This window comes from Aythya marila (genome assembly GCF_965140915.1).
Source record: "Aythya marila genome assembly, chromosome: 2".
NCBI lineage: Eukaryota > Metazoa > Chordata > Aves > Anseriformes > Anatidae > Aythya > Aythya marila.
Window position 1 is genome coordinate 126,028,050 of NC_139043.1, and position 144,179 is coordinate 126,172,228.

Here is a 144,179-nt window from a genome sequence, read left to right on the forward strand (position 1 = left end):
TGGTAATTAGACAAAAGTAGATTTATTAACGGTGGGGAAAAAGAATTAAGTACAAACACCACTTTTTCCCTAATTAGTTCACTATAAAAATACCACATGATTTTTATGAACTTATACTTAGCATTATTATAAAAACATGCCATTGTGTGTCTCATGTTTATATTGAGTAAAATTAGTAGACTTAAGTGTGTAGACTGTTTACTTTTGAAGCACAGAAAATGTGGCAGCACTGTGAGGATGGAACATTTTTCTCTATTTAAATTCAAACAATTCAAACAATTCAAAATTCAAAATGTAGGTGTACAAGTTTACTGTTTAAAGACTGTAAACTCTTATCATAGAGTATGCAGTTCCAAAATTAGCACTTTATTTATATCAGAATTTATATCACAATAAGTAAAATGAAAGTATAATTTAAAAGATTAAGCTGAAACAATCTTAGAAAATGCGGCTGCTATAGATACCTTACCTTCTGTGAAATGACTTGGTAATGCCTGTGCTGTAATTAATGCACTAGTGATGTGTCACTGAAATTGTGAATAGTGTTGTGTATGGTTTTTGACAATCTAACCCCCCAGGATCCTCATCATTTTTCAATAAGATAGTGGCAGAGTGTTTAAATAATGGGTTATAGCATGCACTGCTGTTACCCAGAATGCATGGGTTAAGGCATAGAGGCTTCACTGCAAGGTAGTCATTTCATTTTATTTCATAAAATTGAAAATATCCACTTGCTGCAGCCTCAGAACAGGATAGATGGAATATATCTGCTAAACATGATTAAAAACACCTAAAACTTTACTTATGTAACAATGCCAACAGAAACTAGGAAATCAGGGAAATATAATTTTAATTAATAAAATGCAAAGAGGTTTTGATTATTAAATTGATAGACAGTACATGTAGTGATCATATACTGCACCAACCAAGGTTATCAGCTTCTGTATATCTGCTTTTCTGAAGAAACAAGAAAAAAACATTCACCAGTGTGCACATACATCTCCATGGTCTGAGCTGGATCTTGTCTACATACAATGTATATTCAGTATAATCTAGATCATAATGTCTCTGAATTTCACTTTCTGTAAAGCACATCAATTGTGAACAGTGTGAATTCTTTAGCATTAACTTTCAGCTGGTATAAATGTCACCTACATTTACAGCTGGTAAAATAATTCATCTGTTTTTTTTTAAAATGTGCCTGGAACATTTCTACAGTGTTGTAATACACGACCCAAAGCTACTCACAAGAAGCATCTGGAAAAAAGCTCTTTTCTTCTGGATGGGCTCCTGATACATATTTGCAGAAAGCAAATGATGTACTGAACCATGTGCTGTGACTGTCAACACTTTCAACAGTATGAACTATTTATGTTTTTGTTTAGAACTGATAGTGGTCATTTATTTTAAATTTCTCCTATGTGTTATTGTATTAATAAGAAGTGATTACATCTCTTCAGAAAAAGGGAAACACACACTGTTTTGCTTTTTTGGGACAAGTCTGCTTTATATTATGGTCATCCAAAATACTTAAGTAGCCCTGAAGACTTTGTTGTCTATTGTTATTCATAAGATAGATGAGACTAAAAGAAAGAATAATACAGTTGAAATACCATATGAGTTAACTGGCTATTTTATAAGTGAAAGTTTATTGTCATGCTCTGTGCTTCCTTTCAATATCTTGCTACTTTACTAGGTAGTGTTCTTTTCTCTGATCAGTTTTTGGTATGGTATGATTTGTGGTGACTGAGGAGAGCGCTAGTAACTAATCCTTTAAAAATGTGATGCAGGAACTCTCAAATATTTTGTACATTCAATTCTGCTATGAAATTTACATCTAATATCCTATATGTGTCACAATTCAAGATACATTATTGTGTGTGAGAAGGAAGGAATCTGAATGGTATATAACTTGTGGATTATCATTATCTCAATCTTAAAGGCTGATTCATAAGGATTCATATCTTGTGATATAGCTAGTCAAATGAGTCTTGTCTTAAAGCAGGAAACTTGTATTCTGAGTGTTTTTTATTTTTATTTTTTAAATTCCTTTTACATACCTTTGTTAAAAACGGAGAAGCAAGGGCTATGTGGTTCTATATACAAAACAAATGTTCCCTACATGTCTGTGGGGAGAAAACAGCCACATCTGTACAACGGGACTGAGAGGTCATTGCCAAGCTTTGGGTCACAGCATTAATACAGGTATAGTAGCAGGTCTATGTCCATATACATTTCTCAGCAGGGTCCCATCTCCCTCTAAGGAAAAAATTACATGCCCTTGCCCTTCTGTAAGGAGAAAACAAAGCAAATAATTTGGATTCCTGAGGGAATCATGACTGTAAAGCATGCTACAAACTGCACTTGCTCCACAATAGACCCGACAGATATCAGCCAAGGTCAATATATGAATACAAACATTTTTGCTTTTCTGTCTCCTCATCAAGAAGCAGATTGAAGCCATAATTCCTAGCTTTTATATAGTGTTTCTCTTCACTTTTTTTTTTTCGTCGTTGCTCTTCTACCCATTTAAAACCTTTCATCATAAATGTCACAGCTATTATGTATTGCAGACAAAATGGATGAATCTGAAGAATGATATCAGAAATGTTCATACCTCTCTAATACTATGACTTTTCAATTTACTCTTTTGGGACAGTGTGCTTTAGAGGGAAGAGCAGAATGATGGAGCTCTGTCCCTGTTTCAGTTAAGTTAATAACTGGGATGAAAATGGACCCTATGTTTCTAAAGTTTTCCTTTCTCTTTAACAATTCTTCTTTAACACTTCTTTTACCTACTGGCAGGTTAGCAACAAAATTGCCCCAATGGCAGATGTAATCCCTTGATACTGTGATTTTGGAAATGGACACTCCTTCTGTGTTTGGGTTATATTTCTTTCCCTTTTATTTACTAATTGCAGAGTCCTTGGGAAAAAAAAAAAAAAAAAAAAAAAAAAAAAAAAAAAAAAAAAAAAAGATGAAACAGAACAGGATGGAAATCACCTTGCCCTGGTATCTCACAATCTTTGTTTTTCCTTACAAAGGCATAGAGTAGATCATAGCTGATATCTCTCAGCTGTGTGTTGTTTTGGTCTGTTATACATCTGTTGAAAAGTGATAATTTTCTTTTACAGAGATTTGAACTACCTCTCCACAGATGTATTTCAACAGTTAAGAATACCTTGAAGTATGAAGACATCTTTTCTAACTAACGAATTTGAGTATTTTTCCAACTCCCTTGTGTTTTTTTGTTTTGTTGTAGTTTTTTTGTATTGTTTTGTTTTGTTAAGCAAAGTAACTTTTGGACATACTGTATTTCATTTTTTCAATAGAATTGAAACTGCTGTGGTGATGTCCCCAGATTGAATCAGCAGTAAGGATGAGTAGAAATTCACAACAGGCCCACAAACCCACATACATACAATGTATATACATAGATACGCTGCTGGCCACACAGATCAATACAAACATAAAACAGCACACATACAAACATAGACAGCACCAATGGCCTTATAGTGATTCCCTCCTGGCTTTCTATAATCTGTAAATTCTCTTTTCACTTGTATTCTCTTGTATTCTCCGACAATCCACTTAGAACACTTCAAGTTCTACATGATCCCCAAATTCTTTTGCCTGGTATCCCATAATAAATCCTGTCTGTCTTTAGGCAGTTATTCACTTTTGTTTGCAAGGTGTCCTGGATAGAATTTTCCTGTTTCTTACAAAGGATGATGCAAGAATTGTTATCATTGCCTAGACCAGTACCAATTCCATGTGTTGTGTTTTCAGTGACTAGGTTATTAGGCTCTTATCATTGGTCTGATCTTCTGATGTTCTCCATGACTCTGTTTTTATGACTTTAGATATATGATGTAACACACTGTTTCTAATTTGGTAATATTCTCAAATAGAATTAGGAAAATATTTATCATAAAAGTAATTAAGATCATTCTTGAGGCTTATTTGGGATAGTGAAGGTTTCCACGTAAAAATTCATTCAGTAAGACTGGAATGGCTTCTGTATTATAATGTAATTATATTATTATTATTATTATTATTATTATTATTATTATTATTATTATTATTATTATTATTATTATTATTATTATTATTATTATTATTTTGTGTCATTGTGGTGGTTTTACCGTGCTGGGCAGCTAAACCCCACAACCGCTCTCTCACTCCCCCTCCTTTAGATAAGGAGGGGGAGAAGTAAAGCAAAGAACAACTCACGGGTTGAGATAAGGATAATTTAATTAAAGGGAAATAATTATAATAATTAAATAAAGACTACCATGAACTAAACAATTTAACTAAGGGGAAATAAAAGGGAAAGGGGAAAAAGGGAGGAAAACAAACAAACAAAATAAATGAAAGCTATATGGAAGTGCAGAGGAAAGAAATTACTCTCTACTTCCCACAAATGAGCGATGATTGACCACGTCCTTGAAGCAAGGCCTGAACGCACGCAGCCGGTGTTTGAGAGGAGGACCGACGTCTTCTCAACGAGAGCCCACCCCTCCCCTCTTCTTCCTGTTTCCACCTTTTATTGCTGAGTGTGACACCACATGGTATGGAATATCCCTTTGATTGGTTTAGGTCAGCTGCCCTAGTGATGTTTCTCTCCTCACTTTTTTGCCCACCCCCTAGGAGGGTTAGAGAAAGGCCCAATGCTGTGCCACTGCTGCTCAGCAGTAGACACAACACTGGTGTGATAACACTGCTGTTCCAGCTACAAGTACAGAGTACGGCACTGAATGGGCTGCTGCCGGGAAAGTTAACATTCCAGCCAGACCCAGTACAACTTCCACCCCTTATTCCATAACATTTGTGTCACACTCAGATCCCCATACTTTAGCATACAAGCATTCTCATCATTATCCCTTGTCCTTTAACAGGACAAGGATTTAACAGGACAGGATTAATAGGCAGATGTATCTTTTCATTCCATAGGTCTTTCTTGGAAAATGTTCATAAGAACTGTTGATGATTAGGTCTTCATCTGCCAAAGTGGCCACTCAAGGCAGGCGGAGTTGGATGTTTGGACACCAGCACCAGCTTAGCTCAAGTCCTTGTTGCACTGCCCGGCTCCTTGCAAAGTTGACCTGTCGTTGATCCTACAGCATCTTCCTACAACATACAACTTAGATTATAGATTAGTTTTCTCTCAATGTCAAATCTCCTTGAGGCACACACTTGATATCCCCATTCTTTTGCATGACCCACCAGGTATACCCTGGTCCTTGGGCGAAGACAATCCCACGAGTGGGTTTGCCTTTTCCCAAGGCAGGAGCAACCCACACTGCCTTCCCCATCCACCTTCCTATATGCACTACGGGAACCTTAGCTCCTTTCACAGTGTGTAGGGGTTTTGTTTCGGCAGGACCAGCACGGCTGTCAGACCCCCTATTGTTAACTAGCCAAGTGGCTTCTGGTAGATTTGTGTCCCATTGTTTCCACGTCCCAGCACCTAATGCTTGTAACATAGTCTTTAACAGTCCATTGTACCTCTCAACCTTCCCAGAGGCTTGTGGGTGGTAAGGGATGTGGTACACCCACTCAATACCATGCCTCTTTGCCCAGGAGGTAACAAGATTGTTTTGGAAATGACTCCCATTGTCAGACTCAATTCTCTCTGGTGTACCATGACGCCACAATACTTGTCTTTCCAGGCCCAAGATAGTGTTTCGGGCTGTGGCATGGTTTACAGGGTATGTTTCCAGCCACCCAGTAGTTGCTTCTACCATGGTGAGTATGTACCGTTTGCCTTGGCGAGTTTTTGGGAGTGGTCCGATATAGTCAATTTGCCAGGCCTCACCATATTGAAACCCTAACCATCTCCCCCTGTTCCAGGGAGATTTTACCTTCATGGCTTTCTTGATTGCAGCACAGGTCTCACACTCATGGGTAACCTGTGTGATGGCCTCAATGGTCAAGTCCACCCCTCGATCACGAGCCCATCTGTAAGTGGCATCCCTCCCCAGATGTCCTGATGTTTCATGGGCCCATCGAACTACAAACAGCTCACCCTTACGTTCCCAGTCTAGGTCCACCTGAGCCACTTCAATTTTCGAAGCTCGATCCACTTCTTTGTTGTTCTGATGTTCTTCAGTAGTGCGACTCTTGGGCATGTGGGCATCTACATCACGTACTTTAACATCCAGGTTTTCTACCCGGGCAGCAATATCTTGCCACAGGGTAGCAGCCCAGATAGGCTTACCTCTGCGCTGCCAGTTGCTCTCTTTCCATTGCTGCAGCCACCCCCACAGAGCATTTGCCACCATCCATGAGTCAGTATAAAGATACAATACTGGCCAATTTTCTCTTTCGGCGATATCTAGGGCTAGTTGTATGGCTTTTACTTCTGCATACTGACTCGACTCACCTTCCCCTTCCATGGCTTCCACAACTCGTCGTATGGGATTCCACACAGCAGCTTTCCATTTCCGATGGCTCCCTATCACACGGCAGGATCCGTCAGTAAACAACGCATACTGCTTTCTGTCTTCTGGCAACTCATTGTATGGTGGTGCCTCTTCAGCACGGGTTACCTCTTCTGTTGGCACTCCGAAATCTCTGCCTTCCGGCCAGTCCATAATCTCTTCCAGGATTCCTGGGCGATTGGGTTTTCCCATTCGAGCCCGCTGTGTAATTAACGCTATCCACTTACTCCATGTAGCATCAGTTGCATGGTGTGTAGTGGGAATTTTCTCTTTGAACATCCAATGTAACACAGGTAGCCGCGGTGCCAAGAGGAGCTGTGCCTCTGTACCCACAACTTCTGAAGCAGCTCGAACACCCTCATATGCTGTGAGTATTTCCTTTTCAGTTGGGGTGTAATTGGCTTCTGATCCTCGATAGCCCCGACTCCAGAAGCCCAGAGGTCGACCTCGAGTTTCTTCTGGGGTTTTCTGCCAAAGGCTCCAGGTGAGCCCATGCTCCCCAGCTGCAGTGTACAGTATATTTTGCACAGCTGGTCCAGTACGGACAGGCCCAAGGGCTACTGCACGAGCTATTTCTTGTTTGATTTGTTCAAATGCCTGTTGTTGCTCCGGGCCCCACTCAAAATAGTTTCTCTTTCGAGTCACTCGATATAGAGGACTCACAAGCTGACTATAGCCTGGCACATGCATTCTCCAGAATCCCACGAGGCCTAGGAAAGCTTGCGTTTCCTTTTTGCTAGTTGGCGGAGACATTGCTGTTATTTTATTGATCACATCCATTGGAATATGGCGACGTCCATCCTGCCATTTTACCCCCAAGAACTGGATTTCCTGTGTAGGCCCCTTGACCTTGCTCTTTTTAATGGCAAAACCAGCTTTCAGGAGAATTTGGATTATTTTCTTCCCTTTCTCAAAAACTTCTTCTGCTGTGTTGCCCCACACGAGGATGTCGTCAATGTACTGAAGATGCTCAGGAGCTCCCCCTTGCTCCAGTGCAGACTGGATCAGTCCATGGCAAATGGTAGGGCTGTGTTTCCACCCCTGGGGCAGCCGATTCCAGGTGTATTGGATGCCCCTCCAAGTGAAAGCAAACTGCGGCCTGCATGCTGCTGCTAAAGGGATGGAGAAAAATGCATTAGCAATATCAATTGTGGCATACCACTTGGCTGCCTTTGACTCTAGTTCGTACTGAAGTTCTAGCATGTCTGGCACTGCAGCACTCAGTGGTGGCGTGACTTCATTCAGGCCTCGATAGTCCACTGTTAGCCTCCACTCGCCATTAGACTTTCGTACTGGCCATATAGGACTATTAAGCCTTCTGTCGGTCTCCGACAGCAGTGGTGGGTATGCCTGTGGGAGGTGTGCCCAGGTTGAAGAACTGCTCAGCCAGGTAGCGGAGCTCCGGGAGGAGGTGAACAGGCTCAGGAGCATCAGGGAATCAGAGAGGGAAATTGACTGGTGGAGGTGTGCTCTACCCTCTCTGAGGCAGGTTCACGAGACTGCCACGGCACAGGCGTCTCCTGTTACGCAGAAGACGGAGGTTCACTCCTCCAGCCAGGCAGCGGGAGGAGACCTAGATCAAGGGGGGGAATGGAGGCAGGTGCCTATTCGGGGTGGTAGGCGAGCCCTCTCTCTGCCCACCTCACCTTCTCATCTACCCTTAAATAATCGATATGAAGGACTAGAGCAAGACAATCTAAATGACAAAGTAGACAAACACCCGTCCCAGTTGGAGGGGGCGCCTAAGACAATGCGACCTACACGTCGCATTGCCACATCATCCTTCAAAAAAGAAAGAAGGGCTATTGTTATGGGGGGCTCCCTCCTGAAAGGGACAGAGGGACCGATATGCCGACCGGACCCAACCCGCAGAGAAGTCTGTTGCCTCCCTGGGGCTCGGGTGAGAGACTTTGCCAAGAAAGTCAAGCGCCTGGTACGGCCCACTGACTACTACCCGCTACTGGTCTTTCAGGCTGGTAGCGATGAAGTAGCAACGAGAAGTCCGAAGGCGATCAAAAGAGACTTTAGGGATTTGGGGCGACTACTTAGAGGATCAGGGGCGCAGGTGGTGTTTGCCTCTGTCCTTCCGATAGGGGGGATCGAAGCTGAAAGACGTACTGTTCGCATAAACTCGTGGCTTCGAGACTGGTGTGACCGGCAGAATTTCGGTTTCTTTGATCATGGGAAGGTCTATGCTACACCGGGCCTGATGGCACCGGATGGGATGCGCCTCTCTCGGAGAGGGGTAAGGATCTTAGGTCAGGAGTTGGCAGGGCTGATAGATAGGGCTTTAAACTAGAGTCGAAGGGGGAAGGGGCTAAAACCAGGCGAGCCGGTGAAGACCTAAGGGATGGTATGCTAGAATCAGAGGGGCTGTGTGCCAGTGGGGTCCTTTGGTCAGATCCACAAGGTGCTGAGTGTAAGGAGACGCACCTGAAGTGCTTTTACACAAACGCACGCAGTATGAGGAATAAAATAGATGAGCTAGAAGTCCTGGCCCAGTCCCGCAACTATGACATCATCGGCATAAGCGAAACCTGGTGGGATGAGTCCTGTGACTGGGGTGTTGCGATAGATGGTTACAGGCTCTTCAGGAGGGACAGGCAGGGTAGGCGAGGTGGTGGGGTGGCGATGTATGTGAAGCAGGGGCTGGACTGTGTGGAACTTCAGGTCGGCGATGGCAAAGTTGAGAGCCTCTGGGTAAGGATCAAGGGACGAACGAATAAAGGGGATGTCGTTGTGGGAGTCTATTACAGACCGCCTGGCCAGGACGATAGCGCCGATAAATTATTCTTTACAGAACTAAGAGAGGCCTCGAGATTAACTCCCCTTGTCCTTATGGGGGACTTCAACTTGCCGGACGTTAACTGGGAGTGCCACACGGCTGACACGAGCAAGTCCAGGAGGTTCATGAAGCACCTAGATGATAACTTCTTGGTACAGGTGCTAACGGAGCCAACTAGGAAAGGTGCCCTCCTAGACCTGTTGCTAGAAAACAGAGAGGGTCTGGTGGGAGATGTGGTGATTGGTGGCCGCCTCGGTCATAGCGACCATGAAGTGGTTGAGTTCAAAATTTATGGTGACAGAAGGAAAAGTGCCACCAAAACCTCATCCCTAGATATGGGGAAAGCGGACTTCAGGCTGCTCAGGGAACTAGTCAGTAAGGTCCCCTGGGAAACTGCTCTTGAAGGCCTCGATGTCCACCAGTGCTGGTCACTCTTTAAGCGATGCCTCCTAGAAGCACAAGATAAGGCAATTCCAAAATATCGCAAGTCAGGCAGGCGGGGCAGGAGGCCGGCGTGGCTGACCAGGAACATTCTAATGGAGATTAGGCGGAAACAGAGAGTGTTTCGCTACTGGAAGGAGGGCCAGGCGTCATGGAAAGAATACAGGGATGCTGTTCGTGTTTGTAGGGAGAAAGTTCGAGTGGCCAAAGCACAGCTAGAGTTGAAGCTGGCTGTGTCTGTGAGAGAAAATAAAAAGGGTTTTTTTAGATATGTAAATGGAAAAAGGAGAACTAAAGAAAACATAGGGCCGCTCCTTGATAGGGAAGGTCTCCTCACAGACGATGACGTAGGCAAAGCAGAGACGCTTAACGCCTTCTTTGCCTCTGTCTTCAATGCCGATGATGGGCTTCGGGACCCAGGGTGCCCTGAGCTGGAGGACCGGGACGGTGGGGATGACAAACTCCCAACTGACCCTGAACGTGTGCGGGATTTGCTACTCCACCTGGATCCCTACAAGTCCATGGGTCCGGATGGGATTCATCCCCGGGTGCTGAAAGAGCTGGCGGATGTCATTGCGGAACCTCTATCAATTATTTTTCAACGATCCTGGGAATTTGGAGAGGTCCCAGTAGACTGGAAGCTGGCAAATGTTGTGCCAATTTTCAAGAAGGGTCAGAAAGAAGACCCTAGCAATTACAGGCCTGTCAGTCTCACGTCAGTGCCTGGTAAAATCATGGAGAAGTTGGTTCTTGGACTCATTGAGGCGCACCTGGGGGACAAAGCAGTCATTGGTCCCAGCCAGCATGGGTTTGTGAAGGGTAGGTCCTGCCTAACTAACCTGATTTCCTTTTATGATAAGATCACCCGTATGGTGGACCAAGGGAAACCAGCTGATGTGATTTTTTTGGACTTCAGCAAGGCTTTTGACACGGTTTCCCATAGGATCCTACTGGACAAAATGTCCACCATAGAGCTAAATAAAAACATCATACGATGGGTGAGCAATTGGCTAACGGGCAGGGCCCAAAGGGTTATGGTAAATGGAGCTGCGTCAGGCTGGCGGGCGGTCACCAGTGGGGTCCCTCAAGGCTCCATTTTAGGGCCGGTACTTTTCAATATTTTTATAAATGATCTGGATGTAGGAATAGAGGGTATTTTGAGCAAGTTTGCTGATGACACCAAACTTGGAGGAGTTGTGGACTCAAGTGAGGGCGTAAAGGCCTTACAGAGGGATCTGGACAGGTTGGAGAGCTGGGCGATCACCAACCGCATGAAGTTCAATAAGAGCAAGTGCCGGGTCCTGCACCTGGGACGGGGAAACCCTGGCTGCACGTACAGACTGGGCGATGAGACGCTGGAGAGCAGCCTAGAAGAGAGGGATCTGGGGGTCGTGATAGACAGCAAGTTGAATATGAGCCAGCAGTGTGCCCTGGCAGCCAGGAGGGCCAATCGTATCCTGGGGTGCATCAAGAACGGCATCGCTAGTAGGTCAAGGGAGGTGATTGTCCCGCTCTACTCTGCGCTGGTGCGGCCTCACCTCGAGTACTGTGTGCAGTTCTGGGCACCACAGTATAAAAAGGACATGAAACTGTTGGAAAGTGTCCAGAGGAGGGCTACGAAGATGGTGAAAGGCCTTGAGGGGAAGACGTACGAGGAACGGCTGAGGTCACTGGGCCTGTTCAGCCTGGAGAAGAGGAGGCTGAGGGGAGACCTCATCGCAGTCTACAACTTCCTCGTAAGGGGTTGTCAAGAGGCAGGAGACCTTTTCTCCATTAACACTAGTGACAGGACCCGCGGGAACGGGGTTAAGCTGAGGCAGGGGAAATTTAGGCTGGACGTCAGGAGGGGGTTCTTCACAGAGAGGGTGGTTGCACACTGGAACAGGCTCCCCAGGGAAGTGGTCACTGCACCGAGCCTGTCTGAATTTAAGAAGAGATTGGACTGTGAACTTAGGCACATGGTCTGAACTTTTGGGTAGACCTGTGCGGTGTCGAGAGTTGGACTTGATGATCCTTAAGGGTCCCTTCCAACTCAGGATATTCTATGATTCTATGATTCTATGATTAAAGGGTGAGCGAGTCTTGCTGATTACTCCCTGACTCTCCAGTCGGTGAACCAACTCATGGATGGGAATCAGGGAGTCTCGGTTGGTGCGATATTGCCGTCGGTGCACCGTTGTGGTAGCAATTGGTACCTGTTGTTCTTCAACCTTCAGCAATCCTACAACAGAAGGGTCTTCTGAAAGGCCAGGCAGGGTAGACAGCTGCCTAATCTTCTCTGTGCTCAAAGCAGCTATGCCAAAAGCCCACCGGTATCCTTTTGGATCCTTGAAGTACCCTCTCTTGAGATAGTCTATGCCAAGGATGCACGGAGCCTCTGGGCCAGTCACAATGGGATGCTTTTGCCACTCATTCCCAGTTAGACTCACTTCAGCTTCCAGTACAGATAGTTGTTGGGATCCCCCTGTCACTCCAGAGATACAGGTGAGTTCTGTCCCTTGGTAGCCTGATGGCATTATGGTACATTGTGCGCCAGTGTCCACTAAAGCTTTGTATTCCTGTGGTTCTGATGTTCCAGGCCATCGGATCCACACAGTCCAATAAATCCGGTTATCCCTCTCCTCTACCTGGCCAGAGGCAGGGCCCCTCTAGTCCTGGCTGGAGCATCTGCCACTTAATTCTTGCAAATGCACAAATTCTGGCAAATGAGAGGTAGAGGTCCCTTCATCGTGGTCAAGAATAACATCAGCTCTTCTACTGCCTCTGGGGTACTGCCCAATAGAAACTGGAGCAGCATTTCTCTTAGGAGCCCCTCTTCTTGCTGCTGTATTTCCTTTCAGTTCACGTACCCGAGCAGCTAGGGTTGAAGTAGGTACACCATCCCATTTCCTCATATCTTCCCCATGGTCACGCAGATAAAACCACAAGGTGCCACGTGGTGTACGTCTTGGGTACTCTCTCTCTTGAGCAGGCGAATGCTGATTCTTAGTGGCTGAAGTATCACTCTGTCTAGATGAGGGGGAATATACTTTCTCCACAAGCTTGTCAAGTCCTTTAGACAATTTCTCCACAGCTGAGACACAGGACTGTAGCGGAGCAGAGAGATTGTCTTCATATTTTTGAAGTTGGCAGGAGACATCATACATTGTTGGTCCCATCCCCTCATCCCAGTGAATTGCTGCCAGGGTACTGGCATGTGCTGCTGGTGCACTCCGCACAAATTTACGCCACATGGATGTTGTGCACTGGACTTCATCGGGGTCTTGAGGTGTCTGGGCATTGTCCAAATCACTATAAATCATCTCCCGCACAGCTAATTCCCGCAGATGTTGGAGACCTTTATCCACAGTGGTCCACTTGCCTATGTGATATACAATATCTTCCTTATGGGGATATCTTTCTTTGATAGCTGCCAGGAGTCGTCTCCAGAGGCTGAGGGCCTGTGCTCCTCTCCCGATTACTTTGTCGATTACCCTTTCTCTAGAGAGGGATCCCAGCTGCTTGGCTTCATTGCCTTCTAATTGTAGGCTACTGGCCCCAGCATCCCAGCATCGGAGCAGCCAAGTGAGGATGTGTTCACCTGGGCGTCGACCATAATCCTTTCGTATTTCTCGCATCTCACTCAGGGATAAGGATCGAGTGATTTCTGATTCCTTTATGATTTCCGTCTCGTCTTCCTGCTGTTTTTGTGATGGCTCTGCTTTAGAGGTGCCTGCCAATTCCCCTTCTCCCTCCTTCTTAGGAGAGCCTTCTTCCTAAACGAGCTGACCTCCGTTTCCATTGTTTTGACTTGACTATGGGGGCGACTGATACCATAGTTGGTTGGTCCTCTGGGTCAGCCACAGCATGTGTTACTTGGTCATCAGATTCAGAGACTTCCTCCCTCTCTTCAAGTTGCTGGATGATGTTAAACAGTGTTTGATAGGAATAAACCAGGACCCAGCACAATGCTGCAAGCTGTTGTTCTCCGGCATTATCAGGATCAGGACATACAACTCTCAAACATTCTACCAAGTTTTTAGGATTTAGCACTTGCTCAGGGGTGAAGTTCAAAACTATTGGAGGAGACACTCGTGACAGGTATCTGCTAACATCATCCCACACACCATGCCACTCACCACGAGACTGTTTCGGGACAGATTCCCAAATAAGTTTTCTAAACAATCGACTAATCTTAGAGAGAAAATGAAACCTGTTATTCAGAATTAGAAATAGCAATACATGGGTTACAGATGGATCTTCAAAATACTCCCAAACTGTTGTAATTAGCCCACTGTGAAAGAAGGGAAAGGTACCATTCCTGATATTATTAATAAACTCGTGTCCAGATGAGAAAAGGAAGGCAGTGTAGTTCTGAATATTCTCTGAAAGATAGTTTCCATGGGACCCAAATGATAACAGCGCAGAGCCTGAATTCCAGAGTAAAACCAAGGTCAGTGCTTGGCAGCACAACGAATTAAAAAAAGTGAACACAGATTGTAGCACTTTGTCGGATCGGATATATAGGAGAAAGGAGAATATGACACGAATTGCATGACATATGAACAAAGCCATTATTATTAACAGGGCAAGGAACATGGTTACTAGCAAGCAAGTGTGTTAGTTGTATGCGTTTAATCAATTCTATTGTTATCTCAACCCTTCGAGCCCCACGTTGGGCGCCAAAAAGGACTGTGGTGGTTTTACCGTGCTGGGCAGCTAAACCCCACAACCGCTCTCTCACTCCCCCTCCTTTAGATAAGGAGGGGGAGAAGTAAAGCAAAGAACAACTCACGGGTTGAGATAAGGATAATTTAATTAAAGGGAAATAATTATAATAATTAAATAAAGACTACCATGAACTAAACAATTTAACTAAGGGGAAATAAAAGGGAAAGGGGAAAAAGGGAGGAAAACAAACAAACAAAATAAATGAAAGCTATATGGAAGTGCAGAGGAAAGAAATTACTCTCTACTTCCCACAAATGAGCGATGATTGACCACGTCCTTGAAGCAAGGCCTGAACGCACGCAGCCGGTGTTTGAGAGGAGGACCGACGTCTTCTCAACGAGAGCCCACCCCTCCCCTCTTCTTCCTGTTTCCACCTTTTATTGCTGAGTGTGACACCACATGGTATGGAATATCCCTTTGATTGGTTTAGGTCAGCTGCCCTAGTGATGTTTCTCTCCTCACTTTTTTGCCCACCCCCTAGGAGGGTTAGAGAAAGGCCCAATGCTGTGCCACTGCTGCTCAGCAGTAGACACAACACTGGTGTGATAACACTGCTGTTCCAGCTACAAGTACAGAGTACGGCACTGAATGGGCTGCTGCCGGGAAAGTTAACATTCCAGCCAGACCCAGTACAGTCATACCTACTTTTCTGAAGCAGAAGAGACTTCTCATTTACTATCAGAGCAGTACTCATATTTAGTGTGTCTTGCATATAAGGTAAAGACCCTTTTCATTAGATGAAGTATCAGATTGAAAAAGAAAGAAGTTACAGAAAACTTTCAGAAATTCTTTATTAGCAAATTGTTTAATAAACATATCTAAAATTTATTTCTATCTTTCTTATAAAGAAAAATTGAATACTTGTGATTTGTAAAACTGCAATGTGGTCTTCAGGCAAGAGTCTATATTCCTACATAAAAACAATAAATGTAATATATGTCATATCCTTTGAGACAATACATTTTTTTGGTATTCAGATAGAATATATTTGCAACTTGCCTCTTTTATGCCCTGTGCATGGATATACCTCATCTTGTTTCAGTTACCAGATACTCTGCTTCAGTACTCCACCTCCATGCATTTCCTCTGCACAGGAGAAATCCATTTGGCCATGAGTGTCTGTATGGCTCCTTGGTATTTTCCAAGAATTCACTTTTGCCTTTCTGTCACTGGTGAGCTCTGTCTTCCAAACCAGAAATATTTTCTCTGCAGCAGAAGTTCTTTAGAAAAGCTTTATCTTTCATTTTTTTTAAACTTAGGAGGTGGAAAAATGAGAGCTCTCTGACTAAACAGTGTGTGGGAGGAAGTATGCCTTATCATGTGAACTTGTAGAACCTTTTCCTTTTTAGATGACACTTAAAGAATGTGTTCATTCCTTGCACATGTTTGACAAAATGATATGTAGAACATAGGTTTATGTAAGACATACCACTTCCTTCAGTGCTGTTTTTGTTTGTTTGTTTGTTTTGTTTGTTATATACACAGAAGCTGATCTGTTGTTCTGGACTTCTAACTGAGCTTTTATTATCTGACACTCAAGTTCAGGATGGCAAGCTTTCTTGGGTTCTTCAGGAAAGACCAGTCTGTAGTTCCTGACTTCTGGGGGACATATATTTTACATAGAGAAACAGTTATCTCAATGTTGTTATTTCTGTTTTGCTTTCTGATGGGTTCACTAACAGTTCAAGCTTTCACATGATCTTTATTTTTCCTAGTGATTTATTGCTTTTCAGAAGAAATGTTCAGTGTGAAGAAGATGAAGATTCTGTTAACACATTTCTGTCTCAGTGAACATTCAAAAATTCAATCTGTACTATGCAGGTTTGTAGAATGATTCTTGGTAATGAGTGCTTTCCTAGATCCTGCAGAATCTCATTTATTTGCTGTCTAACCACTCCCATAAAATAGTATCTGACCCTCTTAGGACCAATTGGTTATATGTACCCGATGTCTCGTCATCATTTTTATTTATTTTTTTTTTCCAAGTATGATTACACTTGGTGTACTTTCTCACAAACAGAAGATCATTGTTTTTCACACTGATAGGTTTCTTGTTCTAGGTGAAGAAGTCAGCTCAATTTTCGCAAGAGATGTGGTGGGCAGCTGGGTAGTTGAGCTCCACAACTGCTCTCTCACTCCCCCTCCTCAAAGGAAAGAGAGAGAAAATACACTGGGGAAAAAGGAAAGGGGGGAGAAAATACAACAAAAACACTAAAATGGTTATGATAAGGACAGGGAGATTGCTCAACAATTATTGCCACAGGGAAAAGATTCAGCATAGGAAGATTAATAAAATTTGTTACCTATTACTAACAAGCTAAAGAAGTGAGAAACAAACAAACAAGAACCTAAAAACACCTTCCCCCCATCCACCCTCTTCTATGTCCTCCCCCTCAAGGGTGTAGGGGAGCGGGGAATGGGGGCTGTGATCAGTCCATAGCATTTCATCTCTGCTGCTCCTTCATGGTCACTCTCTGCCCTTGCTCCAATATGGGGTTCCTTCCAGGGGGGTCCCTCCCGAACTAATCCTAGGGTGGCTGCCAATAGGAAGCAACTCTTTAAGATCTGCTCCATCATGAGTCCATAACATGGGGTATGTCTGTCAGGAGCAAACATCTTCAAAATGGGTCCCCCATGGGTGGCAGCTCCCTCCATGCCCCCTGCTCCTGCATGGGATCCTCTCCACAGGCTGCAGCTCTAGCCCGTGACCTGCTCCTGTGGGGGCTCTCCATGGGCCGCAACCTCTTCCAGGCCACATTCCCCTGCTCCACTGAGGGCTCCTTCATGGGCATTCCTCCAGGAATGGTGACACCACCACCTCCCTGAGCAACATAATCCAATGCCTGAGCACTCTTTCTGAGAAGAAATGTCTCCTAATTTCCAACCTATACCTCCCCTGGGGCAACTTGAAGCCATTCCCTCTAGTCCTATCACTGGTCATCTATGACAAGAGGCCAACCCTCAGCTCCCCACAACTTTCTTTCAGGTAGCAGTAGAGAACAATAAGCTATCCCCTGAGCCTCCTCTTCTCCAGACTAAACAACCCCACTCCCCTCAGCCGCTCCTTACAGGACTTGTGTTCCAGACCATTCATCGTCTTTACGGCTCTTCTGTGGACATGCTCTAAGGCCTCGATGTCCTTCTTGTAGTGAGGGGCCCCAAACTGAACACAGTACTCAAGGTGCAGCCTCACCAGAGCAGAGTACAAGGGGACAATTACCTCCCTGGTCCTGCTTGCTGCACTATTCCTGATACAAGCCAGGATGCCATTGGCCTTCTTGGCCACCTGAGCACACTGCTGGCTCATGTTCAGGTGAGCATCGACCAACATCCCCAGATCCTTTTCCTCTGCACAGGTTTTGAGCCACTCTCCCCCAGTCATGTAGTGCTGCATGGGGTTTGTTGTGACCAACATGCAGGACTAAGCACTTAGCCATATTGAACCTCATTCTATTGGCCCATTGCCCATCCTGTCCAGATCCCTCTGTAGGACCTTCCTACCCTTCAGCACATCAATACATCCCCCCAACTTGGTGTGCAAACTTACTGAGGGTGCACTCAATTCCCTTGTCCAAGTCATCAATAAAGAAATTAAAGAGGATGAGCCCCAACACGGACACCTGAGGAGCACCACTGGTGACCTGTCACCAGATGGATTTAACTCCATTCACCACCACTCTCTGGGCCCGGACATCCAGCCAGTTTTTAACCCAGCAAAGAGTGTACCTGTGCAAACCATGGGCTTCCATCTTCTCCAGGAGAATACTATGGAAGACCATGTCAAAGGCCTTACTGAAATATAGGTAGACTACATCAACAGCCTTTCCCTCATCCACCACAGAGGTCACCCAGTCGTAGAAGGAGATGAGGTTGGTCAGGCAGGACTTGCCTTTTATGAACCCATGTTGACTGGGCCTGATGTCCTGCATATGCTGCGTGATTACATTCAAGATGACCTGTTCCATTGTGATTCATTCATGTAAAGAATGAAAATTCTGTAAAAATTAAACTGAATAATGCAAAACAAACACATTTTGCATGTTTTTGTTGTTTTTTGTTGTTGTTGTTGTTGTTGTTTTGTTTTGTTTTTTTTCACCATATTTCTAATGTGCTGACAGCATACATGTCAAATATTTCCAGGGTTGTTTAAGCCACTTTTTCTTTACCCTTTCAAAGACGACATACATGCAAAGAGAGTGAGTTAATTTCATAAGTCATTGATGACAGCATAACCACTGCGTAGCATAACAAAACAGAGCAACAAGTCAATTACATGTTGTCATCACTAATGTGTGAAAATACTTTCTTAATTCTCCCTCCTCCAGCCAGGACCATGTTCTTATTTACAGCACAGAAGATTTACTCTATAATTCAATGTGTCACTTCAGGGAATTTGTAGGAAGAAAGTAAACAGAGACAGACATTTGATGTTGTCCAGAATGTGAAACAGACCTTTTTCCATTTTACAGGAGCTACACTTCTGTATATATATTTTCAAATTGGAGGGAATTACAATATGAATTAATCTAAAGAAAAGGAAAGCAAGACATTTAGGTTCTGTTTCAGCTGAGTTTCAGTTTCTGTCACCAAGAAATTGGAAACTAGTGGCATCCATGAATGAATGAAGTTTATGAGGAGCAAAGTGTAATTATATTAAATATTTATAGTGTGGTGACTGGATGGCTACGACTGGTAATAGAATACAGAACCTTTAACCTCTAAGTGACCAGTTTCAGTCTGACCTCAGTCAGTTGTGACTGAAGGTTGCTGCCATGTGACAGTTATCAGTGGCCTATGTGAAATGTGTTGCTGGTCTTAGCCTAACTCCAGGTGAATAGGTGGTGATCCCTATGGACCAGGGTTGAATCATGTCAGCAGGAGAACACAGAGAATATTTCTCTTTAGCAGCTATACTTTACTCCCCTGAATCAGATAGCTGAGCACCTGCATGCAACACTTTGCCTTCCTGTATATATATATGATACAATGAATCTACATCTAAGTGTTACTACTCTAAAATTTATTCACAGCACAGACATTCTTGCTGTTTTTCTCTACTCCTATGTGATTTTATGTGGTTTAAAATGCCATGCATTTATATGCTAGATTAATTGTTTACAGTAATATAAGTATCTATATAGAGTTGGTGGGTGGATGAAACATGCAATAGTACAGATGTATCTAGATGTTTGGATAAACATAGTTATTTAGAGAAGTTCACAATAACTAATTGTTCAAAACTTTTAATGTTCTTCTTTTAATACTAAATTGCTCTTTCATATTAGAAAAGAACTACCTACTTTTTATGGAAATGTAAAGAGAATATCTTTCATGCAGGATTTTTTGCTGGTAAAGTCATAGTACAACAGACATATTTTTTAAGGTTTACTACTGTAGGAGGTATGGAAGTACTTTGTGAGTTTTAACCATTTTATGTAAAACATTCCTTATCATCAAAGGGTTATCTTCTGACATTGCACAGGGATAGAACTATACAGTAAATAATGAATTGTGGGATGCAGCCAGGCTTGCAGAAAATAACTATTTGAGGGATGGTGCATGAACAGAAAGCTGTAATTTTGACAGGTGGCAAGGTGTCGTGTCACCAAGCCCTTCTAAAGCCTCATATCTCATACCTATTGATTAATGGCTCTAATTAAGGAATGAAATCAAGCATGTGAAGACAGGGGATCGCTTTAGGTCCTTGTTTGGTAGTTTTCTCTTCCTGGTGCACAACTCATCCATCTAAATATCACTGCTCTTTCATTTATTACAGTTGGATGATACCAAAAAGGAACTGGAGGAGGTGCATGCTAATCTTGTCATGGTCATGCAGCAACTTGATTTGGCAAGAGCTGAGGTACAACAGTGTATTTGAGCATCATCTGAATGAATGCTGCAATACCAGTTGGTAGGTTGTCAGTTTTGTGGTGGTGGTTAGTGAATGCTGCTTGTAAATTTATTCCTCTTCATCTTCTGCTTCTTCTGCTGTTGATTTTTTTTTTTTTTTTTAATAGAAGGAAATTTTATTCTAAATGTCCGTATTTCCATATACCAATATAGAGTAACTGATTTCAGTGGCACTATTGTATATTTTTATATGTGTAAGATCAGGATATGGCTCTTCATATGTAAACTTTTAAAGCCCATTTTTCATGCTGATTTTATTTAAAACAAATCTCTTCAATTTCAAGTTAAGAAACACATACACACCAACTTTAATAATGTGAATCATGGTATTGTGAAAAGGAGGAAAGAAATAGAGGAGTTTTGTTGATAAATCTAGTAAAACATACTCCATTGATTAACACTGTGATATCAACCTCATAGGAAACTTAAAACAGGAAAATGCTAGTTTTATGCCCAAATATTATTATGTTTTCCAATTTAATTTTAAATACTCTGAAAATATGCAACTTCTTTTGCTAGCCACAGGAAGACACTAGCAGTAGAAGTAGTATGGCAAAAATTTCATTTTTTCATAAGATTTATAAAGCATTATACTATTCACATAGTTAGACACAGATCAGAATAATTCTGGACTAAAAGTTTAGGTGGAAGGTAATGATGGAATAGAAATTCAATTTTCTTATTTTTCCTTGTTCATTGTAAATAGTAGAAAACAAATATGTTAGACTCTTTATCTTCTGTTGAAAATTTCCTTTTGATATGTTCTAATTATACTAAATTATTATTAGCTTATTTTGTTAACTATACATTTTAGTACAGAACTCAGCCAGTATTTGGAAGTTCATACCTTAGTGAGCAGAGGAAAATAATGCAAACATATCTGTATTAATTTATTCAAAAATTTAGAGCTAGACCTGATTCTTTGTCTTATTGAACTTTTATTTAATGGCTAAAGCACAATGCTTTTAAACATGTTTAATGAAAATACAACTTATTAACATAAATTATGAGTCTGCCCTATGACTGACATTAAAAAGAAATATTAATTTACCTGTGTATTCTGTGATTAGTGATAATTGTATAACTGTAGTTTAAAGGCATGTTGATGGATCTAATAGATACAAAAAGTTTCTGTATGTTTGCAATCTTACATGGATGTAGTCATTTGTCTCGGTATACAAATATGTACAAATCCTAGCATTGCAGTGAAAATCCAATAATGATTTAATTGCATCAAACATGTTTGCATTCTACAGTTTTGTATTCTGTTACTGAAACACCAGTGTGTAATATTCAGTAATCCTAAATGATATACTGTGGGATATACTGCCTGTATTATATGATGAGAATACTTTGAGTTAGGTTTTGTCATAATGGTGTACTGTATAATATATTTTATTATCTAGAGAAATTACATTATGCTAAGGAACTTAAAAAAAAAAAAGTTGTTTCTTTCCCTTCATTTGTTTTGTTAGCTTTTCTATGATGTTTTCAATAAATTAATTTTACATATTGCCTCATTTTCCTTATTTATATTTTAAGAACATTTTTTTTTTAAGATTAGAAATAATGATAAAATCATTGCTTACTGAAGCAAGCAGACTTTGAATCCAGCTATGCACATTAGAAGGATGTTACACGCTGCACACTTTTAATAATGATCATTTAGAAGATAATTTTAGCATCCACACAAGGGAAAAATGGATTTTTGATGAGTTCTTATATGACCATATGTGGTATTAGTCAGTGTGAGGTATTGCTAGCAAGCTCATTGCTTTCAAAAATCAAAGTTAAATGGTTCATCTATCATCAGAATTTGTGTCTGGGCGACTTGTCTGAACATCAGTATGATTTATGGTTTGAATTGGAGGAGTCAACCATGCATGTTTCTTAGTTTATCGTTTTATGCTGTCTTCAATTAAATGTCTATAAACACAGTGATGGCTTTATGACATTGTCCATCAATAAAGACTATCAGATTTTGCATGAGAATATATAATTTTCATAAAAAATAATGACCTTTTGACTTCTATGTGCCCTGTTGTACACATGATATATATGACATGTTTAGACTTCAGTTTTTATCCCAGATCCATTTGATTTTAATCTTGGAGACTAATTAAGACAGTGACCATATTTTATTTAACGTAATTCAGATAGACTACCATCTAGGATTTTTTGATGAAACTATCAAATAGTGATATATTCTGCAATAATAGTCAGATATAACAGGTGCATGTCTCTAATATTTAGAAAATATATTATTTTAATTGCCCTAAAACAAATTGAAAGTGATAACAGAACAGCTTATTGCATATTGATTCAGTATCTGCTTATTTTACCTTTTTTTTTTTTTTTTTAATTTATTTCCTGAGACAAAAGAACACATATGTTAAAATTAAATTAAACCATTCTGCAAAATGGATGAATACTAAAAAAACATAGGCTCTCATTTTCTTCAGGGACATTGAATAATGATACTTTCACTCTTCATATTTATGAATTACAGTATAGCATACACAGTGGCAGCATATGGAGGTTGAATCATTTTCTGCACAGCTGTGCCCTGATATTGCTGTCGACAGCTATGCATTAAAAAAAAAAAATTAAATATATATATATATATGGTATTCTTGTTCTTAAGGCTATACTGAATATTTTTTCAATACGGTTTTATTGAAAGTATGTATGTAATGCAATTATTTTTTTTTATATGCCATGTAATCTAAAGATAGGTAAAGTACCATTCATCTGAAATGTAGTTAGTATAGCTTTTAAGCAAAATTTAGACAGAAGAAGGAAATATTTCACATGCAAAATCTAGCTAATACCAGCATCCATGTTCTTATCATCATGCATATGAGAGAGAATGCATGAGACAGGCAAATACATATTTGCTGAATGTTTCAGCAACATAAGTTAGTGAATATCATAAATATAACGTATGCTCATTCCAGCTTGCCTAATATTCTTCTGAGACTTTGTGGAGATGCTTACTGTAAATTTTTCTGTCCCATGAGGCCATGAGCTGAATTCATTTTGTGTTTGGTGCATTCTCATAAGTTACAAGTTGGCAGACACCAGATGGTGCTAGGGAGACAACTGTCAAAAATCTGTACAAACTTAAATCAAACAGAAGTTAATAGTATCTGAGGTTTTGATGTTGAGTAGGTGTCTGCTGTTGGGTAGGCATATCTTCCTTTTGTCATAACAATTAATATCCTTGAAAGGATATAAGTATATTCAGGCTATTTCTCTCTCTTCAATGCAACTTTTTTTTTTTTTTTTTTTTTTTTTTTTTTTTTTTTTTTTTCCCAATGACTTCACTGCAGCCTAACTGTAGGATACCTCCATCTCAACAAAAATATTCCGTATCATTTCTTGGAAGGTCATAATCATAGAATCAATGACTCAGGTTAAAAGGGACCTTAAAAATCACCCAGTTCCAACCCCCCTGCCATGGGCAGGGATGCCACCCACTCTAACATCAGGTTGCCAAGGGCCTCATACAACCTGGCCTTGAACACCTCCAGGGATGGGGCATCCACAGCCTCCCTGGGCAACCTATTTCAGCGCCTCCCCACCCTCTAAGTGATCTAGGGGATTTCCTCCTAATTTCTAATCTAAATCTCCCCTCCTTTAGTTTAAAACCATTTCACCTTGTCCTTTCATTATCTCATTGAACAAATGGTTGGTCTCCATCTTTTTTATAATCCCTCTTTAAATATTGAAAAGTTGCTACGAAGCCCCTCCACAGCCTTTTCTTCTTTAGGCTGAACATCTCTATCTCTCTCAGCCTCTCTTCGTAAGACAGTCATTCCAGCCCTCTGAAATAAAGGTATCCTGAAAGCTAACTGAAGCTTCCTAGATAATAATTGTTTTATGTGTTTTAATGCCATGTTGGTCAGGCAATCAGATTTACTTCCTTCTGTTGTGGGTAGGAATCTTTCCATCCAATGCTGAATACTGTTACCTTTACCACAGAACTTTGGTATGTAGTATAAGATTACATTTGAGATTTGATTTAGTAGTTCCCTGTAGACTCCTCATTGCAATTTGGATTTTCCAACACTAGAAACAACTCTAACAGCACTTGGTTGCAAAGCAATATGTTTTGGATGAATATCTAAGGGAGCTGTGGAAGGACAAAATCAATTGGGCAATGCTTGTTGTGTTCCTTGTTTTTAATATCAGTATGGGTCTTCTCTAAAAACCTGTGCATACAAAGGAGAACATTTTTATGGAGACAGTTGAGAGAAGCTTTCATAAAAGGAAATTAGCATTCTCGTGTATTTGTTAGTTTTCATTTGATATGCGAGACTGTGGTGGTTTTACTCAGGTGGGCAGCTGAGCTCCACCACAACCGCTCTCTCACTCCCCCTCCTCAATGGGGAGAAAATACGATGAAAAGGGCTCAAAGGTTTAGATGAGGACAGGGAGATCGTGCAGTAATTATTGCAACAGGCAAAACAGACTCAGCATAGGGAGATAGTAAGATTTATTGCCTATTACTAACAAGCTAGAGAAGTGAGAAACAAAGGAAAGAAACCAAAAACACCTTCCCCCCAACCACCCTCCCCACCCTCCCCCGAGCGGTGCCGGGGAACGGGGGAATGGGGGTTATGGTCAGTTTATAGCGCTTCTTCTTCAACGCTCCTTCTCAGTCACTCTGGTCCCCTGTGCTGTGGGGTCCCTCCCACAGGACGCAGTCCTTAGTGAACTGATCTGGTGTGGGCTGCCCACAGGCAGTAGCTCTTCAAGAACTGTTCTAAATATGAGTCTGTACCATGGGGTCTATCCCTCAGGAACAAACTGCTCCAATCTGGATCCCCCACAGGCAGCAGCTCCTGCCAGGTCACCTGCTCCTGCATGGTCTCCTCTACATGGGCTACAGGTGTGGCCCAGAATCTGCTCTGGCAGGCATCTTCCACAGGCCACAGTCTCCATCGGTGCAGGGCCACCTGCTCCACCATGGTCTCCTCCACATGCTGCAGAGTGGAACCCTGCTCCACTGTGGTACAACATGGGCTGCAGGGGGACATCCTGCTTCACCATGGTCCTCACCACAGGCCGCAGGGGACGTCTACTCTGGCACCTGGAGCACCTCTCCCCCTTCTTCACTGACCTTGGTGCCTGCAAGGCTGTTCCTCACTCCTCTCACTCTCCCAGCTGCTGTGTGTTGCAACGTTTTTTTTTGTTTGTTTGTTTGTTTGTGTTTTTATTTGTTTTGTTTTGTTTTGTTTTGTTTTGTTTTGTTTTTTCCTGACTTAAATATGCTCTCACAGAGGTGCAAAACAACATAACTTACTGGCTCAGCTCTGGTCAGCAGTGGGGCCCTTACCAAACATGGGGCAGCTTCTAGATCCTTCTCAGAGAAACCACCTCTATGGCCCCCTGCTACTAAAACCTTGCCATGTAAACCCACTACAGGGATGTAAAATTCATGCTATGGATGTTGTTTCTAGTATCATAAAGATATTTGTGATATCTATAATATATTTTCAGAAAGATAATTTCTTTATACCAAAAAAGTCCAGATAATATATGTTGGGATCCACATACCGCAGCGAGTGGATGAAGTAATACTGAAACTTCTTTGAGTTGGTGGCAGCCTGTGAACTATGTTTTTCAAGACTAGACATCTAAATTTAATCACATTACATGTGGAATATCTGTCAGAGTTGGGAATGACAGTAGTTATCCATACGTTCTGGACTCAGGGAACTGATATAACACCATATGGGCTTAATTTAAACAGACACTCAAGTAACTGTGTTTTACATTATCAAACAGCTAGTACCTGAGAACAGCCTCCTGTACAAGGAATCCTTGTAAATGTGACAGGAAGCTGTACTGTACAAGGTATCCTTGTTTTGTTCTAATAAAAAGTCAGCACTTTCTAATGGAAACCATGTGGTGTTATGGTTGTTTTATTATCTTACACACAGAAAAGAACTACAATATGTGCTGACTGGCTTTTCATGGTAGTATATCTGAGAACCACAAGAAGACTATGACTTAAGCAAAACTGAGCTGTACAAAATTATTGGATGATAGGATAATAGTAAAATTCAAATTTGAATGGACCTCTGAACGTCTCTTGTCCAACCTTCTGCTCAAAGCCGGCTCAGTTATGAAGCCAGACCAAGTTGCTCAGGGGTTTACTCACCCTGCTACAACCTATTCCAGTGCTTGATACATGGCTGGGAGGCTGGTGCCATCACAAGAATTTTTGGGTTTTTAGATCATGGGGAAGTTTACTCAGCACCTGGCCTCATGGCTGCCAATGCGTCCCACCTGTCCCAAAGGGGGAATGGACTGCCTGGGAGCTGGCAAGGCTCATCGAGGGGGCTTTAAACTAGGTATGAATGGGGATGGGAATGAAATGAGGCTCAACAGAGATGAGCACAGGGGGAGCAGTCCCAGGGTTGGGGGTGAGGGTAATGGCATAACTGAAGTGCATCTATATCAATGCATGCAGCATGGGCAACAAATAGGGGGAGCTGGAAGGAAGCCATTCTGCAGCAGGAATATATAACCTAGTTGACACCACTGAAACATAGTAGGACCACTTCTGTGACTGGAGTGCTGCAATGGATGGCTACAAGCTCTTCAGAAGCGACATGCAACTAATGAGAGGTGATGGCATGGTTCTATATATTAGAGAGTCCCTGTGGATAAGGATCAGGATGTTGACCAACAAGGCGTATATCCTGCAGGGGGGCTGTTATGGAACACGAAACCAAAATGAAGAGATCGATGAGGTATTCTATAAGCAGCTGGCAGAAGTTGCTCAATCACGAGCACTTGTTCTCACAGGGGACTTTAACTTCCTGGACATACGCTAGAAATACAATACAGCCCTGAGGAAGCAGTCTAGAAGGTTCTTGGAGTACATGCAAGACAGCTTCCTGACTCATCTGATTAGTGACCCTACCTGAAAGTGTGCTCTGCTTGACCTGCTGTTAATGAAGAGAGAAGGACTGGTGGGAGATGTGGTGGTAGGGAGTTGTCTTGGGCAGAGTAACCATGACATGGTAGAGTTCTCTATTCTTGATAAAGTCAGGAGGAAGATGGGTAAAACTGGACTTCTGGGGGGCAGACTTTGAACTGGTCAGGACAGTGGTTGCGAGGGTCCCTTGGGACTCAGTCCTGAAGGGCAGAGGGGTCCAGGAAGGCTGGGCGCTCCTCAAGAAAGAAGTCTTAAAGACACAGGAGCAGGCTGTCCTTATGTGCCATGAGATGAGCCGGCAGGGAAGAAGACCTGAGTAGTTGAAGAAGGAATTTTTACTGAGTGTCCATGTCCTGGTTTCAGTTAGGACAGAATTAACTTTGTTCCTAGTAGCTGGTAGAATGCTATGTTTTGGCTTAGGATGAGAAGAGTGCTGATAACGCTGATGTTTTAACTGTTGCAGAGCAGTGCTTACACTAAGCCAAGGACTTTTCAGTTTCTCACTCTGTCCTGCCAGAGGGCAGGCTGGGGGTGCAGCAAGAGCTGGGAGGGTACAGACCCAGAACAACTGACCCAAACTAGCCAAAGGTGTATTCCATACCATCTGACATCATGCTAAACAATATTAAAAACAAAAATTTGGTTGGAAAGCTGCCAGATGGAGAAGGACCTGGGAGTACTGATTGATAGTCGGCTGAATATGAGCCAGCAGTGTGCTCAGGTGGCCAAGAAGGCCAACGGCATCCTGGCTTGCATAAGAAACAGTGTGGCCAGCAGGGCTAGGGAAGTGATTATCCCCCTGTACTCGGCTCTGGTGAGGCTGCACCTCGAGTACTGTATTCAGTTTGGGGCCCCTCACTACAAGAAGGACATCGAGGTGCTCAAAAGAGTCCAGAGAAGGGTGACGAAGCTGGCGAGGGGTCTGGAGAACAAATCCTATGAGGAGCAGCTGAGGGAGCTGGGTTTGTTCAGCCTGGAGAAAAGGAGGCCCAGGGGCGACCTTATTGCTCTTTATAAGTACATTATAAAATGGAGGCTGTAGTGAGGTGGGGGTTGGTCTATTCTCCCACATGTGTGGTGACAGGACAAGGGGGAATGGGCTAAAGTTGCGCCAGGGTGTAAAGAACTTCTTTACTGAGAGGGGTGTTAGACATTGGAACAGGCTGCCCAGGGAAGTGGTGGCGTCACCATCCCTGGAGGTCTTTAAAAGATGTTTAGATGTTGAACTGATATGGTTTAGTGGAGGACTTGTTAGTTTTAGGTCAGGGGTTGGACTCGGTCATCTTGAGGTCTCTTCCAACCTAGACAATTCTGTGATTCTGTAATATATAGGGGTGGCTAGCCGGGGGAGGGGGGCTGGACTGCTTGTGTTTAGGCTGGGCATTGGTCAGCAGGTGGTGAGCAATTGCATTGTGCATCACTTGTTTTGTACACATTATTAGTAGTAGTACTATCATCATCATTATTATTATTATTATTATTGTTATTAATATTTTCCTGTCTTAATAAACTGTCTTTATCTCAACTCACGGGCTTCACTTTCCCATTTCTCTCCCCCATCCCAGAGAGGGAGGGGGGGAGAGTGAGCAAACAGCTGTGTGATGTTTAGCTGCTGGCCAGGTTAAACCATGACAGTCCAGGAGAAAAAGAAAGTTTATGTCTGGTGGAGGAAGGGCCAGGCAACTCAGGGAGAGTACAAGGAAGTTGACAGATTATGCAGAGAAGAATCAGGAAGTCAAAAGCCCAACACAAGCTCAACCTGGCCACTATAGTTAAGGATAACAAAAAATGTTTTTACAAACATATTAATGGTAAGAAGAAGGCCACAGAGAATCTCCGTGCTTAACTGGACACGGAAAGGAACATGACTACTAATTATAAGGAGGAAGCTGAGGTTCTTAATGCCTTCTTTACCTATATTTTAACTAATCAGACCACTTATCCTCTGGGTACTCAGCCTCACAAACTGGAAGTCTGTGATGGGGAGGAGAAGAAACCCCCACACACTTCAGGTATCACAGAATCACAGAATCACAGAATTTTCTAGGTTGGAAGAGACCTCAAGATCATCGAGTCCAACCTCTGACCTAACGCTAGCAGTCCCCACTAAACCATTTCCCTAAGCTCTACATCTAACGTCTTTTGAAGACTTCCAGGGATGGTGACTCCACCACTAACCTGGGCAGCCTGTTCCAGTGCCTCACAACTCTTTCAGTGAAGAAGTTCTTCCTAACATCTAACCTAAAACTCCCCTGGCGCAACTTAAGCCCATTCCCCCTCGTCCTGTCACCAGGCACGTGGGAGAACAGGCCAACCCCCACCTCGCTACAGCCTCCCTTGAGGTACCCATAGAGAGCGATAAGGTCGCCCCTGAGCCTCCTCTTCTCCAGGCTGAACAAACCCAGCTCCCTCAGCCGCTCCTCGTAGGACTTGTTCTCCAGGCCCCTCACCAGCTTCGTCGCCCTTCTCAAGCACCCGCTCAAGCACCTCGATGTCCTTCTTGTAGCGAGGGGCCCAAAACTGAACACAGTACTCGAGGTGCGGCCTCACCAGAGCCGAGTACAGGGGGACGATCACCTCCCTAGCCCTGCTGGTCACACTGTTCCTGATACAAGCCAGGATGCCGTTGGCCTTCTTGGCCACCTGAGCCCACTGCTGGCTCATATTCAGCCGACTATCCACCATCACTTCCAGGTCCTTCTCTGCCTGGCAGCTTTCCAACCATTCCTCTCCCAGCCTGTAGCTCTGCTTGGGGTTATTGTGCCCCAGGTGCAGGACCCGGCACTTGGCCTTGTTGAACTTCATGCAGTTGACCTCAGCCCATCGGTGCAGCCTATCCAGATCCTCCTGCAGAGCTTTCCTACCCTCAAGCAGATTGACACACGCACCTAACTTGGTGTCATCTGCGAACTTACTGAGGGTGCACTCGATGCCCTCGTCCAGATCATCAGTGAAGATATTAAAGAGGACCGGCCCCAGCACCGAGCCCTGGGGGACGCCACTAGTAACTGGCCTCCAACTGGACTTGGCTCCATTCACCACGACTCTTTGGGCCCGGCTATCCAGCCAGTTTCTAACCCAACGAAGCGTGCGCCAGTCCAAGCCAAGAGCAGTCAGTTTCTTGAGGAGAATGCTGTGGGAGACGGTGTCAAAAGCCTTGCTGAAGTCAAGGTAGACCACATCCACAGCCTTTCCCTTGTCCACCCAGCACGTCACTTTGTCATAGGAGGAGATCAGGTTCGTCAAGCAGGATCTGCCTTTCATAAAGCCATGCTGACTGGGCCTGATCGCCTGCTTCCCCTGCAAGTGCTGCATGATGACTCTCAAGAGGATCTGCTCCTTGAGCTTTCCTGGCACTGATGTCAAACTGACAGGCCTGTAGTTTCCCGGGTCTGCCCTTCGGCCCTTCTTGTAGATGGGCGTCACGTTTCCTAGCCGCCAGTCAATTGGGACCTCCCCCGATAGCCAGGACTGCTGATAAATGATGGATAGTGGCTTGGCCAGCTCCTCTGCCAGTTCCCTCAGTACCCTTGGGTGGATCCCATCCGGCCCCATCGACTTGTGCACATCTAAGTGCCGTAGCAGGTCACCAACCAGTTCTTCATGGATAATGAGGGCCACATCCTGCTCCCCATCCCCTTCCACCAGCTCAGGGTACTGAGTATCCAGAGAACAACCGGTATTGCCGCTAAAGACTGAGGCAAAGAAGGCATTGAGCACCTCCGCCTTTTCCTCATCTCTTGTAACTAAGTTTCCCCCCGCATCCAGTAAAAGATGGAGATTCTCCTTAGTCCTCCTTTTTGTGTTGATGTATTTATAGAAACATTTTTTGTTATCTTTAACGGCAGTAGCCAGATTGAGCTCCAGATGAGCTTTGGCCTTCCTAATTTTGTCCCTGCACAGCCTCGCTACTTCTTTAAAGTCCTCCTTAGTGGCCTGCCCACTTTTCCAAAGCTTATAAACCCTCTTTTTCCTCCTAAGATCAAGCCACAATTCTCTGTTGAGCCAGGCCGGTCTTCTTCCCCGCCAGCTCGTCTTTGGGCACGTGGGGACAGACCGTTCCTGCGCCATTAAGACTTCCCTCTTGAAGAGCGCCCAGCCTTCCTGGACTCCTCTGCCCTTCAGAACCGCCTCCCAAGGGACTCCACCAACCAGTGTCCTGAGCAGCTCAAAGTCAGCCCTCCGAAAGTCCAATACAGCGGTTTTACTGGTCCCCTTCCTGGCCTTGCCAAGAATAGTGAACTCCACCATTGCGTGGTCACTCTGCCCAAGACAGCTCCCGACAATCACATCCTCCACCAGTCCTTCTCTGCTTGTGAAGAGAAGGTCTAGCGGGGCACCACCCCTGGTAGGTTCACTAACCAGCTGCGTCAGGAAGCTATCTTCCACGCTCTCTAGAAACCTCCTAGACTGCTTTCTCAGGGCTGTGTTGTGCTTCCAGGATATGTCAGGGAAGTTGAAGTCCCCATGAGTACAAGAGCTGACGATTTTGCAACCTCTGTCAGCTGCCTGTAGAATTCCTCATCCGTCTCCTCATCCTGGTTCGGCGGTCTATAGCAGACCCCGACCAGGACACTAGCCTTGTTGTCCCTGCCGATCCTAACCCAAAGGGACTCGACCTTGTCATTCCCAACCTCGAGTTCTACAACCTCGAAAGACTCTCTAATATAGAGAGCCACACCACCACCCCTTCTATGCTGCCTGTCCCTTCTATAGAGCTTATAGCCAGGCATTGCAGCACTCCAGTCATGAGACTGGTCCCACCACGTCTCCGTGATGGCAACCAAGTCGTAGCCTCCCTGCCGCACGATGGCTTCCAGCTCCTCCTGTTTGTTACCCATGCTGCGTGCATTGGTGTAGATGCACTTCAGCTGGGCCATTGCGTTATCCTCCGGCCTTGCCATTGTTCCCCCTAGCACAGCCCCAACAATCCTAGCCTCAGCCCCATCCCCCTTCCTACCTAGTTTAAAGCCCTCTCAATGAGCCCTGCCAGCTCCTGGCCCAGGATCCTTTTTCCCCTAAAAGATAGGGACCCGTCTGTGGCCATCAGGCCAGGTGCTGAGTAAAGTGCCCCATGATCAAAAAACCCAAGATTTCTGCGTTGGCACCAGTCCCGGAGCCACGTGTTTAACAGGTGGGCTTTCCGTGTCCTCTCTGAACCCCTCCCTGCCACCAGAGGGATGGACGAAAACACCACCTGCACTCCTGCTCCATCCACTAACCGACCCAGTCCCCTAAAGTCCCTTTTGATAGCCTTGAGGCTTCTCTCTTGGATGTTATCACTGCCCGCCTGGACTATCAAAAGGGGGTAATAGTCAGAGGGGCGTACCAGGTTAGGAAGCTTCCTGGCAACGTCCCTGACCCTGGCCCCAGGGAGACAGCAGACTTCCCTACGGGTAGGGTCAGGCCGACAAATAGGGCCCTCTGTTCCCCTAAGAATCGAGTCACCAACAACAATAACCCTCCTGTCTTTCTTGGTGGAGGCAGTCCTGAGGCGCGGAGTTGACCTCCTCGCCCCAGGCATCCTCCTGGGAACATTTGCTACCTCTTCCTCACACACCGGCCTCTCAATCTCTAGGGCCTCAAACCTGTTGCGTAAGGGCACCTGGGAAGGTGGGGCCGGAAGGGGAGGGCATCGCCTGCGATGTCGAGCAGGGACCTGTTTCCATTCCTCCTCAGCTCCCAGATCCCCTCCCTCTGCCCGACGGGGCCAGGGCAGGGGGTCCGCCCCCATTTGAGGAGTCTCACCTCGGCACCTCCCCTTGAGGCCCTGCAGGGAGTTACTCCAGAAGTCTATCTCCCACTCACACTCCCTGATGGCCCTCAACCTCTCCACCTCCTCCTTGAGCTCCGCCACCATGCGGACCAGATCATCCACCTGCTCGCACCTCACGCACGCAGTTTCTCTGCCTCCCGCCGATGGCAGCAACAGGCTCAGACACTCCTTGCATCCAGTGACCTGAACTGCGGCATTTTTTAACGGGTAGTCGGTCTGCGTGTGTACCGACTTTCTGGAGAGCGCGCCGTGCCTGGTGGCGACCATTATCACCTAGTTACGGCTGTTGTTAAGGAGGTGTTGTTTGTGTGTAGGGGGAGCGCTCTGCCCTTCCTGCGCGCCCTGCCTGTGCGAACTGCCGCGCTAACTGCCGCGCCACTCCCTTCTGACGTGAAACACTTAGAAACCTGCTGCTCCACCTTGACTATCACAACTCCATGCAGCCAGGTGGGATCCACCTGAGGGTGCTGAGGGAGCTGGTAAATGTGATTGCTGGGCTGTATTCCATCATCTATCAACAGTCATGGTCATCTGGAGAGGTCCTGGATAACTGGAGACTTGCTAATGTGATGCCCATCTATACGAAGGGTCATAAGGAGGACCTGGGGCCCATCAGCCTGAACTTGGTGCCAGGAAAGGTGATGGAACAGGTAATCTTGAATGTAATCACGCAGCATATGCAGGACATCAGGCCCAGTCAACATGGGTTCATAAAAGGCAAGTCCTGCCTGACCAACCTCATCTCCTTCTACGACTGGGTGACCTCTGTGGTGGATGAGGGAAAGGCTGTTGATGTAGTCTACCAGTAAGGCCTGTGACATGGTCTTCCATAGTATTCTCCTGGAGAAGATGGAAGCCCATGGTTTGCACAGGTACACTCTTTGCTGGGTTAAAAACTGGCTGGATGTCCGGGCCCAGAGAGTGGTGGTGAATGGAGTTAAATCCATCTGGTGACAGGTCACCAGTGGTGCTCCTCAGGTGTCCGTGTTGGGGCTCATCCTCTTTAATTTCTTTATTGATGACTTGGACAAGGGAATTGAGTGCACCCTCAGTAAGTTTGCACACCAAGTTGGGGGGATGTATTGATGTGCTGAAGGGTAGGAAGGTCCTACAGAGGGATCTGGACAGGATGGGCAATGGGCCAATAGAATGAGGTTCAATATGGCTAAGTGCTTAGTCCTGCATGTTGGTCACAACAAACCCCATGCAGCACTACATGACTGGGGGAGAGTGGCTCAAAACCTGTGCAGAGGAAAAGGATCTGGGGATGTTGGTCGATGCTCACCTGAACATGAGCCAGCAGTGTGCTCAGGTGGCCAAGAAGGCCAATGGCATCCTGGCTTGTATCAGGAATAGTGCAGCAAGCAGGACCAGGGAGGTAATTGTCCCCTTGTACTCTGCTCTGGTGAGGCTGCACCTTGAGTACTGTGTTCAGTTTGGGGCCCCTCACTACAAGAAGGACATCGAGGCCTTAGAGCATGTCCACAGAAGAGCCGTAAAGACGATGAATGGTCTGGAACACAAGTCCTGTAAGGAGCGGCTGAGGGGAGTGGGGTTGTTTAGTCTGGAGAAGAGGAGGCTCAGGGGATAGCTTATTGTTCTCTACTGCTACCTGAAAGAAAGTTGTGGGGAGCTGAGGGTTGGCCTCTTGTCATAGATGACCAGTGATAGGACTAGAGGGAATGGCTTCAAGTTGCCCCAGGGGAGGTATAGGTTGGAAATTAGGAGACATTTCTTCTCAGAAAGAGTGCTCAGGCATTGGATTATGTTGCTCAGGGAGGTGGTGGTGTCACCGTTCCTGGGAGTGTTCAAAGAAAGGTTGCCCATGGTACTTAGGGACATGGTTTAGTGGGTGACATTGGTAGTAGGGTGATGGTTGGACCAGATGATCTTGGAGGCCTTTTCCAACCTTAATGATTCTATGGTTCTATTGTTCTCCAGTCTGAAGCTGCCTTGTTCCAAACTATGTCTGTTGCCTCTCATTCTCTCTCTTGTATTGTACTATTGTGAATATCCTGACTACACTTAAGTAATCAACCTGTAGTTACTGGCAAGCTGCTTTCAGGGCCCTCCAAAGATATCTGTTCTCCAGGCTGAACAAGCCCAGATCCCTAGCCTCCCATTACTAGGACAGAGAAAGAACTAATTTTCATCTCACTTTTTCCAAAATCTGCAGGTTATTTTCATCAGAATGGCTCCTCCTACTCCTCAGGCTTCTCAGACTGTATCAGTACAAGAAATTTTCCTTCCCAGGCATAGAACTTAGCCTTTCTACTTATTGAATATCATAAGGTTCATGTTTGTCCTTTCTGCAGCCCGTCCATATCCTTTGTTGGATCCCTGATCTCAACTGAATTGACTTATCCCATTAGGTTGGTGTCATGAAGAAACCAGATGAGAGTGTGCCCCGTTGCCTTCTCTGGGTCATTGATTAAGATATTAAAGAGGAGAATTGCAATACAGACACCTCTAGTATTCCACTTGTTAGTGGACTCTGGTTAGATGATGACCACTAGTCAAATATTTTTTATCTGCTCAGCTCCATATTCATCTAGAACATAATGACTTAATTCATATGTTGTGGGAGACAGTGTTCAAAGCTTTGCTAAAGCTGAGGTAGATGACATCCTTGGTATTATATGGGAATTGTCTAAGGGACTGTCAAAATATCTTTGTCACACATTTGAAGAAAAAAACAAAAACTGCAAAAAGAGAAAAATATTTATACAAAAAATATAGACTTTGAAAGTTCACATTTTATTGTTTAAAACGGACACTAATGAATAAAGATTAACATCTCTGAAGAAGAGAAGTATGCAGGATAAGTAACTAAATGAATAAGGCCCTAGTACCTGAAAAATATAAATGATTTAAATACTTTTATAAGCTTTTGAACTCATGATGAGATTCGTCTCTAAATTCACCTATGAATTTGTGTCTCTGCCTGTAGTTAACAACATATGGGGAATGTGTTTGTGATCCTGTGAAGAGACAAAACAATTAATAGAAACTTGAGAAGTTTTACTCATTATTAAGTAGTTACTTTTGTCACCTGAGTAGCTGTCCAAATCATTTCAATTCAGTTTACTGGCTAGGTCTCTAATGGCTATGAAGCTTAGCTATGTAATTCACTTGTTGATACTTATGTGAGAAGTATAAACTAAAAGCCATATTATAAAGGTGACAAAAATACTCCTTATATTATTAGAATACATAATCTAGGAATAAGATTTTAGTGAACATATTCAGGGTGCAAAGTAGTTTGCTATTGACACACTTGTCAGTGTTCTGAAAACATTAATGTATGCACTGACGATCAAATAATGAACTCTATTGTCTCTTCCTTTTTTTCCCAGGTGTTTGCCTCCCAGTCAGTTTAACAACAACTTTTGAGCTTTTCATTCTGTTTCATTCAGTGGAATATACAATACACCAATATCAAGGTGGATGACACTTGCCCAGATGTTTTGGCATTGCTGAAATGCTAAACAATATTGATTTGTTATACTTTAAAAGGATTCAGGAATTATATTTGCCTAAGAGATTTTTTTAGAGCCAACTAATTTCCTTCGTTAATCACATAATAATTAAAGATACATATCACTTCTGGGCATGATCTATTAGCTTATGATTCCTTTAAAAATGGTGGTTCCCCCAGCCACATTAGAAAGATGAAGGATTGCATGAATCAAAGATTCATAAACCTAGTTATAGAGTGTCATCAGAAAATTAAGGACAGAATAAAAGATTATCTGTGATGGTTCAGAAGAAAAAGCAATGAAATGAAGGGCAAACAGGACTATATCAAATTCATCACTTCTAGTTATGTGATAGGGACAGATGTCTTTACATCTGCTACACTATACTACATACTGAAGAGTAAGCACTACAGTTCTGCTTACCAGAAAAAGAAAAAAAAAAAAAAAGGTTCTTTACATTGGTATAAGAGTATTTTACTTTTGGCATGAAGAACCAAAGAGTTCTTCAGAGGATGATAATTTAATATTTTATTTTATTTTATTTTATTTTATTTTATTTTATTTTATTTTATTTTATTTTATTTTATTTTATTTTATTTTATTTTATTTTATTTTATTTTATTTTATTTTAATGTTTTTAATTTAAACACAGTAATACCTTTGAGGTTGTTCATAATCTTAATAGTAACTGTGGTTGGCTAAATATTAAACCATTACACCAAATATAAAATACAAAACATATAAAATATAAAATAAATATTTGTTGTTAATATTTTTATTTCACATAGTATTACACAATTAAGAGAAAATCGTGGTTATCTTGCCCCAAATTTGGATCCAGTTTCTGAGATTGTTTCTATATGTGTGTATAAAATATGCATGAATTTACAAAACTTCAGAATTATAAATTTTTTTGTTTGTTTTTCGTAAACCCATTTATTTTCAGAATCATAAGCGTACCTGATAAAATGCAAACGTCCTAAAATAATTTAAATATTTTTCAGTTAATTTACTCTTTTTGTGCTATCTTGTCTGATGTCACTTGAATGAAAACACTCAAATGAAAATGGTTTCATTTTCATTGTGTTTATTTGGAAGGTTAACACATGGCTTGGCTACTTCTTATTGCTTATAGTGAAAAAAAAAAAAAAAAAAAAAGAAACCCAAATCCATAAAAGTTCTGAATCATCTCCTATACTTGGTCTAAAAGTGAGTTAACTGATTAACATTTATTATCATCATTTAATATTGCTGTTTGTGTTATTTTTGTAGTACCTTGGACTGTAATCTTACCATGTGTTTTTTGTACAGTAGTTTGTTACTTTTATATAATTTTCTTATTTCAATTAATGTTGTGTTCCTTTACTAAGACTTACTGTCTTTGTAACAGAAAAGTTCATAGGTACATTTCTGAAGTGAATGCTGAAGCATTATTTTGAAAAAAAAAAAAAAAAAAAAAAAAAAAAAAAAAAAAGATGGTATGTTTAGAAGTAATCCTTTTTTTTTTCTTTCTTTTTTTCTTTTCTTTGTTTTTTTTTTTTTTTTTTTTCTTAGTTCTAAACTACATATACTATACAATAAAGATAACATTTGAAAAAGTAGAGTATGAACAAAATGTAATGATCATAAAGTAGGAACTGAACTAAGAAAGAGAAGCTCACAAATTTAATGTACAAATTGGACAGAACAGAACTGAAGTTATAAAAATATCAAATGCTATCAACAAGAAAAATAAGATGTGTAAAATGTATTGTGGTTAAAAAAAATATTCTGTAACTGTGGTTTATTGATAATGCAGAGATGAATTTATCCAAACCTCATTCTTCTCTTAATCCCGTCACTCTTTCAAGTACAAACTTGCTGTCTAAGTTTTGTAGTGTTTTCTTTATTCATTAACTCCAGCCAGGAATATCTATTCACACATTTAACTGAGCATGTGGTGTTTGTTAATCAAAATTATTCTATATCAAGTGTTTAATAACATATGTGAGTATCCCACAGTCTTCAACTCTTTTTACTATGGGAACTGTCTCTGTTGAGTTGTATACGTTCACTGACAAAATCTCTTCACTGCCCTTGAGTTTCACAGCACATGCACATTGAAGTCTTAATAGCTGATTTGTATCCAGTTTCAAAAACCTTAAAATACCACAATCTTCCAGCCTTCTAATATAAGTTGTCAGGTTTGTTTCAGTGGCATTTGGGCTTAACTGGGCAAGGAGATGGAAAATATGTAACTAACATTATATCTGAGTATATGCTTCATTGTTTCCTAATAATGTTTGAATGTCTACTTTATTTATTTATTTATTTATTTATTTATTTATTAAGAAATCAAGGGGAAATACCAACTCCAACTCCATTATCCAAAGACGGGACAGAATTGGCCAATTAGGTTTTCGTGAATAGATGGGATCTGAGGGTGATGGTGGAGCTGGTTGATACCACTGTAAGGCTGTAAAGCAAACCACCCATCATAAAGAAAGGCAAAATGCCTTCCAAGTGACTACAATCTGGTTGGCCTCACCTCAGTGCCCTGGGCAGGTGATTGCAGTCAATCCTTCTGGAAGACATTTTCAAACACATTAAGAATAAAAAAGGTAGCAGCCAACATAGTTTCATCATGCACAAATCATGCCAGACCAGATTTTGGTGATGAAGTGAATGCTGTGGAGAAAGGGAGGGCAATCAATGCTGTATACCTTGACATTAACAAGGCCTTTGACACACTCTCACAAAGACACTTTATCACTGATATGGTAAGAAACATGGAGGATAAATGGATAATAAAGTGGGTGGAAAATCAGCTGGTCAGTCAATCTCAAAGAGCAGTGATTAGTCATGCAAAGTCCAGCTGGTGATAAGTGGCATCCTTCGGGCATCAGTACTGGATCAGGTACTGTTGTCTGCATTAATGGCATGTACAGAATGCACTCTCAGCCAATTTGTGAATAAGTGGTTGGTGAAGTGGAGGGCAAGGCTGCTGTTTAGAGGGGCCTGGGCAGGCTGAAGAAATGGGTTAATAGGAACCTCACAAATTTCAGCAGAAACAAGTGCAAAATCCTGCACAAGGAGAGGAAGAATCTCATGCAACATTACAGGCTGGTGGCCAACCAGCAAGCTGAAATGTAGTTTTGAAGAAAAGCATTTGGGGATCCCAGTGGACATCAAATTGAATGCTATTTAGCAGCAGCAAGCATCCTGAGTTCTATTAGTAAGAATGCGGTCAGCAGGTCCAGTGCAGTGATCCTTCCTCTCTGTTTGACATTTGTAAAAGAGGATGTATCTGGAGTGGTATGTGCCACTTTGAGCTCCCCATTTCAAGAAATATATCAGCACAGATATGATACAGATATATGTAAGACATATGACACAGATATATGTAAGTCAAGCAGAGAGTGACTAAGATGGACTGAAGTACATGACATGAGAAGAGGCAGAGGAAACAATTTTTTTTCTGCCTTAACAATAGAAGGCTCAGGGGAGTTCTTGTTGCTGTCTACAACTATGTAATGAGAAAATACTGAGTGGTTAGAGACAGATATTTACCAGATATGCACAGTGATAGGATGGGAGGAAATGGACACAAGTTAGAACATAGAAGTGCCGACTAGATATAGGGGAACAGGTTACCCTGAGAGTTTGTGGAAGCTCCATCCTTGAAGATGTTTGAGGCTTGACTGTAAACAGCCCAAAACAACCTGCTTTAATTCGACCTCAGAAAAGCAGGGGTCAGATGTCCCTTCCAACCTAAATTATTCCATGATTCTATTATTCTGTGAACTTGCCTATGTTCATTAGCACTTTTTATTACAGGAACTCTTTACACAGGTAATTAATTCACTGTGGAAGCTGGCCAGAGCTGACAAAATACGTGATTTCATACACCAAATACACATTTTCTTGCCAAATTGGTGCTATAAAAGCTGAACAAAGAGTAGCAATAAAATGCTTTTGCACAGTAGATAATGAGAAACCACGATTTACACCAAACATATTCAAACTCAGGCTGAGCATCTCTTACAAAATAGACATCTTCATGTAGATAAATTCATCTAGCATCCATTTTCTCTTTCCTTGGAAAACACTTCTACACCTTTTGGTTTTATCTGGAATCACTCATCTCCTCAGTAATTTCTTCAGAAATCTACATACCTGCTTAAAGGTAGGCAGAAATCAATAGGTAGAAAGTCTTTCCATAATCCTATATACATTCTCATTCCATCATACCAGTCACAGTCTACACATTCTCTCTGCTACATAAAACAGTAGGGACATTATCTACAGACAGCAAAGTGTATTATCAATTACATATTACCAAAAGAAGAAACACATCTCCCTATTTCTTTCACATTTGCCAGGCCTATCTTTCATCCAATTACAAAGGAGACAAGGTTGGTTAGTGCTGCACAACCTGATTCAAAATACAACATCAACCATTCTCATGGGATATGGCAAATTACAGTTTAACTATAACTACCATATCCCAGACATCCACTGACAAACAACTTTTCTACTAGTTTCATAAGGATACCATGCTAGAAATAGACCAGCACCAATTATTTCCTTGTCAGTCTTACCAAGAGAAACACATTCACCCAGCTGCTCAGTGTATCTCCATGATCAGGCTCTCCTCTTGCTACAATAGCTTTCAAGACTGAAGTTTGCCCATCTTTGGATCCTGGCTTCCTCTCCAGAAACTCAGAGATTCCTTCTCTCAAACTAGCAGAAGTGTATTGCTCCAAATATTGTAGGTAAAATGACGACAGGCCATGGGCATGGATCCTACCCTAACCTACCCCTTTACCTGATTAAGATTTTAGGAAACATAATCTAAATTTGCAGTTAGCTCTGTTTTGAGCAGGAAGCTTGACTAGGTGATTTTCAGAGTTCTCTTACAGACTTCCCCCCCCCCCCCCCCCCCCTGCAAATTGGTTATAGAACACATGCAGTGAACTAGCTCACTAAACTGTGCCTTGCATGTTCTTTAACACTGACAATCTTCATGCCAGCAATCTGGGCCTGCCAGTATGAATGAAAGGTGACCTTTTTCTTTATCTCTGAAAATCTTCCTGGAAGCTTACTCTTCAGCACAGCTCTTCCTCCTAGAATTTCTAAGAAGAGGCATGCTTCCTATTTGTTATCCCCAGACTGTGCCTCAAGCATAGCTGCATGCTGTGAGGGATGAAGTCTGCCACAAAGATGTTCCTGGCAATCTGTGGGGCATAATGTGGCATATAAGAACAATGCAGGCAACAACAAAATATGTTTAGAGTGTCAAAAGACAATTATATTATAAGGTGACTCTAGCGTTGAATAATACTTACTTCAAAGTAAGACTGCTTTGAAGAAGCATCCAAAGGATGGAAGAAGATGGAAGAAGACAGATTCAGAAGAGGTAAAAAGTGATTCCTATACAAGAAAAAGAAGAAGAAAATATGAGAGGGATAACAATCAGAATCTCAAGTGTCCTTTATAGTTTGTTCTTGAAGAAAAGTTTGAGAAGTAATGCACAGTAACATGTGGATGGGAATGTAGACTGCCTGAGTTTGCATACCTTTTCTCACCAACATTGCTTTAGTTGATGTGTTAGCTTAGTCCAGAATGAAATTGCACTGATGATCAGGTTACTGTCTAAACTTCAAAAACAGCATATAAATACTTCGTTCTGCTCTGCCATTGTCACATTGCATTACCTTAAATAAATCTGTCTATATCTTATCTGGAAAATGTGAAAAGAAAAGAAAAAAAAATGTTTGCCTTACATTGCAAGTATTAAGATTAACTAGTTAATGCGGTAGAGCTCATTTTTGCCGCGGCTTCCTGTTGCCTACAACAGAGGCATATATAGAAACCAAAGGAATTGCAAGTTTAAACTATATAGTTTTCTTATTCAGAGAGAAAGAAAGAATAGACATAGATCGTCTGAGATTTCAGTTTCCTTTTCTTTTCCCTGATATGTCTCCATTTAGAAGACTAATGCTCTAATAATACTTGGTACTCATTTGGACATTTAGATGAGACATTTGGGTTTCTTAAGTAGTATTGCGTTAGACTTAAGCTACTTCATAAATAAATGATGACCTAAAAAAAAATAATAAAAATCTACATTTCATCGTATTATGGAAAGAAGGGCTATTATAGAAAGAAAAACTCCAGGGTGTTACTGCAGCAGTCCGTCAATATGTATATGGCATTATCATGTTCTTTAACCACTTTGGTCTGCAATAAATGAATTTAGTGGGCTCTTCTTTGGTCTTAGAAACATTACACTGTATATTTTTTTTTATTCATTTTAAGTTTTGCATGCGTGTGTGTGTATGTGTAAGTATGTATATATAAATATATATACATATAAGTATCTATGAGTATGCACATGGGTAGATAAATATATGTTGTAAATATGTACATACTTATATGTAATTATAGATACAAACATGTATGTATATTCATTTTATCTTCTGAATTTATTAAATTCCTATAGTGGAATGTGTTTTCTGGACAAGCCTTCGCAAGTCTTTCTGTCATTCTGTATTCTTCACAGAATTAGACAATGCTGCCTTTGGAACTACCAATACCAACCAGACGGCTAGCTCAATTCTGACTGAGTTATCAGTGTAGGCATATTGTTATTTCCTAGCTGTAAAGTAAAAGGATAGTTGAGCAGATAAATATGTTAAAGACATTAAGACAAATTGTCTTATTAAAGACAATAAGACAAAAATACAATAAGAGAAATACTGAAATACTTACTGACATAATGAGACCAGGTATACATATAACTAAACACAAGAGAATCACAAAGGACAATAAAGGACAATTTCATCCCATCATCCTGTTTTCTTAACCAAAAAAAAAAAAAAAAAAAAAAAAAAGCAAACAAGAAAGAAACCAACAAACCACTTATTAAACATCTTTTGACAGTCTGATTCAGCAAAGCAATTGAACATGAACTTAACTTGAAGTCAACAGCACTTACTACTTCCCTGTAATTAATTATGTACTTAAATGGTTTGTTGAATTTGTAATTTAATGTTAATGCATATGAAGTGAGGTGTTTTAGCATTTTTTATTTTATTTTTTTTTATTTTTCCCAAAACACAATTTGAAGAAGAAATTCCTTGACTAAGTTTCTAATTAGTTTATTCATGCTCAGATTTTGCAGCTGAGATTGTCCTCTACAAAAGAACCTGGTACAAAACAGTAAGCTCCTTCCTTTAAAAATCATATGGTAGCTATCAAGTATTTTCCACATCCTTTCCTGAAAGATAGAATACTTACACCTTGCATACAATTTGTTTCTATTTTTATTTTGGTAAGTTAAGGAATATATATTTCTTATAGTAATGTTATTGTTTACTAAATAACTTGTCTCCCATTATTCCCTTGTAAACTCTTTTTTCACTGCTCTGAATTCTAATAGATGCAGTGTTTTCCTATATTGTTCATCTCATTTGTTATTCAGCAGAAGAAAAAAAAAAAAAAAAGATTCCTGAGAAAGAGCTTGTTGTAAGATTACATGTACTGTACAGTTACAAAAATTAAGTTTAAACTATGTTTATATTTTTTACAACTGTACAAAAGTATTTAGATAAACAGACTATTGAAATAGATACAAAGAGACTTTTCAGACTCTTCTGCCAAGTGTAGAACAATGAGTAGTCCATGAAGGTCATGAAGGTTACATTTTAAAGATCCACCAATCTATTAAAAAAATATTTTTTAATTCAGTCAGTTACTTCCTTACAAGTATGTGCTTTTCCTCACACTGAAGTCCTCCTAGAACATTGTAAAATTACATCTAGAGCTGCTTTAGAACTCTTTGTAACTCCTGTCTTATGTTGTTGTTGTTCTTTTCTTTTTCTCTATTTACTTTTGAAGTGCTTTTCCTGCAATTGCTCACATAATTTTTCTTGATGCTGAGTCTGCAAGACATTGCAGTAATCAGTTAATCAGAAACAACACATTTTTGTATTCCTAATGCATGATTAAATTAATATTGTTTACACGAGTTACTTTACAGAAATCATTGACTCATCAAACAAATAAATACAGTAGTTAATTAAATTTCTTCTGATTTTCATATAATTTCTGATTATATGAAAATATCATTTTCAAAATAAGGTCAGGATTTTTGCGTGTTAGTTATAAGTAAGTAACTGTTTCTAAAAATTACATTACAGATAAACTTAACTCACAGGAAAAAAAAAAAATAAAGCAAGACAAAATAACATTATTTACCCAGATAACTTAATTTCTCTGGTTCTGGTCAAATTTATTTTTTTCTCACTGTTATCATGATATGGCTCTGATGTCTTAGAAAAGAAAAAATATCTCAAGATCTTTTCCTGACAGCAACACAAGACGTTTAAAATGTTTTAAATGAATTTATGAAACAAAAGATGTTTGATACATATAAATATATTTCAACTTAATTTGAAAATATATTTTATTCTTTATCACATTTTTTTACGTTTTTATATATTTAATTTATATGTTGAAGATTTTTTGTTTCTTATCATCATTTGTTCACAGTTTCTTCGATTTTTGTTATTCTTTAGTAGTATTTATAATAAGTAAATAAGTAAAAAAAATAAAGAAATAAATCTTGGAGACAGTGTTCAAAATATCAACATAGTTTTTAGTCATCAGAAATATTTTAAATTAGGATGTTGTCATCTATTACTTAAATTGTACCTTTAAATTAAAAAATCCCTGACAGCTTTCTCTCTAACTGAAAAGCCATCAAGTTGCCCGTTCCTGGGGTAAGAATTTTTCTTTACTATGACAGATCAAATTCTAGTCCTGTTTGAAACATTTTTAGACAAAACAGAGATTGAAACAGATGGCTCTAAAAATGCATGAATCAGTATCTGCTGATATGAGATCATTCCTAGAAGCAGAGTCTCTGAGGTACCTGTGCATGTTCACACAGTTAGCTTGGAAATCATTAACAAAGATTAAGACCTTTTTTTTTTTTTTTTAATTAGGTTATCTTTCTTAGTTAATATGAATATCCAGAGGACTACTTTTTATTAAAAGAGCTGACTTCAGACATACAATTCTTTCCCTTACACATTTGAATCCTCCATTATAAGAATGCTGTACTGACAAAGTTATATAAAACGGTTAAATTATCCTGCTTTATACATGGGCAAACAGGGCATAGGCACTGTCTGAATGGACCACAACCATGCAACAAGTTATAGCACAACAGAAATAAAATACATTTGATCAACACATTTCATACAATTAAAATAATTGTATAGTAATAACTGACTTTTTTTACTGTGTGCAGCCAACATATAATTCTATGTGTTTTCTGACCGTAATCTGCTATCGCATTAATACCATCACTTATTTAGAAGGTTTTGCAATGTCTTATACCTTGATAACATATTAAAGAATTTTATCATGGATATGATTTTAGGCAAATGTGTATCTGTACCAGATGAACATAACTGAAAATTCTAGATATCATCAGTACCTCTTAGTAAGTCCATCTATAGATGCATAATACACTCTTCAGACACTGAAGGTCACTGAAAAGCTATATGAAATGTATGACCTTTAATTGTAACTGAATATTTTCCACTGGGTTATTCTTTATAAATCCATTGTAACTCCATAGGCTGTTGACCATGGTTGGGATTTTTCAGGGATTGTTGAGGGGAATCAATAAAAACTGATAATAGGAGGCTATGGATTTTAGCTTTCAGCATGTTTTCCCTAGACAGTTCTTGGTAGAAACGGTTCAAAATTCAGAACTCCCTGAAATACTCCCAGGACTTTTATAAAGTTTATTTAACACAAAAGTTTGGATGTAGGGAGCTAGAATAATGAGCATGTTTATTTTTTGACTTCATACAGCTGGTTCACTGATCATCTTATTCTCTCTGGGCTGCAGAGAAATACTTGCTTCACTGTGATCTCTTCCATGGGCTTCAGGTAAATCTCTGCTCTGGCTCCTGGAGCATGTCATTCTCCCTCTTTGGCCTTGGTGTTCACAGTGTTGTTTTCTCACACTTTTGTGTTCTTAGTCCTCCTCTGCCTGCTTGGTATTTTGCCTTTTCTAAGGGGTAGAGGTGTCACCATCTTGTTCACAGAGGTTCAGCTACATACACCCGGTCGTGGACCAGCCAGCCATGTACAGCACAGGGCAGCCTGTTCTCACAGAGGCCCAGTTGCCAGTTGCAGTTCCCAGTTGCCAACACCTTTCCATGGACACCCAGTACACCTCAATGTTCACTAATACCAGAAGTTGAACTGGCTGAACTCCTCAAAGATCTTGGTTTTATTTCTGATCCAATTGAAAATTCTATGTATCAGTCTTGCAAATATATTTTGGAACAACTTTCAGGACAAAAATTGTCTATGATTTATTTGAGAAAAACTTTCATCTTGATCATGATAACTGGTCATTATTTAGCCTTTGTACTACTAACATATTGCCTATCATTAATGTCACAGGTTTGCTAGTAGATGCAGAATTTCATTAAGATATTTATCAGCTGTTTTTTTGAATAAACTTACATTAAATATTTAAATTGTAAGAAAAAGACACTTTTATTTTATTTTTTATTTTTTAACAGGACTTTATCTTGTTTGTAAATCTAATTTTCAAAATTTCTGAACAACCAGTGTATTTATTAGTAGGAGTAATAAATACCAAACTCACATTTTGTAAATTTTCGTCAAAACATATTCCTTTAAACAACCAATGGGATTTGGTTGGAAACTTAATTCTTCCTTTTGCATTATGGCTTTTAAACTCTTGCTTGCTTAGAGAACTGAGTGGATTTGTTTTAGTTTTATCAGTAGGCCTACTCAAAATCTTTTTCATTGTCTTCATTATTTTGAAATATTTTTTCTTGAATTTTCCTTAATCCTATCTCAATATGTTGTACCTTGCACTTTAATTGTTAGTTGTGTATCACTGTTTGAATGCTTGTTTCAATGTTTCAAATGTATGCATGCAACTTCATATGTTAAGCTCTAAGAATTCCTTCCTACTCATTGATCAGTGGCAGCCTCAATAAAAGCATTTATGACGAAGAAATGTGTCAAAATCGGTATTTTACGTTGTATAAATGACAATTTATGACATTCAGCAGAGTACCCAAAAGGTTGAGCAAACTTCACATACGTAGTAGAAATCCTATTTGCTGTTAAATAATGGCATTTTAGCTCATACTATACCATTCTATACCATACTAGCATGCCAGTACTAGTTGGTAAATGGGAAACATAAACAATTAAAACAAACATACAACAAAAACAAGAAAACCTAGAAGTTTTCTTTACTATTTGATTACATTTTTAACAAAAGTCAGTTTCTCCTCACAATATAGACTATCATATTTTGGTCCAATTTTTAACTGAAAAAATATGGTGAACTCACAAATTAACTCCTAACTCACAAATTCTAACAAACTTTACTTTGCAAGTTCTGTCCTTTAGATCTTTCCTTTTTATGATAACCTCATTTTTTTTTTCTTTTTATGCTAATCACAAATGAAGAAAAAATAAAGATTTCCAAACATACAAACAATTAGATTTATATTATGGATGATTATGTAATACACACACACATATATGTATATTTATTTATTTATTTATTTATTTTCTCAGAAGTGTTACTAGTCTGTTATCAGTTGTGTTTTCAACTGTAGTAAGTAGTATTCGAATCCTTGGTTTCCCTTTTCTTTATTTTTCACCCTGCATATCAGTAGTTTAGAGCAGCTGTTCTTTGGAGCACATCTCAGAAGCCAAAAAGAATATTAGTGAAAATCTTTGCATTTTCTTGTTACTTATCTCTTCATAAGCTGAAACAAAGGCAATCCAATAAACTTTTTCTTCATCTTCTAGGGTTTCTATCATTGTCTCTTATTTTAAGTAAAGCACTTTTGAAAGACAAAGTGTTCTTGGGACCATGAGACCTCAACCTTCTGAACAAAAACCAAAATCAAAACCAAACCAAACCAAAACCCCTCTGCTAGTTTTAAAAAGTTGATCTAAGCTTTGTTTTTGGAGGCTACCTCCTAACTACAACCCATTCCCATAATATTTGTCCTTCATTTGTAATGGCAGAGACTATATTTTGTTTACTGAGGACAGACTATTTATTTTTCCTTTTGCTTATTAAAACATCTGGCAAATTACAATCATACCATGACCTGCCAATATTAAATTTGTTTCTATAATCTTAGTTCATGTGTAGAGATGACAATAATAGTGACAATAGCTTTATCGCAGTATTATAAGGCATATTATGACAGCAAGCACTGATCAGTCTTTCTGGGCCTCTGTATTCCTGTATATCTATCTAACCTGGGGTGAATCAAGTCTGCCGTCTCAGATAACTATCTCAACTGTTGCAGAGTAACTATCTAATTAATTCAGCTTCTGCATGTACGACATATCAGAATGTAAGACCTAAAGCTCTGCAGGTTTTCTCTTCAAAAGTTATAAAACTTCAGGAAAAAGTCGTGAATAACAACAATATCTTGCATAGGTTAGAATCCTCTCTGAATTTTTTATCTTCTTTTGTTGGTGAGACACGTCTGAAATGCTGAGTAGAATCTTGATTTATATTCACCAAAGATTTGAAATTCAGAACATGTTTAGAGAATAACTTCTAGAATCTTTAGGGAGGGAAACAGAGAGCTTATGGTATGAGAAAAGAAAAGGAGAGGGGATATTACTGTTGTCTACCAAAATTTGTAGTGGAAAGAAAGGATGAGCAGAGAAGGAAAAGTTAAGGTCATTTAAACTAAGGGAATTAATGGTATGAAAAAATCTGATATGGACTACATACAAATAAGTTTATTAAAACAGACTACTACAGGTATGTTTTAAGCATAGAAAAGGAATATATTTATCAAATCACATGCCTGCAGCCTTCCCAAAGGCTCTATCTTTCTCTCAATAATTTCTTCAAAGCCATGTCCACCTACCTTTTACCACTTTCTGTTATTATTTTTTTTCCTGTTTCCTTATGGTTTGCTTCTTCTCTGTATTACATTTTTCCAGAGAAACAGGCATTGCTTGGCAGCTTTCCTAGGGAAAGGGTGGAAATTTTATATTATTTTTGCACTCCAGGAATGACATTCTGTAGGCACCAAAAGATATGTTATTATTCCATGGTGGAAAACTTTCTGATGTATGCATTAAAAAGTATATAAACTCACAAACTACTCTATAGTTGCCTCTGGGCTTACCTATGAGTATATGTGCATTCTTTTCCATTCTATTAATTTTTAATGTAACCCCATTTCTGACTTTTACTTTACTTTATCCCCATAAAACAATACTAACTTCAGTAACCAGTTAACATCAAGACTTCTGTTTTACTGTCCATGTTTTTGACATCTTTAAACATAGTGTATTTTTAATATTTAAATTTGATATGTAAAATGTCAATTTCCTAAATCAAGTTACAAGATAATAACATGTTTCTTTCTTGTCAGATTATTAACGATTGAAGTGTCTGTGAAGTAGTGTGTATGTATACATAATTCCAAGCAACTTTATTCTGATGCAAGACGATGTAGCAAAGTTGCTTTTTCTTTTTTCTTTCTTTCTTTCTTTCTTTCTTTCTTTCTTTCTTTCTTTCTTTCTTTCTTTCTTTCTTTCTTTCTTTCTTTCTTTCTTTCTTTCTTTCTTTCTTTCTTTCTTTCTTTCCTTCTTTCCTTCTTTCCTTCTTTCCTTCTTTCCTTCTTTCCTTCTTTCCTTCTTTCCTTCTTTCCTTCTTTCCTTCTTTCCTTCTTTCCTTCTTTCCTTCTTTCCTTCTTTCCTTCTTTCCTTCTTTCCTTCTCTCTCTCTCTCTCTCTCTCTTTCTCTTTCTCTCTTTCTCTCTCTCTTTCATTCATTTCCTTCCTCCCTCCCTCCCTCCCTCCCTTCCTTCCTTCCTTCCTTCCTTCCTTCCTTCCTTCCTTCCTTCCTTCCTTCCTTCCTTCCTTCCTTCCTTCCTTCCTTCCTTCCTTCCTTCCTTCCTTCCTTCCTTCCTTCCCTATACCCTTCACTAGGATCCCTGACCTTTGGACACGGAGTAGCTTATAGAGGATCCCATGCTCGAGCAGGGTCAAAACAGAGAAGATGTTATGTACTGACTATAACCCTCTACCTCACTGTCATATTAAGAGGTGTAGTCAATTAACCGTTATGGGTCTGGTCAGATTCAGAGCACTGAACTACCATGGTCATGGATTCACCAATAACGTATAACCACCCTTACTCTAGTTGCGTTCAATGAGAACTATCACGGCTAGGAACAATGCAGTTAAGTGCAATTTATTACAGCAACAGATACTCAGGTTCTTGTGATTGCTGGTAATAATTTACTGTCTGCAAAAGCAAGCTAGCATGCAGGCATGCAGCCTGGAAATTAATGTGTTAAAAGGCACAAAGACTCTGTAGAGATTTCTAAGTTTCCACGGAGACACACAGTATAACCAAGTGTTCAAATCTCACACAAAGGTGTCCCAATGTGGAAGGAAGAGAGGCTCAGCCCATCAACTGGTCCCAGGAGTCAGGAGATCCTCAGGATGGTGTATTCCCTTGGGATGGTATCTCCCCTGACAGTGGTATCTTCTCTAACATCCCCTCTCTCTTAGTCCAATTTATATTATTTTCTATCTTTTAGTTGGAGCTTGAGTGACTCTAGTCAAGCATATTTTAGTTATGACTGGTGAAAAGTTTCCCCATCTCCATTTAAAGGAATAGGCTCTGAGAAATTCAGAGCACATGCTCAGTGAGGGGTAGTCACACCTTGGAAGCCAGTAGCTTTTGGGATGGATGTGTGTTTTGGTATTATAATGATATTATAATGAGCAAAAGTACACTAGAGTACAGCATTTGTCAAAATATGACAGGTCATCAGCTCAGAGTAGCAAAAAGTGTGACTTATCGGTCTCGGTGTGCACAAGAACAATTGAGCCCCCACCTGGACACAGAGCCTAGCCATGGTGTTTCCACTCCACTCCATGCTCCATTCTGTTCCTTAGAGTCAGCACACAAGGTTCCTCCAGTGCGATGGCATCTAAGGTTGGAAGCCTAGAGAACTCTCAGGTAATGCAGCTACCCTGAAAGCCTCTTCAATGCTGTACATTTTCTTTAAAATGTGAATATTACTTTTATTTTCCTGGTTACTTTAGGCAATTGCACCACACTCATATAGCCACTATACTGCACACTGTGGGACATTGTGGAGTCAACATTGAAGAAATCAAGCTGAGCCTGGGAAAGGGTGGTGGAAAGGTATTGTTTTCACATTTGTATTCCAAATCCATTCTACTTGGCAGTAAATTATTTTTCCCTGATTTTAACCTGGTTAGCCCATGACTAAATGGTAGGAGATCTCCATGTCTTTAACTTGACCAATGAGCTTTCTTGTTCTTGTTTTTTCATAATTTCTCTTCTCCTGCTGAGATGGAGAGTGAAGGAGCAGCTTGGTGGGAGTTCAGATGTTAGCCAAGGTTAACCCACTACAGTGTCATCTCTGATTTATTTTATTTTATTTTATTTTATTTTATTTTATTTTATTTTATTTTATTTTATTTTATTTTATTTTATTTTATTTTATTTTATTTTATTTTGCTATTTTTATGGTTGCATAAGCTTCCATAATATTTATACTGAATATAAGAAAAATAGTAAATTCTAAGTAGACTTGGGTAAAATAAAATCTTAGTTATTAAAAATAGAAATTATCTTCAATTTGTATTGAACTGTAAAAATTATAATTGGCGTTTCTTTAGCTGTCAAGGTCTTGATTGAAATAATTCCAATATATCCTATTGCTTTTAAATATCAGCAAGGAAAATAAATGTATTGAGCTTAGAAGCTGGATTATTGAAACACAATTTGCAGTGAAAAGAAGACAAACATAAAAATCTGAAATGTCAAGTTCTGAAACTGTATCTACTCACTGAAGTAAATTATATGTTAAAAGTATGTAGACTGTTCCTGCATGTAAGGTAGCAACTTTTAGAAAAACGAAAGTAAAAACAACAAGAACAAAAAATTATTCCGAACTCATGATAGTGTAATCCTTTGTCTTCATGGTGTCAGATGAATACTGAATGTGGTTTCAAGTTGTCCTTTGTGAAGTTTGATGCTTCTGGCTAAAATATGTCTAAACCTGGCTAAAATATGTCTACACAGTTTATAAAAGGATTATTTCCTGTATTCAGAAGTTTTCAGTCAAGGCAAAAAGAGGAATCTTGATATTTTTCAATTTTTGTTTTATATTTTATTTATTGTAGTAAAATATTTTGGAAGGGATATGCTAGGTTATTGCACCACTCCTCGATGTGGCACGTGTCTTAAAATGCACCCTAGAAATGCAGCAAGCTCCATCTTGGAAATACATTTTATTTTTTTTTTTTTTTTTTTCCTGCTCCTTTTACCTTAAGGTGGACACTTGCTTAGGATTAAATTAATGGTTTCTCTGATTCAGTAACATTTTCAAAAATTATTTGAGATCATAGTCTTGAACTACTGGAGTCACCTCTGTTTTACGTAATTCTACTTATTTATGTTAATACTAATTTAAAACTCCTTTGTCACAGGTTAAATAGAAATTGCACTCATGAAGTATTGTAAAAATGAGTCCTTTTTATATATATTATATATATATATTTAATTTTAAAAGTCAGATAAAGACTGTAAAATTCTGATTAGATAATATGCCACTTTATCCCAGTTTAAAGATATGAGAAAGCTCATTCAAGTAATAAGTAAACAAATAAATAAACAAACAAAGAGATAAATGGGAATACGTTGTATGTCTTCCAAATAAAATTTGATTTCCTTTGTGTATTATATAAATTTCAATCAACATTTATATATTTTTTTTTAAATTAAATTACAATATGGAGAAAATATATCTAAATTAGTAAGAGATATATTACCTATGTTTAAAATGTAAGTGATAATAAATAAATAAAAAATAAATAGAACAAAACAGCAAAAATTAGACTATAAAAGTAAGGTTATAAAAATTATAAATAAAACTATAAGCATGAATTTCATATTTTAAAATATTTGTTTAGACTTAGGTTAGAGGGAGATACCGGAAAGTAATATATAAAAATTAATAAATAAATAAATAAATAAATAAAAATCTTAAAGTGTTCTTATCCTGCAAACATAGCCTACTTTTAAGGTTTTGTGTTAAACTTCAATTTTACACTGGCTTCAATAAAAGCTTCAATAAAGTGTTGGGTAATTTAATAATCTAAAGCCAATTAATTATTTGTAAAACTGTACTATAAGAATCCTTAATTTAATAAAACATACAACCCTGGAAGCAAAGTAGGTCATTATACAGTACACAAACAGAAAGTGCATCGTGACTGTAAATGTTTCTGTTTAAAAGAAAACAAAAGATGGTATCTTCACAGTGCAAATGAGAGATACACCATCATCTATCAGCAGTCATGGTCAACTGGAGAGGGCCTGAATGACTGGAGATTTGCTAATGTGATGCCCATCTACAAGAAGGGTCATTAGGAGGACTTGATTAACTGCAGGCCTGTCAGCCTAATCTCGGTGCCAGGAAAGGTGATGGAACAGGTCTATATATACGTATGTCTGAATGCAGACATATGTACATACGTGCATATGTGTCACACAGCATATGTGGGACAACCTGGGGATCAGGACCAGCCAGCATGGGTTCATGAAAGGCAAGTCCTGCCTAACCAATTTCATTTCCTTCTATGACCAGGTGACTTGCCTGGTGGATGAGGGAAAGGCAGTTGATATAGTTTACCTAGACTTCAGCAAAGCCTTTGTAAATGTCTCCCACAGTATTCTCCTGGAGAAGCTGGCACCCCATGGCTTGCACAAGTACAAACTTTTCTGGGTTAAAAACTGGCTGAATGTCTGGACCCGGAGAGTGGTGGTGAACGGAGTGAAATCCAGCTGGCGACTGGTCACCAGTGGTGTTCCTCAGGTGTCTGTGTTGGGGCCAATCCTCTTTAATATCTTTGTTGATGGTTTGGATGAGGGAATTGAGTGCACCCTCAGTAAGTTTGCATAAGTTTCCCACCAAGTTGGTGGGAAGTGTCAATCTGCTGGAGGGTAGGAAGGCCCTGCAGAGGTACCTGAACAGGTTGGATAAATGGGCAGAAGCCAATGGGATGAGGATCAACATGTCTAAGTCCTTTCAGCTGGGTTAAAAAACAGAGCACCCACATCAAGAAAAACATCGAGGTCTTGGAGTGTGTCTGGAGAAGGCCTACAAAGCTGGTGATGGGTCTGGAACACAAGTCTTATGAGGAGCAGCTGGGATTGTTTAGTTTGGAGAAAAGGAGGCTCAAGGGAGACTTTATTGTTTTCTGCAGCTACCTGAAAGGAGGTTGTGGGGAACTGGGGGTCGGCCTCTTCACACAGATAACTAGTCAACTAGTTATCTGTGTGAACCTCCTCTGGTGCAACTAGGCCTCAAGTTGCACCAGAGGAGGTTTAGGTTGGAAATTAGGAGACATTTCATTCTAGAAAGAGTAGTCAGGAATTGGAACGGGTTTTACAGGGAGGCTGTGGAGTCACTCACTGTCCCTAAAGGTGTTTAAGGAAAGGTTGGATGTGGTGCTTAGAGACATGGTTTAGTTGGTGATATTGGTGGTAGGGGTATGGCTGGATCAGATGATCTTGGAAGACTTTTCCAATATTAATGATTATGTGATTCTATGATTCTGCAATGAGAAGCTGAAAATTATGATGAAAGCAAGGGAATTTGCAAGGTCCAAACTTCTTCACACAGTTTGAAGCAAAAAAGGTGGGCTTCATGAATAACAAAGGAATTATTCATGTGTGAGTGCATGTACAGATAAAAATATGTGTTCTTTATAATTTAGGAAGAAAACATTGAACATTTATATTTACCAATTTAATCTTAAAATATTCCAATCATAGTAATATATAAAAAATACAAAAACTAATAACTAGAACTATAAACTGACACTTTTTTTTTTTTTTTTTTTTAATTGAGTAGGTTTATTTATGATGCTTATATGTTTCTGCATGATGCTTTTTTTTTTTTTTTTTTTTTTTGGTAGCTCTTTCCATTCACACAAAGCTAAATTATAGACTGAAAGATATTTTGGAAAGAAATTTTGTCAACAGTATTGCTAAAACATAAGGAAACTATTAGATGGAGATTTCAGTAATTTAAATTTCTAATATTTGATTTTTAAATGATGAAACATCCAATAACCCAAATGACCCTGCACAAACATATATATGGAATAATTTTTTTCAAATGAAAGCACGAAAATTATTTGTTCAGCTGCTCTAGTGATTGGAAAGTTAGAAACAAAAGCTATTATTGTTCAGTGTATTTTTTCACAGGAAACAGACAGTGGCGAACATACAGTAGTTCAATGCATGAGATCAGAGAGAGAGTTTTTATAGTAAACCAAAACCAGATGTTGGAAGAACTCAAGACCTTTACAGAAATTATTAGTTATGTTTGCCTTTGAAAGCAAGGAAAGTTTACAGAGAGTCATGTACCTGATTAAGAAAAAGACGGGTTACAAAAACTATGAGTTTTGTAACTCATTCAAGAAAAAATATTTACCATACAGACAGATTTTATATATGACAGTTACTTATGTGCATAGGAATTGAATTTTATTTTCGTTTGATTTTGAGCTGAATATATTAACTTCTTCATATTACTGAACAACTTCAGAAGTAAGAAAAATAGTGAAGATTTTAAACCTTAAAGATAGGATTGTTCAATATGACAGTAAGCTTTCAAAGTTTCATCTCTACCATGAATACATATAGAATTATGCATTAAACTTTTTTAAAACATTTATTTTAACAATTAATCAGAGAAAATTTAAAATATATAGTCCTTGTATAAGTAGCATATAACTTTTCATATAGTATAAACTATTCTTCTAGTTAGATATTAATGACTTGATATCACTGGATGTTAGCCAATTTGATTGGAGTTTGGTGGAATATTCAAAACTAAGGTGCTCAGTGTTACGTTCCTGCAGGTTTCATACAAAGAGGCACTTACATAGAAATAAAAAAGGGGTATTGTAGCACCTAGGAAAGCAAGGTTTATTTGCCAAATGGCACAAATCTATAGGAAATTGGAATTATTAATTCTAGTACCTTCTAAACAGTGTGTTTTCTTGGCATGTTGCTGTGGTGGTTTTACCTTGCTGGGCAGCTAAACACCACAACTGCTCTCTCACTCCCCCTCCTTAGATGACCCAGTACAGTTGCTTATCTTTTTTATTTTATGTCATTATTTTATTTTATTTTATTTTATTTTATTTTATTTTATTTTATTTTATTTTATTTTATTTTATTTTATTTTATTTTATTTTATTCTATTCTATTCTATTCTATTCTATTATTTTATTATTTTATTTTAATTTTATTTCACATAATTTTAGGTCATCTTATTTATTTATTTATTATTTTTACAACCTGGCCTTGAACTCTTCCAGAGACAGGACATCCACAACTTTTCTGGGCAACCTGTTCCAGTGCCTAATATTTTACCTTCACAGTGAAGAGTTTTCTTTTAACATATAATCTAAGTCTCCCCTTTTAGTTTAAAACCTTTACCATATGTCTTGTCAGTATACTTGATAAAGTATACACCTTGATAAAATGTCCCTCCCCAGCTTTCCTCTAGGCCCCTCTTAAATATGGGAAGACTACTAGAAGGTCTCCCCAGAGATGAAGTGATGGCACATCTTAGAGATGCATAATGAACTTACATGGGAATAGCATTTTAGTTCAGAAAATGAAAGTAGTATACATCTGTCACACGTACAGGATAATTTTGGAGCTGATCCCTGAGGAGACAGTTGTATTGTCCCATTGCTTTTAAAAACTATTTTATCACTGAGTCATTTTCTTAGTCGTTACATTTCAGTGGATTTTTTTTCCACTGAAGTCAACAAAACAGAACCCGCTTAGAAGTGGATTCATTTTCTTTTTCTCTACTCTAGGCTAAATAACCCCAACTTTCTCAGCCTTCTTCTCATAGAAGAGGTGCTCCAGACATCTGATCATCTTCATGGCCCTCCTCTGGACCCACTCTGACAGGTTGCTGTCTTTTTTATGCTGCAGGTGTCAAAGCTGAATGCAGTACTTCAGGTGGAGTCTCAAGGAATGGAATAGAGGAGGAGAATCACTTCCTTTGACCTGCTAGCTTGTATTGGGTTTTCATGGCAAGGTTTTAGTAGCAGGGAGATGCAGGGGTAGCATCTGTGAGAAGAATCCATAAGCTGCACCATGTTAGATAAGGGCCAGCTTCAGCTGGCTCCAAAAGGGACCTGCTGCTGGCCAGAGCCAAATCAGCAAGTGACGTTGTTTGTGCCTCTGTGAGAACAGATTTAAACAAACAAAACAAAACAAAACAACAACAACAAAAAACAAACAAACAAAAAAAAAAGTAAAAAAGAAGAAAACAAACAAACAAACCTGGGAGAGTGAGGAGTGAGAACCAGCCCCACAGACCCCAAGGTCAGTGCAGGAGGAGGGCAGGAGGTGTTCCAGGCACCGGAGCAGAAGTTCCCCTGTGGCCTGTGGAGAGGCCCCTGGTGAAGAAGGCTGTCCCCCTGCAGCCCATGGGGTACCACAGTGGAGCAGATTTCCATGCTGCAGCCCATGGGGGAGCCCCTGGTGGAGCAGGTGGATGTGGCCTGAAGGAGTCTGCAGCATGTAAAGAGCCCCTGACAGAGCAGATTTGGGCCAGAGCTGCAGCCTATGGAGAAGAGCCCACACAAGAGCAGGTGATCTGGTGGGAGACCCATCTTGGAGCAGTTTGCTCTTGACAGATGGACCCTGTGGTACAGACCCATATTGGAGCTGGTCTTGAAGAGCTGCTGCCTGTGGGAAACCCCTGCAGCATCAATTTGGGAAGGACAGCAACCAGTGGGAGGGACCCCAAATGGAGCAGGGGCAGTGGAGTGACCATGAAGGAGTGTTGGAGACAAAGTGTTAAGGACTGAACGCAGCCCACATTTTCTGTTCCCCTGAGCTGCTCAGGGGAAGGAGTTAGAAGGGAGTGGATGAGGAGAAGATGCTTTTAGATTGCTGTTAGTTTTTCACTGCTCTAGCCTGTTAGTAATAGGTAATAAATAATATTAATCTGCCTGTGCGGAGTCTATTTTGCCTGTGACAATGATTGTTGAATGATCTCCCTGTTCATATCTCAACCCTTGCGCCCTTTTCGTTGTATTTCTCCCCTGTTCCTTCTGGGGAGAGGGAGTGAGCAAGCAGTGTTGGTGGAGCTCAGCTACCTAGCTGGGTAAAACCACCACATAGCTGCAGAAATTCTGTCTGTATTCACTACTAGTTGTACTATCCAGGCACATCTCTGCCACAACGAGCTTGTTTATTTGGTGTCATTTGGTTCTTTCTTCTACCACAAGAGTTAGAAAGACTGTTAAAACTGTCATAGTTTTACATTGATCTGAGTAGAAAAATAAATTGAACTACATAGTAAACTGTATGAAAATGTGCTAAATGTGCTTGGATTTATTTATTTATTTATTTTTTATTTTTTGTAGTATAGATAGTAAGAAAAGAAAAATTGTTTTTGTCCTGTTTCTGCTAGGAAGTTGTAAACATCACATGTCAAGCCACAGTGATAAATAGTGTTTCTAATTGGCATCCTTGCTGATCGTTTGAGGGAGATAAATGGTCAAAGAAACTGAGCTACCCTCTTGTACCTACTGATGAATCTTCTGCCACAGGATTAATGTACTTTTGTGGTGATTGTTTTCTAACACTGCTACACAGAATTGGCTGGTACTGCTTACTGTTACAATTCTTCTTAAAATATATGAGTGAAATAAATGTGTAATGGTTAATATAGTTTTTTTATTATAGTTAATATAGTTTTTTTTTTAAAGTATATCATGTTTATTAATGGAGTGCAGTAACAATTAATTTTATGGCTAATGAGTTAAGTATGGAAAGTCTGCAAACTAGATGATAAAGATGTGTTATATCAAGAATACTTATAAGACATCAGTAAAACTTTGAGGTACTTTTCAAGACACTGAAAAGTAAATGTAACAACAGAAAAATTCAGGTGACACTGCAGTGTAAAAATGATGTAAATGTAATCTTAACCAGTAAAATAAGGTTTATTATCCGTATAACGTGATAGGTGGCCATCAAAAGTAGATCAAATTGACGTGTAGTTTAGATTTTTTAGGGATAAAACCTGATGATGAGGGGCTACATTTTAGAAACCAAACCAAAGCAGACCAAACAAACAAAAAAACTGTTCTGCTGAAAGGAGATCCTATTGATATATATTATTTACTTTATGTCTACTAATCAAAAAGTATGAAACAAACATTTTGGTCATTTTGTTATAACATGTACATGATGTTGGTAAAAAGCAGTTGTTAAATTTTTGTTTTTAGTGGGCAATCAAATAGTATTTTCTAGAATAATTTTCAAGACTAGGCAAAGCAGGCATTTGCTTAACACAATGAAAATTTGAATAGCAAAATGATCTTGGGTCCAGCTGTTTGCTATGCCTAGGTCAACAGTTTGTAAGTTCAGGTGAATAGTAGCTGCCACAAAGGGATAACCACCATGTATGGGAAAGAGGACACCATCTATAATTAGCAGCAGATACAGAAGTAATGAGCTGTTTCTTCAATTTCTTTCTTTTACACAGCAACACCACTAATGCTGTCACCAGAGTTTGTTCCCCTACTATATTCTTCTTTTCATGGGAATGATTAAAGATCCATGTTCACTACCTTCTCCTATACTGTCCCATGCTTTTGACTACAAAATTCAGCTTTAACTTAACTGCTGGGAAACCCAAGCCAACATTTTGCATGAGTGCTGGAAGGACAAATACTTCTGTAGTAGTGAAGACAACCTTGGACGTATTAAAAAAAAAAAATATCAAAAACATATGGGAAATATCAGGTAGAAGGAGTTAGGAAATGCTAATTGTTTATCATTTTACTGTGCTATTCTTTGTAGTGTATCATAAGACAGTGTAGCACATACAAATCAATTTTATGTTTGTTAGTACCTAAACAAAAAATAGAAAAGTATTTGTCTCACTCTAAATCCTGTTATAATCTTTCACGGATTGGAAGGATTCAATCACATCAAGTTCTAATGTATATATTTTCAGTGTTAGATATCCTTGATCTGTCTGAAAATAAAAAATAAAAAAGTGGATTAACTTAATTTACTCAGAAGAACCATGAGATCAAAACTGTATGTTGCCAGTCATCTGCATATAAAATCATCACAGATATTTTCCAAATAAATATTTTTCAACAGATTACACTGCACAGGTCTATCCGAAGCCTCCTTTGTCTTAAGTTTTAGATCAATTCTGATAATGTCATATGTTCTTAAAATCTTGCAGTAATGATAGTCTCCACAAACATTTTTTTTTTACTTTATGGAAGTGTAATGCTGCATATGTTACATAAATATATCTTCTATGTCTATTTGTATTTAAATAAATATATTAAATCCTATTAGTTTGGAGATGCTATCCTTATATCCTTTTTAATAAATGTCTATGCTTGAAAATAACTGCACTTCAGTAACCTATGGAAACATACTGCACATTATTAGACCTTAAAATTACATGTTCTCATGCACACAGTTCTCAAGGGTTTTATTGCAATCTATGAAACTTATTAACTGCATTTCCATAGCCAATGATAAAAGATAAGAATGATAAAAAAAAATAATCAACTGTTCTTTAAGTCAATGCATTTATCCATAGATAATATAAAATCATAATTTCCATACATGGCCAAGGAAATAAAAAAATTAGCCACCTTGAGCTGTTCCCACTCATCTGACCAAAAAGACTCATTAAAACACAAAGTTTTATACTTCAAATAGTTTTAACTTGGGATTTCATATAGCAAAACACGTGGGACTTGACTAAGAGCTAGTTAAGATCATGGAAGGACAAAATATCTCTGGGAAAAAAAAAAAAAAAAAGTAGATAAAAAAAAAAAAAAAGCCTGCATATCTCTTCAGTCAGAACCACAGGGGTTGTAGTATGGTAATGCCAGATGTTCTTGTTTTAAACACTTGGACATCACGGATCCAAGTAGTTTTCCTAGACAATAAATGTTAATACTAGATACTTTTTCCTCTAATTTCAGCAAATGAATGGTCAATTAGAAACTCCTGTTTTAATGTTTCTTTCTTTCTTTCTCTCTCTCTCTCTCTCTCTCTTTTTCTCTCTTTCTTATCTTTCTTTCTCTCTCTCTCTCTCTTTTTTTCTCTCCTTCTCTCTTTCTCTCTCTTCATTCTTGATCAAGACTAGTGTGGTAATCCTGTGGATCCAATTTATTTACTTCTGCAGTTAGATAGTAATATAGTAGTTCTGAAAAGGCAAAATTTAAATATATCCCTTTGATTTTTCCATGAGTGTTTGTTTGGATTATCTAAAACCACATTACGAAAATACTGCTTTTAGACAATGTACTATGTTTATGTTAGTACCTATTACATGATGAGTGAGCAACTAGGAAATGAAGAGTCACTCTTAACATATATATAATACATATATATACATATATAGGTCATAATCTATTTTATCCCCACAATATCTCTACCTTATCTCCATCCCCTTCAGCAAATGCACTTTTATTTAATTATTTATTTATTTATTTATTTATTTATTTATTTATTTATTCATTTTGCTTTGCATCTCTTCTCGTTTCACTCTTTTGCTGCCTGGCACTCTCACGCTTTTTGTAGGGAAGTAGGAAGAGTGACACTTTATACTCAAGCTTGATAAATGAATTCTTTGCCTTGTTGTTTCTTGGTAAGTGGACCATTAAGCTGTATGTCCTTGACTCTCCCTGTTGATAGTATGAAAGAACATAACAACAAAAGGATTCATCTTTGAGTAAATTTTATTTTACTCCCAATATCTGGTTAATAATATAATTTGTGTACAATTTCACTAATATACTACATGATTGAAAACATGGTAGGATTAAAATGTGATATACTTCATGTTTTCACAAGTCTTGTGGAAGTTTGATGTTTTAACTTAACTTAAGCTTGCATTCCCACTAGGATTATGTGAAGACTATAATATGGTGAAAAAAAAAAAAAAAATCCTCTGAACCAGTTTTTATAATGCATATCCTTAACTGACAATAAGTAATTGGAGAAGAATTTTTGTATTTGTAAAGTTTGACCTTGACATTGTTTGTGTAGGCCTCCAAAGCAATTATTGTAGAAACCGAGATGGAAAACAATGGCCAAAAGCAGACAGAAATGCTTGAATTAGTGCAAATCACAAACATAGCTGAGTGGTATTAGATGACAATTTACTTTTAATGAGAGAAGACATGAAGTAATTAAATCTTGACATACAATTATGAAAAATATCAGGTAACAAGCCTGCTATGCAATATAAAATAAGAAAAGACATTTTCTGAAAACTTGCCTGATGCTCTGTCATCTGAGACTGTTCTTTATGAGTGCAGGGTGAAGGTCAAGGAGGTATCTCAACTCCATCAATCCTTTGGACAGTTACAAATGACCTTTCACTTTTCATAAGACATTCAATATTCTGAATGGGAGGGATACATTTTTCTGTGTTTAGAAAATAACAAAATTGAAACCTTTTATAGGTTTCATAAATGCACAAGCTGAATTTATGTTTGAATCTTCTGAACAGATTCATTCTTAAACGTTCATTGACACCAATATCTCATTTACATGAATTAAATGATTTTAAAATGTTGTGTCTGTTTCAATATACATCTTCTCAAATTTGTATTGCAATAGATACTATATTTTGCCTACCGTTTAAGATGCATTTTATGTTTCCTTCAAACAATGTTTTAAAATACTACAGTACATTCAGATGTCTTGGGTTGATTTGCTGTTGTTCCAATTTGATGTTGATGCAAATCCAAGATTTACACCACATTTTTGTTTCAGAATTACTTTGCCAGGATTGAGTATTTAAGTCTGTTTTAGTTTTGATCTTTCAAGAAATGTACAGAAATAGTGATGCTAGAATAACGTGTACCACCAGATAAATATTACTGTGTGGCTTAGAGGGTTTAACTTTAATCCTCTGTGTGTTACCAGAGCTTGCTCTTTGGTCATATATTCTCTGATTCCAATGGTGCTCATGTTAGATAAGAGTCAAGGATTTAACTGTCATTATTTTTGTACTGAACAAAACAATGCTGGCAAGCCATTATTTCGTCTATATTTTGGAAAGTCCTAAGTACTTTTTTCCTTTTTCCACATAGATTTTTTTTTTTCCTCCCTTTTGCAACCCAAAGCAGAGAAACTTGGAATTCTAAGAAAGAACTGTTGCAGTATCTGTCCCAATGCTCTGCATGTTATGAGTAGTAATCCTTTCACTAACTGAAGTTGTACTTCAGTTTATAAATATACAGAAAATAAAGGGAAAAAGACAAGCAAAAAAACATATGTAAACATTGCAAAAGGACAACATCTCTTCACTTAAGAAACAAACAAATAAAGAAACAAATGAAAAACAACCCTTGAGATAGAGCATAATAATGGGCTGTGACTAGTCTTGGAACATAAATTAAAATGCACATAAAGAGAACAGAAATAAATGTTTTACACTTTCCTAGCTTGCTTGCTCTATTTAATAAGTGTTGTTAGAGCATAGAATATAATTTTATCAGTTTAGAAGAACTTATCACTATTTTTAGTACTAAGTTAGGTGTGCTTTCAGTTGAACATAATTATTTATTTATATCTTATATAATATCTAATTCATTGCTTATAGGAATATTATTCCAGATCTGCCAAGGGCAACAATTTGAAATAAAGCATAGGCAATTTTATTAGACTTGAAAAGCTATTCAGAAGAGAATTATTAAAACAATGCTCAGAATCTCAAATTGGATAAGCCAAAGTGACATTTGTAATATCTCAGTAATCTGTTTTCAAAAATAATTCTTGCTGCAGTTTTCAAAATCTTATGATTTAGTACACCTGTACACCTATATAGTCAGTACCTTACACTGAGTTAGATTCTTTATTTAGACCAATGTAAATCACAAGTTAGCAGATTTTGTGAAATATACATATATATATTTCTCTTTTTTTTTTTTTTTTCTTTTCATAATTAACTTCTGAAATAATAAAATGGGAAGAAACACTTCCAAACACCTTAGAGAAGGACTCCATGACAAGTATTGTCCAGTGTGTTCTCTTCAATCATTAACATGAGCTTGCATCCCAGGAATTTCAGCAAAGTGAGGTCAAACAATTATAGTCTTGATGAATAGATGTTGGGAAATATTTATTTAGGCTACCTATATATCAAGACATAATAAACATGTATGTTGAAAAAAATATTAAAAGTTGTTATTTTAGGAAAACTTCGCTAAATATTGATGAGCTCTGTTTAGTTTCAAGTAATTGAAGAAAAATGCAAGTTGCATAAACATTCCTCAATGTTATGGAAATAAATACCAATAAAACTTAATGATTCAAAATATTAATAGTAGGGAAAAAAAAGAAAAACTAAAAATTCATGATTCATGAATTGTCAATCTCTGTTATATTTGCAAAATTTAATGATATTAAAAAAAAAAGATAACAGTTTTTTCCCCTTCTTTTAAAAGGACTTTCTGCACGTGTTTTTCCTGTAATTCTGAAAATTATTTTAGTATTTAAATTGTTCTTTCTCATGATGGTAGAAATTTATATTTTATCAGAGAGCTTCTGAGAAAACTCTGTTTAGAACTGCTCATCTGTCTTCCAATTGAATCATACTAGTCTGTGAGCTATAATTTGGCGCTAGCAAGTACCAACTTTTAATGTATGCTACAGTTAGTCTCTCTTGGGTTAATGCATATATGACAATATATATTAAAACAAAATTTAATTGGTAAAAATAAAGAAGCTGGCTAATGCCAGACATTTTTTGTTCTGTTAACCCATTATTTACTTGAATGTGTGAATGCTAATTAGGCACTCAGTCTAAAATTTGCACCTTAATGAACCTGGCTTTTTTTTTTTTTTTTTTTTTTTTCTCCTGTTAAGACTTCTGTCTTCTTGGTTTGAAACCAAGGCTCAAACTGTGAAGTTAGGAGGAAAAAAAACAGAAAGATGGAAGTGCACAAAAACCTAAGGTGAATAAAATCTAGTGAAATAAAATTAATTTAAACATATTCATGGTTTTGATTGTAGCTAAAACACTTACTAATCTGTAAAAGCAGTGTTTGGCAAGACACTGGAAAAGTGTCTTTTTTTTTTTTTTTTTTTTTTTTTTTAATAAAAAGAAAGAAAGCAAATAGTGGAACTTAAATATAGAAAACATAAATTCAACATTGTAGAGATTTTACATTAATAAAAATAAGAAAATTCAGTTTTGTTTCTCAGAAGAAAAACACACATCATTCACTCTTTCTGCAAATGCACAAAAAATCACTGAAGTTAATACTGCACATTATATACCATAGAAATATAACATAATATATACAGAAATTGTCAAGGAGTGGAATTACAGTTGCTGTGGGAAATGTATTTTGAATTTAATGAGATTTGTTTGTGTCATATCTCTATCATAATGTTGCATTAACATAGCATTTGCATTTAATTCTATATTACATTCCCAGTTTAGAACACATTTGCAGTTGTTCATGTATCTGCTTCCATCAGCAATTCAAAGTTATATGCTTCCCAAAATTATTTTGATGGAATTATATATAACCTCATGATGGAACATCTCTTTACTCTTGCAAGAGACCTTGATGCAGGAAGTAGCCTGTGAAAGAGTTAGATATTGATAACGAAAAATATTGGTTTTAAAGATTAACTGTTATTATTTTATTATACCTGTACTTTCATGGATGAGTATTAAGTTATGAGAAATATAATGCTTAATTATTTCTCAGTGACCACAACTTCAGAATAAGTCATTTGAATTCAAAAGAAAATAGAAATGTATAATCTAATTAAAGTTCAATTTGTGCTTTATTTATTTAATTTGAGAACCTAGGGCATCAAGATGGGAAGAAGATACAGACATTTAGGACAGAAGTCTATAAGCTTGCATCTTCTGCTACAGAAAATAATCAAGATTTGGAGAAACGTACCTGAAGATAACAAAGTAAAAGATAAAATGTGCATATAATTTGAAAGCAGTCTAATAGGCAATATGACATATAAAAGCAAATTATATGTACCAGACATAGAATATTTATTAATATTTTGAAAAGAAACTGCATTTACTTGTGATTGTTATTGAAGTGTCCTCTAGGATATGTAGACCACGAGCCCTTTTTTCTAGCAAGAAAACAAGCAAACCAGTTGTACCATTCATATCTCTCTCATAAAGAACACTGAATGATATTATGAGAATAAAGGTAAAATAGTACCTTTGGAAGAAGTGAAAAAATCTCTAATTAGGAGAATTAGGAGGAGAAGGACTTCACCCTGAAACTTCTTTTGCTTAAAACAAAGTTAAAACCAAGTTGTAATGTGTTTTATTGAGTATTCAGGGAAAGGTCTGAGAGGATCTCAACATCTCCGTTTAGCTAAAAAGATTGCACATTGCCAGGGTAAAAGCAAATAGAAAGTGTGAAATCAAAGGAAAAGAAAATAAATACAAAAAGAAAAAAAAATAGAAAAAAAAAAAAAAACAAACTATTAAACAAACACATAGTATAAAATATGATAAAATAAAAAACAAACAAACAAACAAACAAATACTTAAAACTTAAATATAAATATGTAGTTACTTTTTTTCTGTGCTGTTTAAAAATCTCTGCTACTGGGGAGAAGGGAAATGGAGGTATTCTGCATTCAGGTAACAGTTTTGACCAATTCATCCCATATTCCCCTTTGACATTACAGAGCTTGTCAAGCCTCCCTGTTTTTTAGAGGTCATAAAGGCTATGCACAATTCTACTTCAGGAATGTTACACTGAAGACTTACATTGTTAAAGTGTTCCAAGTGTTGATTAATACATAAAATTACAGCAAAACTATTATCTATGACTTACTTAAAAATCATTTGGCAATATAGGTATCAGATATATAAACCCTTGACATTCTCTGAAAGACTATCTACCTTTACCATAAGTAAAACAGCCAAAACCAGTTACTAAATAAATTCATACTGAAGTCATATCCAACTCTTACTTGGCTACGTGAAGTAGAGAAACAGTTTTGTTGTTGAACTAATTCAATTAAAAGAAACCAAATATGGGTGACTATTGCATAAATTAGATATTCAGATACATATTTTTTTAAAGATACACAGCTATGACATTCACAGATTAAATCACTTAATCTGACTTCCTTTGTATCACAGGCCATAGAATTTCATTCTGTTATTCACATCTTTAACCCAGTAACTTCTTTTTTTATTATTATTATTTATTTTTTTGAATTGAAATTAATTGAATTTAAATCTTTTTTTTGCATTGAAAAAATATTTTTCCAGAAAGATAACACAGTCTTGAAGATATGAGGAGCCTTACAGTGCCCACCATTAACTAGTTTCACTAAGTATTGCTGTAATATTAAAAAATGTGCCCTATTTCTAATTTAAAGTTTTTTGTCTTTGGATTCCCATTTTTCGGTGTTGGTATGCCTTTCTCAAATACACCTTTAATAGAAAGTGTTTTTCTTCCTGTGAAATCCCTGTAAAGTGTATTCAGGTGAAATCTCTCTCTCTCTTTCTCTCTCTTCTCCCCACCCCCCCCTTTTTTTAAAAGGAGTTAAAATAAATGTTGACTAATTTTTGTCTCTTATCTGCATTAATATTTAAGATGCTCTTGAATAATATCTCAGAATGGGATGTCATATATATTCTGTTTATATTACATTTAAGGATGTAACTTCTGGCAGACTTTCTACAAGCAGCAAAAACGACTTGAATTGATAGCCCAGAAACACTATGCATTGTGATTTTTACTTTGTTCAAACTGGATACACAGATTTTTGGAACATCTTTTTATGTGCCAGATAATATATCAATAAAATGAAATCAGCTAATGGCATCCTTCTGTGTGTGCATACTATGTTTTTCAAAATAGAAGATTATTAGACTCTTTTTTTTTTTTTTTTTTTCAGCAGAAAGTCTCATCCCTTCCTTCACTGAGGCTGCAACATTACAAAACCTAATGCTGAAGATCTGTTGATATGGAGATTTTAGGGTCTTAGAAAAGCTTGACCAATTTAATTTATTGTTCCCACTCATTGTTTTCTGTTATGGGTTGTAAATAACTGATTTCTGGTCATGAGTGGTGTTACCCACTGTAAAGGCATATTTACAGTGCAAATAAAAGTTCCACCATCATCTATCAGCCATCATGGTCATCCAGAGAGGTCCTGGATGACTGGAGATTTGCTAATGTGATGCCCATCTATAAGAAGTGTCATTAGGAGGACGTGGGGAAGTAAAGGCTTATCAGCCTGACCACAGTTCCAGGAAAGGTGATGGAACAGGTCATCTTGAATTCAATCACACAGCATATGTGGGACAACCTGGAGATCAGGACCAGCCAGCATGGTTTCATGAAAGGCAAGTCCTGCCTGACCAATCTCATCTCCTTCTATAACTGAGTGACCCACCTAGTTGATGAGGGAAAGGCTGTTGCCAGTCTACCTAGAATTCAGCAGTCTTTGTAACTGTCTCCCCCATATTCTCCTGGAGAATCTGGCACCCCATGGCTTGCACAAGTACACTCTTTGCTGGGTTAAAAACTGGCTAGATGTCTGGGCCAAGAGAGTGGTGGTGAACGGAGTAAAATCCAGCTGGCGACTGGTCACCAGTGGTGTTCCTCAGGTGTCTGTGTTGGGGCCAATCCTCTTTAATATCTTTGTTGATGATTTGGATGAGGGAATTGAGTGCATCCTCAGTAAGTTTGCAGATGACACCAAGTTGGTGGGAAGTGTCAATCTGCTGGAGGGTAGGAAGGCCCTGCAGAGGTACCTGAACAGGTTGGGTAGATGGGCAGAAGCCAATGGGATGAGGTTCAATATGGCTAAGTGCTGGGTCCTGCACTTTGGCCACAACGAACCCCATGCAGCACTACATGTTTAGGGGAGAGTGGCTGGAAAGTTGTGCAGAGGAAAAGGATCTGGGGGTACACATTGATGCTCACCTGAACATAAGCCAGCAGTGTGCCCAGGTGGCCAAGAAGGCCAACGGCATCCTGGTTTTTATCAGGAATAGTATAGCCAGCAGGACCAGGGAGGTAATTGTCCCCTTGTACTCTGCTCTGGTGAGACTGCACCTTGAGTACTGTGTTCAGTTTGGGGCCTGTCCTGGTTTTGGCTAGGGTAGTTATTTTTCCTCCTAGTAGCTGGTATGATTCTGTGTTTTGGATTTAGGATGAGAATAATGCTGATAATGCTGTCTTTTAAATCATTGAAAGTAGTGCTTACACTAAGCCAAGGATTTTTCAGCTTCTCACACTGACCTGTCAGCTGAGGATGGAACAGGAGATGGGAGAGGTCAGAACCAGAACAGCTGACACAAACTTGTCAAAGGGGTATTCCATATCATGTGATGTCATGCTGAACAATTAATATTGGGGGGGCTGGCCAGGGTGGGGGAACCGGCTGCTCGGGGATAGGCTGGGTATCGGTCAGTGGGTGGTGAGCAATTGCATTGTGCATCACTTGTTTTGCATACATTATTAGTAGTAGTACAATTATCGTTAATGTTGTTATTTTCCTTGCTTTTCTGTCCTAATAAACTGTCTTTATCTCAACCCACAGGCTTCATTTTTTTCTGATTCTCTTCCCCATCCCAGAGAGAAAGGGGGGAGGATGAGCGAGTGAGTATGGTTCTTAGCTTCCAGGTGGGTTAAACCACAACAGGACTCCTCACTTCAAGAAAGACATTGAGCCCATGGATCATGTCCAGAGACACACTGGTGAAGCTGGTGAAGGGCCTGGAACACAAGTCTTTTGAGGAGCAGCTGAGGGAACTGGGGTTGTTTAGTTGGAGAAGAGAAGGCTCAGGGGAGACCTTATTGCTCTCTACAGCTAACTGAAAGGAAGCTGTAGGAAGCTGGGGGTAGGCCTCTTCTTGTAGATAACTAGCAATAGAACTACAAGGAATTGTCTCAAGTTGCACCAGGGAGGTTTAGGTTGGAAATTAGGAGAAATTTCTTAGAAAAAGTAGTCAGGCATTGAAACGGGTTTCCCAGGAAGGCTGTGGAGTCACTATCCCTGGGAGTGTTTAAGGAAAGGTTGGATGTGGTGCTTAGGGACATGGTTTAGTTAGTGATATTGGTGGTCAGGGTATGGCTGGAACAGATGATCTTGGAGGTCTTTTCTAACCTGAATGACTCTATGATTCTATAATTCTATGAATTAAGCTAACTTAAATAGTTAAATAAATAACCTGAAGGTTATTTCTTTTATTATTATTTATAAATACACTTGATGTATCTGAGGTGGTATTTCTTACAGAAAATAACCTCTTCAGGAAATAAACAGTATCCACGAACACAGAAGAAGACAAGACGGTATTAAAAAAATCTCCTAAATTCTTTTTAAAGTTGTGATGATATTGTATTATGAAAACCCAACCAAAAAAGAAGCTGATGAGCTAACTGTATTTCTGGCATGGAGTTGCTGGCTTGGAATTCAGGCCATCTTTAACACCTATACTCTCTGAAATAAATATCCTGTTCCACCACTTTCCTGCATATTGTCACTGAAGAAATTTGTAATTTAGGTCAATTTTTGGTCAGTTATTTACCAAGTACAGTTCCTTGAATATTATCTTAAAACATAATTTTCTTCCTTTATTTATGTTTATGTATTGGGGGGAGGGGGGAGGGGGGCAGGCAGGGAAGAGAAAGGAGAAAGGTGTCAAGAAATGTAAGCTTCCTTGCTTTGTAAAGGCATTAATTTATTTCTAGGTCATCTCTTGTTTTCTTTGTAGGTTATTCATTTAAAAGGAGGCCATATATGACTCTTTCCTGCACTCTTATTACATTTAAGTTATTATTGTCTTTTTCCTCTCATTTGAATTGTATGTTTTTCTTTAATTATACACATTTGTAATTCTCATCTCTAAGAATAAGATTTTTCTCTTACCTGCAAAAACAATGCAAAAGAGTTAACTGCAGTGAGATATGTTCATCAATGAAAAACTTTTGGTAAATAGAAACTTAGGCAACAGGAGCAGTGAAAATAGAGAGAAAGAGCAGGGGAAGAGAGAAACTCCCCAAGCTCAGTGATGGAAAAAGTCTTCAAAGCCTATGCAGATAGCTATTCTTTCATCCAATTTTCCATGTTCTGTTGCCATAAAATCCCTTTTCATAGTCTCTTCCTATCAGAGAGGAAAAGGAAGAGAAAATTAACCCTATAGGAACATAAGAATAGATAATATGCCACTGTATCATAGAGAATACTGAGGCAAGAATTTATAAAGGTATTTAATGTGGTCTCTCTTCAGCATAGCTTAACTCTGATGAATCACAGACAAGATTTTTGTCTTTCAGAAAGTTCTGAGCAGAGAAATCCTTGGGTTATTTTATGCAAAATCCTGACAACTAGGAAGTAATTTTTCCCAGTTGTGTTCATGGAAAAGTTATCTTTCAAAGAAAACACACTTCAGTTTCATAGAAAACTGATATTTAATGACCACTGAAAAGACAGGAGACTATGTGGAATGGTATAGATAACCAGAAAAGTTATTAAGCCCTAAGTCTACTGGTATTTCTTAGATCTTCCCCCTCCCCCTCCTCCATTTTGTGCATATTCATGTGTAGTTCTGAATACCAAAATAAAAACAAATAATGTTACTGTCATAGGTAGGACCGTAAACTTTCAGGGGCATTGATGGCTTTTGCAAATATAGTGTCTCCTACTTATTCAGAAATAAGTTGCCTACATCAGAAATAGTGTGGCCAGCAAGACTAGGGAAGTAATTGTCCTCCTTGTATATGGCACTGGTGAGACCACACCTCAAATATTGCACTCCGTTTAGGGGCCCCTCATTACAAGAAAGATATTGAGTTGCTAGAACACATGCAGAGAAGAGCCAGAAAGCTGGTGAATGGACTAGGGAAAAAAAAAAAAAAAAAAAAAAAAAAAAAAAAAAAAAAAGTGGTATAAGGAACAGCTGAGGGTGGTTTAGTCTATATAAGAGGAGGCTGAGGGGAGATCTCATTTCTCTCTATAAATATGTGAACGGAGGTTGGAGTGAAGATGGTGTTTATCTCTTTTCTCAGGTGATGAGTGATGGGATGTGAGGATGGGATGTCTCAAGTTGTGCCACAGGAGATTTAGATTGGACATCAGGAAGAATTTCTTCACAGAGAGAGTGGTCACATATTGGAACTGGCTGCACAGAAAGTGGTAGAGTTCATGTCCCTTGAGGTATTTAAGAGATTTGTGGATGTGGCACTAAGGAATGTGGTTTAGTGATAGGATTTGATAGACCAGGTTAATAGTTGGACTTGATGATCTTGAAGGTATTTTCCAACTTAGGTGTTTCTATAAATCTGTGGATGGGATACACTGCATCTTTCTTTTCTGACTTATCAGGTCTCAAAGTACATCTAACATTGATCTCCAGAGTAAATGAATTTTAATAAAGCGCCAGCTTTGAAGTGGACTATTTGGGCAAAACACATGATCCAAGGACTTTTATCAACTTCTAAGTGTTTTTATTAATGATCAAAGACCAGTTAACATGGGTAATACTACTAGAAGTATGTATCCTTGCTTTTTACAGCTTATTTTCATGACTAGTTAAACTTTACAGTGAGTCATAGAAGGAAATTATCTGAATAGCTACAGAATACACATTTAATCAGCTGATAAGCTGGAATCAGTTTGAACTGTGTGAAATGTGGATAATAGTATTTGATAGACTGTCAAAACAGTTTAAGCTGTTTGGACACTGAGGATGTTTTCAAGTCTTAACTATCTGTTGTACAGGAACTGCATATTCATTTTTGCTGGTGAGTGTCTATGCTGAGGAACCTTCCTAATAACTTGGCAGGCAAAAATTGAAATCTGTTTGCTAAGGCTTGTGTGTCTGTAGTGGTATGTCCCCTGTCCTGTTTGCATTTTTTTTTTTTTTTTTTTTTTTGTGAGATCATGTTTGTCTACATGACAAGCTTGCTTGAGCAGATAGGCTGGCTCTGTGGAGGTTTACTTTCACTAACACTGAGGAAACTGAAACACTGGAACATGTTATGTGTAATTGCAAAAACAGTTAGTAACTCATACTTGGAAAGCCTTGGGCTGCTTCTGTTTGTAGGTTAAATCAAGCATGAAGTTGTAGGAGCAAGAATCGTCTCTTCCTGGCACAGAATTATCAGGGTAGGAATTGGGTTGGTGCAGAAACAGCAAAAATCAAAGCAACTGAGTTCCCCTAGGGTGCTGTTCTCATTATCAGCCAGTGAGTTGCTCAGGCTAGAAATAATGCTGCTCATCTACTGTGCTTCCTGCTCCTGGCTATAATGAATCACAGTTTGCCAAGGTGATGCATACACCTTGACTTTGGCTCTAATCCACTATCATAACTACCTATTTCCTTGTAACACAACAGGAAGGAAGGTCCAGCTGAGGTAGGAGTCAGAGTGGAGGCACCATATCTTGCCATCCTGGCAACGTGCCTATGATTTCACACAGCTCCAGGCACACAAGCTCTCGCTGGGAGACTGGTGATTGAAACAAGCTGATGGTTGATTCAGACAGCTGACTGGCATTCTCACCACTCTGGTTTTAGCAGTTCTAATATTTATGTGTCTTCTTGGACTTTATTCTTTCTGGTTATTTCTCTTTCCCTCTTGTTTCCTTCCCACATGGAATTATATCTTTAAACTTACTATTTATCTGTTGGTAACTTTACTGCTGATTACCTTGCTAATGCTTATGTATCTCAACATTTTTGTTAATCTGTATATTTTCTTGATTTATCTCTGCCTTTGTTGTTTTGTTTTATTTACTTATAATTATTTTGTTGGAGTGTAGTGCTGTAAATTTTTTTTTTCCTACTTCACTCTTTGTGTGGCTGATCCACCTCTGTCTACACTTGCTTCTAATTTTCCAAAAGAAGATTTTCCTACTCTATAGAGCTTTACGTGTATTATCTAAACCAGATAAAAGATAATCTCTCTGTCATTGTATATCGCATCCCCATCTATATTGGTTAAGGTATGAATCCTGTCTTCTGTCATCAGAGTTACTTTGTATCATGGAACAGTAACGTAAACAAGTGTGTTTAAGGGGCTCTTAAATATTATGAGCAGTCTGCTTGTAATTATGTAGGACTTCTGTAGTACAGACTAAGAATGCAGTTAAAAACACATTGACTTCAGTGGTAAAACTGATGTCAAAATCATTCTCTCAGCTGAACCAGTGGAACTGTTTTTGATGCTGTTTTGTAAACCAAGTCACTGACAGGACCTAGATTTTCCAAGACATGAACATTTTGTTTTATTTTTAGTCCAGTTCATTTCAGTGATTTATTTTGCAATGTGGTTCTTCATGGAATTTGTGAACTGTGCTGCAGGGCAGAAATGATGGTGGGGATTAGGGTAAGAAAAAGAAGCAGCTTTGTTGCCAAAATCAGTGTACAGAATTACTATGCTTTGAGTATGACTAAAGCAATGAAAAATAAGATTGTAAGCAGTCTAGAACTTAACTATTTTATTTTTCCTTCTCTACCCCCAAGTAATAGGTCAGTACCACTGAAGTGAAGAAGACAATTATTTCTTTCTGCCTTTCTTATCTTCACTTTACCATTGTAGGAGAATGGGACCACAGATAAAGCCATAGTATATAGGGGAAACTAGAAAGTAAATGTAACAGCAGAGAAGACATTGGGCTCTCTGTTGGCTTTAATTGCCAAGGAAAGATGAAGGACATCTTGACAATGCTCATCACTTATTCTTTCACTGGAGGTGACTGAGATGTATCTTTATGATACTTGTCTGTCAAAATTCTGACATTTGGCTAAGCCCAATGCTATCCTGTTGAGATATAACCATGTCACTCTCAAGTATCATTAGCCTATATTGACACTTGAGATTTCATTAGACTCTCTTTCCAGTTCTGCTGTGCTTGGCAAATTCTCCTTGCTAAAAATAACTCAAATCCCCCAAACAAACCAAGACTCACCAGTTCCCACCAGTGTCTCTTCTTATATCAAGGTAATTTAGGAAGTAAAAATACTTTTCCAGTCTTCCTCAAAAAAAAAAAAAAAAGGACCTAAAAAGAGATCGATGGATATTGTGAAGAATGTTTCTTATAAATTATTTTGCTTCTTTTATGTCAGTAAAAGTTTAAAAATAAACTAGCAAAATAATAAAATTAATAACATAACCTGTGATAAAGCTAATGTCCAGTTAATTTTCAAGTAGCAAATTCTGAAAAAAAAAAAGTTAATCAAGGGAGGTAGATCTAGTTGTATGTCACTAGGAAATGCAGTGAAGAGAGAAAACATCTAAAAATGGAATTTGAAATTGTTTCAGAGAAACGGACCTTATCAAGAGGAAGTGTGTATAAAAAAAAAAAAGATATAAGGAATTCTTTATAAATATTCTTTCACTCATAATATTTTTTTTTTTAATGGTGTGTTGAACCTTCATAGGTTCATCTTAGAAAGTAGCTGTCTGCATTTGGGTTAGATGTCTAACTCAGTGGCTAGGAGAAAAAAGAGGCAACTGGGAGATACTGTAAGAGGTGATTCTGAATCATTTTGGCTGTTTCCTTTATCACTAAAAGTCAAATTGTTAGTCTACTTTTCTTTAATGGCTATATGGGGAGCGTGAATGACTGGTTCAGATTTAGGTACCTATATTGTAAATATCTATGCTACAGAGGGTTAATTCTGCTTCTGTAAAAAAAAAAAAAAACTACTAATATTTGTGTTAAATTTCACTACATACACACAATTTTATATTTAGAACTAAAATTAGTAGTTTAAAGTTATAGGCCTAATAGCTGGCAATCCATGTCAATCATACCTTCAATTATGAGTTGTTAGAATCACAGAACATCCATGGCTAGAAGGGACCCATGAAGGATCATCGAGTCAAACTCCTCTCTCTTGTTGTGGTTTAACCCAGTCAGCAGTTCAGCACCACACAGCCATTGCTCACTGCCTTCCACCCCCTGCTGTGGTGGGATGGTTGGAAAAAAATAAATGCTTTTGGGTTGAGATAAAGACACTTACCAGGACATTAATGAAATAATAACAGTAATGTGTACAAAACAAATGATGCACAATGCAATTGCTCACTATCAGCTGACTGATGCCTAGCCCATTCCCAAGAAGAGGTGCCCCTTCTCCACCACAAAGCCCCAACTAGCCACCCCATATTAATTTCTCAGGATGATGTCAGATGATATGGGATATTCCTTTGGCCAGTTTGGGTCAGTTGTCCTGGTTCTATCCCCTCCCAACTCCTTGTGCACCCCAAGCCTCCTCACTGGCAGGGTAGTGTGAAAAGCTGAAAAGTACTTAGCTTAGTGTAAGCATTGTTTTGCAATGATTTAAACATCAGCATTGTCAGCATTATTCTCATCCTAAATCTAAAACACAGCATCATACCAGCTACTAGGAGGAAAATTAACTCTATCCTAGCTGAAACCAGGACAGCTCTTCACAGGACTACCTAGAAGTCAAACCATATGTCACAGCATTGTCCAAAAGCTTCTTGAACTCCTGCAGGCTCGGTGCCATGACCACTTTCCTGGGGAGCCTGTTCCAGTGCCTGACCACCTTCTTGGTGAAGAATCTTTTCTTAACATCCAACCTGACCTGCTCCTTTCATAGCTCCATTCTGTTCCCTTGGGTTGTGTCACTGTCACCAGACAGCAGAGATGAGTGCCTGCCCTTCTGCTCCTTTGTGAGGAAATGCTAGGCCACTATGAGGCCTCCCCTCAGTCTCCTCATTTGAGCAAACCAAGAGACTTCAGACTTCTCACATACATCTTGCCTTCTAGACCCTATCTATCATAGCCCTCCTAAAACTCTCTAATAATTTTATGTCTGTAAATTATAACACCCAAAGCTGCAGACTACCCAAGGTGAGGTTGCATTGGCACAATCACTTCTCTCAGCTAATAAGCTATACTGTGCTTAATGCATTTCAGAATACGATTATCCTTTCGGCTGCCAAGGCTTGACTCATATTCCACTTGCTGTCAACCAGAATCTCTACATCCCTTTCTGTGGGACTACTCTCCAGCCTCTTATCCCTCAGTCTGTATGTACATCCAGGACTGTCAGTCAAAGGATGCTGAGAGAATTTTTTGATGTCCTTACAAGATCCTCTGTCATTCTGGGAGTCGTGGAGATCAGGAGGGATATCACAGAATCACAGAATGTTAGGGATTGAAAGGGACCTTGAAAGATCATCTAGTCCGATCCCCCTGCCGGAGCAGGAATACCTAAATCACATCACACAGGAATATGTCCAGGTGGGTTTTGAAAGTCTCCAGAGAAGGAGACTCCACAACCCCCCTGGGCAGCCTGTTCCAGTGTTCTGTCACTGTCACGATAAAAAGAAAAAGAAAAAGAAAAAAAAGAAGTTTTGTCTTATATTTAAGCAGAACCTCTTATGTTCCAGCCTGCACCTGTTGCCCCTTGTCCTATGTGGATGTCACTGAGAAGAGCCTGGCTCCATCTTCCTGACATTCACTCTTAACATATTTATAAACATTAATAAGGTCACCCCTCAGTCCCTTCTCCAAGCTAGAGACCTAGCTCCCTCAGCCTTTCCTCATAAAGGAGATGCTCCACTCTCTTAACATCCTCTGGGCTCTGTGTTGGACTCTCTCAAGCAGTTCCCTGTCCCTCTTGAACTGAGGGGCCCAGAACTGGATGCAATATTCTAGATGCAGTCCCACTAGGGCAGAGTAGAGGGGGAGGAGAACCCCTCTTGATCTACTAACCAAACCTCTTCTGATACACTCCAGGATGCCCTTGGCCTTCTTGGCCATGAGGGCACAGTGCTGGCTCATGGTCATCCGTCTGTCCACCCCAGGTCCCTCTCCCCTTCAGCAGGGCAGTCCCCAGTTTATACTGGTGTCTGGGGTTGTTCTTGCCCAAATGCAGGACCCTACACTTGTCCTCATTATATTTCATTACATTTCTCCCTGCCCAATTCTCTAACCTGTTGAGGTCCTGCTAGATGGCAGCACAGCCTTCTGGCATGTCAGCCACTCCTCCCCGTTCAGTGTCATCAGCAAGACTGAAAGAAATTAAATGTGCCCATCTTCAAAAAAAGATCATAAAAACTATCCAGGGAAGTACAGGATATTTCAACATTTCTTCAGACCCTGGGAAAATCATAAAGTCCTCTTGTAACACATTTCTGTGCACATAAAGGAGGCTGACACACAGGAAGAGTCAACAGGGTTTAGGAAAGATGATTCATGCCTGATCAACCTGATTATCTTCCATGATAAAATGACTGGGTTTGTGGACATGAGAAAAATAATAGATATCATTTCCCTTGATTTTAGGAAGACCATCAACATTGTCTCATAAAGTATTTCTATATTCAACTGCCTGAATGTATAGTGATGATTGCCTGTCTATTACAATCTGGATGGGCGGGCTGTTAAGTGGACAAAAACTTGTTGGATGTTCAGGCTGAGAGGGTAGTGGAGATCAGTTACTGCAGGAATATGACAAGGGAAGTATTTTGTTTAATATTGTTATCAGTGACCTCTAAGAAGCACCAGTGTGCTTCTTCACATTTGCAAATGACAAAAAAAAAATGAGAGAGAAAAGTTAGTACACTTGAGAACAGAGTTGCAATTCAGAGGGATTTGGATAGACTGGACGTATGGTCAAACACAAAACCTCTGATATTCAGTCAGTATAAAGGCCAAGTCCTATATCTGGGAATGAGGATATCCTTACACCAATACAGGCTGGGGATAGACTGCTTGGGGAGCAGCTCTTCTGGACTTGGTCATTAAAGAAAAGAGGTTTTTATTTTTTTGCTTTTATTTATTTATTTATTTTTTCTTCCTGTGGCTCCTGGCAAAAATTGAATTGAGCATGAATAAGATCTGTGCCCTGGCAGCAAAGAAGGACAGCAGCATCCTGGGCTGTATTAGCAGGAGCACAGCCAAATAGATGAGGGAAGTGATTATGGTCCTTTACTCAGCACTTTTGAGATGGTGTCTAAAATAGTGCATCCAGTTCTTGGTCCCCCCACTGCAAGACAGGGTTCAGTAAACTGGAATAAATACAGTGGACAGTCGTCAAAGTTGTCAGAAACTGGAGCACCTGTTCTGTAAGGAGAGGCTGAGACTTGGTCTTCTTCAGCCTGGGGAAGAGATGACTTTGGAGTCACCTAATAGCAGTCCCCCAATACCTATGAAAAGACCATCAAGATGAAAGACTTAAACTCTTTACCGGTGCATGGCAGGAGGACTTGAGAGAAGAGATGTAAAGGATCAGATATAAGGACAAACTTTTCCCCTGTGAGGACAATCTAGCAGTGAAGCATCTTGCCCAACAAGATTGAGCAGTCTTTCTCCATGGAAGTTTATAAAACACTAGGTTAAGTCTCCTGAACTTGCAATGCAATGTTCTTCCCTAAATACTTAAGATTGTTTTGCCAAAGTACATCAAAGACAAAAAGGCATTAAGCCTTAATTGTTTGTTATAATAATTATAATAGACATTGAGTTCTCAGCACAGTTTTGGTCAATATTAGAAAAGGATTTCTCAGGTGTTCCTTGTACTACTGCTATTCAGTAGGGTTTTGTTTTAGTGACTTGTTTTTTTGTGTGCAAGGAACAAGAATGAAAAAAAGTGATGAGTTATGAAAAGAAGGAAGTTTTCCTTTGTGTTATGGACTAGTGCTGCTAGGATCTAATGTCTCTTGAAAATGAAATTTAGTGAAGATCTAAAGGTCCTATAATGGATCAATTATACTGACCATGGAAGGAGAAAAGCTAAACCGAGTCTATATTAAAAAATGTGAGGGGAAAAAAAAAAAAAAAAAAAAAAAAGTGCTTGAGTTATATGATTGGATACAAAAACTTGAGCCTTTACTTTAGCAGTCCATGTTCATCTCAGATAGACAAGCAGGAAAGGTAAATATATAAAAAATAGATCATTTTAGTTTGATATTAAGTATATCAAAATTCTGACTATTCTCAGATGTTATTTGGAATGGAGAGAGAAAGTTAAACTGTTAATCAACATGATGGTTAAGAAATATGCACAAGAATGCAAAATAAAAATAAGTGTCAGCATGCAAAACATTTAAAATAATAGTCTCAACAGGAATATTATGCTTTAGGAAAGAAATCAATTAATTTAAGATTAATTGATGTAATTAATTGTTTTATTATCAGTGCAGAGCAGATAAGTAACGTTTGTTATGTTAACCTTCATGAAAGCATGGAGCTACAAATTGTTCAGTAGAGTTTTAATGTTAATTAAGCATATAAACAATTTAAAAATTAGAATAAAATTAGTATCACTTGATTAATATTAATGTATTTTGCACAAATATTTAGCAAAAAGGAACAGTATGTTAATTAAAATGTAACAGTAGATTTCTTTTTTCTTTCATAAACCAGTAAAAATATTTTTATTTTTTTCAAGCAGCTATAAATTTCTCTTATCTTCAAAATGTGAGTTAATTTAAGATAAATTTTGAAAGGCATCTGATGTGTCTCTTATCTACCTTGTAGTCAGGATATGAATGTGAAAACAAATACAACAAAGTGCTCAGCAGTAAACTGTGTTAGCATTTCAATTAAATATGTGGCACTCCATATACAAGTACATGAAACTGGAGTTACTTAGATATATATCCTATATAAAGTAACTTGAGAGGCTGTCTTCAGGCTACCTAGGTGAAATAACTAATTTCTGAAAACTTTGAGGCAAATCAGAAAGGAACATTCAAACTGCAAAAGTTTCTGAAACACCAGTGAGATCTTAGCCAAGCTTAGCCTACTAAAAATACACCTGGATATGCGATAACGTAAGGACATAGTAGTAAGAGTCAGCTAAGTACTGAAGTAACAAGTAGGGAGAATTTTAGATGGCAAAATGTGACAGCTAAGTAGTTCCTTCCTCTGTCTTTTCAGGCTGCTTAATGGGAACCCAAGGTCTCCTTCTCCCTCACAAATTTTTTCCAGTGGTGGGAAAGCCAGTTGCACATCACTTTTCATCCAGAATTGTAGGTATTTGTAGCTCTTTAATCCAGGCAAGCATTACCCCATCTTCCCATCTTTTTTTTTTTTTTTTTTTTTTTTAAATGTCATTATTTAGCAGTGTTATATGTCAACGTGCTTTATTCTTATGATGTACCACAAATGTTTGCATCCTTCCAGCTTGAATGTTCTTACTGATCTTATTTTTAGGCACTTACAATTAATCCTGTGTTACACTTAAAATACACTTAAATCACCTACAGAATTTTTGTTTGGGTAAGTGCTTTCCTATAAAGTATTTATTTGAAACATAGCCAGTTTGATAATTAGGTAGTCTCTCTATATATATATATATATGAAGTGATTTCATTTATGAAAGTTGAAGTGATATGTTTAACTAACTATAATTCTGAAAATGAATAAACCTACATTTTTATGTTACAGATTTAAAGCAAAATTTTCCTTTTCCAAATCTGTTATCACTGAATGATAGCTCCCTAGCATTTTACAGAGGTTATTTGACATCACTATTAACATTCATGTTCTGAAAAACTTCCACAGAGTCCTGGAGTCCTGAAGTACATCTGTCAATATTTTCCTGCTACTTATCCTTTCCTGCTACCTCTCATTTCTACCTTTGTAGCTGCTGGCAAACTATCCCCAAATTAGGGGATTTTTTTTTTTTTTTTTTTTTTTTTTTTTTTGGCAGGGGTGTAGAGAGGGGGATGGTGGGGTTGTTTGTCTGTTTGTTTTCCAGGAGAATTACTCAGCTGGAGTGTACTGTTACCTGTTTTGACGTCTTCTAAAATAAAGTCTTTAAATCATAACTATGTGCATCATACTTGTCTATATTGAAACAGCTTGTCCCCAGCAATTATCAGATTATGACAGTCCATTTTTCAGTGCCCATTTCTATCAATTTTGTGAACAGGGGTTTGTTCCACAGTGCCTTGATGCTATACTTTTTAAACCCACCATATTTTGTTATCTTTAAGTTCTTGCAGAATGAGAACCTGCTTGAAAATTTCTCTGCATGGTTTGCTATCCCTTTTGAATGACCACAACTCCTTCATCTCAAGCACTGTCTTCTATTTCATTGCAGACACACATGCTCTGGGCGTGGTGACCTCTTTAAATATCTCACCTACAAACCTTTCATTCTAGTGAATGCTGCATACTGTGGCAATTTGTCTGTTGGGATCATCAGTCCTGCTCTTGAGGTTCACATATGTTCTCTTCAGATGTCTTCATCCAGGAAACACCACATCTTATTCTGCTCACAGATCATAAGATTCCTCTTTGGTTTAGGTCCCTAATCCCTCAGACTCAGAGTCTCTTTTAACTTGTGAGAATAATACTGAAAGGGGGAAAAAAAAAAGACAATAAAACTGGATGTAACGACAGCCAATCAGTCAGTAACCCTCCACCCCCTCCTTACTCCTCCCTTACCCACTTACAATCAGCACCAGCTGTAGTGCAATTAAACTCAGCAGGTGTTCAGAGGAATTACATTTTATCACCACCATCCCCTCTCCTCCTTCACTCCCCCTCCTCTTCCCTCACTCCTGCAAGACCCAACTGCCTTTCTTTATAGGTCTATAAAAATAGAGCAAGTCAAATATATAACAGAACTAAAGTAACCAAGGAATTAGTAAAAGAAGATGAAGATATATTGAAGAAAATGTACTTACAAACATTCATATGAAAGGGTTAGAATAAAAACATTAATATCCCTTAAATTGATAGTTATAAACTCTTCAGGGTGTCTTTGTTGTCTTTCCACTTCATATACAGCCTTTAACTTGATTGTTCAAGGTTTGGAACATCATTGTCTGGACTCAATAATGGGATTCATCATGTGCTTGTGAAAAACATGATGATGGCTTTGTGGGGGGTACTCACATGCTTAAAATTACCTATGCATGCAAGTACTCTGATGATCATAGTAGTTAGCACCTTGCAGAATCAAACATTAAATAAGTAATATTATTATCAATTCATGTGAATTCAAACCCTGAAAGGGTTAAATAGAAAGCTTTCAATTTTCATGTTACTGTGTACTACTATTTGTCTGTGAAAAACTAAGTCAAAATATCTTGTACATTTCCCATTAGAAGGAAGAAATTAAATCCTTCCTATTTAGAATTTATTTCTAATATTTTTGTTTAGTGTTTCCTCATGTTCTTAGCTTATTTTAGTCTTTCTGTGATCAATATTAAGTATGTTTTCTAGCTGGTGTTCCTATTTGTATTCACTCAGCGTTAGCAATATTTTGATTCACCATAAGGACAATTTCCCGGAAGATAAGAGTGGAATTGATATAGCATTCTGATATTAAAATATCAATAGAAAAGTAAATGCTTTAATATAAAAGTTCACACTTGCTCTGAAAAAATATAACTTTTCTCAGGTCTTACTGAATGTTAATTGAATATCACAAGGATATATAAATATAGTTATAAATATAGATATAATTTTGAAAAAAATATTTTTCTTATAATATTATGGAAATAATTATTAATTATCTGTTTTAAATACTTTAAGAATTCTAAATTTTATTTTAAATTGCTTATGTTTTCTTATGCTGTTGCTTTCATAAGCCGTGCTTTCTTGTAATGTGACCACCTAATTAGCAGCCTAATCAAAATCCGGATCTCCTGCTCTTACTCTGATAGAAGTTTAATGGGGTGAAAACCAGAAGAAATTTAACTAGTAGGACCAAATGTTGCATCACATAGTAGTTTTTACACTGTCTATGTAGTCTTTTGTGTAGGCTGAAGCAGTATCTACCTGTGAATTAGGTATAATAAAGCCTAGTAACAGTATTAACTTTTCATTCCCAATATTGTGTGAATGCATTTTTCTAAAAGTTTATAACTATTCTTAAAAAAATGTTAAAAGCATAAAAAACTTTTTTTTTTTTTAATTATTATTTTCTTTCAAATGTGGTTTAACTACATGCAGAATAGTACTGTTTTAGAGTTTATAGTTTAATTCCTTGTAAGAAGCTAGAAGGAGACATATTCAAAGGGACTAAGTCAGTGCAAAGGTTCAATACTGCTCATGGAATAGATGCGCAGAGGTCCTGTAGGAAGGTTAATCTTGTACTGTGAAGACTACAAAAATACACATACAAGTGGATTTACATTGCACAAACAAATCTAGGTACTGTATTTCTCAACCTCAGACTGCTCGACTTAATTTTTATTATTATATTTTTTTTACTCAATTCCCTATGTATTAAATGTATTAAAGCAATGGACATAGGAACAAGGAAAATAAGAACTTTAGGGGATGGAATCTTTGGATTTAAAGAAGATCTTTAGCAAGTGAAGTATAATAAAATAGTGAAGTTTGATGCATTATATGGATTGAGGAGTATAGATGTATTTGACCCTAAATATCGGGGTATAGGACCACTTTACCCTAAATATTAACCTAAATAATAATTATTTCTTAAATCATAAAGGCAGGTGCTGGGGAATCCTAGGTTGTATTCAAAGTTTTACAAGGCAATGTGTTAAGTATCTGTCCCCTCTCTCCATCCCAGACTTCTTCCTTCTAGTTTGTTTCTTTTGGTTAGGTTTGTTTTGACCCAGTCCATCTCTTTCTCCCTCTAAGGAATCAAGAAATCAAGTAGTTTGGCATGCCTTTCCCTCTGCATGGAGCTGGAACCTTACTTCATTGGCAAGTTTTCAATAAGTTTTCAGTTTGGGTTGGAAGATATCAGAAGATAGGCATTTCACCGCATTTCTCACAGCATTTTAACCTTTTAGAGGGCATTAATTAGAGCTGAGTGAGGTATTAGGAAATAATTGACTTGCCAAAACAGGTGACTCACAACCACCAATGGAGTCAATTTGAATCCTCCAAATAATTTGCATTGTTCAGTATTTGATATATAACTTGCTGGATATGTAATATCTTCTTTAATCCATAGCCCAATGGCTGAACAGTCCTCAGGGTTATGAAACCCAAGTTTCATTTAACAGATACGAATTGCTGGCTCTCCTCTTTATGTCAAGGATACACCATAAAATGTGAAGTATATAATGATTCCAATAAGAGATTGAAATTTTTCTAGATTAACTAGCTGCATTATTACGGGGGAACCTAATGGAAGTTCATTAACAAAGAAAATTAAATCTCTATCTTCACTTTTCAGGAGTTCTGTTTGAGGAAAGAAAAATCAAGTTCTTCCTATTTAATTTATATATATATATATATATAAATTATAAACATCACATCAGGCATTCTGGAGTGGGATCTGTTAATTTCAGTTCAGTTAATAAATGCTACAAGTCAAAGAGGTTAACATGATCCTATCACTGGGATTGCTTTAATAAGCAATTAAACAAGGTCTGGGATTTTGAATACAAAGAGACTTTGGTCTGCCTCACAGAAATTCCTGTAGAAGTGGTCACCATTGAATATAGCCTTTTTGAATTATTTCTAAAGATGGAGAGAAAAAAAATCAGTAAAGTCTTTTAAAAATTAAGTTCTGAAAAACACTTTTATTTTTAAACAATTTTCTGACTGGAAACAGTCTTTATAAAAGAAAACCTTTTAATTTTGTAAGTCAGACAGTACTATGTACAGCTCTGGTCTCACTGTTTCAAGAAGGATACTGTGGAATTATAGAAAGTACATGGAAGGGTAACTGAAATGATTAAGTGGGTGGAACAGCTACTTTATGATGAGAATAAAAAGGCTTGGATTACAGTCTGGAGAGGAGAAGACTTGGAATGGGGTGTGGGTTATAGCTGAGGTTTACACAACTGTAGAAGTAGTGAATAAACTAAATGCAGAATTGTTATGAAATCCTGCAGCATAAGTAGGAAGTACTTGATGAAACTAGCAAGTGTTCAGTTTAAGAGTTAAAAAAAAAAAAAAAAAAAAAAAAGCATATAGGGAACTTGTGGGATTTGCTGTCATGGTATCTTGTAGAGGTAGAGGGTATCAGACAATTAAAAAAGGGATTTAGACTAATTCATGGACATAAGGTATATAATAATAAATAAATAATAATAACATTAATAAACACTAGAAGTACTGAACAGAGAGGTGCCCTTTTACACCTGAAACACAGTAATTGTGGATACTGGTGAATGATAAGGACCAAAGAAAGTGTCCAGTCTCATGCATTCTTCCTATGTAGCTTCTCCTATTATCACTGTTGGACACAGAGAACCGGGCTTGATGGTCTGACCCTGGAGGGCATTTCTTTTATATTCCTATCAGTGTCTTATGTATGATTGCAAAAGCTGGAAGAGTTGGGGGTAATGTCATCTTGAGTGATGGAGAGATATCTGTGAGAAGAAAAGAATTTGATATTCTAGTGCTCTCTTAATTCAAAACTGAGTAACAAATGAGAATTTCTGCCTCTCATAGCTGCAATGTACCAGCTGAACAGCAGGATTTTTGAAAGTCAGTTTTCTGTTCTCTCCTAAAAATTTATTGCCACACTAAGCCTCTTCTTAGGAATTAAGAATACAGTACTGCATAACATATTTTAAAGTTGCACTGACTTGAAAACAAAGTTTGGCTTTCATATTATTATTTATTTCTAACATAGGACAAAATATTTTTAGCATAGGACAAAAATGATTGGTTGATATTAGCTAGTTAGCATTACTTACAATTTTGCTTGGCTATTGGACCATTTTGGATGGACTGGACTGAACACAGGGACAAGGAAGATATAGATACACTAATAAGAATTAAATAGTAGGATCCAGTTTGATTTTTATCACATAGGACATATTAAATAACACACCACAACACACACAGTAACAAATACAGCACCCTTTGTCCAATAAGCTCTATGGCCATACTACAAACCTCTGTGTCTGTCTGAGCAAAACATTAGAAGGTCTGGTACCCTGGATCTAAAGCCAAACATTACCAGCGCCTTGACAAGTATCTAATCAAATTATGGGTCATTATTATTATTCTCTGAGTTAGAACAAATAGATAGCAGCATAGATTTCCTGGATGATTTTTTATGTGTGTGAAGATTTGCATGGAGATATTCCAAGATGACAGTTTCTAGTTCAATCACAGGTGAGCCTCCTAGTAACCAGTGTTTCATATTTTGCTTTGTGCCATCTCTTCATGTACTACTATTAAAAATTAGATTGTGGTCCCTAGTTCCTTCACAGAAACTTTGAAAACCTCAGAAAGATGGTATTCTATCAAGCTATATTGTGTAGATTTCCTTTTTTTTTTTCCTGATTTCCAGGAGCTCACCGGTGGAAAGGATACAGTCCTATAGATTTTTTTTGGAGTTAGTCTCATGTTTTTGCTTGGATTGTAGTTCCTCTGCTACTACCTCTGACTTGCCTCTTCCCTCTGCCTCTTATGGACTTGGTTGGTCTTTCTTACCTCTTCATTCTCATACAGATTGTCTACCCATTGTCTTAGTCAGTTCTGCACAAATTTTGTATAATGCCCCAAAATATTTACTTTGGTCAAAAATATATGGCAAAGACTCCTACAATGGAGGAACAGCCTCCTACTGTGCTTTCTGAGCCATTTTCATCTCTAATCTCTCTGAGAATGGGCTAGGTCTTCATTTTCTTTATCACTTGAGAAGAGAATCATTTTTTCTCCCCTCTCACTTAAGCAAGTGCTTCTAGCCATCTTGCCTACTGTCTGCTTGCATGCATCTCTGGGGGTAAAAACATATCTACAAGTTCTCCTCTAAGTCAGATTAGAATCAATTTGCTGCAGAATCTTCTAGCTATTGGTAGAAAGAGAGCTAGTCACCAGGGAATGTATATAGTGTAAATGTATCTGTCCTCCATCTAGTCCCATCAATATTTGCCTGAAGCATCTGGTACTGGGAATGGCATTGTTGGCCATGTTGGCCAAGAAAGGTTATCTACCTATTACTAGTACTTAACAGTGTGATTTGCCTTGCTGTTAGATGCAGGGAGTATTTTTTTAAACTGTTTTACTATTTTGGACTTCTAAATAATCTTTCTCTGTACACATAATTCCATGGTTTTCCACTTTTTTTTTTTTTTTTTCATTTTATTTATTTATCCATTAGTTTTTAGAAATACTTCTCTTTGAAGTACTAATTATATTCATTACTCTTTGTGATTCTCTTTTTTCTTTGGCCATATTCAAAGTAAGTGCTTAACAGTCATGGATTTATAGGTTACCATTATTTTCCAACTCAAAAATTAAATGACCTTTATTTCTCATGATGATGGACAAAACACCTGCAATTAAAATTGCAGAATAGCAGTAGCAATGTTTTTAAAAAACACTAATGATGTTTTGTTGGTAGATATTTTAAAACTCTTTCCTAATCATCCTCTTTTTTCCTAGTACTCCTCTTTGTACAACTCAGTTTCCATTCTTGTTTTGGCCAAGTGCCAAACAGCAAAGACAGTAGCAGTTTCTCTTTGATCGTTACTTTTCAGTTCTGTTGACTGTTAATATTACTGTATCAAAGTGCACGTAGCAATCACAGTAAATTCTGCTAATTTTAGTTGAAAATGTATACTTTGGGAGGGCTGTTGTATTGGGTTTACATTACAAGGTTTTGGTAGTGGAGGGCTGCAGGGGTGGCCTCTGTGAGAAGAATCCATAAGCTGCACCATGTTAGATAAGGGCCAGTTTCATCTGGCTCCAAAAGGGACCTGCTGCTGGCCAGAGATGAGCCTATAAGAGATGATGCCGTTTGCACCTCTGTGAGAGCAGATTTAAGAAAGGAGAAAAACCTGCTGCACAACAGCACCTGGGATAGTGAGGAGTGAGAACCAGCCCTGCAGACCCCAAGGTCAGTGCAGAAGGCGGGCAGGAGGTGCTCCAGGCACAGAGCAGAAGTTCCCCTATGGCCTGTGGAGAGAACCCGGGTGAAGAAGGCTGTCCCCCTGCAGCGCACTGGTCCCACATGGAGCAGATCTCCACGCTGCAGCCCATGCAGGATCCCATGGTGGAGCAGATGGATGTGGCCTGAAGGAACATGCAACCTATAGAGAATCCCTGACAAAGCAGACTTTAGGCCAGATCTGTGGCCCATGGACAGAAGCCCACATAAGAGCAGGGGAGCTGCCACCCATGGGAGACCCATCTTGGAGCAGTTTTCTCCTGATGCATGGACTCCATTGTACAGATCCATATTGGAGCAGTTCTTGAAGAGCTGTTGCCTGTGGGAAACCCCTGCAGGACTGGTTTGGGAAGGATGACATCCTGTGGGAAGGACACCACACTGGAGCAGGGGCAGAGAGAAGCCATGAAGGAGTGGTGGAGACAAAGTGTTAAGGACTGACTGCAGCCCTCATTTTCCATCCTGCAGAGCTGCTTGGGAGGAGGAGTTGAAGAGGATGGATGAGGAGAATGTGATTTCAGATTTCTGTTACTGCTATAGGCTGTTAGTAATAGGTAATAAATTACATTAATCTGCCTATGCTGAGTCTATTTTGCCCGTGACAATAATTGCTGAGTGATCTCCCTGTCCTTATCTCGACCCCTGGGGAATTTTCATCATATTTTCTCCCCACTTCCTTTTGAGGAGGGGAAGTGAATGAGTGGTTGTGGTGGAGCTCAGCTGCCCAGCTAGGTGAAACCACCTCAGCTGTTCAACAAAATTATCAACTCTGGGGCATGGCATACTTTCAGTGGTGCCTACATCTCCTATACTTGGCAAAAAAGTCCAGGATAACACCAGGTGAAATTGTAAGAGTAACAGGGTTGGCGATGACCATCAACTGAATTAAACACTAAGGAGCTACTGTAACATTTGAACCAGACGTCATCTTGAGAAGAAGTACAGTAGAAGAGCAGCCTGGAGATTTGTAGCAGGCAGGAGAAGAGGAAAGCAGGGCAGCAACAGCACTGGCATGTCCCTGACAGATGTGGCTCTGTAGCACCAAGGGCTCTGCCTGGGCTGGGAAGCATGTACTCCCTGCCCACTCATGGAAGAAGGTATGGAAATGTGTATATGTATTAGCATTTTGTAGTATTGTGGTGTATCAGCATTGCTGATGTTGATTCTAGACTGGCAGTTAATTATGTGTCTTTAATAAATCAATAAACCACTTTGATTCTGATTTGATTGAAACTATATGAACTGAGCAGATATTCCCAACAGCACATGCTAAACACATGAAGAATATTCAGTCAGTGTATATCCAAACTCTAACCAAAATGAGTATGTTTAAGCAAATTATTTTTGGATTTTAATTAAGACACACTGGAAAATCTAAATGCAAGAGAATGTATTTATGGGTCTGGGCATACAATTAGAAGTTATTGAGCTATTAGTTGCTTAGCCCATTAGCTAAGCAACTGAGCATTGGCAACTTTAAATATATCTGTTTTGCCACTCGAACAATTTAAAGTCAAATCACAAATTTAAATGCAACATATATTCATTTTTTTATAATTAATATTTCTTTATAATGATATTCATATTTTTACATTAAAAAGACATTTTACTGATTCATGATGATGCAATAAATTAATGAAAAAAAGCATGTAGTGCAAAGAAGTGTTCCACTACATGTTGACAATTAATGATCATTAAACTAATAATCAATGTTCAATTAACCACAAGAACAAACATTTAAAATTGGAGTTTATGTGTATAAACATATAATCAATTCATCTATAAAAAAAATCTTTGTAAGAAATGTTATACAGAAAGGAGTATATATCCTCTGGTATAGTCTGCTCAAGGCAGACAACCTTGAACTCCCCAGTTTCCCAGCTCACATCTGAGGACTGACAAAACTACTAACTTTGCCTCTCTCACCAAGGTCTGTTTTGTGAGGCCTCATATATGACTCTTCATCATGATCTGTAGAGAGATGGTTTCAAAAACTTTATCACTGGTGCATGGGGTTTTTTTTGTTTTTTTTTTTTTTTTTCTTTCCCCTGAGGGTACTTTCCATTGTTGGAAAAGACCAACACTGTGCAGTACAGTTTTTAGACAAGAACTTTTATGATAAGAAGTGAAAAATGCTGGGCTCTTTCCAGTACTGTACTGAAGACAGGAACAATTAGGATTATTTTAGCTAAAATCTATTTATAAGTCTTTCTTCTTTAAAAAAATCTATGTAACTAATCTTTTAAACTTAAAAACTGTAATCTGGAGATGGGTTCTTACACCCTGGAAGTTTGAATATATGAAAAATGTGAATTATCAAGTGTACCACTATTGTGAAAGATAGTAGCACAGTGATAAAAGCTCTTGCAGAAATCACTTGCTGGATAATAGTAACCAAAAATGTCTTTAAAAGGCAACAACGCCTGCTGAAATTTGTCAATGAAATGTGAACTTCAGTGTTACACTAAGAATGCAAACACATTTAGCTTTTACAGTAGTTGAATAATTACACAAAGTAACTCTTAAGCAGAGAGTTCATTACCATATCCCACTAAAAATTAAGTTTGGAAATGTATTTATTATTTCTACTTTTGAGATGTTGCAACAGTAATGTTTATGGATACATCTATGTCTTACCATTTGACAAAGAATAATTGAAAACTACTTTTCTGAAAACTGTTTTCCAAGCACTTTCACAAATGTAATGATAAATTTGTCTAGTAGATCAAATATATGTATGGATCCCTATCTTATCCAAAACTATGGTCAATGTTAACCTATCCTAGGATGAATAAAAGAATTGTGCAAACATATGCTGAAGTACTTCACTATTACTATTATGTAATAGTACTTCACTATTATTGTTATGGCCACTCTCCATCATCTCTGATTGTGGAGGTCATGGAGAACTGGAGGACTGAGGACTTGAAGAAAGCCAATGTCACACCAGTTTTCAAAAGGGCAAAAAGAGGACCCAGGCAACTACAAGCCAGTCAGCCTCACCTTCATCCCTGGAAAGGCGATGGAACAACTAATCTTGGAGATCATCTCCAAGCATATGGAGGAAAAGAAGCTGATCAGGAGTAGTCAGTATGGATTCACCAAGGGGAAATCACGCTTAACTAATCTGATAGCCTTCTATGATGGGATGACTAGAGGGTAGAGCAATGGATATGGTCTACCTTGACTTCAGCAAGGCTTTTGACACTGTCTCCCATAACATCCTCATAGATAAACTAAGGAAGTGTGGGCTAGATGAGTGGACAATGAGATGAATTGATAAGTGGCTGGATGGCAAAACTCAGAGGGTTATGCTCAGTGGTGTGGAGTCTAGTTGGAGGCTGGTTGTTAGTTGTGTCCCCCAGGGGTCGGCGCTGTGTCCAATCTTGGTCAACTTTTCTATCAATAATGATGGAAAAAAAAGCACCCTCTGCAAGTCTGCTGGTGACACAGAGCTGGGAGGAGTGGCTGATACACCAGAGTGCTGTGCTGCCATTCATAGGGACCTTGACAGGCTGGAGAGATGGGCCAAGAGGAACCTCATGAAGTTCAACAAATGCAAGTGCACAGTCCTGCATAAGGAGGAATAACCCCAACCACCAGTACAGGCTGGGGGTTGACCTGCAGAGCAGCTCTGCAGAGAGGGACCTGAGAGTAGTCCTGGTGTACAGCAGGCTGACCATGAGTCAGCAATGCATCCTTGCGGCCAAGAAGGCCAACGGTATCCTGGGCTGCATTCAGAAGACTGTTGCCAGCAGGTCAAGGGAGGTGATCGTTCCCCTCTACTCAGCCCTGGTGAGGCCACACCTGGAGTACTGTGTCCAGTTCTGGGCTCCCCACTGCAAGAGGGACATAGAACTGCTGGAGACAGCCCAGAGGAAGGCTACAAAGATGATTACAGGACTGGAGTACCTGTCATACAAGGATAGGTTGAGAGAACTGAGCCTGTTTAGCCTGGAAAACAGAAGACTGATGGGAGACATCATCAATGTACATAAATATACATGCATAAAGGGAAGGTGTCAACAGGATGGGACCAGTTTCTTTTCAGTTGTGCCCAGCAACAGGGTGAGAGGAAAGGTACATAAACTGAAACACAGGAGGTTCTGGTGAGAGGCAAGGGACATAAACTGAAGCACAGGAGGTTCTGGTTGAATATGAGAGAGTCTACTTTATGGTAAGGGTGACAGAGCACTAGAACAAGTTGCCCAGAGAAGTTGTGGAGTCTCGTTCTCTGGAGATATTCAAAACCCACTTGGATGCTATCCTGTGCAATGCACGCTATGTGATCCTGCTCAGCAGGGGCTGGACTAGATTATCTTCAGAGGTCCCTTCCAACCTCAGCCATTCTGTGATTCTGTGAATCCTGTGAATCCTTGAACCTCAAGCGGCTTGCAGCTTTGTGTTTTATTGGGCAGAGGATGGTACTATAATTTCTTTTTCCAGGTCTTTTTCCATAAACTTTTGAATTACTTTTGTATCTTCAGAGTTCTGTGGCAATGAGTTTCACAGCTTATTGTAGTATGAAGTATCTCTTTTGTATTTGTTTTAAACTGTGGCTCCAGATAATTTATTTGATATTTCTAGACTTACTGGTAGGAAGACAGTCCCATGTCCTTAACATTTATTGATTTATTTATTATTTCTGTGATTATATTTGCAAGTGTCCATTTCCTGGACAATGAATTCTTTAACAGGATGAGAAATCTCGGTCTTCCAAAGTAAATGGTCCTCCATAACTTTCAGGATTCCCATCATGTTTCTTTGTACTGCATTATAGACAACAGTACCTCAAATGGTCATCGGAATCTAGTGGAAAAGAAAATCGTTAGCTTTACTGGCGTCAAGCTGTTTTTACTCTTCCATTCACAAACCTTTTTATATAATCTGTCCTGGTTTTGGCTAATATAAATTTAATTTTCTTTAAAGTAGCTGGCGTGGTGTTGCGTTTTAGAATTAATATGAAAATAATGTTGATAGCACAACAGTGTATTGCTGAACAGTGCTTACACAGTGTCAAGGTCTTTTCTGTTTCTCATGCTGCCCTGCTAGTGAGGAGGCTGAGGGTGCACAAGGGACACAACCAGGACAGCTGACCCCAACTGACTGACGAGATATTCCATCCCATATGACATCAAGCTCAACAATAAAACTGGGGGGGAGGTGAGCTGAGTGGGCTGCCCTTGTTCAAGGACTAGCTGAATATCAGATGTCTGGTAGTAAGCAATTGTATTCTGCATCACTCTTTTTTTTTTTTTTTTTTTTTTTTTTCAGGATGGGGAGTGTTGGTTTGTTGCTTGGTTGGTTGCTTGATTGATTTCCCCTTTATATATTATTAAACTATCCTTATCTCAGACCATGACTTCTTGCACGTTCTTCCCCCAGTTTTCTCCTGCACCCCACTGGGGTGATGGGGTGAGGAAAGAGCTGTTTGCCAGATTAAATAACATTATTATCACAGAAAGAAATTAACTTGGTTTGAGGTGTGAAGAAAAAGAGTGAAAAGGTGCTCCCTCCAGAGAACCTCCAAAGAAGAGGTTCCCCAGCACCCTATAGATAAGACCTTGGTAATGAATGTTGTGCTTCTGCAGCCCATGGTATACCACATTGGAGCAGACATCTACACTGCAGCAGGTAGTAATGCCCTAAAGAATGCCGTAACCCATGAATAGCCCACTCATAGCAGCCTTCTCTCAGGAACTGCAGCCGATGGAGAGGAGCCCACAGTAGAGCAGGTCTGCAGGGAACTGAAACCTGTAGTGGACCTGCAGCAGTCTGTTCCTGAAGAGCTGCACCATTTGGAAAAGACCCATACTGGAGCAGTTCTTGAAGAACTTCAGACTGTGGGAAAGACCCATGTTGGAGCAGTGCATGAAGGACTGAATCCTGTTCGAACAACCCCCATTGAAGCAGGGAAAAAGTTTGAGGAGGAAGAAGAGGCAGAGATGAAGTGTTATGAACTGATTATAACACTCATTACCCACCCCTGTGCCACTTGGTGGGGAGGAGATAGAAGGAGCTAGGAAGAAGGCATTTATCATTCTATTTTTTTGAGTACTCTATTTTTAATTGTTAGTAGATTGAACTAATCTTCCCCAAGTCAAGTCTGTTTTGCCTTTGACAATAATTAGTAAACAATCTCCCTGTCCTTATGCCCATGTTTTTTTTTTTTCTCCCCCTGTTTTGCTGAGGAGGGAGAGTGAGAAAGCAGTTTAGTGGGTGCCTAGCACCCAGCTAAGTTAACCCACCACAACTCAGGAAAAAAAAAAAAAAAAAAAAGTTGTTTGTGAGCAGAAAATTTCAATTAAATTATGCAGTTAACGTAGGAAGTCTCTGCTGAGCTCCTCCAGGTTTTCCACCTTTAATGAACCTGGCATATTTGGACAGAATTTCCAAAATGCCACTCAAGCTCCTTCAAAAGGACTTTCAAGACGCATAATTCAGAAACTTTATAATCAGTTTCCTACTATGTAGATTTGTACCTTATCTGTATACAATTCTGTGTATTAATTCATGATCACTGTTTTCAGAACATTTTTTGAGAGAATGTGTGTATTTTTCTTTATACATACATATATATATTTCCATATACAAGTATGTATTAATAACACCCACTGTTACTAACTCTGGAAAAAAAAAAAAGACAGATTCTCCTCTGCAGGGCAATCATTTGCACTTCTCAAACATAATATTCCAACTTTTCTCTGCTCTCAGCATTGTTATAATTTGAATGGTCGTTCTATTTCTTTGGGAACAGAACTTTTCTGCATGTATACTAATAAGTCAGATTCTGGTTGTGGCTTCATTCCTGAGAAGGGTGTGCCATGGCTGTTATGAGGTCCTATGACTTGCTTTAACCATGTACTTTATAACAGAATATAATAATGTCAGCTGAGGCAGGGAACAAAAATCTCTTTCTTTTCAACCAGTTTTATTTATTTATTTTATTTTATTTTATTTTATTTTATTTTATTTTATTTTATTTTATTTTATTTTATTTTATTTATTTTATTTTATTTTATTTTATTTTATTTTATTTTAGTACTAGAAATTGATGTCCTTTAACGAGGTAGAGAAGGTCATTGAGCTAATTTATTTTAATTTTCATCCCTTCTTCAGAGGAAAATTCTTCTTAAGTGTGTATAAGAGTAAGCAAAAAGAACCCAATAAGAGATTTTTTTTTCCTATTAGCTGCAATAAACTGCTTTCCCAGACCTTGCTCTGAATTTGTTTGTCAGACAAAAAGGAAATCCATTCTTTCTCTCTACTTTTTTTCAGAGGTAATATGATATAGGAATACTACACTAGTACAGAAAGGCTATCTCAGTCCAGTTTGTTTCCTAAAAACACTTGAAGTTCGAAGTATTATCTGGTTAGTAGTGGAGAATATAATTTTCTCTTAAATTGTCAAACTTCTCATGTATTTATTGTTATTGGCTCTCACACATTGGTTGATCTAAGTTGTGAATATATGGTATAATAATAATCATATTGAAAAAAAAAAAAAGACAATAATCATATTCCACTGTGAATAAGTTCTGCAGAAGAAACCTGTGGTTAACATTAGAAATTATCTCCCAAAAAGGGAAAAAGTGAAGCAAAATATCTACCTACTATGAAGTACTTGTTAATCACTTAAGCACCATCGTATTTCCCTTATAATGACATATTTAGTAGGTTATCAGTTTGAATGATTCAGTGTTATTAAACTTGGAATTTGGATCTGTAGTGAAAAAAAGAGAAGAAAGTTGCTTGAGTTGTCCCACACTTTACCCCTTTCCCTGCTAGCTATGGATGGTGTACTTTAATTTTTCATATTAAAACCTGGCTTTCTACCTATGTCGTTTAGAATTTGGTCATTGACCTCAGTGTAAAAAAGATTGACAATCATGTGTTCTGCTAGTACAACGAAAACAAGAAGAGAAAACATATATCTATGGTATCAGGAATTTGTTGAGTACATTCATCCATTTGCTATTTAAGAGGAAAGCTCTTAATTGTTCTTTTAATTACTTTTCTCTCATTACACTTAATTAAAACACTTGCATGATATCAAGATATTTTTTTGAATGGTCTACATACAGTTGTAGCTTATTTCTTGCCAAAGATAATTTTCATTTCACTGTAATTTCTACACCAATTTACTCTATTCTAGCAATATTTTTTTTTGTATTTTAAGCAAATGGAAAAAAAAAAAAAAAAAAAAAAAAGATAAATTCTAAATACTAAAGTTTCTTCTCATAAAACAAAGGTATTCATTCCATAATGAAATGGATGGTGCACGTAAACATTTTTAAACAGAAATAGTTTGCAGGTGCCAGATATTAATTTTGCCTTAAAAGATAATTAAGAGTCACAAGAACAGCTGGTTAGGAATAATGAAAAATTTCTAAAGCAAGGATCCATTGATCCTCTAGACCTCACTAATTAAATGTCTTCATTTCTAATCACTGAATATTTTAAAAGGCTGAGGTCAGTAAAAGAGGGGTAAAAATCTAGAGTTATATACACAAGCAGCGTGATATATGTAATGAACAGAAAGATCAACTAAACCAAGCTCAGTAAGTAAACTAGTAACTGAAGTATGAGTAGGATAATTATATAGAACAGGTATTATATACATCATTGGGACATTTAAAAAGATTGTTGTAACATTTTTACTCTTTTATTTTTTTATTTTTTGTCATGGTAAGACATAGTGATAAACACTATTAAATCAGAAGGATCAGACCAAAATTCCTGGTGAATGGCAACTGAGCAGTATTTCCTGAAGCTGACAAAACAAAAACAAGAAAAAAAATCTTTGTTCTAATTAAATTTAATGCAGGTAGCTTCAAATCAAGGAAATGTAGTTGTTAATGAGTTGTTAATAAGGGATTTATCTATTGGTTACAGAGTATAAGGTTACAAAAATGGAATTTAGGCTACAAAACTAATTTTTTGGAAAAAAAAAAAGTGGAAAATATGAGTTATGCTATCAAAAAGTGTATAAAATAGTTATTTCTCATTTAAAAGATGGAAACACTATATGTGTGTGTGTCATATATGTGTGTGTGTGTGTTTAAAATTCACAGCCACAATAAAGTTACATTTTTACCTGAGCCTTAAAAACAATGCTTTAGAATAGTGATTGATAAAATATTAGTTCCAGGAAAAATAAATATATTTTATAAATAAAGATGTCTAAAATGTATTTCTGAAGATACAAGAACTTAGTCTTCAAAATACAAAACCAAATACCCTTATACCCCAAAGTTGCTAACAACATATAACAAGTGCACTCATATCTGAAGCATGTACAACATCTGTAATGATTTGGACAACTGGAATTATGAAAAAAGAAGCAGAAGTATAATGTTCACTTAAAAGTGTTTTCTTTTTTTTTAATTTATTTTATTTTAATTATTTATATTGCAGATGTGTAACTGCAATAAAATGTCTTTTAAATTCCAAGTACAATTAGTTCTTGTTATAGGGAATAATTAATTCTTGTGCATTTTGTAGAATAGTTTTATTTTGAGCTGTAAGCGGTTACCTGAAAAGAAATATATATATTCTGTTTTGTATGTATTCATTTGAAGATAAACATTTTCAAAAGACAAAGTGGTTGGAAAGCTGCCTGGCAGAGAAGGACCTGGGAGTATTGGTTGATAGTTGGCTGAATATGAGTCAGCAGTGTGCTCAGGTGGCCAAGAAGGCCAACAGCATCCTAGCTTGTATAAGAAGCAGTGTGGCCAGCAGGTCTAGGGAAGTGATTATCCCCCTGTACTCAGCTCTGGTGAGGCTGCACCTTGAGTACTGTGTTCAGTTTTGGGCCCCTCACTACAAGAAAGACATCGAGGTGCTTGAGCGATTCCAGAGAAGGGCGATGAAGCTGGTGAGGGGTCTGGAGAACAAGTCCTACAAGGAGCAGCTGAGGGAGCTGGGATTGTTCAGCCTGGAGAAAAGGAGGCTCAGGGGCGACCTTATTGCTCTCTACAGGTACCTTAAAGGAGGCTGTAGTGAGGTGGGGGTTGGTCTGTTCTCCCACGTGCCTGGTGACAGGATGAAGGGGGAATGGGCTAAAGTTGCACCAGGGGAGTTTTAGGTTGGATGTTAGGAAGAACTTCTTTACTGAGAGGGGTGTTAGACATTGGAACAGGCTGCCTAGGGAAGTGGTGGAGTCACCATCCCTGGAAGTCTTTAAAAGATGTAGAGCTTAGGGATATGGTTTAGTGGGGGGACTGTTAGTGTTAGGTCAGAGGTTGGACTCGATGATCTTGAGGTCTCTTCCAACCTAGAAATTCTGTGATTCTGTGAAAGCAAATCTAATATGCATTATATATATAGTATATATTAAATATATTAAGCACACATTAAATGTATGTATTTATTACAAATACTTATTTAATTTTATATTCAAGATGTAACAATATAAAAACTTTTGTAGTTTAGTGGGATTTTTTTTCATGAACCTGCTTTTATTTGATCCTAAAAAACTTATAATCATTCAATCTGTAGTTTAGGAAAAACAAACAAACAAACAAGACAGTATTAGAAAAAGTTAATGGTTAGTTAGTTCTTTTATGAACTTCAATGCTTGTGAATATGAAGGGTTGAAAATATTGAATAGAGTGAGCCAAGTCCTTAGTGTTTCACAATTTACTACCAACAAGTCATCTGTTATTTCTGTTGTCTATAAACTCTGGAGCAACAATAATGGCTACTTTAGAACTACTGTAGTGCCATACTGAGTTTTGAGTTCTGCTTTCTACTATTTTTATATGCTCTTCAACACCATTTTGAATAACTGCTTTCTGTACTGTGCATTTTGTTTTTGTTTTTATTGAGAATTGTTTCTTACAGGAAAAGATCAGTTACTTATGAGTAACTGTCACTCAGGTAGTCTTACATTCATTGACCCTATCCAACATGCGTGAACAAATTCACTCTCTTCTGGGTGATGAACTGGCTCGATGGTAGAACCCAAAGGGGTGTAGTGAATGGGACTACATCTGGATGGTCATTAGAGGTGAAGTGCTTAGTTCTAGGGGTCAATCCTTTTCAACATTTTTATCAGGACTGGAGTGCATCCTTAGCAAGTTTGCTGACAATACTAAACTGGAAGGTGCTGCCAACTCCTTGTAGGGACAAGAGGCCTTGGAGAAGGATGTAGATAGATTGGAGCACTGGGCAATCAGCAACGGGATGAAGTTCAACCTAGGAAAATGCCAGGTTCTGCACCTGGGATGGAGTAATGCTAGACATAGGTACACATTGGGAGGTGAGTGGCTGGAGAACAGCTCAGCAGAAAGGGACCTGGGGGTGCTGGTCAACAGCAGTCTCAATATGATCCAACATTTTGCCCTGGCTGCCATAGTTGGACATCACTGATACCTGCTGGGGTAAATGATCCCTGATAGTTTTCTATTCTCTGGTGGTGCTGGGAAGACACCTTTCAAAGGCAGCTACATGTAGCAGCAACCTTTTCATATTTGTCTGCCACTATATATTAGACAACGGAACAGATACTTGTAAACGACAGTAGTAACTTCTCTATCTTAATCTCATTACTGAGGTTGCTCAGTTTTAACATTCATACTCAATGATACTTGATAATCACATAGACTGGGACCTACACTGACCCACTTGAAGAAGCATGAATGTCTTCCTATTCTAAAAATGAAGTCTTAGATGTTGTCAGCACAAATTACATTACACCCTCATTGATCTTGCTTTCAAAGCTTTCATTTGCAGGGGAATTGAGGCAGAAGCATGTTTCTTCCTTGCTCTCTTTTAAAAATCACTAACATGGGAGCACAGTTGTGCACAATGATTAGAACAACACAGTTACAGTAAGATAAGAACAAAATCTTTGCTGAAAAATAGGTCCTAAATGAACTGTTGTTTCTAAAGCAGCACCTACCGCTACATGGTAGCAAATTGTTTAATTGGCAATGATATTCCACCCCACTCCCTCTTATCAGCTTATTAACACCACAGGATTTGTTTATTATTTTGTGCATACTCTCTTACCTTGCAGTTCTACTAATTATGCTCCTATCAATGTGGTTATTTTCCTGTGTGTTGAGCAATATGAATAAACTGTCAGAAAGCTAAATTTGGAAGTTGTATGTTTGCAAAAAGGTTCTTAAAGAAAAGCTTAAAGGTGGGTGGTTCTTGGACAAAAGCTTTTGCCTCCAATAATACTATCTTCTAACAAAAATATCATTAACAGAGAACTCAATTCAAGAACAAGACAAACAAACACAAAATCCAGAGAAAGAGAACGAATCAAGAAAAAGAATACTGAAATTTCTAAATAGCCATGAAAAGATTTCTGTTTAAATAAATAAATAAATAAAATAAATAAATGATTCTTAAAACAAATATTGGCAACAGGAAAAATTTCGATTAATTGTTAATTCATGATGAAGTTAGATGTATATATTTGGATAAAAATATGAGAATATATTTTATTATTTAATTAGTAGAATTTAAAAGGTATTTTATTCTTTAAATAATATACATTGAAATGTCTAGGAATCTTTTTTTCCTGACACTCTCAAGGGATATATGATCTGTCATTTCACAAATACTTAGTTATAGGAAAAAAAAAAAAAAAAGTAGATTAAAATGTACCAGCTAAAAATTCTGTGTAGTCTGGTCATAAAAGCATTGTAATTGTATTTGTAAGAGACTATATATGTCTTTAGTTTAATTTGTTTTTTTTTTTTTTTTTTTTTTTTACAAAGAAGCATGTGAGTTTTGTATACAGCTAAACAGACAGAAAAGCACAACAGAAGAATGTAAGTCAAAACTTCAGAAACCTGTTAGTAAGTTGGATGTGTATATCTGTATATGAATACTGACTACATATATTGGACCTTCTTAGTTAACATGATTAAATAATGAGATTTTCTAAACTGATTTTCACCTGAGTAAATCTGAGTAAATCTCAGATTCTTATTTCCCTAGAAGTTAGACCATGTTCTTGGTTTGAACATAATGTCCTATCTTGTGCCATACTTGTTTTCCATAGAATGCAAGGGCATAGAGTGAGGGAGCCCAGTATAGACCCAATATAGAGTCTTGTGCAGTTAAAAAAAAAAAAAAAAGTCTTATAAAAAAAAGTCTTATAAAGTTTGTGCAAGTATTGAGTTAGTTATGGATAGGATTTGCATTTAAAACCATACCTTAAAAAGCTCTCTAATGCTTTTTAGCACTCAGTGTAGATGTTAGCACTATAACAGACTACTCAAAACTTCTCAAAATCAGGACTAGTTCTACAGTCTTACCATTATTAGATAGAAGTGCTTTCCAGAAGTTTCTTGCTACCTTTATTTATTTTTATTTAATTTGATTTCAGTATTTGATAATTAGATGTGGAGAGAACTTGAAGTAATTCCACTGTTGACATTCCACATTAATTTGTCAAAATCAAACAGGTCTCTTGACTTTTGTGAGCATTCTTTTGTGAATATTGTGCATTTTATTATTTCTGTTATGTGAGGAAATGGTACCAGAAAATAGAACTTTTCGATGTCACCAAGATTTAGTTCCTCTTTCAAGCCCTTTAAGCCTTTAAACCTTTAAGAGGTGTTTTGTTTCACTGTTAAACTCTTTGTGTATTTTCTAGAATGAATGAAGCACCTCATACTTTTAGGAGAAGAAAATTTTACTGCTGTTGATCTCTCTTTCAAGTTTTACTTGATCAAACCAAAATTTGTATGATTTTCTTAAAAATTCTTTTCCATAATACTTTTTTTTTTTTTTTTTTTTTTTTTGAAAACCAACACTATCAAAAGAATCAGAATCAGAAAGGAGTGTTTTTATCTACAGAGGCATAGACAGCTTGAGGAATCTTCACAGGAACTTGGAAACCTCCCAAAGAATTTCAGGGAAAAGAACTATGTGTTCACTAGGTTCTCCAGCTGAGAATTTCATTCTCCTGTATTAGATACTTAATTTTTGAGTTGCTTAAATGAAGTAAAAGGTATCAGTGTAATCTTAACCATAACCCTAGCTCATTATGAATAGACTGGTACTTCCAGATTAAAAGTCATATTCTTGAATACACTTGAAGATAACACTTTATCATAATTTCTTAGCTTACTACCGAATGTCAACATCTCAGACAGGAGATATCTATGAAGATTTCAGTAATTTCTGTTGCCAGATTTATGTATTCCTTTTTTTAGACTTGACTCTGACTCTGTTAAAGGGAGCTGACTGGTCCATGACAATCATTTTTAAGTTCAGTATCTGTAAATATTCACCCCTGTGTGTTTGTGGCAGTCACAGTACCCCTTGAATCAATCTTGATGTTGTTGAGAGTGGGTTCATTTTTATTTTTTTTTAACTTGACATCCATCTCTTTATTTATTTATATGTCAAAGACTAGAATGTGAGAATTTCAGTGTATTTAAGAAATATTTGGTTATTCAGTAATATTTACAGACCTAAAATTGGTAGAGTTTCTCAGAGCTGGAAAATTAAATATGTATGTTTTTATTATTTAAATTTGACTGAATTTTTAAAATATTTATTTTATATGTACATTTATATTAGTACCAACATATAAATATATTTATATATTGTAGCATTTAAATAGTACTATGAAAGTACCATATGAAAACATGTAGGCGTATACATTTTTTAACACAAAACCAAAAATATTACTGCATTTCAGAATTGTGGAAACTGACAATCAAAATGTTTAACAACAGTAAAGATGATTGAAACAAATGTACGGTACCTCCATCTGGAGCAAGCAAAACTGACACCTGCAATCAGTTATGGTATATCAATTACAATCATAGAATCATAGAATCACTAAACTTGGAAAAGACCTCCAAGATCATCTGGTCCAACCATCACCCTATCACCAATATCACCCACTAAACCCTAAGCACCATGGACCTTAAACACCCCCAGGGACAGTGACTCCACCACATCCCTGGGAAACCGGTTCCAATGCCTGACTATTCTTTCTGAAAAGAAACGTCTCCTGATTTCAAACCTATACCTCCCCTGGCACAACTTGAGACCATTCCCTCTAATCCTATCACTAGTTATCTCCAAGAAGAGGTCATCCCCGAGCTTCCCACAGCTTCCTTTCAGGTAGTTGTAGGGAGCAGTAAAGTCTCCCCTGAGTTCTCCAGATTAAACAACCACACTTCCCTCATAGGACTTGTGGTCCAAGCCCTTCACCAGCTTCACAGCCCTTCTCTGGACATGTTCCAAGGCCTTGATATCTTTCTTGTACTGAGGGGCCCCAAACTGAACACAGTACTCAAGGTGTGACCTCACCAGAGCTGAGTACAAGGGAACAATCACCTGCTGGCTACACTGTTCCTGATACAAGCCAGGATGCCGTTGGCCTTTTTGGCCACCTGGGCACACTGCTGACTCATGTTCATGTAAACATCAGTCAGCACCCCCAGATCCTTTTCCTTTGCACACCTTTCCAGCCACTCTGCCACAAGCATGTAGTGCTGCATGGGGTTCTGTTGTGATGCAGACGGTTGCAGATATTAACACATTCTTGTTTTTTCTCTGGAAAGAAACTTAGTGGGGCTGTGGCTCTCTAAGTACAGAGGTGCCTACATTTAGTTCATTCTTAGGCAAACATACCTTTTTCTCTTTGGCATATTTTTTTTCCTTAAGCTTCTTTCATGTGCTGTTCAGACACTTCCACTTCTGCGACCACATGTGAGAATGGTGAACCAAATCGTGTTTACTTGTAGATATCACAGGATAAAAAAAGGAGAAAAAAAAATTGCAGTAGGATTTTTCATCTGGATGATCTTCCCAGGCTCGTTCATAACATCACCACAGAAATAGCAATATGTCCATATGTGAACCAAAATTTATTTTGTGTTTTGTGTCAAAATCAAGTTTACTGAAATACCCTCCAGATAAGAGCCAGGAAGAATGCTTGACGTCTTGTCAAACATCTGATACCCTGTCAGATCATCAGTGAAAAGCTATCAGAAATACATTTAGGGACCATCAGCTTTAATTGTGTTCCAACTGCTTGTCCATCCATATGGGACAATGATCTTTTCTCCTCAGGTAAGCATGAAGGAAACACCTATGTAAAAAAAAAGTTGCAAGCAGACAAAAATATCTATTTCAGAAAAATCTCCTTGCAGTTTGGTAGGGAATATCACCATAAATAAAAAGGGCTTTGAGTAAGAGACAGCAAGGGCAATACTTTTCAGGCCATGAAGACTCTTTTTATTCGTAAGTGGAAAGACCACATTAGGCAAAGTGTCTCATAGAACTATTGATTTTCATAGAAATAAAGTCTTAATGTTTGGGCTAATTTAGTACTACAGGCTTTTGAAGAATTCTTAAGAATTCTGTTTTTCTTTTCTCAGTGTGTCTGATGGAACTGTATTAAGAGGACAGGTATCATAGAATCAATGGCTTAGGTTGGAAGGAACTTTAAAGATCATCTAGGTCTGTCCACACCCTCCTCCTCCTCCCCCCTCCCAACAATGTGCAAGGACACTTCCCACTACACCAGCTTGCTCAGAGTCTCATCCAGCCTTGTCTTGAAGACTTCTAGGGATGAGGCACCCACAATGCCTCTGGGCAACCTGTTCCAGTGCCTCATCACCCTCTGAGTGAATTTCCTAACCTCTAATCTAAATCTCCCCTCTTTTAGTTTAAAACCATTCTCCCTTGTCCTGTCATTATCTGCTTGAGCAAAATGTTGCTCTCCAACTTTTTTCATTAGCCCCCTTTAAGCACTGAAAGGTTTCAATGAGGTCCCCCCAGAGCCTATGCTTCTTCAGGCTGAACATCCACAGCTCTTTGACATGAGCCAGCAACACACATGTGCAAACCCAGGAGGCCAACTGCATCCTTGCATCAAAAACATTCAATACATAAAGAGAGGAGTAGCCAGCAGGTCGAGGGAGGTGATTCTACCCTGCCCTTGTTGAGGCCCCACTTGGAGTATTGCATCTAGGTCTGGGGCTGAACTTGCAGATTGTAATGTTTTGTTTGTAAACTCATGTCAAAATTTTTGTCCAACAAACCCCCCAAGTTCTTCTCTGCAGGGCTGCCTTCAGTGAGTTCTCCATCCAGTTTTTACTCATGTATGGGACTGACCTGGCACTGGTGCAGCACCTTGCACTTAGACTTGCTGAATCTCATTATTTTTTTTTAGCAATGTGAGTCTCCCACATTTCAGAGGCATCTATCTGAGAAGAGACCTGAACTTAAAATTTAGAGCTAGAAACACTGATGAAATGCTTCACATACTTGGCTTCAAATCATCACTTTGAGGTATGGTAGTACCTGCACAGCCAGACCTTGGCTCACATGGTCTGGTCATGGTACAGCTCACTGATCCCAAGATATTCTGTTTCTTCAAATACAGAGGAGGTTAAAGAGGAGTTAATAAAGAGTTACAAAACATTACAATATGCAAGTTCATCAATATCACAATTAAGAGTAAGACTAGATGAGGGCTTCTATTAGCCAGCAACACTCAGACTTATTAAACCTTTAATTTTTATCAATTATAGTGACATATATTGACAATGTATACAGATTTCAGCAAGGAATTATATTTTTCAGTGAAAAAGTCTGTTTTCTTCCAGGAATACCACGTGCATTCTGATTAAAAGAAAGACATTACCCAGTCAGTTCAGGATAGTCAGTTCAGGCCTGTCTAAGAGCAACGTTGGGACCCTGAACATCAGAAGAGTCAGCTTCCGGATGTTCAAAGAATTTGTGGATGAGATCCCATGGGACACAGTCCTTAGGGACAAAGACTCTTATCAGAGCTGGCAACTCTAGGAATATTTTCCTAAGAGCACAAGAACTCTCTATTCCCATATGGAATAAATCAAGCAGGGAAGGTAGCAAACTGGCATAGTTGAATAAGGATCTGCTGCTCAAACTTAGTCAAAAGAACAAAATGTACAGACAGGGGAAACAGGGTCATGTGCCCTGGGAAAAGTACAGGAATGCTGTCTGGATGTGCTGGGATGGGATCAGGAAAGCCAAGGCAGAACTAAACTTGGTGAGGGATGCAAAGAATAACAAGAAGGAGATCTACAGGTACATTATCCACAAAAGAATGACTAAGATAGTCAGCATTTGTCCTGGACAAATGACCAGATGGAGAACTGGTAACAACAAATGTGGAGAAGGCAGAGGTACGTTTGCCTTGGTCTTCAATGGTGGTCAAGCTTCCCTGAATCCCTAGGCAAGGCTGGAGGAGCAGAGTCCCTCCCACTGTAAGAGAGGACCTCCTGATGCAACTTAACAACTACAAGTCTATAGGCCCTGATGTCATGCATCCCAAGGTCTTGAGGGAACTGGCTGATGTAGCCAAGCCACTCTCCATCATATTTGAAAAATCGTGGCAGTCAGGTGATAGGAAGAGTGGAAACATGCCTCACATTTTTAAAAAGGGTTGAAAGGGGAACCTGGAGAACTACAGACTGGGGAGCCTCACCTCTGTGCCTGGCAAGATCATGGGACAGATCCTCCTGGAGGCCATGCTAAGACACATGCAGGAGAAGGAGGTGATCTGTGACAGCCAGCATGGCTTCACCAAGGGCAAATCATGCCTGACCAATCTGGTGGGCTTCTATGATGGAATAACTGCATCAGTCGACTAATGTCATCTCCTAGGAATTCTGTAAAGCCTTTGACACAGTCCCATGTGACATCCTCTTCCGAGCTCAGGTTAATCTCTCAACTCCACCCACCATGGTGGCATCTTCCAAATTCCATCTCAGAGGTCAGCTCGTCTCAGGGATAACTGTAACTTCTACTCCAGTATCAATCAAAAAGGGGACACTAATGGTGCTGTCGTTTAAGGTATCATAAAGGGAACAGATCCCCCACACCACTGGTGGGTTATCACACTTTATTGCCAGGGCCACCCTGGCGTCTCGCACCTGGAGGGTGGTCCTTGCTGTCCTGAGATAAGGACAGGTTCGGCTGGACCGTTGGTTGAGCCATAAAATTGGTCGCCTCTTGAGGGTGCAGTGGGTTTGGGGGCACTGCGCCCCATCCGGGGTTGGCATAGTTGGACCGCCTCATGTCCCAAGTGGGAGAGGGCTGTGCACGGCCCAGTTGCCCTCTTCCCCTCCCGTTTCCCTGGGTTTTAGATCTGCATTCCTTGGCGAAGTGCCCTTTCTTTCCACAGGCCCAACACGGTCCTCTGGGTCGGTTTTGGCATGGGGGGAGCGCTGTTGGCAGACCCCCCAACTGAGGGCAATTTGCCATGACGTGGCCTGCCTGGCCACATTTAAAACATGCCATCATGTTAACTATTGCGGTGCGAACAGCTACCTGGATCGGGGTTAGGTGCTCTTCTTTTGTGACATGTTTAATCATGTCCACGATGCTAGACCCCGCCGGCAGTGATCGCAAGATTTCTTTGGTTGCTGAATTACACTGCTGGTGTAGGCATTCTGCTATGACTGGGCCTTTTGCCTCCACAGGCAGTGACGAAGAGTCGACCGCTGCCTGGAGACGATCTACAAATTGTGTAAAGCTCTCATTTTCACTTTGTTTTATTGTTGACCATGGCGATGGTTTGGCAATAACTCTAGAGGCTGTACGAATAGCTTCTCTGGCCGCATAAGTAGTTGTCATAACCTCATGGGCACGCAGGCCCTGGGCTTGCACCTGGGGGGTGATCATTGTTGGGTCTGTACCCATTAGCCGCTGCAGGCTAGAGCCATATAGTGGGTGATCCACCCCAGTTACTTGGGCCAGCTGTCTCGTACAGTTGTCCTCCCGTTCTTGTTTAAAAACGATCATCCCTGCCCCGTCAAAGATCAGTCTACAAGTTTGTTTTATATCAAAAGGGAGCATATTGTCTCCCCCAAAAATACCATCTATGAGGGTGGAGACCATTGCAGAATTAAGCCCTTTATCCGCGATGGCTTTAGCAATCGCTTGTACATCCTTAGGGTTTATTGGTGAGTGGAAGCTCTTTCCCCCATCCGTCACCCAGACTGGGAACGCTAGCGTGGCCGATGGGGCCCAGTCGGTGCACGCAATCTTAATTTTCCTCCAATCCATGAGAGGAATTTCTCCCCCTCGCGGTTCTGCTTTATTTCAGATGGGGATATTTTTGCTTTTGACTCTATCTGTCCCCATTTCCTCCTCCTCCTCCAAATTTGAATCAGTATCTGATCCGGAGTTGGAGCTCGACTGACTAGTCACCTCTGAGTTCCAGTACTCTCCTGTCGAGTTCTGGCCCCGCCCACCACCCTTGCAGGCAGGCCATTCTCTCCCTTGTGGCTCGCCCCGCCTTCTGCTCGGTGAGGTGTTTGCCCCACAACAGCATTTTTTCGGATGGACGTTTCGATTGGCTCTCTGCCCCTCTCTCGCGCTTCTACCTCCTTCCCGGTTGCCCCCACAACCCTTCTCTTTCTCGTTCTCCTCCTTCCATTTGCATGTGTTAGTTAAACCTAGCACTTCTTCCCCGCTCCCGCCAGAGACATCTTCACCCCACCCTTCGTCTTCTAGTTTGGTGCCGTACTGGGGAGCATATGGCGGTGGTCTCTCCCAGATTTCCTCAGAATCTGGTTCCCCACTGGCACCCCTGGCTTCCTCAGCTAACCCACCCCATAGCTTCTGTAATTTTGATACGACCTTCACAAGGGTTTCCATCTTCCTTGTTGGTCCGGGAGCGTCCTCCCCGCCGTGCTAGTCCTGCCGCTCCGGCCACCGTTCACCCAAATCCAGGAGTTTTCCCGGGTTTTGGCACCACTTGTTGCCTTCAGGGGGCAGTGGCGACCTGGTTCAGGAGCGGCACGGCGACCAACCCCAGGCCGCTCGGTCCATTGGCTCACAGACACCAATGTGGTGGATGGCAAATGGCGTTTATTGTCAAGTCACATGGTGTTATATAGCCGAGGTGCACAACATCACTTCCGCTTGCTTACGTCACAGACCATGCATTACTGCCCATCAAGGGAGGGGCTCCACCTTTCCGTACAGTGCAATATCTTCCGGCTGCCAGACCCTAACTACCCACACTCAGATCGGAAAAAGTTTTTACTTCTGAAGAATAAACAATAAATGGGCATTAGTCTCCAAATTAATTTTTTTTAAACTCTGTCGCATAGCTGTCAGTGTTCTTTGAACAAAGGGAATTCTGTGAGTTTGATTTCAAAAGAAGCCAGAGAAATGAAATCTCAAAGTTATGATCAAATAACTTTTTTTAAAAATATAATAATTTAATTAAATATAATAATAATTAATAATTTATTTATTATATTAATAAATTAATGATTTAATTAAATATAATAATAACTTTTTTTTAAAAAAAAAAAAAGGAGGGGTGGGGGAAAGAGTGCATGTGAAGAATCTTTATGAGAATCTAGATATTTTTCTTAGGAGGTTGTCATAAAATTGGTACTCTGAATTGTTAGAAAATCTGTAATGTTGTTTAACGGTTAGAATAGAAGATTTGAATATATCTCCTACAGGAAAAATATCCATCTTTTCACCAAAAAATGGATTACTAAATTTAGGGAAACATCCTGAGAGCAATTCCCAGTGGTCTTTAAGCTTGTTTTCTTCTTTAAATTGCAACAAATTAACCATGTAGAATACCTAATTCGATGGTTGGTTGACTTTCCTTTTGGGGGCTGGAACTCAGCTTTAACTACGAAGTTATGAAAATTCAAATATTTTAACAGCAGTAGAAGGTGTACTTATTTGTTAATATTTTCCCTTTTATATTTAATGTATGATGAAACAGAACACATTTTAAGGAAAATAATATTAATATTAAAAACTGTAAGAAGAATAAATAAAACCACTGCTTCTAAATATTTAATCACTGAATATTATTGAAATGAAAATAATTTCATACCTAAGGAGCCCTACAGCTGGGACACTTCACATCTTATTTATATTCATAGTGACTTAAGAGTTTAATTAGGAGCAAGGACAAAAAATCCCTGCAACTGTTATATATATATTCTTATTTAGAGACTTTATTCTCTCTTGCTTAAGTACCTTTCATATTTTGTGCTAATACATGTAGTTGATTGGACATATAGCTGACTATTAAACCACTAAAAGTGAACAACATTGACGTCCATATAACTGAAGTCACAAAAACTACATTAGAATAAGCAAAGATAAAAATGGGTGTTTGAAAACACGATCAACCAGCTGACAGAAGACCTGTCTTTATCACAGAAGGATCTTAAAAAACATCAAAAAAATAGAAACTCCAAAAGGCTACTACAAACAATCTGTCTAAAAAATTCTGAAGGAGAAAGACAAAGATGTCCTTCTTCATTTATTTATTTTTTTTTTAACAAAAATCTAGAGCCTGTATTGTGATTTTTTTTTTTCCATTTCTCATCAATGGTTTTATCTTATCTGCCATACATATCAGAAAATTTTATGTACTTTATAAAGATTTCTGGGAAAAAAAAAAAAAAGTGGGTGTCATATTTCAACTCTGATCTGATTTAACATGATACCAATAAAATATGGGACATATCACATTAAGTTTTTGCTATTTTTAAAATAAATTAAATCAACTAGTTAAATTGACTTTTTGGGATAAGAATAATTGTACTATTATCTAATTGTGTCTTTGCAGGTGAGGAGGATACTACTCTGTAGAATTACAAATGAGAATTTTCTCTTATATATAAATTTAATAAATATTTTCAAATATTTCATTCAAATAGTTCATTGAAAATAGTCACATCTAATAATTCACAAGTAATGACATGTTCCACATTTGAAATCTGTAAATGAAGGTATCATTTATGTTTCTTAAATGATAGATATCAGGACACCTGCTTTATGGACAATAATTTCTAATTTAAAACTTGCTTCTGATGTTGAAAAATCAATACAGTGAAAAATCCTCCAAAGTCAAAGAATTTGAGCAGATCATACAGGAAAAAAGAAAAAAGAAAAAAAAAAGAAAAAAAAAAAAAAAAGCTAATATATTTGGTGGACAGAACAAAAATCTGTTCTTGAAACTAAAATTCCAAAGGAGACCTTGAAGTCACTGCGCCTGGGTGTAATAGCTTCCCAGCAGAAACACAAAGTGGAACTTGCTCAGCTAGAACAGCAGATAACAGCTTGAAAGAGACCTTACAGATGCCACTAAACTTTATAGTCAACAAGATTGAATCTGTTTTTGTTATGAGAATGAACAAAACAGCAGTCTCTTTAAAAATCACATTGCAAATGTGATTTGCTCCAGTGCAGTGCAGGAGCTTGGAATGCACTACTTCATACATATTTCTAATGAATTCTAGAGAAAAAAATACTTTTCGTGATAGCAATGAGGTCAAAATGCATGTTGATAAAAATAAAATAATCACAGTAATATGACTTCTGTTATGTTTGGAGGTAGTTTTATATTTGCTAGTTTTAACTGCAAATCTCATTTATACTCATTTTCAATATCTGAAATCTATCTTTTTGAACTTTTTCTTGGGATAAATGGTGCATAGGCTAAGGGGGTTTATTTACTCTTTTTACCTTGCTCTGTGAGTGTTCCTGCACAAAAAATATTCATAAAGTTAAAATGTTGTTTGTTTGTTTTTATTATTATTATTATTTTTTTATTGATTGTCTAATGTCCACATTACTAAACTACACAATGACCAAAAATAATTTATCCTTGTTTGGGAACTTCGTTAAATACATCATTGCAATTAGAAATAATGTTTAAGAGACTCTGTTTCTCTATTATTATTTTTTATTAGTGTAATGAAAATAAAAAATAGAAAGAAAAACTCCCCATTTTCTATTTGGTTTACATAACGTTGTACAATATATATTAAACTGTGTACAGACAGCTTAAAAATCAGACAATGAAGAAAATGTGTTGATTGCTTAAATTCTAGAGCTTATTTTTTTCTAAGAAAAAAAAAAAAAGAACCCCTCCAACAATCTCATTCTTGTAATTAGAACCTTTTTGTTATTTACTGAATAAACAGAATGAAATTGAAACATATTAGTGTAGCAGGATATTATATGCTGTCTATTAAGTTTTACACACCTGAAAAAATATGTTAATACAAATAATTGTTGTCATGTTAACATTTCAGGTTTCAAGCTGTCTGAAAAAATTTTACATTCTCAGTAAAGAATGTTTAACATTTGAACCAAAAACAGTACAGCACGAATAATTAAAGGCTTAAGTTAAATACATAGACAGTCATTTAAATTTAGATCTGCAATAACATTTACTATTATTCTCTAAGGCTTTGACTGTGCTTGACAGAAACAAAGTACTCTGGGATTAATTTCAAGAAATGGTGCCAACTGTGTGCAATTTGCTGTAATTAAGACATGAAAGAGTACTAAATATTCAGATTAAAAGAAGCATGATGGAGCATGATAGAGAATCAAGGTGTGGCATCAAGCCAATAAAGCACAGTTACTCATGAATTTACTCAATAGCGATTGATATGAAACATATCTATAAATTTGCAAGACATGGTTAAGTACTGTGTATATAAAAATTAAAACTGTAGCATAGTATTTTAAGGGAAAGGGCTCTTCTAAATACAAAGTTGTATGTAACATCTTCAATAAAATAGAGTCTATGTATTATATATAGACTCCATATATAAAATAGAGTCTGTATACCTCTATATAGAGAGTCTTCAATAAAATAGAGTCTACATGTTGTTCTTTTACATAGAGAAGAGGTGAGGGGGGAAAAATATAATGTAGTATTTTTTTTTCCTATGTTTTTTGGATATCCTTATGGTCATATTAACCTGCTGCATTTTCCTGAGTGCCGAAGTTCTGTAGCAGTTGTCACCAAGAGTTTAAATACCCCCCTACTTAAAAAAAAAAAAAAATAAATATTATTATTATTATTTTATTCATCAAACTTTTTTTTTTTTTTTCTTTTTTAAGGAAAATCATTCATTTAGATCAAACCATATTTCCCACTTTTCTCTCATAATTACATGGGATATTTCTTCTTGCCTTTGAACTTATAAGTATTGATTAATGATGTATTTACTGTAATACTGAATCTTTTCTTCAACAGACTTTTCTAAATTAAAGTCCTTGTAACTTTTTGGTCCTAGAGGAGATGTGGGTACTTGACCCAGTTGCTAATGAGGTGCTGTATAATCTCACATACCCCATAGCTCAAAATAGCAGGATGCAGTATAAAAAGCACATCATAAAAGGCACTATTGGAATGCTTTTTGTCTTCACAGGCAATACGCAAAAGAGATGACCTTCTGAGAAAGTCGGAAGGTGATTTCCTGCAGGCAAGGAAAGGTATCAAAGTAAAAGTGGCTGAGGTGGAGCACCTTGACAGTGTGGTCAAGAAACTGAAAGCCAGTATCCAGGACACACAGAAAGAAAGGAATCAGACGGAAACAGAAACCGCCATACTGAGAACTGAGATTCAGCAGCTAAATCGGGAACTGCAGGGTGTGCATAAGCAGTGCAGAAAGACAGGTAATAATGTACAAAAATAGTAATATTACGGAAATGTGAATTTGGCACAGTCTAATGGAACAGAATTTTCAATCACATGGACATATGATTGTTGTAATCAAATGACTATAAAGGGTTCCCTGTACTGCTTTAGGGTAAATTTACAGCTATAGACTATGTCTTCATCAAAACTAAATAAACACAACTGATTTCTTCTATTTCTGCTCTCTTATCTTTGTATTAACTTGGTAAAACAACTATTTCTGTCTCAAAACACCTGCTCATTCACTGGCAATACAAGGTATGATTTGAACTTAACAAATTTGATATAATTGCTAATATTTAGGTGACTTTTTAAACTGATATGATTAATCCCCACTGTAGAGAAGGTAACAGCTTTAGCAGTAACACACTAATGAATATTATATATATATATATATTTTTTTTTTTTCTGAGAGAGAGAATAATATCCACAAAAGCAAAATAAGATGCAAGAAAAAAAAGCAATCATTTGATTATGGAAAAAAATGCTTTAAATCATTTTTTCATTGGTAATTTTGGTTTTTACACTTAACATCTGTGTTAGAACTAGTTTTCAAAATAAGCAAATGCAATGAGGAAATCACTATATTAATATTTTGAAGTCATGGTATAGTAGAGTTTGAAATATACTACTTTTATCAAATAAATTATTAATGAAGTCATTTGGAACATAATAGACAGCCTGTGTCAACCCCTTAATTTTCTCTTCCACTATTCACAACATTGCCAGATACGTGTTTCTGGATAAAACCCCCTAGAGGTCTGCTGCAAATTCTTTTTCAATACAACCAGATCATTGCAGATAATTGTATTACACAGGGTATTGATCCAAAATCGTTGTGCACCGGAAACATCTGAAAAAACATGATTATAGCTTTCTGTTTATTGTTCGTACATCATATAAGCAGGCTTTTGTGTGAATCACCTGTAAGAAAGGCAAGGTGGAAACATCAGAGAAATTACCTCTTTACAAGAATCTATTGATCACTTTAAATCAAAGAAGTATGTTTGACATAAGATTACCTGCCAGTTTGAACATTAGGTACACTATGTTATAGCCTGGGGCAGTTGTAAGTCTGACAAAGGGATTGTAAATAAAGCATGCAGCTGCTAGCGCCTCTGGCTTGGGATCAACCAAGGCTCAAGTCCAAGGCATAGGTAAACTTAAAATAATTTAACCCTTTTTTACCAGGACACTGTGAATTAACACAGACTATTAAAAACAGTGACTAAGTGACTTTTTGCACGTTTAAATTGATATGCTATTTGCACATACTAATATACATTGTTGGATCCATTTGCAAATCAAAAGCAGTATAAATAAAATAGATTTAGAATGTACTTCGGTCTCCAGAAAACAGACAACACCTCTAAATGAATTCTAAGATCTTTAAAAACATTTTTAAGTATCCATTTATGGATAATACCGAGAATGTTATTTCAGATAAATTTGACAGTGACTTAATAAGTTCTGAAATTTGAATACATTTCATACAAAGGATTATCTTTTACATAAATAAATCAACAGCTGAAAAACTTTAAAGGGAAAAGGTAGGTATTACATGTAAAATATTTACCATTCTTTTGATTTCAAACTCAGATTGAATACTAGGAACCCACAGATAATTAACTGTACTCAAATAAGGAGTCAAGTTTTTCAGTGAGACCATCTACCTCAGGAAATTTGCATACAAATGTATGACAGAAATGAGTCCAAAAAGCCCTGACAGATACAGTTTTGTTTTATATTATATTTCTTTTTGAATCATGGCAGTTTAGGCTTATTTACACCAAAACTATTATTGCTTAAAAACTCATTTTTATACATGAACAAAAACTTGTAATAAGTTTTTCTATTAGACTACATTGTTATTTCAGCATTTGTTGGCATTACTAAACATTTAACTCATTAGTTAACAGACATTCAGATGTGCTTGAAATTCAGTAAAGATGAGCTGTGGGTCATATGTGTCACTTGTTAAACAATTAGCTGTTCTTCTCAGTTGTGTACTTTCCTTAGGCACAAATTTAGGTAATTTGTATACAGTACTTTTTATTTATTTATTTATTTATTTATTTTAGCTTACAGAAATGGTTACTATTGTCTTGTTTTGTAATATTTGAGGTTTTGTTATGGTCATAGAGAACAAAGCATTTTTTTTTTTTGATATATATATATAGAAATAAATTGTTCTGGATGATCTAGGTTTGTAAAGATAGATATGATAGCTGTTCTTGTGCACAAGGTGAACATTGTTGGACATTAAAGACAATAAATGCAAAATCATTTAAACAGAAAACAAATGTTATTCTTTAAAGTATTCTATCCATCTAAGCCTGGAAAACATTTTTTTTCTTGACTTCATTGAAGCCTAGTGTACTTACCACTCTTTAATATCATATTACAACACATTAAAACCAAGCTTTTTTTTTTTTTTTTAATTTATTTATGATCATGTGAACTCTACTTGTATGGTACTTACTGTTTTGCGATCACTAAAAGCTTCTTCATTTTTTTTTTTTTTTTTAATTTTCTCTTGTCAAATTTCAAAATAATTTTATTACCTACTGATGTGAATGCTTCCTATAACATGTCTGTTGTGAAGTACTTGTTTAATGATCAGTTCAACTCCAATATATCCAATATTAAAACTGGTACCTAAATGTGTGAATGTACCTGAAGCTGTATATTTACAGAACAAAAACAAATACGTGTGTACGCATACACCCATACCTCCCCACAAACTCATACATGCATATACTAAGGGTCAAATATTTAACTTAAAACCTATGTATATATATCTTTTAGGAAAATGGTCAACAAAGAACAAAGGAAAAATGTCTTTGTCTTAAATCACTTATTTTTCTGAGAGAGCTGGCAGCGTACAGCTATCTGGCTTCTTTTGGTCTAAGGAAAGATTGCCATCTATTGGATGACCTTGGAAACGAATGGGTTTTTACTATGTATGTAATCTGTAATTCAAAAAATAAAAAAATAAAATAAAATAAAAAAATAATAAAACACACACACAAAGAAAAGTACCATAATGAAATTGAAGACTTTGAACTTAAATAGTATGAACAGTATGATCATGAAACAGTAGAACAACTGCTATCTTCTCAAAACTGAGATTTTAAATTCCAGAATAATTTATATTATATGAAAGCAATAGCTATTTGCTTTAGAATGAACTAAATACTGAATGTCTGTATATACAGTAATATTTGGTAGCAGTTTAAATGTTTTGCAGAATACTGAATCCAAGTTTCTTTATTTAACTTTACTGAAATATAAGGAAAGAGTTTTAAACCAGGTTTTAATATATTTGTAGCATATATTCCTCTCAAGATTTGGGAACAGAATGATGCTCTTCTCCTGCAAACAACATTTGTCCAGCTTTCACAGACTGTTGCACTGCATTACATTTAAAACAAAGATATCGCTTGGCTTGGGTTTAAAATGTAATGCTTTTTTTTTTTTTTTTTTTTTTTTTTTTTTTTTTTCATATATATCTTTCAGCCCAAGAACTTGCCAGTCAAGATGAAAAACTTCTTCTAATGGAATCCAGCTTGAAAGCAACTCAACAGCAGCTAAGTGAGCAAATAGCAGAAACAGTTCACCAAGAACAGAACAGTAGAAAATCACAGACAGAGCTGAAGACCCTGAGAGAACATATTATAACATCTGAAGAAGAAATTAGTGATTACAAGTGAGTTATTGCTTTTTCAGTATTTGATAAGCAGAAGACATAAAGTAAACAGTAAATCCTTTTAATAATATACTGTGTTAAACACTTTTTCAGGTAAGATGTAATATAAATATGTTCTATAACTATTGAATAAAATTTTAAATCTAAAGGGTTAAAATATGTTTTAAAATATATTGTGCACTTAAAAATTGAATTTAAAAATATTGTTGTTAGTAGTCTTTTTAAATTTTGAAATGAAAAAGATTCTGTGGTGTTGAAGCAGAATAATATGTATAATTATTACCTATATATTGATTGTATTCTCATCTTCCTCTTTTTAGAGAGCAAAGTTTACTTGTGGGCCTTACTGTCCTTATATATTTTTAAATGAAGCTGTCTCTAAGCAAGACAGTGTCAAATTTAAGGAAATTTGGTAACAGCAAGGTACCTATGAGGTTGCTAAAAAATAAAATAAATAAATAAATAAAATACATACTGTACTTTAGAAAAGTTTACATTGAAAAAAATACCTCTGTTCTTCTCAGAATAATTTAATATCTATAAGTTTAAATGCTAACTCTCAAGATTTAATTAAAAAGTACTAATCTTCAATAACTATTAGTTATAAATTATCACGATTTTAAATATATTTTTGTATTGAGCCACAAACTGATTAATTATTCAATTTTTTCATGATTTAGAGTATGGTAAAAATGATTCACTTCTGTTGATTTTTGCCTTATTGTATGCAAACTGTTACTCTATCCTTACAAATGTCATATTAAAAAAAATACTAAATCTATAAACAAAATCTCAAGCTGTTTTTTAATATCACAGAACACAGATGAATACTTTATACAAGACAGTTTGACTGAAAAAGTCTGTTCATTCAGTGGTACATTGAACATTCAAAGCTAAATATTTTATCTCAGATTTGTGGCATGCATCAAAGATTGCCTCAGCATATCTCCTCTGGTTTGCTAGGTTTAGATGCAATAAACATAATATGTCTAAAATCGCAATATGACAATGTTGTAGTTTTTACACTCAGTGTAAATGACTTTCAGACTGAAGCTTCACCCTTTCTGTAGTCAAAAGGTTAAAGTCAATTTTATTTGCAGAGGACTGGGAAAAGGTCCATAAAAAAACAAAAACAAAAACAAAAACATTGTCTTCAGTAATGTGTCTTCATTTCTTTAAATAAAATAGCTTGGTGGTTTTCAACCTCCAGTTATATCTCTAAAGACATTACTACTACTTCTCTAGGGAGACTAGTGACACTGATTTGCTTTCCTAACCTAGCTTGACTCTTTTTCTATAGTAGGTTTTCTTAACCATTTCAAGCGACTCCTCAGTTGCCAAAATATCATGTTATGCAAATTCCTGTGGATACTTATTTGAAAATAAAAAGGTTAAAAACTTCTAGGACTACTGGTTGTAACTTACTGTGAGATAGTGGTGGTGGTGGTGTTGGGGGCAGGGAGGGGAGAATTGAAAATTCCAGCTGTATCTGATCAATCGTATGATGAAATACATTTGAGGGAGAAGGAATCTTGCAAAAGTTGAATGAAATGAGTCTCTCTGTTGTTGAACTAGAAATTCAAATGGTAAACATTAGAAGACTTTGTGAGATACTTTTGTTTTTACATTTTTACAGTATACATTGTGTGAAAAAATCAAAACTTGAATGAATCTATTAACATAAAAAAAATATTAACTAAACTACCCTTTTCTATTTTATTTTATATATTAGTTCAGTGACTTCAGAAGTTTGTTATTTTAGTACAGGAACATACTGACCTTTGAGCAATGGGAGTTTGTTGATAGCTGTATAGATTATTAAAATATTTTATTGACATTGGTTAAGTTTTAGCTTTAAATTTGTAATACTTGAATGTTAAGAGTACTATGACATTACTGCAGGATCATAGAGAAGTATTTGTCAAATCAGGAAAACTAACGCTGTAGATTTAAAACAACAGTTTTAACTAAGTTGAGCTAATAAAGCTAAACTCTTTAAACTAAATAAAATATAGATTTTAGAAGTTGAAGTCTTCCTTTAAAATAACATTTTACTGTATACCTGAAAACAAACGTTGTGCCAGTCAGTATCTGCTGTGCTCAGTTCCTTGGGAGACAGAAAGAACAATGGATCTCTGTCCCCTGGGTCTTCTGGGACAGGGAATGTCATAAAGGTTATGTTCAGTCACTATGAAGGGTACAGCACATGTTGTAAATCAGGATCCCTTTGGTGCTGACTTCTTCGGAGTCATACAGTCCTGGACTTTACCTACTGCCCTACTTAGTGATTCTGGCAAATGCAGCTGGTATCAAGGTGAGAGCATAGGACCTTACAACAAAAAATACAGTGCAGCATAAATTGATGGGTTTAAACTGCACAGAGAACTAAGATTCTGTTATAGCTGTTGTGGGGCCTTTAAGAGGAAAAGTCCATTTCTGCCATTTCTGCATGTTTTTATTTCTTTATTATGAAATCGTATATTAAAACTTATTTCTCCTGGAAGTGGTAAAAAGGGAAGGGATTGAAGAACATTTAAAAATAATAAAAGGAGCATTATTTTCATTAGATACAAAAATAAAAATAATTAGTTTTAAAATAGAATAAAAATATTTCCTGCTAACTTCACAAGATGCCAAAAATGCATGCATTCCAGGTGGAAACAGCTAAATGTTTTAAGTAGTCACAAGATCTGTTCACTGTATACTGATTCTGGAAGAAATAAACTTAAAGTAACACCTGCCCCACCCCCCCACCTCCAATATAAGCCTGTTACACTTGAAAGATTTGTTCGGAATGTCCAGTGGGAACCTGGAAATCGTAATAATTTGTAGTATCGATTGTGTGAAGCTATGCAGCTGGGGCCTCTGGTGAATAGACAGGAATAGACATTTTATTGATTAACTTTTACAGTCATATTTTCAAGACTCTGCTGCAACATAATTTTCACTTCCCAGCTTTGTGCTGCTGCATCATGAAACTTGAATTCTTCTCTCTTAACATTTACCCACCTGAGGGAAACAGTATGGACTTGTCTCTTTTAAGCTGTGCTCTGCAGAAATGCATAATACTTGGTGCAATGAATTCTTCAGAATTTTCCCTCTGCTGTCGCAATAAAATGAAAAATCTTCAGAAGTGATGTTAGTAAGTATTACATAAGTTGAACCTTTCATCCACAATAGATTATATACTACTGTGTAATACCTTATAGTAATTTTTATCCACTTTTGCTTTTTTTAAAAATTTATATTTATATTTATATTTATTTTTATTTTCTAAGTGGCTAAGATCATTGCAAAAGCAACCTTTGCTCCTTACACCACCAAATTCCAGAAGTGTTTAATGGAATTAGTCCCATAATAATATAGGTGATTATAGTAGTCAGTGGAATTTTTAAAGAAAAAGAATAAATGGTTCCCTGAAAAACTGAAGTGAACTATGAATAAGAAAATACTCACTTTTAGGAGTGACATCATGCATTTACTAAAATTCCTTGTAAGAATACCAAAAGGGGAGTATTTGAATTTTTATCATTTAAAAATATAAAAGCATATGTACTGAAGTCTAAAGTAGGTGAATCTTAGGAAGTGTTACTTTGTATTTCTGAAGTTACTCATTTCCAGAAAAGAAAGAAGTGGCATTATGCCATTTTGCAAAGAACTGTTGCATTTTTTTCCCCAGCATGTGTTTGCTTTCTAAATTATATGCCTAAAACATTACACTTTCATGCACATACACAATTACTAGGAAAAATCCCTGTCTGTTTTTTGTACTTTACTTGGTTACTTTCACTTGGGTCATGTTTGTAAACTAAGTTTAATAATAGCTTTCACAAAATAGGATGAATATTCACATGTGTTGCAATTAATGCTAATATGATTTAGACCTCTGTCATGCCATTTTTTTTTTCTGAAATTTAATTTTTAATGTATTCTAAGTATACAAATATTTAAGATATTTGTGGTCACTTTTCCTTTTATCCTCCCCCTCTCATCAGAGACATCCCACTGTGCTCCACTGCATGGAGCTACCACTAAGGTGGAAATGCTCCCAGCCATTACTAAAGGTTCAACTTGTTTACCAGAAAGGAATAATTCCTATTTTCACTTAAAAATTCAGAAAAAAATGTGAACAACTTTAAGGTAAGAAAACAGCATTAAAGAAAGAGGGAGAACAGGAGCCTACAGAACAGAAGGCCCTAATGCCTATTGGACCTGGAGTAATGTCGAAACAGAAACAGTCTCAGTCAGATGAAGAACTAGAAAAATTGTAAAAAGTAGGTAAGATCCTTTTTATGCAAGGAAAGACTTTATTATCTAGGAAATTGAGAAAAGTATCACATCGTACATCCTAAAGGCTTCCTAGGCCTCAGTCTTTCAAGCATTTATGAATGTCAACAGTTTCGTGAAACCAATTACCTTATATACATGTCAAAGTCTGTTCACAGGTTTGCAAGACTGAAGATGAAAACTGTCTTAATATAAGTATTGTTCATGATTTTATTTAGTAGTTGTGATGCTTTATTACAGATGTTAGGTAGTGAATCATAATAATAGGAAGTAGGTGAAGTGCCTGATTATGTTAATTTAGATAAATTTAAAAGAAATTCAAATGAATGTGATTTGTGTGTGTGTGCACATGCGTGTGATTTACTTAAAGAAGGGTGAAATAGTATTCTTTTTTTCTAAACATGTGTGGATATGTTTAAATGAGATTAAAGTAGTAATTGAGTAAGTTTTTTATGTTCTAGGTAGATAATCCTCTAAGTGTTCAAGACTCCATGAATAGCATGGTAACTTCATTGCTTGATTTAATGTTTAGTTTCCTATTTCTTTTCTATTTTGAAATATCAAAGTTAAGACTTCTTACAGTTATCAGAAAATATTTTCATTATTAATTAAGAAAATTAAATTTTAAAATTTGCAAGAAGTTAAATTTGAAATATTTAAATTTTTTACTTATTTAAATTATTTACTTTATTTAAAAAAATAATCTATATATAGCAAAATGTTCCCCAGGAAGTGCAATTATTTAGACTGCACAAATTCAGGACTAGTTCTATTTCTCAAATTTAACCATAGAATTCTAGGTTTTACTGAGAGATAACTGAAGGCCAAGTGGATCCATTGCTTTAGTTGTTTATCTCAGAGAGAACTGAAAATCTGAGCAATTTTAATTAGCTTCTATTATTTAGTTTGATTTAAATGCAGAAGATATAAAATCATAAACATAGAAGTATGAAGTTATAGCTAAGAAACTAAAAAAATGAAATTACTGCAAAAACGAAGTCCTGAAGTAAGTGAAAAATTGTGCTTATTGACTTTCAGAGTACCTCTGACACAAATACTTAATTAAATAAATGAAATAATAACAATAATATATCAGATGACCATCCTGGTGTAGAATATGATCCTATACATTGTGTCTTCCCAGGCAGGATAGTTACTACTGGGAAAAGCTAAACTGATGGCAACAGAAATCTACATGACAGTAAGCATTAGCAGTGGCAGGCAAAATTATTTAAGAAAAGAGAATATAAAATTAAGAAAGACAGATGGACTCATAAGAGTGAAATACAAATCAGGATTGATTTCAACATAATGTGGTAGAGGAATCCCCATTTATTGATCAACCTTAAAGCTCATGCACAGCACTTAAAAAGATAAAGTAAGCAAGGTCAGATAATCAAAGCATTTAAATAGTAAAAACAGCAACTGCCACTGTAGACTGCTAAAATAAATCCATAATACAAATTGCTTTAGCAAAAAGTGGATGAGCAGCTGATCTTCCTATTGAACTTTATACTGTTCAGTGACCACACTGGGAAAAGGATTGGGAGAAATGCCTTGAAGATCAATATTGAGTGAGATGTAGCAGGGATTCATTCTGAACATCAAAGAATTACAAGTATGAGAGTAGAGATCTTGAGGAAATGTCATCAAGAAAGGACTGTTCTTTTAAAATATCACATACATTACACAAACGTGATATTAGATCTATTATCCCTGAGCATTGAAAGCTTATTAAATTAGATATTTACTTATTGTAAAGCATGAAAATAGGAAAAAGATAACTAATAATATTACTGAAATTACTTAGAAGAATTCAATAACTTCTGTCTTAAAAAAAAAAAAAAAAGACTTTTTAATATATTAATTAAAATGGTACTCATTTGATGCTAGTACTTTCCAGCCATATGTATTTTAAGATATTTTGCTGACTAGAAATGATAAAACAGATAATTGTATTCTTTCTTTCTCTCTTCTGCATTTTCTCTTCCTATCTTTCTCTTCCCCTCTTTCTCTCTTTCATTCTTTTTTTTTTTTTTTCTGTATCCTGTTGCTTTTCTGAGTTCAACGTGCAGCTGCAATTAACCTGTTTAAGAATTATTCTTCCAAATTTTTTCTAAATAACATTTTCATAGATGTTTTTAATGTTTTATAGAAAGTATAAAACATTAGAAAGAATCTATTTCAAATGGTCCAAAATTGAATTCCTACTAAACGTTTACAGGTTTTTCATTTATTTATTTATTTATTTTTAAATAAGATGTTTAAAAAAAAATTATAGTTTTCATTTCTACATTAATTTTTGCAGCACTTTAAAAAGTATTTATGAGAAAGAAATACTAGATGTAGTAGTACTGTAGTAGTTTACAGTCTCATATCTGTTGTATTCTTTCACAGTTTTATTATATAATTTTGTGAGAAATATTGCACTTTCAAGGACATTTTGCCCCATTTAAATGCAGAAGCCTATTTTTTTGTTTGTTTGTTTGCTTGTTTTTGAATTTAATCTTTCCATTTCACATCCACTTCTAAAGGAAAAGTGGGGAGGAAAAGTGTTAATTTCAGAAAGTAATAACTCATCGTTTCAAGATATTTGTATTTTAAACAATAACAACAACAACAAAAAGAGTTAAAACTAGAGTATTTCAAGCATTGTTTTCTTTTTAAAGAGAGTGTTCATGCTTTATTTGAAGGCCTTATTCAGCAAACTATGTTAAGGAACTGAGTCCCAAAAGCATAAAATTTGTTCTCTGTGGTAGCTCTATGATAGCCCTTCCCATAATGAATAGTTATTTACAACTAGTACTGGTTCCATATTTGCAATAAGAATTGCTGATTACAGCAATTTCAATGGCAAATTGCAAAATAATATTCCTAGTTGTCAGAGAAAGGTCAGCTTACTTGCATTCATTAGGAACTTGGAGGGCCATACTACAAGCTTTTCTTTTGGGATGCTTACACTTATTGATTTTTATACAGCTGTAGGAAAAATTAATTACAATTATATTTCATTTATTATTGGAGGTTGTATGATAATAATTATAATAATAACAAAAAAGTTCAACATCAAAAAATCAGTCAGCAAATTATTATTTTTTTAATTAAAATTGTTAGATTTAACTTATTTAAAATAATGTGTCTTGAATGGTCTGAGGCTCTTACAGAAAGTTCTTACAGAACTTTTGTGAATAGTCATAATACTTTTATTATCATGGAGGTGTGTAAGCACTTACATTAATGTGACATAAGGTATTCACTACTTTTCTCTTTAGGAGTGATGTTTAAAGATGCTTTTAAACTCAGAAAACATTGAATCATATGCATAACTTTCCTTATGTAGGGAACTTTCTTTATATCACTTGTATAATAATTAACTCCAAAATTTGATTTAAGCAAATGAATAATCCTGGCATAATAAATTATCTTATTTGCACACTTACATTTTTTATCTAGTTCTTAAAGGCCTTTCAAGACCAAGAGCTACATAAAATAGAACGGAAATATTTTAGTCGCTGTTGTCTGCTAGCTGCTTAGGTCTGAGAAATGTAAGTAATCTCTTCAAAAAGCTGAAATGGGAAAAATGCCAACAATGTGGGACCAGGAAAGGCAAATTGTCAGACTGAGACAAAACTTTGTGGAAATGGAAAGAGAAATGGAGAACTTAAGATTTACACATAGCAGTGATGCTCAGATGGTATGCATTGATGTATTTGAAATCCTGTTTGTATTATATTGAGAAATACTGTACATGATTAGTGCATATTTCTGTGAACTTTTAACACTTCAGATGGATTAGAATGTCTTATTTTGATCATATCCATATTGTTCATTGTGATAAGATTAGGTCCTGAGTCATTAAAAAATGTTTGGCTTATTTCCATTACATTCAAGCATGTTTTAAGTAGAAAAATATAGAATACAGTTTTCCATATCGTGCATATATAACACATGTTTGAGATTAATCAAACCATAGTCACCTCTAATTAACAGCAGAGAGCAATTCCAACATGGGCCAGAGCCAGATGACAAAGAAGTGAAGCACATATTTAAAAGATAATAATAACCAAAAAAAAAAAAAAAAAGATATCCTTAAAAATACTGAAGTTTTTAAACCTGTGGTTCTGTGGGTACAATTAATAGAAACTGTCAAATAGTTCAGTTTTACTTTTTTTCTTAGTATGGACAAAAAAATCCAGAATCAAACACTTTTATAAGTAAATATATTCTTTCTACATTAACATTTTTTTCCCTTTACCCTCAGATGATTATAAACCCCTTGAAATGAAGAGCAGAGCAGTGGCACAGAGAAACAGAGATATTGTATTATGAAAATTCCACTACTGGATTCATTTTAAAACACCCTGACCACAGCCAGGATTGAAAACTTTATACTGTAAAACTTTACATAGTAAAATCATTCCTGCAAATACACTGTAGCTGATAACTTCAGGGTGTTATCTTATTGGTTCTGTGAACCAGTCATTTCTACTTTGCTTTCACTCCATCTCTTATTCTAATCATTTTATTTATTTATTTTTTTTTTTTTTTTGAAGTATTTTCAGTGAGTGATCTCTCCTCGGATTCAACACACCATGAGTAGCATCTTAAATTCTTGCTATATAAAAAAGTTGCTTCCTTTTTTGTGTGTGTGTGTTATACCTAGCACTACAGCATTTTCAAAAGCTTTGCATGATCTGATCACATCATGGTATATTGTGGTCTTTTGCTAGGACTACTCTGCAAGAAAACTAGAAATCAGTATCAGAACCTGCTTCCAAGCCAAGCAGATTTCAGGAGGCACCCAGGCTAAAAAGTAAAAATGGATTCACTTCTTTCTTATGAATACTTTTCAAACTGAAAAAGGATTCATGGCTTGGTATATTGTCTGATTTTAAGAGGTCAGACAATGATTTGGCAAGCAGACGCATTCTCTAATAGGGATGTAATTTTTGTTATTTTTTTGGCCACCTTGTGCCAGTCAGGCTAAGGCATACTGCAACAATATAAGTCTATCTGAAAAATTTTCTTAGCCATTATTTTTTTTTATGTACAAGCCAGGAAAAATGTAGGATAATAAATACCGATAGCAAGACACCACATATCTCCAAGACATCAGAATTTTTGAACAGAATTAATATTGAACTTTAAGGTAAATGCTCTGTTGCTCTCTTTCTGTATTCACACACATATACATACACATAGGTTTGTTAATTTCATTCTTGGAAATGACTGTATTATTTTCATTTAAACTTTCCAAGATAATTTGGCCTTGAGCAAAAACTCGGTGAGACGAATTTCAACATAAACAAATTAAGTTTGACAAAGCTCTAAGCAACTTAAACTGTGTCTTATGTTGGAAATTTTTTTGATGGGCAGCACAATGATATGCCATGATATTATCATCCTGCCAATAGAGGAAGATAGATCAACATGGACGACACCATCTTGCTGAAATGGATGAGAGCAAGCACAGGCTTTTTGGCTGATAGGTACGAACTGAAACTTTGAAAATAACAAGTAAAATCCCTAATGTATGAAACTTAAACTTGACATAAAATATAATGTTCACTTGCTTATAATTTTCAGAGTTGTATTGTATGCCTGTGCATCTATGAGGACAAGTCTGTGATAGCATGTAAAATTTTAAAATATTTTTTTAATCAAAGAAAATGTCCTGTTCTTGTTCTTGAATTCTTTCAATATTTTACTCAGAAATTTGTATGGAAAGGGCTCGTTATCTGTCATTTTTGTCAGTAAAAGCCATTCTTCTAAAACCAAGAGCTGCTTCTTTCTTTTTTTTCCTTTTGCTTGTTTATTTTGCATGTATTGTTCTGCTTTAGAAGATGTCATGGTTCTTTATAATTTTTTAAAGTTAATTCATTTAAATTCTTTTGCACTTTTCTTTCAGATGGATATTTTAGTCATCAGAGCTCAATGTGTTCTTTTTCAAAATCTGGCAACCTCAAGGCCCTTAAAGACTCTAAAAGTCCTTAATGCTTTTAACCAGAAGTTATTTTCAGTATTTCCAGGGATCTGTCCTTACATCCTGATTTGTAGAATAATTCTAGGTAGATGGTTCCATGAGTCTTACAAGTCAGGTAGTGAATTTGAAGTACAAACTTTTATCATTGGACATGACAATATTAAGTCCATCCTTGTCATTACAGATTTCTCAGGAGAATTGAATGTTCTGTGGTAGACATATTGTTGAACATTATTTGAATCCAATTTTTCTGAATGACTTTGCTTCTTTGCAGCTACAAAGCAAAATTTAATCTGTGGATTTTATGGCACAAAAATTTCTTATATAACGTTGTCAGATTTGTTATATTAAATTTAACCAAATGTCTGTTTATCTAAAAAGCAAACAAAAAACAACAAATAGAAAATATAGTAACAACCCCCCCCAAAAAAAAAAAAAAAACAAACACAATATAACACAAAAAAAATACAATAACCCTCCCCCAAGGGAAAAAAAAAAAAAAAAAAAAAGACAAAAAAGATAATGTCTCTTAAGGATTTTTTTTTTTTTTAGTTATTATTCATTGTTCTTCTTTACTTCTGAGTATGTTAAGCCACTTTTGCCGTAATTTTATCCATCTATTTGGATGAGAACTTTCTTCATCACCCTGACTCTTCATGTTTGGCTTGCAGAAATACCAGCTCCCCCTTTATTGATACGTCTACATCATAGTAAATTTGCTGTTTTTTCATTGTTAGTGAAAAACAAGAGTTTAAAATCCTTCCACTTTTTCTGTTGCCAGATTTAAGTATACTTACTTAAGCTTGCTTTTACCAGTGGCTCAACAAGAAGTAATAAATTATTTATATTTACTGCCCAAGGTCTGAGATGGAATGCTGCTCACAACTCACAGTAACTTCCTCACATATTCTCCTTCATTGGAAGCATTTTTGTTATGGACTGCTCACCTTTCACACCTCTTTAATACCTTCTACTGAAAAAAATATTAAAAAGTCAAACATAACTATTACTTTAATCAAAGGTGTTTCCTTGATCTGACAGACATTGGTTGGTTTTCTCTCATCTTCTTGTTTTATTGCTTCTAAAAGTTGGCCTGGGCTTTATGACTATTTGACAGCTGTTTCTTCACTGAGATTTGCACCAATTATATTTTGCCATTCATTGAATGCAAGTTTGTTTATTGCTATCCTACATAAAAATTTCTGCCAACTCATTTTGTTTGTGTGACAATTACATCACTGCACAGTGTAAACAATATTTGTCATAATATCTACATCTACTATTACTTTTTTCATAAAGAGAAATGCATAAAGGCAGACCACATCAAGTGGTTAGCAGAAGTGATCTAGCTTTTCCATATTTTGGAGTGGAGTGTTATGCAGTGACTATGACTGTGGTGACTGTGGTTGCTTAAGTTCTACAAGATGTACTGTCACGGTAGTGGACTAATTAGTAAAGCTAACTCCAGAAAAGGAAAAGTAGCATATGGAAGCAAGTAGACATACCCTTTCTGATTCCTAGGCTACCTTCACAACAGGATTTTATTTTATTTTGTCATGTAGATGTTGACTCTATGATATTTGGCAGTATGGCTGTTTGAACAAGTTGTCTATTTCCTTACAGGCTAGAAAATATCCTAATAAGGCTCAGCCAACCCCTGAAGCACATTTTTAGAGGTTCTGTTTCAAGTATGCATAGAAACAGACACCGGGAATGTTTTCAGACATGATCATCATACTCTGCTATGGCCTTTTTTTTTAATACCTAACAAAAATAAAATAAATAAATAAATAAAAATCCTGCATTCTTTGGAAAGGTAATTACCAGGCAGTTGCCAAGTGAGTAATGAAAAACTTGTTTTCTTGATAATGACTTCTTGAAAAATACCCAGATAGATCCCACAATTATTCTCTCAGTCCCATGAACCCAAAGTTTTTATGAATATGGTATTCTGATGAGGATCTGAGTATTCTGAGAAGGTGAGGTTTTATAAAGATATACAGTAACGTAGTCAAGAAATCCTGAGTTTGCACAAGTGACACACTCCAACACTAAGACCTACATGACTAGAACAATGTTAGATAACGCACCTAAGTTATACAACAGACAACTGTTCCTTCTGATATATATATATTAACAGATATTAATTATTTGCAGAGAAATAGCTTTCTGTAGCTTTGTTTTAAAGCCACATTTTCAAACACTAAGCTGAAAAGTATAGGAAAGAAAATAACATCTTAGCAAGTCTATCATAAAATATACTGATCAGTCTTTACAGAGCAATTGAAAATATTCACTTGTACACCTAACAGAAGTTTATCTCCAACCACCAGCTTATTTTCTCACTGTAAGAAAAGGAACACAGTATCTGCCTGGTCTCTGAGTATGACACTTTATTATTAAAATAGTCCAAGAAACTGGAAGTCTATATCTCTTCCAGAAGATAAAGAACTGGAAGGCTATATCTCTTCCAGAAGAAGAAAAATTGTGATATTTTATCTAATTATTCTTTTTTTTTTTTTTTTTTTTTTTTCTTGGCCAGAATAAAAACTATGGTGCTGACCTTATGGAATTGGTAAGCCTTCGCACTTTGGGGAAAAGTAATTTTGGAAAATATTTTGAAGTAATCTTTGTCAGAAAAACAGCTGACAAAAATCTGAAATGAGAACACAGTATGTCAGGGAAAATTCAGAAGTTCAGCTGTATCAATATGCAACCTTCCAGAATCCAGCCCAAATTCTGAAGAGTTATGGCATGTCTACCTGTATATTTAACTGAAAAAAAAAAACACCACTTTTTTGATATAGAAGCTAAAGAGAGTCAGATAGAACAGTTGGAGCTTGGGGATTTATTTAGTTGGGAATTATTCCTAAATTATGAACTCCTGAGAATTATAGGGCTGGGAAACTTACTGGCTGAATGAGTTTCTTTGAGTTTTTTCTTCTACAGTCCCTTAATGTACCCCAATGTTTTTAAAACAAATTTTAAAGAATTTACATTAAGAGATTTTACATTTTCAAAGGGTGTGCAATTATTTATTTATTTTTAATACTAGATTTTTTATGTGTTTGTATTTTTTATGTATTTTGGGGTATAAAATGGATTTTTATATGTAAAGATTTACAGGATAGTAAATTGTCTTGGCTTTGGTATCAAAATAAAAAATGGATACCATTTGAAGAAACGTATGTGAAGAACAAAATCAAAAGAACAAATAAGGAAATGTATTCACAGGAGCCAGGTATTGTATAGTGAATCTTGGTATATATGGCTGAAAGTTTGCCGAATTCATTTGCCCACTCTGGAGCTTTGGTTTAAATCATAGTTATTGATAAGGCCAAATAAAGTTCAAGAGAACTAGTTCTCTCAGCTGCCTTCTCTTACATATGTATTTATAGAAATGAATATCCTTTTGTTTGTTTGTTTATTAATTTTTACTTTTAACTTGACACAGTTTTTTAAAAAAATAATGTGGCTTGATTGGTCATAATTTGCATCCCTGAAATTAATAAGCAAGAATGAAAAGGATTAAGATGAGCAGAGCAATTAATGTAATAAAATGTTTCTTTAAATAGGAACAGAAAGATTTCGCAGGAATGAAAATATCTAAATTATATCATATAATCTGACTTGTTTTATTTTTTAAAACCATGAAAATCACATAGCAAAACAGGAAGAAGAGATGGGCCAGACACAGGAAAAACACTGCTATGTAAAGGAGGAGCCCTTAGAAGAACAGTCTCATTGCTGGGCTATGCTGCAGTGCAAAAACTGATAAAATGCCCCAGTACTCAGGTAATAGCCTTTGTACGACATGTGAAATGGAAACTTAATGTTTAAGTAAATGTTCTTAGAATATAAGTGAATGTTCTTAGAGGATATTTCCAATGCTACTTAAATAACATCTGCAAAATTCACTTTCAGCACAAACTTGAGAAATATTGCTTAAAATATCTACTAACATTAATATAAAAGAGCATTCTTTCTTTTTTTTTTTTTTTTTTTTTTTTTTCAATATTGTGAGTGGGATTCATTTTGTCAAATTTGAGGTGTCTCTAGTCTGGATGGAAATATTTGAAGTGTCTAAGTTCCCATTACTGTAATCAGCAACTTAATCAATTCAGTGGGTAGAATCAAGGGCTGAATACCTTCCAGTGCCTAAAAGAAACCTATGAGAAAGTAGAGAGGGACTCTGTCAAGGAGTGTAGTGAAGCAAGGGGTAATGTCTTTAAACTAAAAGAGGGGAGATTTTAATTAGATATTAGGAAGAAATTCTTTGCTCTGAGCATTGCACTGGAACTGGCACAGGTTGCCCAGAGAAGCTGTGGATGCCCCATCCCTGGAAGTGTTCAAGCCCAGGTTGTACCAGGCCCTGAGCAACCTGGTGCATTGGGAGGTGTCTCTGATCATGGTGGGGGGGTAGGAACTAGGTCCCTTCCAACCCAAACCATTCTGTGATTCTACGATTCTGTGAATAAATGTATAGTCAAACAAGTATTAAAGTCTCCAGATGAGCAGAAAATCTTTCCAGATGACCACATGACCAGATCTCAACTTGAGGTAATGGAAGAGTAGGTATAGAGTCATGCATTTGTTATCTAAATAACAAATCTATCTATCGATTTGTTATCTAAGTTATCTAAATGCAGACATCGAAATTTAGGTGAGAGGAATTAGTTCTGATAAGTTAGCATTTTTACAGTAATTCATTATATGCTCAAAAAACAAATACATGTATATATTTTTTATCCATTTTGGTAATAACTGTACTAGATATTTTAAAAGCTTAAATACTGGTCATTGCTCTAAGCAATATCCAATATATAAAGACAATGAGCTAGATAGGAATGATTAATGGCAGAGAGAAAGAGAAAGACAGGTTGAAATAATATGTTTGTTTTTCCTGAGTCTGAGTACTAGAGCCCTTTCTTTCTTAACCATTACCATTTGTTTTATTATTTATAGTTGTTTATTATTATTATTATTATTATTATTATTATTATTATTATTATTATTATTATTATTATTATTTATTTCCCTCTAGAAAAAGAAGGATAAGAAAATGTGAATAGATATGAAAGTGAGAAAACCAAAAGACTTAGTAATATGACAATACTTTTCTTCCACTCTGTTGTTACTGGAAGGACACCAAAAGATGGGTTCTCTACTATATTATTTCACTATAGTGGTGCTTGAATTCTGGAGCTTCACTGAGCCTTATGCACAGTATAATAAAGTTTATTGAACAGAAATACGTTATCGCCTGTAGGCTGTATGATGGCAAAGTGCTTATATTGAAAAAATAATAAATATTCAGTTAAAAATGTTTAGAGAGTTGTAATTTGTCAAGGATTTATTGTATACAAGTTCTCTGGAAATATTAGTTCAAGAAATGCTACACAAATTTTGGATGAAATTTTTCACTTCACTTTTATGATAAATGTTTTGCATTTTCAATATTTGTAACATAATATAATTAGGGTATGTATGTAAAAATGCAGTAAGTTCCTAATCAATTGTTTGAATATGTGCTTTAAAAAATAAATAAATAAATAAATAAATAATTTTGAGATTATAGAAATATTTAGCGTAAAGATAAATACACAATGAAATTCTAATCAAGCAATTGAAATAGTTACTCATGATGAAGCTAGGGTTATCAATGTATCAGAACACAAATTGCTTTATGAATATTGATTTTCTGCTTGATAGAGGCAAATTACTACTGGGAGCAACTGGTTACATTAAGATTCTGTATCAGTTCCCATTTTCTGAAGCTAAGTAACTTGGAAGGTATACTGAAGGTTTCATCTTTCTGAAAAGAACATTATCTTATATAAAGAATTAATTAGAAAGATTTTTACATTGAACTATGGTAACTTTTTAGGCTGCTTTAATGCAGTCACATAAGTCTGGACATAAAAAAAAATAAAATCTGACATACATCAGATAAAACTGCTTAATTCTCCAGATATTAATGTATCATACATTATAAAGACAGAAGAAACACTGTAATCAAGTCTGATATGTGGCACAATGCAGGCCATGGGACTTCACTGAATTAAGTGGTACATTGTGTCTAACTAAATGTGATTGAAATGTGGAGTATTAAAATGGATCATATATTTTGCAATACATTCTTGATCCAGTGTTAGTGAATTCATGACAGCCCTTCATAGGTTGCCCCAATATTTAGTAAAACTATCTTTTGAAAACATATAACATGCTGACTCTGTATCATTTTATCACCTTACTATGCACATAATATGAAGCCTAATATATATCAAAAGTATTTTATAATGTCATCTTTATCAATAGCATTTGAAATCTCACAAAACTGATACAGCAGATGGTTTGACAAGATGTGTTTAAAGTAAGTTCATGGTAATAATGCATATTTGTTCCCTGTATCTACAATTAATGGAAATTACTCTGGATTTATGATATTAGTTGTTCTGATATTTTGCTTGGAACAGATAAGTAACTGCCCTCCCTGAATTGTTTGAATAACTTGCTAAAAAATAAAAAGTATTAGCAGAGAATTAATATGTACTGTTTAAGAAGCTTTCAAGGTTGCCAAGACTAAACACTATAGAAATGATCTAGATTTTTTTTTTTTTTTTCTCAAAAGCACTTCAAAAACTCTTAGGTATGTTTTACCTCAGCAAGATAAAATATATCTATATTTCTGTGATTGCAATCACTTTTATCCTAAGCCTAAGATACCGTGCATTCTTTTGTTAGAATAGAAAAATTTAGTTGAAGGGACTTGTAAAGATTATTGAGTCCAACTGTCTGACCACTTCGGGTCTAAATGAAACTTCAAGCATACTGCCGAGAACATGATTCAAATGTCTCTTGAACATTGAGAGGAGTGGGGCATCAGCATCCCTATGAAACTTGTTCCAGTGTCTGACCACCCTCACAGTAAAGAACTTTTTCCAAAAGTCCAGTCTGAATCTCCCCTGGCACACCTTTGCGCCATTCCTGCACAACCTGTTCTCATTTACCAGGGAGGAGAGATTGGCACCTCCTTCTACTTCCCCTCCTCTGGAAGTTGAAGAGAGCAGTGAGGTCACCTCTCAGCTTTTTTTTTTTTTCTCTAGACTAGACAACCCAAGTGTCCTCAGCCTCTTTTCAAAAGACATACCTTCCAGCCCTTTTGCCAGCTTAGTTGCCCTCCTCTGGACTCTTTCAACATCCATTTTATGTTATGATGCCCAGAACTCCACACAATATTCAAGGTGAGGATGCACCAACAGTACATATAATGGAAGAATCACTTCTTTTGACCTTTTGCTGATCATGCTGTGTTTAGCGCATTCCAAAATATCATTTCGAGAGCGTGGAAGACAGCTTCCTGACGCAGCTGGTTAGTGAACCTACCAGGGGTGGTGCCCTGCTAGACCTTCTCTTCACAAACAGAGAAGGACTGGTGGAGGATGTGATTGTCGGGAGCTGTCTTGGGCAGAGTGACCACGCAATGGTGGAGTTCACTATTCTTGGCGAGGCCAGGAAGGGGACCAGTAAAACCGCTGTATTGGATTTTGGAGGGCTGACTTTGAGCTGCTCAGGACACTAGTTGGTGGAGTCCCTTGGGAGGTGGTTCTGAAGGGCAGAGGGGTCCAGGAAGGCTGGGCGCTCTTCAAGAGGGAAATCTTAATGGCGCAGGAACGGTCTGTCCCCACGTGCCCAAAGACGAGCTGGCGGGGAAGAAGACCAGCCTGGCTCAACAGAGAATTGTGGCTTGATCTTAGGAGAAAAAAGAGGGTTTATAAGCTTTGGAAAAGTGGGCAGGCAACTAGGGAGGACTTTAAGGATGTTGCGAGGCTGTGCAGGGACAAAATTAGAAAGGCCAAAGCTCATCTGGAGCTCAATCTGGCTACTGCCGTTAAAGATAACAAAAAACGTTTCTATAAATACATCAACACAAAAAGGAGGACTAAGGAGAATCTCCATCCTTTACTGGATGCAGGGGGAAACTTAATTACAAGAGATGAGGAAAAGGCGGAGGTGCTCAATGCCTTCTTTGCCTCAGTCTTTAGCGGCAATACCGGATGTTCTCTGGATACTCAGTACCCTGAGCTGGTGGAAGGGGATGGAGAGCAGGATGTGGCCCTCATTATCCATGAAGAACTGTTTGGTGACCTGCTACGGCACTTGGATGTGCACAAGTCGATGGGGCCGGATGGGATCCACCCAAGGGTACTGAGAGAACTAGCAGAGGAGCTAGCCAAGCCACTGTCCATCATTTATCAGCAGTCCTGGTGATCGGGGGAGGTCCCAGTTGACTGGCGGCTAGCAAATGTGACGCCCATCTACAAGAAGGGCCGGAGGGCAGACCCGGGAAACTACAGGCCTGTCAGTTTGACCTCAGTGCCAGGGAAGCTCATGGAGCAGATCCCCCTGAGAGTCATCACGCAGCACTTGCAGGGCAAGCAGGCGATCAGGCCCAGTCAGCATGGGTTTATGAAAGGTAGGTCCTGCTTGACGAACCTGATCTCCTTCTATGACAAAGTGACACGCTGGGTGGATGAGGGAAAGGCTGTGGATGTGGTCTACCTTGACTTCAGCAAGGCTTTTGACACCGTCTCCCACAGCATTCTCCTCAAGAAACTGACTGCTCTTGACTTGGACTGGCGCACGCTTCGTTGGGTTAGAAACTGGCTGGATAGCCGGGCCCAAAGAGTTGTGGTGAATGGAGCCAAGTCCAGTTGGAGGCCAGTCACTAGTGGCGTCCCCCAGGGCTCGGTGCTGGGGCCGGTCCTCTTTAATATCTTCATTGATGATCTGGACGAGGTCTCTTCATCATCGATGATCTTGAGGTCTCTTCCAACCTAGAAATTCTGTGATTCTGTGATTTACACTCTTGGCTGCCAGGGCATGCTGCTGCCTCATGTTGAGCTTGCTGTCAACGAGTACACCCAGTTCCCTTTCCAGCGAGCCTTTCTCCAGCCACTCATCTCACATTGTATACCTGTGTAGAGCATTGCTCTATCCCAGACACAGAACCTTTTTCTTTGTTGAACTTCACAGAATCATGGAATCATCCAGGTTGTAAGAGACCTCCAAGATTACCTAGTCCAACCTCTGATCTAACACTAACAAGTCCCCCACTAAACCATATCACTAAGCTCTAAATCTAAACGTCTTCTAAAGACCTCCAGGGATGGTGACTCCACCACTTCCCTGGGCAGCCTATTCCAATGTCTAAAGTATGCCTTTCAGTAAAGAAGTTCTTCCTAACATCTAACCTAAAACTCCCCTGGCTCAACTTAAGCCCATTCCCCCTCGTCCTGTCACCAGGCACGTGGGAGAACAGACCAACCCCCACCTCGCTACAGCCTCCCTTGAGGTATCTATAGAGAGCGATAAGGTCGCCCCTGAGCCTCCTTTTCTCCAGACTGAACAAACCCAGCTCCCTCAGCCGCTCCTTGTAGGACTTGTTCTCCAGGCCCCTCACCAGCTTCGCCACCCTTCTCTGGACTCTCTTGAGCACCTCGATGTCCTTCTTGTAGTGAGGGGCCCAAAACTAAACACAGTACTTGAGGTGCGGCCTCACCAGAGCCAAGTAGAGGGGGATAATCACTTCCCTAGACCTGCTGGCCACACTGCTTCTTATACAAGCCAGGATGCTGTTGGCCTTGGCTACCTGAGCACACTGCTGGGTCATATTCAGTCGACTATCAACCAATACTCTCAAGTCCTTCTCTGCTAGGCAGCTTTCCAACCACTCACCTCCCAGCCTGTAGCTCTGCTTGGGGTTGTTGTGCCCCAGGTGCAGGACCCGGCACCTGGCCTTGTTGAACTTCATACAGTTGGCCTCAGCCCATCGGTGCAGCCTATTCAGATCCTCCTGCAGAGCTTTCCTACCCTCGAGCAGGTTGACACACGCACCTAACTTGGTGTCATCTGCAAACTTACTGAGGGTGCACTCGATCCCTTCATCCAGATCATCGATAAAGATATTAAAGAGGACTGGCCCCAGTACTGAGCCCTGGGGGACTCCACTAGTGACCAGCCTCCAACTGGATTTGACTCCATTCACCACAACTCTTTGGGCCCAGCTACCCAGCCAAGTTTTAACCCAAAGAAGCGTATGCCAGTCCAAGCCATGAACAGCCAGTTTCTTGAGGAGAATGTTGTGGGAAACTGTGTCAAAAACCTTACTGAAATCAAGGTAGACGACATCTACAACCTTTCCCTCATCCACTAAGTGTGTCACTTTGTCATAGAAGGAGATCGGGTTCATCAAGCAGGACCTACCTTTCATAAACCCATGCTGACTGGGCCTGATCGCCTGCTTGCTCAGTAAGTGCCATGTGATGACACTCAAGATAATCTGCTCCGTGAGCTTCCCTGGCACTGAGGTCAAACTAACAGGCCTATAGTTCCCCAGGTCTACCCTTTGGCCCTTCTTGGGTGTCACGTTTGCTATCCGCCAGTTGACTGGGACCTCCCCTGATAGCCAGGACTGTTGATAAATGATGGAAAGCGGCTTGGCCAGCTCCTCCACCAGTTCTCTCAGTACCCTTGGGTGGATCCCATCCAGCCCCATCGACTTGCGTACATCCAAGTGCTGTAGCAGGTTGCCAACCATTTCCTCGTAGATTACGAGGGCCGCATTCTGCTCCCTATCCTATTCCACCAGCTCAGGGTACTGGGTATCCAGAGAACAACTGGTTTTGCTGCTAAAGACTGAGGCAAAGAAGGCATTAAGCACCTTTTCCTCATCTCTTGTAACTAAGTTTCCCCCTGCATCCAGTAAAGGATGGAGATTCTCCTTAGTCCTCCTTTTTCTGTTGATGTATTTATAAAAACATTTTTTGTTATCTTTAATGGCAGTAGCCAGTTTGAGCTCCAGATGAGCTTTGGCCTTTCTAATTTTGTCCCTGCACAGCCTCGCAACATCCTTAAAGTCCTCCCGAGTGGCCCGCCCTCTTTTCCAAAGATTATAAACCCTCTTTTTTCTCCTAAACTCTAGCCACAACTCTCTGTTCAGCCAGGCTGGTCTTCTGCACTGGCTCATCTTTGGGCACGTGGGGACAGACCTCTCCTGAGCCACTAAGATTTCCTTCTTGAAGAGTGCCCAGCCTTCCTGGACTCCTCTGTGCTTTGGAACCACCTCCCAAGGGACTCCACCAACCAGTGTCCTGAACAGCTCAAAGTCAGCCCTATGGAAGTCCAAGACTGCGGTTTTACTGATCCCCTTCCTGACTTTGCCAAGAATATATATAGCTCTAGTATTTCATGGTCACTCTGCCCAAGACCACCACACCTCCCGACCACCACATCTCCCACCAGTCCTTCTCTGTTTGTGAACAGAGGTCTAGCGGAGTACCTCCCCAGGTAGGCTCACTAACCAGCTGCATCAGGAAGTTATCTTCCACGCTCTCCAAAAGCCTCCTAGACTGTTTTCTCTGGGCTGTGTTGTGCTTCCAGGATATGACTGGGAAGTTGAAGTCCCTCACTGAACAAGCGCTGATAATTTCGCAGCTTCTGCCAGCTCTCTGTAGAATTCCTCATCCATCTCCTCATCCTGGTTCGGCAGCCTATAACAGACCCCCACCAGGATGCTTGCCTTGTTGGCCTTCCCGCTTATCCTAACCCATAGGGACTCAACCTTTCTGGAGAACAAGTCCTACGAGGAGCGGCTGAGGGAGCTGGGCTTGTTCAGCCTGGAGAAGAGGAGGCTCAGGGGTGACCTTATCGCTCTCTATAGGTACCTCAAGGGAGGCTGTAGCGAGGTGGGGGTTGGCCTGTTCTCCCACGTGCCTGGTGACAGGACGAGGGGGAATGGGCTTAAGTTGAGCCAGGGGAGTTTTAGGTTAGATGTTAGGAAGAACTTCTTCACTGAAAGGGTTGTGAGGCATTGGAACAGGCTGCCCAGGGAAGTGGTGGAGTCACCATCCCTGGAAGTCTTCAAAAGACGCTTAGATGTAGAGCTTAGGGATATGGTTTAGTGGAGGGCTGTTAGCGTTAGGTTGGAGGTTGGACTCGATGACCTTGAGGTCTCTTCCAACCTAGAAAAATTCTGTGATTCTGTGATTCTGTGAACCTTACCATTCCCAGCCTCAAGTTCCACAACATCAAAAAACTCTCTGATGTAGAGAGCCACACGACCACCCCTTCTGTGCTGCCTGTTGCTTCTGAAGAGCCTATAGCCAGACATAGCAGCACTGCAGTCATGAGAGTGGTCCCACTACATTTCCATGATGGCAACCAAGTCACAGCCTACCTGCTGCACAATGGCTTCCAGCTCCTCTTGTTTGTTACCCATTAGTGTAGATGCACTTCAGTTGGGTCACTGCCTTCTCCCCCAGCCTTGCCATTGCTCCCCCTGGCACAGCTCCAACAAGCCTTATTTCAACTCCATCCCCCTTCTTACCTAGTTTAAAGCCCTCTCAATGCCATGGGCAGGGACATCTCCCACTACAACAGGTTGTTCAGGGCCTTGTTCAACCTGGGCTTGAGCACTTCCAAGAATGGGGCATCCACAGCTTCTCTGGGCAACATGTGCCAGTGCCTTACCACCATCAGAGCAAATAATTTTTTCTGTATATGTAATTGAAATCTCCCCTCTTTTACTTTAAAGCTGTTACTCCTTGTCCTATTGGTACACTCCCTGACACGAATCCCTCCCCAGCTTTCCATTAGGCCCCCTTTAGGTACTGGAAGGCTGCTATAAGGTGCCGCTAGTCTTCTCTTCTCCCGGTTGAACAACCCCAACTCCTTCAGCCTGTCTTCATAGGAGAGGTGCTCCAGCCCCCTGATAATCCTCACAACCCTCTTCTGGACCCACTCTAACAGCCCGTGTCCTTCTTGTTCTGAGGGCCCCAGAGCTGAATGCAGCACTCCAGGTGGTGTCTCACAAGAGCAGAATAGATACAGTATAGTATATAGTAGAGTGGCTGTTAGCAACTCTTATGGTAAAAACCATACCATAAGTGAAAAAGATCAAATAAAGAGCTAAGTTTTCAGAGTGAAAAAACAAAACAAAACAAAACACAAGGTGTTGATTTATATATTACTGTAATACAGAATTAGACAATACCTAATAAAACAGGTTCAGTTGTTTCCTTGTTGCTCTTTGCTGTTCCTGTATCAGTATTTATTATATTGTAATCTGTTGTTACAGGACCGTATGTTTTAAATATCTAAATGTTGTAGCTATTGTATACCCATTTTTTTCAGTACAGTTTTATCTTTTAAAAGGAAAGTATAGTATTTCTCATTTCCCTGGTAAACTGGCTTTTGGTTGAAGTGTATTCAAGTCAGGATGATAATAATATCTATAGAAAATAGAACTAAGGGTACATTGTCCCCATTTGCTTCATTGTGTCCCTAATATTGTTGGAAATTAGGGAGCAATAAAGCCACTTCTGAGTGAATATAAGAAAAAAAAGTCCCCAAAACATAGGAGTTTCAAACAGTGTGCCCAATGATTCTGAGAGTCATGTCTATGAAGTCTCCTTTCATTTTTCCTTGTTATGCTTTAATCAGGCGTATTGCCTGTAAGTCATGTGAGATCATTCTCCAAAATGCATGCCAGTGAATAATTTATTCTTAATTTGGTATCCTCTCGGGAGACATCCAAGGCACCCACATGATATATATTACATTGTATTAACCTGCGTGAAGATTCTGAGTATTTGCGTGTCTGTTGCTGCTTTGCCAGTCCTGCTTATACAACATTTTACTTCCCATATTTAAAATCCTTTATATGTTACTATGTTACTCTTTTTCTCTTTTTGTTAAAAAGGTGTTTTTGTTTTGTTTTGTTTTGTTTTGTTTTGTTTTTTTCCCTCCCACAGGAACTCTTTTCCAAATTAATTTAAAGAAATCTATGGAGAGGGACATGCAATTTCCTTGCTTCGTAAGGATTTATGCTCATGTAAATTGTGATTTAGAATATCTGATGTCCTTCATAATACATCACTTCATGACTCTTATGTAGTAGGCTGAAGAAATATCTTAGGCTTGTTAAGTTTTCTTTGCACCACACAGTGTAACCATACAATGAAGTGGTATTAATTTATAGGCAATATTATGTTACATGATATTCACGGTACATGGCTTGTACATGTGTGATAAGTGATGTTAAAGCTAGAAAAACTACTTTGAAATAAGTGATACCTTATATCTTAGAAAACTCAAGGGTATTACTTTAGGGAAAACTGTAGGGCATTACTTTCTTCCCCCTTTTTAAGCTCAGTGGCAGAGTTTGGAAATCATTTCTGTTACACCTTACTAATACCTTTAGTAAAGATCACACTCAGGTGGTATTACAGCTGCTGGTGCAGATCCACGACCATTGTGAAAATCAAATAATTGAAAAATAAATTTTCTATTTCACTTTTTATCATCTATATTAAATATACATACAAATGGCAGCCAGTTAATGTTTGATAGCAGGAAAAAAGCCCTAAATGTTCAAAAGTATTATCCATATACCTGATTTTTCATTTCCTTTCATTAAAGATATTTCCCAATAAAATATACAGTAAGTCTGACAAAGTCTTTCCTGTTTGGGGCTTTTATTTTGGGGGAGAATATTAGGTCATGCTTGCGGATGAGGAAGCGTAGAAGATGGGAGAATATTCAACACTGACAAAATGTTATTTCTAGAAATATTTGATGATAGAGAAAAAAACTGAAGCTTGTTTAGCTCAGAGCATTCAGGATAGGGTTAGGATAACATCTTAAAAAAAAAAAAAAAAAAAGAGAGAAATCAAAATAATTAAGTATATGTGTACATACAGTGTTAATGTACTTGTGCTATTGAATACATGTCCATCTGTGTTTACATTTAATGTTGAAGATATATTGAAATTACTAAGATTAGTCTTTTAATTAAACTGCAGACTGGACGGAAACACCACATATTAAAGCAAGTTTAGATATGCAAAGGAAATTGTCAACTTTGGATATGAGTTCAGGAATTAGAGACATCATGAGTATTTCAGTATAGAGAATCTGTCTTTTATTATTATTATTATTATTCATTAAGAAAATACTAAATAGACTTCCTACTAGAAGTGCAGATAACAGCCACAAGATTTGCTGCATGTGATGAGCCATTTTTTTTTCTTCAAATATTTTAAGATTGAAAGGTCGAGTTTCATGAGTTTCATATCAGTAAGGCTGCAGAACACACAGGGCCAGTCAAAAGACAGTATATACAAAACACTTTTTGAATTTCCAAAGGAAATTTTGAATTCCTTTGGGAATGAGTATTCAGGATTTTAAAAGGCAAAATATTTT